The sequence below is a fragment of the Rhinolophus sinicus genome, chromosome 5, assembly GCF_057876585.1.
Source record: "Rhinolophus sinicus isolate RSI-liver-muscle chromosome 5, RSI-T2T, whole genome shotgun sequence".
Taxonomy (NCBI): Eukaryota; Metazoa; Chordata; class Mammalia; order Chiroptera; family Rhinolophidae; genus Rhinolophus; species Rhinolophus sinicus.
The window spans coordinates 8,438,341-8,568,546 of NC_142505.1; the positions used below are offsets into that span (position 1 = coordinate 8,438,341).

The following is a 130,206-nucleotide window of genomic DNA, read 5'->3' on the forward strand; positions in this document are numbered from 1 at the left end:
GTGGGACGTCACCCCTGAGATTAGATTGCAAGGTGTAATTTTGCTAGCAGACTCACTCTGTGTGTCTTGCTCTCCTTGTTAGCTTTGAAGAAGCAAGCTACTGTGAGTCCTACAGCCACAGGAAATGAATTCGGGCAACAGGTGATTGAGCTTGGAAGCAAACCCTTCTGCATTCACATCTCTGGATGGATGAGAGCCTGGCCCTGGCTGACACCTTGCTTGCAGCCTTACAGAAGACCCAGCTAAGCTGTGCCTGGACTCCTGGCCCACAGAACTGTGAGATAACAAATGAGTGTTGTTTTAAGCCATTACGTTTGTGATTATTTGTGACAGGGCAGAGAAAAGTAATATAGAGGCCATTCCAATATTTAATCAGGCCTCCGGTTTCTGTCTTAGGAAGTTTCTGATAGGTCCAGTGGATCCTGTAGTCATGTGCCTACGGTTGCACCTTCTTTACCAAAAAGCAGGTCCCTAGGCCTAAGGACAGGATCCCATGAGGATAAATCAGACTCTACATGAGTCAAATAGTAGTGGTGCTGGCAAAGGCATTACAGGCAGACAATGCTACACACACACACACACACACACACACACACACACATTTAGAATATCTATTAATCCCAGTAAGGATGAATTTCTGGCTCTCCAGGGTGGATGGAGGGTGATGCAATTATCTTGCCATCAAATAGCTGGTTGTTCTCCTTCAGGGATGTGGCATATCAAGGGGTTGGCATTGGTCTGTGATGCTGACAGACTGGACATTCTGCAGCAATAGTAGCTACATCAGCTTTGGTAAGAGGGAGCTCATGTAGTTTCACTGGGTGAATGAATGACCTCCAATCCTGCCTACACAGCTACTCTGTTCATGGGCACAGTGTGTGAGCAGGGACGTTGACAAGGACAGAAGTTAGCTGGCCTCTACTGGAGGGGCTGTCTCATCCACTTGGTGATTGAGTGCCTCCCCTGCACTGGGTGCTCATTGGTGGGTATTGGCACCAATAGAAAAAGCCGCACACTTTGTTCCCACTCCCGTAGGTCTGTTCACATGCTTCTTCCCCAGGTCTTGAAATTTTTGTCTCTCTAAGACCCAGACCAACCAGATAAGCCATTTATCACTGCTCAGGAGTCCATATATATGCTTACTCAGGCAACTTCTACTTTTACACCAAGATGGTGACCAGGTATATTGTTTGAAGCTTTATGCACAGGATTTCCCTTCATCACTGTCTTTCAGGGCCACCCCTGAATGGGTTCCACCCTTAGCTGGTTATAGGACAGTCCCTATGGGTGTGAACATAGGGAGAAACTTCAATTCAATACAAGTAAGTGACATGGGGGTCTAGCCATTGCTTTATACAACTTACTTGTGTATTCCAGACCTGCCATGATCTAATCCCAAAGGTATTACTTCCATTGAGAGATGAGTTGCTTTGTCCAGCCGCATTTATGACTTGGTGATTCTGGCTAAATACCCACCTTATGATAGGAGGTGCTGGCCTTTGTCACTTAATATCCCCCAGGGTCTGACATTTAATTTGTTTTTAGGGTTCAGTAATGTGTCAGGAGTTGCTTTTCAAATAACGAACAGTTTCTTTGCTGCAGACAGTGTGGTCTTGCTCCATAATTGTAGGCATCTCTCTAAGTAGGACATAGCAGAGACATCTTCTAACATTTTTATTCACCATAGTACCGTGGGTTTTGCCAGCTCATGGGATTTGCCAGCTCACGTAGCCCAGTTGACAAGGCTGCTTTTACCACAGCCTGACTTCATCTCGTTTCATTTTGATTTTTATTGGGGAATATTGGGGAACACTATGTTTTCCAGGACCATCAGCTCCAAGTCAAGTTGTTTTTTTTTCAATCTAGTTGTCGAGGGTGCAGCTCACTGGCCCATGTGGGAATTGAACCAGTGACCTGGGTGTTATGAGCACCGCACTCTAACCGACTGAGCCAACTGGCTGCCCCTGACTTCATCTCTTTTTATTTTTTATTTTTATTTTAAAATAAAAACATATATTGCGCAACTAATCGTTGAAATCCTTAAGAGCAACTGGATGCTGCAACAGCTGCCCTCTTGGGTTTAGGTGCTGTTCCTTCACGGAATCCATGCCTGAGTCTGCTGTGTACAATTTTTAGGTGCCTCATCCGACCAGTCCCAGGGGTATTTCGTCTTTTAGCCTTAGTAGCGCTCCAGTTATACTTTCTCATCCGCTTGGCAGGGTGGCCACACTTGCCACAGGTAGACTTCTGAAGGTGGTAGGCCTTAGAGCCACAGCGGTGGCATAACGTGTGCGTCTTATTGCGACGCTTTCCCAATGATGACATGCCCTTCGTCATCGCGCTTCTGCCACCGAGACCAAAAACCTGACTTCATCTCTTGATAGGAGGAACTGCAAAGCTCTGTGACCACTTTTATGTATGTAATCTGTCCCCCCCCCCAAGATTTTTTATTTATTTAATTACATTCCTTTTGCCATGTAAGGTAATATATTCACATGTTCCAGGGATTAGAATGTGGACATTTTGGGGAGGCCATTATTCTGTCTACTGCAAGGTTGCTTCCAGATGTTGGCTATAGTAATTCCCCCTTATTCTTGGGGAATGCATTGCTAGACCCCCAGTGGATGGCTGAAACCACGATAGTACTGAACGCTATATATACAGTGACCCTTGAAGAATATGGGTTTGAACTGCACAGGTCCACCTATATGTGGATTTTTTTCAATAAATATGTACAGTACTGTAAATGTATTTTCTCTTTGTGATTTTCTTAATAACATTTTCTTTCCTCCAGTTTACTTCATTGTACAAATACATTATATAAAGCATATACAAAATATGTGTTAATAGACTGTTTATGTCATCAGTAAGGCTTCTGGTCAACAGTAGTTAAGTTTTTTTGTGAGTCAAAAGGTACAGATGGATTTTCGACTGTGAGGGGGTTGGCATCCCTAACCCCTGTGTTTTTGGAGGGTAAACTGTACTGTTTTCTTCTATACATACATACCTATGATAGTTCAATTTATATATTAGACACAGCAAGAGATGAACAACGATAACTAATAATATAGTAGAACAATTGTAACAATATACTATAAACAGTTATATGAATGTGGTTTCTCTCTCAAAATATCTTGTAATGTGCTCGCCTTTTCACTTAAAGGAAGCACTTTATGGCTTCTCTTTGGCATCATTACTCTTGTGCTTTGGGGCCATTATTAAATAAAATAAGAGTAACTTGAACACAAGCACTGCAACACTACGACAGTGGATCTGATAACTGAGACAGCTACTAAGTGACTAATGAATGGGTAGCATATACAGCGTGGATACACTGGACTAAGGGATGATTCCATCCCTGGCAGGACAGAGCAAGATGGTATGAGATTTCATCACGCTACTCAGAATGGAGGGAAATTTAAAACTTAAGAATTGTTTATTTCTGGAATTTTCCATTTAATATTTTTGGACTGCAGTTGACCGTGGGTAACCGAAACCACGGAAAGCGAAACCGTGGATAAGGGGAGACTACTGTATTATGAATTTATCTACTATAAACATTTGTACAGTGTGTGTGTGTATGTGTGTGTACATAAATGTTTATTTTTATGGGATAAATGCCTGGGAGTGCAATTGCTGGGTTGTATGGTAATTGCATATTTTATTTTTTTAGAAACTGCCAATCTGTTTTCCAGAGAGGTTGTAATATTTTGCATTCCTACCACAATGTATGAGTGATCCATTATTTCTATATTCCTGTCAGTGTTTGGTGTTGTCACTCACTTTAATTTTAGCCAGTCTGTTAGGTGTGCAGTGCTTATCTCATTGTAGTTTTAATTTGCATTTCGCTAATGGCTCTTTTCATGTGAGTGTTGCTTTTTTACAAAGGTAGCACTATTATCTATGGCAGTGGTTAGAAATGGTAAGTGCAACATTTACCTAAAGGAGTTTAAATTTCTATTGCAAATAAGTAGGGGAGGGAAATGCTGAGAAAAGCAGCAGGGAGTGGTGGAGTCATTTGTGTAAACACCTGAGGTGGCTGCCAGTCTCTGTGGCCAGAACCCTAGGCCAGGGGACGTTGAGTGCCTGGGATCGGACCCATTAACGAGTCCATGCAGAGCTGGAAGAAAGAAGACTCACTTGAGTCAGGACTCCCGCGGCCTAGTCCCACACACGCCCTGACCCTCAATGACCCCAGTTGCCTATGAGACCCCTGTTTCCTGCCAACACCAGGGCAGGGGCGGGAGCCCCCGCGAGGGGGCGCCCGAGAGGGCTGACACCACTTGTCGGTGCCCATGGCGTCCCTGGGCCGCTCCCGCAGCGGTGGCCGCTGCCTGGGCCTGCTTATCTGGCTCGTGTTCCTTCAGCCCCGGTTCCGTGAGGCCCGGGCGGGAGGGGAGGGGGCGCGGGGTGGGTCGGCGCTGCCTTCACCGTCTCCAACCCACTCAGTTGGCGGCCTTGAGGACCCTGGGCCGAACCTGTGGAAGCCGCCCCCTGCGGGGGTTCCAGGACCCTCTGCAGCCCCCGAATCCCGCGTGACTGCGGTATCCCATTTGGTGGCGTTCACCGCAGGTGACTCTGATTCCTACAAGGCTTGGGCAGCTCCACAGACACCCGCAGCAGCAAAGGCTGGAGGAACACCACAGGTTTCCTCAGGTGATGTTTCTGGGCCAGGCCCTGCCACAGAGAGCTGGCCAGGTCTGAGGGCGTTGGGACCCTGCCTTGGGGGAGGAGGGCCTCAGGGGGACACGAGTTTTTCCTGGGGTGGGGGGTCTGAGTGGACCCAACTCTGCCCTTGAGATCTGAGATGACCATTCTCTGTGGAGTCTTAGGGGAAACAGACCTGCTCTGGGTGTCTGAGGGCCCATGGCCTTGCTCTGAGGATTCTGAGGGTTATCTGGCTCTGATGGTGGTGGTGTCAGTGGCTTTCCTTTCTCGGTCCCCTCCCTTCATTGACCTGCTCCAGGATGTGGCCGTCGGAGTCTGAGGATAGTTGGGGGAAGGCCGGCTTCGGAGAAGAAGTGGCCCTGGCAGGTGAGCCTGCAGATCAATGATGAGCACGTGTGTGGAGGCTCCCTCATTGGCAATCGGTGGGTGCTGACGGCGGCCCACTGCATATATGGGTGAGTGTTCGAGACTCTGGGCTTGGGCTCCTGATCAGGCCATGTGACCCGGAGCCAGTCCTGTCCCCTCCCTGAGTTTTCTCATCCTCATCTGGAAAAGGGGGTCACAGTTCCTCTTCTTCAGGTTGCAGTCAGAGGTAGGTGATGTTAAAGCCCTCGATAGCCTGGAAAGTCAAGATCCCAAATCAGGTTCAAAGCCACTTCTTTTAAGCCTGTGCTGATTAGCCTTCATCAAGTGGTAAGAAGTGGGAAAGATGCCGGTTGGGAGACAGTGTGTAGGCAGAGATTTGCAAGGGGGACTATTTAAGGGAATGTAGTGTAGTAGTAGGAGTGTCATAGTAATTTGGCTAAATCAGTGGTTTCAAACTTGAAAGAGCCTGGAAACAACTGCAGAGCTGGTTAAAACACAGATTGCCTGTCCCCAAACCCCCAGAGTTTCTGATTCAGTAGGTCAGGAGTGGGAACCATGTGACAAGTTCCCAGCGGATATTAATGCTGTTCATCCAGGGACCAAGCTTTGAGAACCAAGGATAGAGTAGCCAGGGGTCCAGGGAAGGGATGTGGTTTGGAGGGAAGGAAGTGGCTGATGGCTGGCTTTGGAGATAGGACCAGGTTGGGAAGAACCGGGAACATATGGAAGGGGAAGATCGACCCTCTAGGATCTCTCTGCAGCCATTTGGACTACACGGTGAAGGTAGGAGACGTTAACGTGAAGCACACCTCCTCAACGGCAGTCAGGGTCCCAGTTGAAGACATCGTTATCCACCAAGATTACAGTCCCTTTGGAACAATCGAAAATGACATTGCTTTGGCTCTGCTCGAGTTCCCTGTGAAGTACTCCTCACACATCCAGCCTGTGTGCTTCCCTCAGAAGGCCTTTGAGGTGCAAGCTGGTACGGAGTGCTGGGTGACTGGATGGGGAAAACTGCATGAAAAAGGTGAGACTGGGAAGCAAGACTGTAATAAACTCGGGTCAGGGAAGAGGCTGCCTGGTGCTGGGGGTTTGCTTGGAAGCTAAAGGGAGAGACAGGGAGGCAGTTTTCTAGTAAGTGAGTAAGGGAAGAGGGTGGAGAAGATGCTACTGGGGAGTAATTGATGGTGTTGCAAATTTCTATTGGTATGTCAGGCCCTAGGGGCAAGGGTGACAAGCAAGGGGGAGTTCTTTCTAGGGTAGATTTTAGCTCGTGGGGTGTTGATCTGTCTGCTAATCTGAGCTTTTCCAAACTGGAAGTACTTGTGTTGGTGGATAGGGCATTTTCTGTGAATGAGAAGAGGCCAGAGAACGCCTCTTGGTGAAACTGTAGGGCCTCCTATCCTGGAGAGGCTGGATTTGGTACCTTCGGGGCACTTCCTGTCCTAGAGTCTATGATACTGCTGTAAAGCAAAGACACTTTACTGCTGCACAGGACACCTGTCACTATTACTAATGATACGCAGTGACAGATACTTGGTTTTGATTTCTCAGGTTGGTAAGGCCTCGCCTCTTCCCGTCCTGATCTGTTCTTCCTTCACTTCTTACCTGCTAGTCTCCTCATGTCAACTTTGGGTCTTATTTCCTCCAATGTCAAGTGGGGACAGTACCCACTGCTCTAAGAGGGTGTTTGTGTATGAACACACTGTATTGAGACCCAGAGTGGCTGCCAGGGGCTCCTGTCTCAGCACAGTAAGCAGACCCACCTACTCCTAAATGATCTTTACAGATTCTAAAGGTAATGTTCCAGAGGTGCTTCAGGAGGCTGAGCTAAGCATTATCCGCTATGAGGAATGTAATGAGATACTCAAGAAAAAGTTGGATAGTATACGTACCATGGTCAAGAAAGGGACTGTCTGTGGTTACAGTGCCCTAGGAAAGGATGCCTGCCAGGTCAGTTCATGGGCCCTTTGCCATCTCTGCGTTTTGGTTGTCACCTCAAAGGGTCCTCATCCACAGGCAGTAGGGTCTGTATCATCTGCCTGCCGTTCCAGTCACCCTTTATTCAGATTAAAGGGATTTGATGGGACAAGCTGCCAAGGCTCTTCCTGGCTGTCCTGACCCTGTCCTTCAGTAGAGGAGCTGATGCTGCCTGGCGGGGGACAGGGAGGAGGGAGGATTCAGGCAGGAAATACCAGGTCACATGTTTTGAACCCTCTCTATGTGATAGGCAATGTACTCAGGTAAGGGCTTTATTCATTATTATCTCAAACTTTGTACACTTTGTTTATATTCAATATTTTCTGTACATAATTTTTGGAGTATGTATGCAAAATTTGCTCGTTAAAAATTTTCAACGTTGAAATCTCATTCACAGAATCCTGGGCCTGGTGGGTGCCTGGGGCAGCCCCATGTGTGCCCCCCTCCACAGTGCCTTGCAGTGCTGGCCTGTTCTGCTGTTGATCCTCTTCCATTCCTGTTTCTTTCTTTTTCTCTAGGGAGATTCTGGGGGACCCCTGGTCTGTGAATATAATGAGACGTGGGTCCAGGTGGGGATTGTGAGCTGGGGCATTGGCTGTGGTCACAGAAATTATCCTGGTATTTATACAGAAGTTAGTGTCTACAAGGACTGGATCACTGATCTCATGAGTCAGGCTTCTTCTCAGGACTCAGCAGGCTTCCTCCTCCTACCCCTGTGTCTGGTGCTGCCCCTGGGCATCCTGGCAGCTCCGTGATCACCGCGGCCCACTCCCCTCCTGTTCTGAGTCTCGCACTAGGCCTCTCCTCCCACCTCCCACTCCTCAGTGCTCTTCCCTCACATTCCGGTTGGAACCCACCGACCCTGTGGAGATCCACACAATAGAGAGTAGAAGCAAGACTGGAGCCCCCAAAGTGTCCCAGCCTGGTGCTCCAGTCACCTGCCTTGGCCACACCCACACCTTGGTTGTACTCGACCTGCCCGGATGGAGGGGGGAAACCATCCCAGCCAGAGGGCCAGCTGACCTGCCAGGTGGAGATGGTCCCTCATGGACATCTTGGAGAACGTCTACCAAAGACCAGATGTCATCAGTGGTGAACAGCATTAGACCTGGGTGGTTTCAGGCTCTCACCTGACACTTTGTCAGACCAGTCAGCGTGGTGATTGTCCAGAGTAAGCGGACGAGGTGTTGCCCGGTCCCTGCTGTGGTGTGAGACCCGGGGTTTCCACCTGACTCAGTTGTCTGGGGTGGGAAGAAGTTCCCCTGCACCCCAGTGTGGATCCTTCTGTGAGTGGCCATCTTTTGCCACATGAACCCTCCTGGGTCAACCCAGTCTTGGAACCCCTTTCCTCAGTGGTCTGGTGGCCACATCCAGGCTCACCCCAAGTTGTGTTGAGGCAGTAAGGAGTGTGGAGATTTCTGATGTCAGCTGAATAAAATGCTTTGAGCGTCGCTTGTGTGTTCTGAAGCTCTGCTCTCCTGGACGCTGTGGGGTTGCATATTACATATTCGGTAGACAACTAGTTTTCCATTTATTTTAGCAGCAATATATGGTTCTTATTAAGCCCTAGAGGGAAACGTGAGTCCCCACCTGCTCCTATGTGAGTCCTAGGGATGGTTTTAGCCAGCTGGGTCGTGCTCCTTGTGCTCCTGTTACAGTCATCAGCATGTCTGCCAGGAGCTTTGTAGCCTAATTTAACAGCCTCTGTAGCTCAGAATAGAGGATCAAGAGAAACTGGAACTGAGAGAATGTGTGAAGTTGGGGCATGAGAAATATTTCTCCTCTTCTGTTGCTTTTACTTTCTGCTCACAACTCTGCTACCCCACCACCCCCAACTTTTTTAGCAAAGGCTGGCATCCCCCAGGGAGGAGAGCAAGAGAGATTCACTGTATTAGGATCAGTTCTTCATCCTCATTCCAGGGCCGAGTGTCCCAGGGTGTCTCTCTGTAGCTGCTGGTCAACTCCCTCCCCATCTTCTGTCCCCTGCCCTCCCAGGGGTCACGGTTGTAGCTCCCAGTTATCCGTGGGTTACAGGGGGCAGTCTGTGTCCGTCCCATGTGTTGTCCGAGGAAGGCTGGGGTTGAGAGACCGAGAGCTTACATCAAAACCAGTCTATTAATAAGTATCGAACTAGATGCTTTAAGAAGCCACTGAATAGCCGTGGGTTAACAACATTAATTTAACTTCTTGTTCCTATAACATCCCAACTAAGTGTTCTTGGTTAGCAGGTAGCTTTTCTTCTTACGGCTCCACTTAACTCTGTGGTGATGCTTTATCTGTATCAGAATTGTCTGGAGGGCTTGTTAAAATATGGATCTCTGGTTCCATTCCCAGAGTTTCTGATCCTGTAGGTCTGGGGTGGGGCCTGAGCAGGTACATCTCTAATAAGTGGCCTGATTTTGCTGGTGCTGCTCTGGAGACCATGCTTGGAAAACCACTGCTGTGCATGAGTACAGCAGACCTCCTCCTCTTGACTGCCTTGCCAAGTACACCCCACCTCCACTCACCTCCTATTGGTGGCAACTCATGTGAAGCCCTGTAGATGCCAGGCTAGGGAATGTGGTCCCCAGAGCTGGGACCCCTCCCACCTCACACACACACACACATTGGATAAGAGAAACAGGAATCTTGGTCATCTCCCAATCTCGGCCACCACAGCAGATCCAACGACGGCAGCCTTCTGCAGAAATGCCCTGTGAACGCCAGGGGCCTGGCGAACTCCGGGATCTCTCTCAGTTGCACCATCCGGTTGGTGGTCTGCAGAAGAGGAGGAATGCCTTTCCTTTCTTGACTCCCAGACTCCTTGTTCAAGTCTTAGATCCAGCTCAAATGTCACTTTCTCTAAGACATCTTCCCTGATTCCCCAACTTTATTGTTCTTCTCTTGTGCTTTCTACAGCTTTCCAGATTCTCAAATCAATATAAATTGTGCAACTCTCCAACACGCCAAGCTCAGGGGACCCAGGGTATAGTCAGAGGCTGGGTGACAAGGTGCCATCACTTGTCCAGGGATGTAGGTGTGCTTTCACTGTCCTGGTTCTGGGGGCACTGTCACCCATTTAAGGCACTAGGGGTGCTTTCCTGGTGCTGGCCGCAGTGGAGGCAATCACAGACCCAGGGCTCCAAGGTCATCTTCCAGAAGCAGACAGGAGGTGGGGGCACAGGAAAGCGTTCACCGCTTCAGGGGCGCCGTCACGTGCTCCGCCCGTATTCAGGCGCTGGAGGGGCCATCACGTGCCTCGATCTCCGTCAGGTCACGTGCTAGTGGGGCCTTCATGCATCCGGGTACTTTCACGTCTCTGCAGCCACCAGGTGGCACGTCCTGGGCCTCATGGCCGCCCCGCTGTCCCGCCTCAGTGCTGGCCCTGCAGCCTTGAGGTCCTGGGGCCTGAACTGCAGCCTTCTGCTCTTCCTGCTGCTGCCGCCACTGCTGAACTCGGGTGAGGCTGTGTCTCCATAGCGGCTGTTCTCCTGCCTTTTCCCCCACCCGCTTCCTTCCTCTTCCTCACCCCGCAAACCGCATTCCAGGCACAGACAAGGACTGGTCCCAGGGGGGTGGCTGTCCTTTCTGGCCATCTGGGACTCTGTGACCCACCCACCTACAGTCACCTCTCCTCTACTTCCCCCTCCCAGGATCTCACCAGGGCTGTTCCAGGGGTACCAACCCCCTGCCCACTTCTGGCTTCCTCCTGCAGGCACCACCTGCCCCGCAGCCTCCTGGGCACCCCTGGCTTTTCTTCTAGCCGGTCAGCCACTTCCTTCTGCTGTCAGTGTGGATATGTTTCTTAGGACCCCAGCCACGCTCTTGCCAGCAGCCTTAGGCCTCTGCACTCTACCCTCCGCTCCAGGCTCTGTCCTCGCAGGCCGCTGGGCACCGCCGCTGGAGACCTCACTGGAGATGTGCTCCGGCCCAGAGAGATTGGTGGGCTCCATCTACTTGAAGAATATTCCAAAATTCACCTTCTCAGACCCTCTATTCAAACCCAGTGTGCCTTCCTAGCAGCTGCTTTGTTCACCAGTGGGCCCTCAGCACCCTTGGCGCTGTCTCCCTGACTCCCTCCAGCCCCCAGGGGCCCCTCCAAACCTGACTACTCAACACCATCCTCACCTATTTCTTGAGGAGCGGGAGACAAGCCTCCTGTTGAAGGTCAGCCTGTTCCCAGGTGTGAACTACACGTCCTCCCTGTGTGTGCTCCCTCCGCCACCCTCTCATAGCCCTTTATCCTGTCCTCGCTGTCTGCTGTGCGTTTGTCCTGCCTCTTGACCCTCACCGCCAGATTTCTCAGGGTAAGAGTTTTCACTTCATGCTTCTTTCCAGTGCTTCTTCACTCCTCACTTAGTCATGGGCCCGTTCTTGGTACGTCCCTGCCTTACTGTCCCTGACCTTTCTATCACTGTCTCCTTTCACTTTCTCTAGTACCTCTGCTTCTCCTCTGCTTCACGGTAACGCCCTTGCTCTTCCCTTGTGTCCCTCCCAGCCACCTAGGCTCTGTTCATCCCTGACGTATTGGTGTTCCCTAAGGTGCTGTCTGGGTCTCCTCTTCACGCTCCCTGGGTGAACTCGCGTGGCCTGGGGCACTGAGCTGCCATTTATGTGATGCTGCCTCACCAAACGACCTCTCTGGACATGCATCCACCTACTGGACGATTCCCATCTGAATGACCTAGAAACATCTCAGCTTCCTGGGAACTGAAGTTGAGGCCTTCATCTTCCTGCAAACGGTGTTCTCTTACTCTGTTTTCTGACTGAGTGGGTAGAGGCCACTCGTCTCTAAATGCAGACATGGGGCGGTGTGGAGGGGGTCATCCTAGACTCGGCCATCTTCCTCAGTCCTACCTCCAGTTCGCCATGTTGTTCTCACTGCCACTTCCTCATTCAAACCTCATGACTTGCCTGGTTTCTGCAGAGGCTCCAGCGGGCTCTCCCGGCCTTCAGTCTTGTCACCTTCCTATCTATTCTCCACGCTGCCGTCACAATACAAGCCTGATCTTGTCACTCCTCCACTGGCCTCCTTCCTCTCAGAAGGTCTCACCTTGGCTTCTCGGCCTGGCTTACGAGGTCCCTCGTGATTGACCCCTGACTCTACTCCCCTGGCATCATTTCTGGCCATCACAGGCCTTGCCCTTTATCCTCCGGAGCCTCAGGCATGCACCACGATGTTTCTTTTGCAAGGAATGTCATTGTCACTTCTCATTTCTGTTTTGCCCTCTCACCCTTAAGAGCTGGCACAATATCCTGTCTTCTCAGAGGCCTCTCTGTCCACTACTTCTTCTGGGCTCACCTGCCACCTGTGGTCTTGTTCCTGCATTGATGTCACGTAGGTCATTGTGGGTTTACTTTTTTCTCCCCTGCTGGACAGCATGTTTCTCAAGGGCAGATACAGCGTGTATCTGTCTGACATACCTCTGTCCTCACCAGCTCTGGGAGTGGGAGATTAGAAAATATTTGGTGAATGAATGAATGAACTTATTAATGACAATAAACCTCTTCACTGTTATCCTGTCATGACCTCTTGGTTCATCTCTGTCCACCTTTTCTCCAGGTTACAAAGAAGACAGCACCAAACCAGGTGAGTAAGGTGAGCCGCTGCTGTATGAAAGTCTCGGCTCCTGGGAGGGTATGTTCTGAAGAGGGTCACATAGACGGTGTTTCTGGGAGTGTAGGAAGCAGGAGTTTAGCGTAAATGTTGGCTGATATTTTATTTATGCTGTCTGCATCTCCATTCATTCGTCTAGTTGCACAACTTGATTGTTGGACGCTGTGCACACTAAGAGTATAAGCTGTGAGCAGGGCGCCTCTGCCGGCTCCAGGCTGGGCTCTTTCTGGAATGGTCTGTGTGAGACTTCTGACACCCAAGTCTGGAGCTTTTCTGCACTCTGAGCAGTGTGGGCATCTGGGATACTCAGCCAGCATTATAGCCTTTCAGGAACATGGCCTAGGGACTTACTTGAGACACAGGAAAATACATTTCTTATTCCGGGGCTCCTTCTGTCTGTCCCTTGTGTTGAGGTTCTGTGTTGATTGTTTTCTGTTATCTCAGTATCTCTCTCCCCCCTCCTGTGATGTCTCTATTGATGCTTTTTTATCTCTGTCACTGTCATTTTCTGCCTAGCTCAGTGCCTTTGGGCAGATCACTGCCCTTCTCTCCCCCTCGGGTCTCCCCTTCTTTGAAATGTGACAAAGCCCTGGAGTTTAGAGCGTTGTGCCAGTTGCCCCACGGGCATCTTGGTTTCATTCATTCTTATCCTCCTCTATGTGTGCACTGTGTCTCCCTGACGTGCTTGTCCCTGAAGCTTGTGGGAAACCCTGGTGGTCGGAGGATTTGGACGTGACCCGCCATTGGCCCTGGGAGGTGAGCCTCCGACTAGAGAATGAGCACGTGTGTGGAGGGGCCCTCATTGACTCCAGCTGGGTGGTGACTGCTGCCCACTGCATCCAAGGGTGAGTGTGGCCCACGTGTCCAGGGCCTGGAGACTCAGGACTGCCATGGGCCCAGCCTAGCCGCCTCATTTCCCCTGTGGAACAAAGTGGAAGTGGGGGAGGCAGGGAGAGTGGGAAGGGATGCCCCGAACAGGGGAGTCATACTCAGGATCTCACAGGGGCCAGGGACGGAGCTAGGGCAGGAGACCAAAAAATGAAGACTGTACCCTACACAGGACAACAGACAAACCCAGTATAAAGCCCCCACCCTGCACATGCACAAGAACATACATGTAGACCAACACCTACACACCTGCATACACAACACATAGACCAGGCCACCCTGAATCAACTTGAATGATGAATGGGGAGGCAGTCCTATCTCTGACCCCAAGGGCCCCCAGGCTGGATTAGCAAGAGACAGCAAGCAGAGCAAATCAGGTAGGATGTCTGCTGGGGGGGAGGGTCCTTGGTCGAGGTTGGAGCGTCATGCTGCTTGGGGTTCTGACATCTACCAGGTGGGGTTCTGTGTCCCCTGTAGCACCAAAGAGTACTCGGTGATTCTCGGCACCTCCAAGCTGAAGCCCATGGACCCCACAGAAGCCGTCTCGATCCCCGTGAGGGACATCATCATGCACCCCAAGTACTGGGGCCGGACTTTCACCATGGGTGATGTCGCCCTCCTCCTGCTTCATACTCCTGTCGTCTTCAGCAAGTACGTGCAGCCCATCTGCCTCCCGGAGCCCACCTATAACCTGAAGGTTGGGACGCAGTGCTGGGTGACCGGCTGGGGCCAGGTTAAGCAGCGCTTCTCAGGTGAGCAGGATGGGATGGGGGGGAGGGTAGCACAGAGGGTACAGTCTGTTCTTTTTCTGGGGCCTCGCCTGCTGGACCCCCCTCAGGGTGCCTCTCAGGAAGCTCCTGCTGTAACCTCTGCCTGTGGTTGTTGGATGCGTTAGGACTGCCGCTCACATGGGAACCACTGTTTGTGCTTGCTGAGGGCACCTCATGCAGGTCTAGCCATGCCTGGGCTACACGTGATCATTTGCCTCCCAAAAGCTCAGAGTCAGGGATTCATAAATTCACTCACTTATCTATTCATGCCACAGACTTCAAGCATCTTCCACACGCGGAAGGAACCCTTGGCCTTGGGGACACATGTCCTGCCTGCAGGGAGTGTGGGTGGGGTGCAGGCTGACAGGGAAAGAGGCAGAGACCTTGTCAGGTGATCTTGAGATCAAACCAGGAGGGATCTGGGATGAGTTTTCAGTGGCTGATCTGCTTGAACTGCCCGAGGGAGGAGAGAGTATTACTCAGGTGGCAAAGGGCACGGCCAGTGCAGCGGAGGGCGGCAGTTTGTGGTGGGCGTCTCCATTTGTGAGCGTTTCTATTGCAACTTGGATTTTGGCCTGCTTGGTTCAGAAGCAAAAGCTCCCCCAGAAAAAGGGGTCCTGAAACACAGCCTTAGGGGATGAGGGGCTTGCCAGACATGGTCCACACGGCAGGGGGAAGGGCTGAGTGAAGGAGGGGGTGGAGGCGTGACGGGGTGCGGCTGAGTCTGAAGGATGGAGGTGACAAGACACAGGAAGAGGCCAGGGCTGAGTGGAATGAGGAGTCACTGCTCACCCCACTGGGCCCCTCCACAGCCAACTCCACACTGACCCCAGAGCTGCAGGAGGCCGAGGTGTTTATCATGGACAACAAGAGGTGTGACCGGATTTACCGCAAGAAGTCCCTCATCCCTCGCATGGTCCCCCTTGTCCTGGGGGACATGATCTGTGCCACCAACTATGGCGAAAACTTGTGTTATGTGAGTTTCGGGAAGGTTCTGGCAGCTCCCCTTCTGTTGGGAACGGCTCCCAGGTTTGGGAGGCAGTTCCCTGGGGAGGGGTTTGCGTGGCTTCCCTCCTTGTCTCCAACACCAGGCAGTACCTTGCTACCATCTTTCTTCTCCCGTGACTTTGATTTTGCCTGATATTCTGGGGCAAGGTCCCCAACTGAGGACCTGAAGGAGGCCCCCAGGTAGTGACATCCTCAAGGAGTGAAAGACTCTTCTAAGTGGAACTCAGAGGGTGGGCATTCCGGGTCCCAGCTGGACCCTCCGTTACTCCTCTCTCTTTGCCTAGGGGGATTCTGGGGGTCCATTGGCTTGTGAAGTCGAGGACAGATGGATTCTGGCTGGGGTGTTGTCCTGGGAAAAGGCCTGTGCCAAAGTACAGAATCCAGGTGTGTACACCCGTGTCACCAAATACAGCAATTGGATCAAGCAGCAAATGAGCAGTGGGGCTCTGTCAGGCCCCTGCTCCTCCTCCTGGCTGCTACTCCTGTCCTGGCTGCTGCAGCCCCAGGTGGGCGCCTGATCTCCCCTCTTCTTCCTGCTTTGCCTCTGCTGAATGGGGCCCCATCAAGGTTAGACCAAGGTCATGTGTCCATATTTCACAAGAGTCAGGGTGGGGACAGGGAGGTGCCTGGGAGACTGGGTCCTGCTTTGGCATCCCAGTGGGGAGGAATGCGGTGGATGAATGGCCTTGGGTGTCCAGGAGAAGGGAAGTGTGGCCTAGAAGGGCTCTGGAATAGCAGAATAGCAGGGATTAAATTTGTGCAAATGTGAGCTGGCTCTGTTCTCTTTTCTGGGTGGCTGTGGGGGTTGGGGGTAGGTGGGAGGGCAGGGTCTCCTGGAATTAACTCTGCCAGATGGTTCCCCAGAGTGGGGGCTGATGGTTTTTGCTATATTACTAGTGCTGGGGCACAGGGAAAGGGCCTGGGCTTGAGGCCTCAGTTTCCTCATCTGTAAAGTGGAAGTGTTGTAGGGAGCAATTGAAACACTCCCTATAGGCTAACAGAAGGAAGGACCCACATACAGTGCTCCAAAATCAGCTTTCAGTTTCTTAATGGCATTTAAAAATCTCGATTACAAAAGTATTACATGTTCACTTCTATGTTTTTTCTTTAACTTTTTTTAAAATTATAAGTGATACCTGAATACATCATAATTTATGAATAAAATTCAGAAATCCATGTAAAGATTCCCCCCTTACCCACCCCCACTACCCGTGCTGCTCCCTTCTCCAGAAGGAATCATCATTAGCATCCTTAAATAAAATACACTTATGAATTTAAATAAATGGGATCCCATATGAGTATTATTAATGACCTACATTTAAACAAATTTTGTGCCTTGAAAACCTTTGTATGTCGGTACCTAGAGCGATGCATCATCTAACATTCCTGCTTGTGTTCTGTGATGGATGTTATTTAACCAGCACCAGTGTCTAAGTGGTTTCTGACTTGTTGGCATTGGGGCCGTGCAGCCAGGAATACACTCCTGTGGGGGGGGTGGGGGGGGAGGACACCCTCCAAGGCATTTCCACAGCTGTCTTCCTGGGGGCGGGCGGAGGGCAGGACAGTGAAAGGAGACAGTCTTTTGTCCATTCCACCGATATTTACTGGGAGTCTTCTGTGCAGGTACTGTTTTGGGCCCTGGTGACCCACTAGTGAGCTATTAAGCTAACGATATGCTTTTTCTTATTTAATTTGTTCACGTAGTGAAGTACATCACCAGATCATAATAGATATCTTAGGTGAATCCTGTAACACACTGTGGATTCAAATTTCCTGGTGTTTTGTTTAGAATTTTTGCCCCAACGTTGGAGTGGCTTACAATTTTCCAATTTTTCTCCACCCTTTGTTCAAGTTTGGTGTCATTGTTATGCTAGCCTCTTAAAACATGTTGAGACACTTTCTAGTACCTTCCTGTGCCCTAGGGCGATGCATGTAACACCAGCATTATCTGTTCCTTAGGTTTGGTAGACTGCGCATAAAACTCGCTGGACCTGGTTTTATTCATCAAATCTGCCTGTTTTAGGGAACCAATCTTTGGCTATTTAAAAAATATCTTTTATAGTTATTGGCCTAATTGGGTTTCCCCACCTTTTTTTGTGTTAAAGTTTTAGTGTAGAAAAATCACTTAATTTAGCTTAGATGTTAGATTTCAAATTGATGTATAATATTTGAATCTATGGCCCTTTATTATTTCTAGTATTATTTATATGTGAACGCTCTCTCTTTTCTTAATTATTAAAGATCAGAATCGCCAAAGTTTGGTCTATTTCATAGGTGGTTTCAAAAAATCATCTGGTGTACTTTTCTTGGTTAGCTTTATGGAATCCGTCCTTCCCTCAAATTACCCCAGGTCCTGCTCAGCGGCCCCTACCCTCTGCCATGCTGCTCGTGTTCTTTAGAAGGAAGCGGTCACACTCGTAGCTCCCAGGACGGGTGGCTCACAGGCACGACCAGTTAGCATGGGCCAGTGCCCCAGCCCCCTGACCTCAGGTGGGTCATCACAGTCACCATAAGGCATGGTTAGAGGACAGACAGACACACTGTCTCTGTGCATGTGGATGAGGAAGCAGAAGGATGTGGGCTGTTGGCAACCATTTTTCAACAAGGGGACCAACTCAGGATGAGGCTGCCGCCACTGAAGGGAGGAGGTAGGAATTTTAAACCTGTTTGATTGGAAGTTTCTCTTACTTTGGAACTCCTGAATGGTACAAACTAACTTGGTTTTATTCATCAAATCTGCTTATTTTTATTTTATTTCATTAAAGCTAATTTAGCTGTAGTAATTCCAGCGGTCTACTTTTAGGGCATTTACTGTTCTTTTTCTAACTTCTTGGTTATGCTTAGTTCTTCATTATAGACTTCTTTGGTTTTCACTTAATTGCATAAAATTTCCTCTGAGTCTCACTTTGGCCATATTTCATAGGGTTTGATATGTACTGACCTCATTGTCTTTCATTTCTATGTTTTTAATTTCACACTATATTTCTTATTTAACCTGCGTCACATAAAAGGGTGTTATTTCATTTCCTGATGGATAATTTGGGGGAGGGATAGAGGCTTCTCCTTTTTCTCTATTAAAAATTATATCACAATATTAACTTAATTATTTCTGCATTTTGGAATTGATTGAGGTTTTATTTGTGCCTCATAGTTGGTCAGTGTTAGTGAACGTTTCACGTGTGTTTGAAATGAAAGTGTTGTGTGTTTTCAAACAAAGAGTTCTAGCTATAAACTGGTTGGATAAAGTTTGTTGATTGTGTTATTCAGATATTTTATGTCTATATATAATTCGCTGATTTCTGAGAGATTTGCCATGGGAATGAAGACTTTTCCTATTTTTTCTTTAAGTTCTGATAATTCTTGCTTTACGTTTAAAAGCTGTGTTGTTAGGAGTGCAAGGTTCATGCCTACTTTACCATCTTGGTGAGGAATATCTAGCAATACAAAATATGCCTTTTGTCCTATTTAATATTTGTGTTTTCAAAGATCTGGATCGTTGAGTTTATTCGTAATTCTGCTGTTCTGATTGATTAGGATATACTTTTATATTCTGTTCACGTTTCCTACAGATTTTCCTTGGGTGTATTTTGTACCTTTCATAGTTTCTTGATTTTAGTATTTAATTCATTTACCTTCATTTTTGTTCTTCAATAATAAGTACCTTTAAGGTTATGGATTTGCCTTGAACACACCCAGTAAGATTTTTTATATTCATTATTTTAATTATTAGTATTTTTCTAAATAGTTTATAGAATGCTTTTTCCTCAAAATAAGTTAACAAAGTTTATTTAAAATTTTTCAAATAATTTGTTTTGTCTACTCTTGTTATTAAATCCTGTTTCAGTGCATCGTGGTAAAAAACGTGGCCCAAACTCATTCAGCTTATAGGGAAGTTATTGTGGTTTTCTTAGTAGTCTAGTGTGCGGTCGGTTTTTGTAGGTGTTCCATTCCTCATGTATCGCTGGCTGATTTTGCTTTATATGTTTGATGTTATGTGATGGATGAGCAGGGCTCTATGATGTTACATGGTCATTGTGATTTTTATCTTTTTTCAACATCAAATAACTTTTCTTTTTCTGTTTTAGCTTTTGTCCTGAATCACATTTTTAGAGATCAACATTGCCTTTTCTATTTTTGCTTGCATATACTTAATATTTTTTGTCCATCTTTTTACTTTTAACTGCTTCATATCATTTTGTTTTAGGTGGATCTCTTAATAAGTAGCATGTGAGTGGATTTGTTTTCCTACCCAATATAAGAATCTGTGACTTTTAAGAGTGGAGTTGTTTTGTATTCATATTGGTGGTGATAATGGGTATGTGTTTTTAGTCAATTGTCCTCTGGTTTATTATTGCTTGTTTCCCCAAAGTATTATTTTCCACAAAGACAGAAGAGTAGATAGGGGTTTTCGTCTCCGGATTTTCTTTGTGCTCTCTCTCTCTGCACACCCTCCCTCCCCAGAGGAAATCTGATGGTAAGGATGATCATTTCCTTGATTTTCTACCATGTAACCCGAAAAATAGTTTGTTTTGCCTGTTTTTGAGTTTCATGCACTGTAACCTTTTTGTGCCTGGCTTCTTTCACTGGACACTGTGATGAGGAGAGTCACCAAGCCACTGTGTGCCCATTGTCACGGCTGTTGAGGATTCTGTGCATCCATCCTGCCCTTGGTGGCAGTGGCGTAGCTTCCAGGTGGGGCTCTACCCAACAGCGCTGCCCTGTCTGTCTTTCCTGCCGCATACGAGTATGCGCATGACGTTCCTAGGGCAGCCACCAGGAGAGGAGCTGCAGGCTGTGGGCTGGGCGCTTTTTCTGCTTTCCTGACTGACTCCAAAGTTCTCCGCGGGTGTTGGCCCCAGTCCACCTCTCCTGCAGTGTGAGAACAACCTCTGTACCTCGTGTCCTTGCCCACACTGGTGACAGGGTAGAGCAGGGGTCAGCTGTCCTCGTGGACAGTGTGAGGAGCGTGGCATCCTTGGGGAGGGTCTCAGTGGAATGGTGGGGAGAGGTCCCAAGATGTCATTTGTTCTGCGTGGAAACCCAGGCCTGCAAGCTGCTTCCTCTCAGGAAGCCACCTTCCCAGGCCTGAAACACCTGGTCCCTCTCTACCTACAAGCTGTTCTCTTGAAGATGCGGAACCTGCGGGGGGGAAAAAAGGAAATCTCCAGCTCCAGCCCAATCACCCACAGCAGGAACTGGCCGTCCCCTTCTCTGTGCCTCAGTTCCCACACTTCCAGGGGGGCCATCAGAAGGGCTTCATAAAGCAGCGTGGACTGGGCACTAGAGGTGCCTTATAGGCCAGGCACCAGGAATTGTCACAAGCCAGATACCTGGTGCTGTCACAGGCTAGGGCTTGGGCATACAGGGACACCACCAAGGCCCATGCTGAGCCCAGGAGGCACTGTCCTGGGCCAGGCAGCAGGTGCTGTCACAGTCTCAGGGCGAGGCACCAGGGCACCATCCTAGGGCGGTGCCCGGCAGCAGCATCACGTCCTGTCTTGGTGGGGCCTTGCCGCGATCGCTGTCTCCTTCTCAGCACCCAGATGCTGCCCAGCTGGGTGAGCCCCCACCCCTGGGGCAGCACCCCCTGCTACCCTGAGCCAACAAACCATGAGTTCTAGAATGCGAGCACGTTGGAGACGCCCTGCCCCCACATTGCGTTCTGAGGGTCAGTGAGGGCTGGGCACCTGTTCGCCATGGCGTGTGGATCCGGAGCTCTCCAGGACCTCACATCTCCACTTTCTTCTGCCAGATTTGGTGAGCCACTCTATGTCAAAGGTGTGGCTTTGGGGACATGGGAGAAGAGCAGGCGGGCTCTGTTTGCCTGGGTGTCTATGGCAGCTGTCCTCACGTCTGACAGGCACGTCCTCACCAGACTGCATGGTGTGCCATGCCCGGGACCCAGACAGTGTCAAGACCACTCGAGTTTGCAGGGTGACATGAACAAGAGGGAAGAGCCTTATTAAAAACTGGGGAATAATGGATGAGCTTTATTCCATGGAACGGATGAGCTTGTTTGGGAGACACCATCTAGGAGAACCGGGCCTTGTGATGACAATGTGACGTGTGAGTGACTGCTCACCCGACATAAGGCACGTTTCAGACGGCTTTATGTCCCCATTTCATAATAGAAAACCAAGGCCCAGAGACCTTAAGTGGCTGTGGAGCCAGGATTCAATATCAGTTTTTAGTAGACTCTTTGGAGGTGAAAAGTTTGGGGCCCCATGAGACAGAAGATCTCTGAGCTCCCACCCTAACTGACCACATGTAATCTTGTGGTGGCAACACTGGTTCGCGTCACCTGCCAGCTGTCTATTCTGCCGTTTGGCAGAAAACACTCTGGCACAGTATCTGTGAGTAGGGACGTGTCCCCCAACTCAGGGACTTTGTCTTTTTTCCTCACTGTGTGACTTGTCTTCCTGGACTGGTACGTTGTTGAATGAGTAAGTGAGTGGGTGAATGCTGTCCTGCTTTGCCTGCCCTTGGCCATCTGTGATGTTTCGGGGTGGTGAGGATGAGAACTGCTTCACATAGCTACCTGCTGTGCCTTTGATCATGTGGGCATGAGGGGCTGTGGCCTTATAGGGACAGGTCATGAACCAAGACCTGTTTTCCTGTCACCATGTGTGAGTGTGGGCGGTGACTTCAGAGTACATCTTGTAAGTCAGTGCTCTGACTCTGGGACTCCAAGAAGGGGTTAGAGGTAGTCTGCAGTGAAATCCGTTTGAGCCACTGAGTGTCCCCTGTATATGGGATGGTGACACTGTGCCTATGGCAAGGTTGAGCTGCAACACCTTATGTCCCCAAATAATCCATCATGGCTCCCCCCAGATTCAGCTGCTGTACTCGGAGCTGGCAGGTGGTGCTGGCACTTCCAGGCTGAATCCTGCAAATCCTGTGTGAGGTTTTGGGGAGGGAGGTTGCAGTCGACGTTGTCCTGGGTATGAGTTCTGAGCAGTGCTGTTCTCGGAGACTGGGGAGCCCGTGATGGTGTGGAGCTGAGAGGTGACGCCCACTCCTGCCCCTACAACTGTCACTTCTTTTAAGTGGTGACATTCATTTTGCAGGACCCCGGCTCTGCGGGGCCTCAGCTGTGTGAGAAAGGAAAGGGCAAACCTCTGGGAGCCCTCTCTTTCTTCCCAAAGTGGAATAGTCTGGACTGCGGCAGACTGTAATGTGAAGCAAGGTAGCTGCATGGCCACCAGAGTATATTGAAGGGCCAGAAATGAGGCTCTGCCTTGGGGGAGAAAGAAAACAGGACAGCAAGCCGTGGGACAGGGACCTGGGTGAGAATGGAGCAGTGAGAGGGCCAGGCAAGACCCAGCTCCGTGGAGATGCGGGGGCTTGTGCAGGTTCCCGTGAATCCCAGTGGGAGGTCCCTGGTGGAGGGTAAACATGTCCTGCAAGGGAACTGGCCATCTATACCTGGTAGGACCAGGGGCCCTGGGACACGGGAGAATGATCCCAAACATCAATGGCTTGTGACCCTCTGAGGGATTGCTCTGACGCAGGGCTCAGCAAATATTTCTGCTAAAGTGTATGGGTCACCATAGGTTATTAACCTTGTCCATTTATTGTTGTACCCCCCCCCCCCTCCACTGCCACCATGGACCCCTGCCCCCCACGGCAAGGACAAGACTTGGTTATTGTTGCTGAGTCCTCAACGCTCTGCTTCCCATTGCATACTGAGCGACGGGGGGAAACAGACTTCCTGGAACCATGCCAGCTTGTGACAGTATAAACACATGTCCAGCTTTGCCTCTGTAAGGAGGTCCATGACCACAAGGAACAGCTTGTTGGTCAGCCCAAACTTGACAGCGGGCTATTTCATTTGTCTTTAATCTTGGTCCCCAAGCTTTGCTGTAGAGGTTCTCCCTTTCCTGTTCTCAGTGATGTTCCAGCCAAGATGGTCCAGTTCAAAAATCTCAATTTCATAACAGTTCAGTGCAGCCCCATCTCCTCTCACTCCTGCTCTGGGGGCCAGTGAGGGGCCAGAGGGAAGTGACAAGCATCTCTGCTCACTTGCTTGTATGGTCACAGAGAGCACGCCTCCAGGGGTGGTGGTCTGTGAAGGCAGGCCCTGGAGTTGTACAATGTGACATCACTGTCCAGTGCTTTCTGGCTACACTGACAAGCAACCGGGCTCACTGTCCCCATCACTTACCCCTTGACTGACAGCTTACCCCTCTGATGATTGTCTCTTCTCTTTCACTCCCCCAACCACCTGCTGTGTAAACCAGGGACAGGGCTGAATCCTGGGGTGATGGCTGGTAAAAAGCGCTGGAAGGATTGTCTGGTCCCTATTGTTGGAGGGCTCTCTTTATAATGTGGGGCACCTGCTGTCACTGGGCCTTTGGTTGCCATTTTCGGGCAGTGGGAAAAGCCCCTTTCCACGTGTGCGTGTGGCAGTGGCTGCTTGTGATGGCTGAAAGGTGGGTCCCTCTGCCTCCATGGTCTGCTGTATATGGGCCTGAGGGTTGCCTGTGCTTCCTGGGAGTCTGCAGGGGCTGGCATGACCCCTTCTCTACCTTTTTCCTCAGAGCCATTGTTCCACGGCTGTGGTCAGACCAGCGTCTCCTGTAAGGTGGTGAAGGGGCGGCTGGTGGAGGTTGGCAAGTGGCCCTGGCAGGTGAGTCTCCTGTTCCTAGGTGTGTACATCTGCAGCGGCTCCCTTGTGCACCACCAGTGGATACTCACGGCCGCACACTGCTTACAGAGGTCAGTCAGGGTGGCCAGCTGGCCCCTGGGGCTTTGCTTTCTGGCCTGGGTGGCCCTGGTGAAGCTGGGGTTCTGGGAGTAGGGGCCTGGCTGAGTGGCTCTGTGCTCAGCCTGTGTTTCTCCGACAACGTTTGGCCTCATTGCTGGCAATCTGCCTCCTACCCATGGCCCTGCAGATCCATGAACCCCAAGGATTACGTCGTGATGGTGGGTGTCCAACACCTCCCGGAAAATGGTACTCAGCTCCCGCTTGCTCGCATCGCAATTCACGAGGATTTCAACAACCTCCTATCTGATGACATCGCCCTCCTGAAGTTAAGGGACCCTGTGTTCTGGTCCCCCCTCATCCAGCCTGTCTGCCTACCCACCGCCAATGTCAAGCTATCTATTGGAACCATGTGCTGGGTGGTCGGATGGGGAAATACCAAAAGTCCAGGTGAGTGAAGGCAGGCAGTTTCCAAGATGCCTGCCTCTTCAGAACACAACTCCGTCACGGGCTCATTCATTCATTCACTTGTTCACTCCATCACCAAACATTTCCTGAGCACATTCTCCTGACCTTTGTGGCTAGGAAGATATATACAGTGCTCCAGTGTAAAAGATACACATGGCCTGCGTGGACCTCAGCTCCCAAAGTTAAATCCAGTGCCAAACCCTCACGTTGCAGCATGGCAGGAAATTAATCCTTGAATAGGAATGAGGTTTCCTGTCAACAGGTGGCACAAGGCCCATGTCTAGAACGAGCATTGGGCAGCCCTCATATACATTTGTTACCTTGTGGCACCAGTAATTTCTGGAGATCTGCCCTCTGTTGGTGTCACTCTGGGATTCTAGAATCTAGGAGCCTTTGTGGGATCCTGTCTTCCAGGGGGTGGCACACTCTGGACTCTCGGGTCTTGCCACCTTGCCAGGTAGCCATGGAGCGTGCTCAGCCCTTCACCCTCATGGAACCTGAGTTATTGGGGGTGATCTCGCCTTGTCTTCATCCAGTGTCGGGGTGTCGTTCTGAGCCCCCCGGGGAAACTTTTGCTTATTCTTTTTAATGAGCTTGAACTTTTTCAAAAGTGAGGCTGTGGGCTGGGCCTTTATAAATCACCACCCCAGGAAATGGTTCTGCCCCCCACATTAGGGGATGTGGCTAACCCCAAGATGGAGTTGTGCCAAATTGTTGGGGGGATGATGAGGCAGGATCTCTCTCTCTCTAGTGACCTCAAAGACCCCCTACAGTCTTCAGGAAGTGGCTGTGAAGATCGTAAACAACAAGATCTGCAATCAACAGTACCAGTTCCTGTACTTGAAGGGACAGAAGAAGTTCATCGGGAATGACATCCTGTGCGCCAACTCAGAATGGGGCATAGACACTTGTCAGGTACGGAGTGTGTGGTCCAGGGAAGGGAGGGGGCTTTGAGGGATCAGGCCTTCCTTTGTACATGGCATTGGGAGATCTTATAAAAAGCTCTTCTCCACACACTTCAGCTGCCCACGCTGTAAAATAGGGGTGAAAATAATCTTGGCTCTTGTCCCCGTGGTGGTCGTAATGGCAGTACTTCCCAGGCCATTTGAACACGTCTGAACATCAATCAGATACATGCCTGGATCTGGGCTGGGTGTTAGCAGAACCTGTTTTGCACGAATGGCATCATTCTGTAAGCATACCTCTGTCTCTTGCATCTTCTATTCAACACTGTTTTTGAGATTTATCCATAGTAATACATGTAGCTCTAATTCATTAATTAGCTGTATCTGCAATATTCTCTTTTGTGAAAGTGCCACTGTTGGTCCATTCTACACTGAGGTAGTTTCCAGTTTTTTCATATCACAAACTCTGCTCCTCCGAATATTCTTACACACATCTTCCTACTCGACATATTCCAGAATTTCTCGCCAGGATGTGCCCTGCAAGGAACTGGTGGGTCATAGGCTCTGTATACCTTCATCTTTAATAGTCATTGCCAAATTGTTCTCCAAAGTGATTGTATTAAGCTATATTCTTACAGCAGTGTTTAAGAATTCCATTGCTCCGTATTCTTGCCAACTTGTGGTATCATCAGACTGAAATGTTTTCCATTCTGATGGATGAGAAATAGTGTCCCATTGTGGTTGCAATATATATGGCCCTAATTACTTGTGCGTTTGTGCGTCCTTTCATATGTTTATTCACCATTCACGATTCTTCTATGAATCACTTATCTGCACATTTTTCTATTGTGCACCTTTTTATTATATTTTTATATTTTAGATATTGATTCTCCGTTCATTGTATATACTGCAAATACATTCTCCCAGTTTTTGATTTACCTTTTCATTTTGCTTATACTGTCCTTTGCTGAACAGCAATTTAGATTTTATATTAGTCTGACATATATCCATGTTTTCCTTTCTGGTTTATGCTTGTTATGTCTTTAAGAAATCCTTCCTTTACCCAAGGTCCTAAAGACATTTTCCTTTTTTTTTTTTCTTGAAAGTTTGGAAATTTTGGTTTCTACATTTAGCTCTTGAATCCACATACATTCATTTTGTGAATGGCGTTAAGATAATGGTCTCTTTCTATTTATTTCCCTGTATGGACTACCAGTTGTCCCAATGGCGTTCATTGAAAAAAAACATTTCCCATACTGACTGTCACCATTTCTGTCATAAATCAAATTTCTATATACACATAGGCTCACTTCATGAATTGGACACCTAGAGAATTTATTTTTGGTCTGTTTTTCTTTTCTAATACAAGTATTTAAGGCTACAAATTTCCCTCTAAATATTGCTCTAGGTTAATGCCACATATTTTGATATGTAGTGTTTTTGTTGTCATCCAGTTCTAAATATCATATATAATTTCCATTTTTATTTCAGTTTGAGCCATGACTTATTTAGAAGTGTTTTTTAAATTTCCAAATGCATTTGTGCTTGTTTGTTTTTCTGACTGATTTTCAACTCAGTTGCCCTCTAGTCACAAAATGAGTTCTACAGTGATACCAGTTATATGGAATGTGTTGAGACTTGTTTGGTGGCCTGGTATGTTGTTACATTTTTCAATGTTTATTTATTATTTTCGATTTCTGTTAATTTTTCTTCTGCTTCCTTTGGGCTTGATTTGGTTTTCTTTTTCTGTCTTCTTGAGCAAAAAGGTTTATTCTTTCTAGTTTTGTGTTTGATATATTTAAAGGTATGCAGTCACCTTTCAGTTAAGCTTCAGATTTGTCTCTTAAATTTTGTACTGTTGTGATTTCATTATCACTACCTTATTTTAAAATATTATGTTTTGTGATTTGGAAGAAAATCCAATTAAAAAAAGTGACACATAAATGCAAAAATTAGAAAATGGGACTTTCCTGTAATCAAACTACCTAGATATTTCCACTCTAAATTGTTTAATTTATATTCCTACATTTGTGTGCACATCAAACATTTTAATAAATGTTGACAAGTTAGCCTCCTCAAAGATTTGACCCTTTTATATTAATACCAAAAATATAGGAGGGCCCTTTTCCCTACATCATCACCAGCATTAGGCATTCTTTTTGTTTTAACTTTTGTCTTTTTGGTAGACTAGGACTTTTATTTTTGCTTTAACTTCATGAAATTGAGCAGTTTTGTAAACTGCTTGTGTAACAGGATAGTAAACAGGAAATTTCAACTAAGGCATCAAGATACACTATGTATCAGGATTCAGAGAAGGTTGTGTGACTGAGATTCCTCTACATGTGTGTGCCAAGGATTCAGGAGGGTAGAGTATGAGGTGATTTGTGAGGAGGATTTTCTGGAGACAGCTGCCTGTCCCACACTTCAAATCTCCTGGGAGGGGTGTCAATAGGATCACTCAGAGTGTGACGTGTGACCCCTGAAGCCAGGGGGAGAGTTAGCTGTAAGTCTCCCCTAGGGTCCAGAGAGTAAGTGCCTGTGAGGAAAGCTGATTCTCCTGCCTCCTCATTCTCCTGTTTTAACCTTTGCAGATTCAGAAGACAGGCTAGCAAGATGGGGTAGGAGGAGCGGGAGCTGAAGGGAGGGAAGGGGAGAAAACAGACTTGGCTTCCTCCTCCCAGAAGCCCTAGCTAGCGGTAGGGAGATGTTTTACTGTAAATCAAGTCTAGCATTGTGATTACTGCATGGAAATGGATATTCCAATTTCTGACCTGAGATGTTTTTGTGACAATATAATCATAGTGATTATGATTCCATTCATCACAGTGAACAAAATGTTCTGGTTTTGCCCAAGTTTTTAACTCAGGGTGAGGGAAAAAAATCTCACCTTCTAAATAAATTTTAAAGGGAGTCCAAATAAAGATGCTTGCTATGTTCAGTGTACCATTTACACTTTCCCCGTTCTTTGCCCATGTTTTTCAATTAAACTACATTTGTTTTTGTTGATTTGTAATAACTCTGGATTATTATTTGCTGTAGTAAGTAATGGTAAAGGAACATCATGTCTTTTTAAACTAATTTCAAGAGGTTAATAAATAAACACACACAAACATATATACATATGGCGAGAGAATATAGTAAAACATTGTAGTAACAATGTTTTATAGAGAATATAGTAAAACAAATATAGCAAAACATTAACAATTAGTGAATCTCAGTAAAAATATTATACTTGTGACTTTTCTGTAAGTCTCAAATTATTTAAAAATAAAAAGTTATACCAAAAAACTTTGGGAACCAGAAGTTTTAACTCTTTGTAAAATGCTAATGCTTTACAAAATTTTACCCTGCTTGGTTGTCATTTACCTTTTTTGGGTGTGGATGTGTGTGTGTGTGTGTGTGTGTGTGTGTATTTGGCGTCAATTTTTTCCCATAGAGTTATTTAAAATTTTGATGTGTTCACATTTGTCATTTCCCTTGATGATTGTAGTTTTTGAGCTGTGCTTAGAAATATCTTTCCCACCCTAAGATTATTATTTACTCATCTGTGTTCTTAATTCTTTAAATATTTAAATTTCGATTCATTTGGAAAGTTGAGAGAGGGAATCAGTTTTATTTTTGTCCGAATGTTTATCTCCAGATGTAGCCAGTGATTGCCAGTGATGTAAAAAAAAATTTCATTGAATACTTATTTTTTTGGCAATGAATTAGAAATGCCCTCTTTGTGATATTCTACATTCCCATCTTATTTTGGTCTCTTTCTGCCCTTTGCAGTCTCATTCCTATGCCAACACCACTCTTTTTAAATTATTGTATCTTTATAATTCTTTTTGTATGTGGTAAGGCAAGTTCTCCTCCTTTGTTCTTCTTTTAAAGAATTGCCGTCCTGCCATGTTCATTCTAATTGAACAATCTTAATATCATGTTAAAAAGAAAATCATGTGGGAATTTTGGTGGAACGAATAGATTAACTTAGGGAAAATACTTTTTTATTTTGCTCTATTTCTTTATGTCCCTCAAGCAGGAGTTTATAGCTTTCTCTACAGAGTTGCTGCATGCTGCCTCTTAAGTTTATTTCTAGGTGTTTTATATTATATTTCTACTGTGAATAGTATGTTTTCTTTCATTTTATTTTCTGTTTGTATTATATATTGATTTTTGTGTGTGTATTTACTTTGTAGTAAGAAACCTTCCTGGATCTAGTTGATTCTCTTTACTTTTGTAGGTCCAAGATTGATATGTCTGTCATCTGCAAACAAGGATAAATGTGCCTCACTTTTTTTTTTCCTATTGCAGCGTCAAAAACTATATTCTAGAACAACTTCTCTGTCTTCTAGGAGACACGGTGCCATTTGCTTCTCTTGTAAATAGCATAATGCTGGATGCTATTTTCTTCCAACACATCAGGGAAACTTTCCTTTAATCCATTTACCAAGAGGAATGTTCTTTTTGTTTCCCCAACTTATGATTTGGTTTGATTTTTTTTTTTCTAGTTCACTTTTCCCCTGTAGTGGTTTAGAAGTTGTTATATTTCAATGTCATTCTGCTACTGGTCACCTTATATTTTCCATATCTAAACTTTTAAATTTAATATTAAATATTTAATATTTAAATATTTCCATATTTAAACTTGAATTAACACCTAGAGTTAATGTCTGTAGCTTCCTTCTTAGCAGGATGGGGACCTTCCTTTGTTTTTACTTTCCTCATGTCCACTCCCCAGACTCACTCTCTTGTAGAAAACACTTGGGCTTTAAGCTTACTGAACTCTCTTATTATTAACGGATCTTAGAGTTTTGGGCTTTCCAGGCCTACACTCCTATGAGCTGCAGTTCGTAATGATTTCGCCTTTTTCTCCCCCACCCTGTGATTTTTACTTTTTTCATTATTTTGGGTACCTCTCAGCAAAACAGCCTAGAACTGTAGCTATGCTTTTTCTTGTTGCCAGCCTTCATGGAAGTGCTTCTCACACTTCATCAGGAAGTGTGGTGCTATTTGCCATCTCATCTGTTGGGGAGAGAGCCATGCCTTTCTGTTTTTCTCTGGCATTTTATTTCAGGAGTGAGGGCCCTGCTTCATACAATGAGTTTTCTGCAGCTACCAAGATGACCGTCTGCTCTAACTCAATGTACATGGCCAGTTTCTACAAGAGATTCCTCTCGTCCATCAACATGCATGCCAGGGTCATCCCTCCCTGGTCATGGTGTACTTTTGTTTGATTTATCTTTTGGATTCAGATTTATAATATCTTTTTATTTTTTAGCTTTTATTTATGTAAGTATGTTTTTTCAGGACTCCTCAACTCCAAGTCAAGTAGTTGTTTCAATCTAGTTGTGGAGGGCGCAGCTCACAGTGGCCCAGGTGGGGATCGAACCGGCTACCTTGTTGTTAAGAGCACTGCGCTCTAACCAACTGAGCTTATGGCCACCCCTATAATATCTTTTTTTAAGAACATATTTAATTTACTTGTTCATCCAGCCGACACCGTGTGCTGGGCACTGGGCCGTGCACAGGTAACGTTGGCGCACAGCCCCGGAAGGAGCAGTGCTCTGCGGCCGAGTCTGCACTGTCTTTGTGTTTTGTCTTATTTTCTCCCTCCGGTGAGGCTGGGCTGCATGTTAAGGTGTGCTCCTTTGTCAAGTTACAGAATAGTCTTGACAAGGCTTCACAAATGTACCATGTCCTGGAACATTTGAAATTACATAAAGTACCTACTTTGTGAACTCTGGATAGAAGTTGCCTATAAAACCACATAGGCCCATTTTCCTTTGAGGGGTAGTAGTTCGTGGGCAATATTTTAAGTTGCCCATGGTTATTGGACTTACGGGATTTGCGTTTCCTAAGAAATTACTCATTTCATCCAGAATTTAAATCCATACAGAAGAAGTTATAAACATTCTTCAGGTTCTGAGAAAGTATATTCTTCCTAGAGGTGGGTCTAGCCTCTTTTCGCCTCCCAGCATGAAATATTTGCCTTTTCCTTCTCTTTCTGTCTTTCTTGTTAGGACTTTCAAGGTGCTTATCTACTTTGTTGGTGTTGTTTAAGCACAAGCTGTTGACTTCATTTCTCAAACCTATGATTTTCCTGCTTTCTAATGCATGAATTATCCCTTTTTTGTCTTTATTAATTCCTTTTCAAGTGTCTTGAGCTGAATGTGCAGTGATAAAGAATTGATGATAATAATGAATAATGTATTTTCATTCTCTCCTGCTTGATATTAAAAGTATGTTTAGACCAGGACTCTTCTTTTTTTAAAGAATTTTTATAAGAGTTTATGTGAGCCAAACTGCCGACATATGCTGAGGAGCAAGATCTCAAATGCTCCCTAGACCAGGACTCTCCTGTGTAAAACGCAGGCCCACATCCCATGGTCTTCACAATATGCTGTGTTCTTACCTTTCTACATTCGAATTGTGGATTTTAATTCCGTTTTTACTGTAATATTTTTGAAAGTTAATTTTTTTTTCATTTGGTGAGGTGATTCACATTTTGTTATTGGGTTCTGGTTTTACTTCACAGTGTTGAGAGAATGTCCACATACGAGATATCTCCCTCCCTCCCTCCCTCCTTCCCTCTCTCCCACCTTCCCTTCCTCCCTCCTTCCTCCCCCCTTCCCTCCTTCCCTCCCTCCCTCACTCTTTCCCTCCCTCTCTCCCTCCCTCCCTCCTTCCCTCCCTCTCTCTCAGTTCTCTTTTCTCTGGGCTCCCAGAGCCCAGTTAACCTTATCTGTCAGGTAAGGATCCTCACATTATCATGGCCAGCTTGATTATCACTGCCTTGATTTTTTTCCCCCTCGTTTTCCATTTTCTCTCCCTGCAAAAGGCTCCTACTCAAATCTGTTTAATATATGTCTTTAAAGATGTCTGTAGCTTTGAAAAGTACATAGTGTTGCTATTAATATATGTGCATTGTAATGTGCATAAATGCTATTGTGCTACGTAGCCCCTCCTGTATTTGTTTGTTGAGGAGTCTCAATGTGTTAGAGAATACACATTACGTGGTTTTATTCTTTCAAGTCGTTGCCCCTACGTGCCCTATGTCAAACCTTCTTTCCTCCCCCAAACATCATTTTGAGCTGAGTCCATAATTTTCGGTCACTTTCAGTTCTTAAATGCTCTGTCTTATTGTAAATCTCAGTTTAAAAATTGGTTTGATTTAAACCTTAACAAGCCTTACCCCATCTCCCTCCTCTAATCCTCCTAGGGAATGGGGTCCCGGGCTCCCCAAACTATGAGGGAACTGGCAACTGGGTAATCTAGAATCTCTCTCAACTCTCTTTCTCTACTTGTTAATTTTAAGCATGTCCTTAGATAAGCTAAATATTGACCTCTAGTTGGTTTTGAGCAAAGCAAATGCCCTCTCCCAATTTATCATCTGTCTTCAGTGAGATTTGTTGTCCTTCACTGAACAGATAGTCTTAATTTTGATGTAATTAAGCCAAACACATTTCCCCTCTGCAGGTTTGTGGGGTTTGAGTCTTATTTTAAAACACATACTTCATCCCAAGTCATAAAATCATGGCCCTGCGTGTTTTTAATTAGCTTTATCTTTGTACCTTTTCACGTTGTAGGGTTTTAATTCCTTAGGAGCTTTGTCATGGTGGGATCCAACTTCATTTTTCTCCATCATTTCCGTACCGTCTGCAGCAGAGACCTCCGTTCTCACAGACATGACACTTTCTGGAGCACGTGCAAGTCTCCTCACGTGCAGGCGTCACGTTGGCTCTCCATTACACCATTGGTCTAGTTTTCTGTTTCTATGCCAGTACCACAGTTTCTTAATTATAGCTTTGAAATAGATCTAACTCTCTGGTAGGTCAAATCTGTCCCCAGCCTGACTCTCTAATTTGCTCTTTTTTTCTCAGACCTGCCATAGAATTCGTGGACTATTATCCTTCAGTATCAATTTTAGAATCAGATTGTCAAGGTCCTGAAAAACTCCTGCTGGCATTTTATTAGGAGTTGCTTGAACTTTAGAGATTAATGTAAGGAGAACTGATGTTGAATAGAGACAAAAGAATATTTATAAAATATGTCTGAAGAAGAAAGAATATGATAAGCAACACCTAATCCCCCGCCCCAAGCTGACAAATTAGTGCATTACCAGGAGCTTCAAAGCTTCTGTGTGATAATCCCGAATCTCGGCAACGTGAAAGCTCTGATTCTGCTCTAGGTATTTTTTCTGCCAGCTGGTATTTGCTCATGGCTCCTCATTGTGTCTGAGTGTGGGGCGATGTTCTAAGGGTGAGGACCTGTTCTTTGGAATGTTCTCTGTGGGAATTCTCTGAAGCATGGCTTGAAAAGTGGGTTCCTTTAGACAGACTCTGTATTTGCGGCTACCAGATAACTGGGCATATGACCAACCCAGGACCACTTTAAACAACATCTGTGGCTTGGGTTTTTTGAACCACCCAGACTGCATGAGTTCAAGTTGCAAGTTCACGTGAGGGCGGGTGTTCCCAGTTGGTCCTCACTTGGAAGGTGTGGTCCTATTTTCGGAGGTATAGCTTCTTGCTGGAGGTTTCCTCTTAGGCCCCCGTTCTTGGGCAGCATTGGGTTTCGCCTTTTGTCTCCCATGAACAAGGCTGGGAAAACCGAAGCTTAATGTCACTGAGTTTGGCAAATGACCTTGGGCCAAAAGCCATCTTTGGGGCTTTGCCAACAACACTCTGGGTTTCAGCCCTCCCTTGAGTTTTGGACTCTGGGAGCCTTTATTTTCTTGCCAGCTCATCCATACATTTAAAATGATAATTTTTAAAAATCTCACATATTTAGTTGTCTTCAGCAAGGTAGGGTAGGGTAGCAAGTTTTTCATACTGTAGGAAGCCACATGCTGAGAATTGATATTTTTACATTGTTTGAAGTGGAGTCACCTAAGAGCAGTGGTATATTTGTACATTCAACTAGGTCTTTTATCATTTTAGGTATAGTTTTATTTTCTCCTTCAGTGTCTTATGCACTCTTCATTAGATTCTATCCTGGAAATCTTGCTTTGCATTACCTTTTAAAAAAACCTGTATCTATATCCATATCCATGTCCATATCTATATACAGAGAACTGTTTTTCTAATTTATAAAAGTTTTCAATGATACAGAAGAGTATAAAGAAAGTTTTTTAAAAATAATAAACCTCCCATCAGCAGAAATAACAGCTGTTACCTTGTGATCTATGATGTCGCAAACATTACTCTTATACATGCATCTGCTTTGCACAGAAAGAATCGAGGTGGTTTGCATTTCAAGTAGCTCACTCTGCAAACAGGACTGTAGGAAAGGAAGAGGTCAAGAGCAACTCTATGGAGGCCTCCCAGGATTTAAGGGGAAGGCAGATGAGGGGGCCAGGGAGTTATGGTCAGATAGTTAGCAGGAGAGTGAAGAGAGAGGCCAGTGTGGTCTGGAGTTTGGGCCCTGGTGCAGCGCTTCTGTGTCCCAGAGCAGGCCATTGCCAGGTCTCCTTATCAGGGACAGCAGAAGCCTTACGCAGCTCATGCTAAGCATATGGCCCACGAAGGCGCGAGTTCATCCAGGGCCCACAGTGCCGCCCTCCTGCTGCCTCCCTTATGCCTCCCTTCCTCCCCTCCACAGGATAACTCTGGCAGCTCCATGGTCTGCCAAGTGAACAAGACCTGGATGCAGATGGGGGTGGTGAGCTGGAATTTTAGCTGCAAAAAGCATCGCTTCCCGGGCATCTACACCAGCACCTCCTACTTCATCCACTGGATCAGGAAGCAGATTGCCGATGGGAAGTTCATCAGTAGGGCCCACCTCACCTTCCTGAACCCGATCTTATTCACTGGCTATATTCTGCTGGTCTCCTTGGGTTCCCTGTGGCTCCTGTGAGTGGTGTTTCCAGGGCGGTCCCTCTCAGAGGCCGCTTCTTCCTCCCCTCTGTCCGCCTTCAGAAGAAGTGAAGACTGGAGGAGCGCAGGACATCAGGGCAGAGCGCCCGTGGGCAGGGCCCCAGAGCCACTGTGTTTTCAGTTGTTCAATGAAGATGCTCTTGAACTTTACACCATTGGCCATCATCTTTCTTCTTGACTTTGGCAGGAACCCTTCAGAGCCTGCCCTGCCCCCAAGAGGCCTGGCTGTCCTCTCAGGGGAGCCTTCCCTGATAGTCTTACTTGTGCTATGTGCGTCACGTTCCCCTCTCTGAACTGCAGTTTCCTCCTCTGCCAAATATGGAGCTGGACTCTGTGACCCCAGCCCCTGCTTAGTCACCACAGCACTCCAGCAATCCCCAGGTCCCATGGCACTCACCTGGGTCTCTGACCAAGTTTCCTTCAGGCCTTCCTGTGAGGGTTGGACTCTTCCGAAGATACTCCCAATAACCAGACCTCTGTGAACCCTGTTCCAGAACCTGTGGACCTCCCCCAATCCCTGCTGTCCCCTTCAGGGTCTACAGAACCTGACCAGTTCCTCTTCTGTCTCTGGCAGGAGTGTGTGATGATGGAGGGTGGGGGGAGGGCAAGGCATAGTCCTTGCTTGGATGAACTGCGTGAACTGTGCCCTGAGCTGCCTTCAGTGGCCTCCATCAGATGCTGGAATGCGAGGACAGGCTGGCCCAAGCTAGCCAGGCTGAGCGGTTAGAGTCCTACCACATGTGTGGAGGAAGTCACAGACCTGGTGGGCCTCAGGTTTATAGTAGCCAGATACCCCTGCCCCAGAAAGGTAGTGGGTGTGATTTGCTGTCTTCTCAGAGACTGGAGCACTGGATGGCCAGCCTGAGTGTCTCTCCCAAGGCAGCAGGCCCTGGCAAAAGTTAGAATGTCCTGGTTTGATTTAACTTTGACCTTATCTTTTATTAGGTTGGAGTTTTCCAACAGTTTTGAACCAAAGCTTCTTATAGGCTTTCCCTACACTATTTAAACGCATTATTCATCTGTCACAGAGCCATCAGAATGTTCCCCATATTCCAACATACAGAGTGGACTTCTGCTCTGAGAAGGGCCTGATGGTTACCATCACTCTTTCTCTGTAAGTAGAAACCTTACCACGCCATCTTTCCTAAGCAGGTGGATCTGTAAGGGAAGTGCATTTGCTGAACGGAGGTTGAATTGGGAAGGGGGAACACCACTTAAAATTATGCAATCTTCAAAAATCTCAATTGAAAACTTTTCAGTCTGCTTAATTTCAGTGTCCTGGGCAAAGCCCCACTATAGTTACCAGGCTGGAGGGAAGAGGGAACCACTTGGAAATCATGGATGCCAGCTTCAGGGGTTGGTCCCTCTCCCCAAGGGAGGGAGGAAGCCGTGAAACCAGCCCAGGGCAGTGGGCTGCAGGAGCACGGAGGTACAAGCATTGGCGAGGTTACTTAGGGGCTCCAGGAAACTGCTTAGCCAAACAGAGTGAGGAAACCAGGGGGACAGAGGCGTAGCCAGAAACAGGGCAGGTATGAGGGAGGCCTGTCACGAGAGGCATCCTCCTGGGACACGAGGAGCACCATCGCTAGTGGCCGCTGGGGGGCGCCACGCAGGCCGGAAGCAGGGGGGCCGGCACCCACCACCGCACACCAGAAGCCGTTGCGGGCAGCCAGTGGGGGGCGCCATCAGGAGAGGAGCTCCGCGGTGCAGTCGCTACTACCCCAGAATGGAGCCCTGGTGCAGAACACCTGCCCCTTCCCTCCACCGGACCGTTCTGCTGCTGCTGCTGCTGCTGCTGCTGCTGCTGCTGCAGCCCGTGGGTGAGCCCGCCCCCAACCCCCCTCCCCCGCCGGACCTCGCTGTCCACCTCTGATCCACCTCTGACCGTCTCTGCGTCCTTCCACAGGTTGCGCAGACGAAGCCCCGGGGGCACTGTCCTCGGCTGCTCCTGCTCACCCTGGCGCCCCCTGTGCACCTAGTGCCACCTGTCCCTCCGGCGGTCCTCACCTCCTCCAGCAGGCCTCTATCACCCAGTTGCCGACCTTGACCCCTCTGCCGACCTTGACCTCTCTGCCCAGCCTGCAGTCCCAGAGCCCTACTTCTCAAGTCAACACCGACTTACCTCCCAGTGAGTACAGGGGTCTCCACTGGGGAGGAGCGTGTGGGAGGAGTAGTCAGGACGGTGCATCCCTGGGGACAGAGGAGGAAGGAGCAGGGAGGACTGAGAAGAGATCTGTCTTTTACAAGTGTTTGCTGAGCACCTGTTGTGGCCCAGGCCTTTGGTACTGGTGAGGCAGGAGCCATGGAAAGTCAGAGAAGGCCCTTCGGAGGCGGGAGACGCTAGTCTCCACAGAGAGGGCATCGTTGCATGATGACCAGTGGGAAAAGGGGAATCACCGGATGGGTTTGGGCCAGAGGCTGGAGAGGTGGGAGGTCAGGCTGAGGGGAGGGCAGGGGAGGGTGCCGTGGGATGTGGCTGAAGGGCCCCTCCCTCATGAAGCTCTTGCCTTCCTCCCCAGTCTGCGGCATGTCGCGTGAGCTGGACCCCACCCTCAGGGACCCAGAGGCCATGGTTCGGCGATGGCCATGGATGGTCAGTGTGCAGGCCAATGGCACATATATCTGCGCAGGAACGCTCATTGCCTCCCAGTGGGTGCTGACCGTGGCCCACTGCCTGACCCAGTGAGTCGGGGCCTAGGTGGGTGGGCAGAAAGGCATTTGGAGCCACCGAGGGCCCAGTCACCCTGCCCGCTAGCCCAGCAGTGGCAGCTGTGTCCTTTGCGGAACCCCACAGTCCCAGCTCCAGCCTCACCCCAGCTCCAAGCAGGTGGGGTCTGAGTTCTACAGATTCCTTCCTGGAAGCCGGAAGCTTGCTCCCCTCACCTGGTCTTCCATAGATAGGAAGTGGGGGCTTCGAAGCCTTTGTCCAGGCCTCCTTCCTCCTGTCCGCAGAAAGAAGGTTCTAATTGTTTCATTCCACCCCTTTTGCTTCACTTACTCATTCCTGCCTTCATTCAGCCAAAAGCCTTTGACACTCCTTTGAAGCTGAGCACTGGCCTGGGTACTGGGGGCAGAGAGGAGACACAGCACTCCTCTCAGGTTTCTGGGGAAGATAGACAAGAAGATAGGCGCTCACAGGGGAATCTGGTCAGTGTGGGGACAAGAGAGAGGGCATGCCCAAGTGCCAGGGCCAGGGTAGTGGCCTGTGTGTAACGTCTGTGCTGGCTGTGAGGGCTGATGGGTGGAGAAGCACGCTCCAAGCCTCAGGGCCGACACAGAGACCCCAGGGGCATGCCGGGAAGGGTCAGGGCTGATTACACAGGGCCTGTCATTTCCAGGGCCTCGCACAGGGCGCTGGACAGAGTCTAGTTTGGAACCAGAGAAAACTGGGTTCACATCCCAGCTCCACCACTTCCTGGCTGTGTGGCCGTAAGCCGCTCACTGGGCTTCTCTGAGCCTTGGTTTCCCCCTCCATAAAATGAAGGGTGTGGTGAGGACATGACCACACAGTGTGTGCAGGGTTCTTATCGCATCTGTTGGGAGGAGTTGCTTTGGGGGGCTTGAAGCAGGTGGGTGGCCTGCCTGGATTTGCTGAGTGCAGCAGGGTGGTGGAGGCTGGACTGGGGGCCTGGAGCTGACGGTCGACTCACCTCGCGGTTCCCCTAGGCATGGTGTTATCTATTCAGTGCGGGTGGGCAGCCCCTGGAAGAACCAGACGGCTCCGATGTCCTCCGACGTCCCAGTGCAGCAGGTCATCATCAACAGCCGGTTTCGGTCCCGAAGGCTCTGGTCCTGGGTGGGCCGCGCCAACAACATTGCCCTCCTGTGGCTTAAGCAGGCAGTCAGGTACAGCCAGCACGTGTGGCCCATCTGTCTGCCCGGCTTGGACTACGTGTTGAAGGACGGCTCCTTCTGCACTGTGACAGGCTGGGGACTCCCCAGGGTTAACGGTGAGTCCGTGCCTCCCCAGACCAGGGTGGGTGGTGTGGGAGAGGGCCTGGGCACAGATGAGGGTGCCGTATACAGTTGTGTCTGAGACACCGCCCCTAGGAGCCCCCTGCTCCAGACCTTCCTGTCGGGCTCTCGTGTCCAAGGTCTTCTTCCTCTTGAGGGTCTCAGTGGTGAGTGTGTTATGGCCATTCAGGCCTTAGGGGGTCCAGATTGCCCACGAACCCTCAGGCCCAGGCCAAGATATGGAAAGAGGACCTTCATGAAGCCAGAGGGGGCCCAGAGTAGTTTCTTGCTGTCTGCACACAATCCCAGGGCATCCATGCCTTGAAGCAGAACATCCGAGATGAGAGGAACAAGGTCTGGTTGCCCCTCCCCCCAGTGGCCCTCAATCCCGTGTCATCCCAATTTAGGAGCAAGGCCCAAAGAGCAGGAGTATTCTCCCTGGCCCTCCAGGGTCCATTTCCTTATGAGCCCCAGGAATATCCACTCCCTTCAGGGACACCTATCCTTTCCAATTAGAGAGGTACCCTTCCCTGTGGCCTCAAGGAGCCGACTTGCCTAAAAACAACCCACGGGCACTCCAGCCCAGGGTGGGATTGGGGTGGGGTGGCTTTTTGTCTTCTCTGCCATGGCTTGTATGGGGGATGTCTGAGAATGGTTGGAAGTCTCCGATCCCCCAGGAGCTCAGGCTAGAGACAGACGGGGGGGGGGGGAGGGGAGTAAGCAGTGCCTGGGGCCCACAGAGGGTAGGCTGGGCAAGCTCAGGCAGGAAGAGGACTTTGGGAAGGGCTTGACGAAAAGGAGGGATCTGGACCCGAGAGGGGCCTGGCAGGCATTGGGTATGGAAGGGAGGGCAGAAACCAAGATGCTGAAGGAGGAATGGACCCAGTGGATTGGACTCTGCGGGAAGTGAGACCAGGTCCAGCAAGGCCAGACTGTGGGCAGCCTGCTCCAAGCTCTATATGGAAGGGTGCTTGGGAGTGTTAGCTGGGATGGCAGGTGGGCTGACCTCCAGGGCTGCTGCTGGAGGCGTGGTGAGGCGCCAAGGGAGGTTGGACAAAGGCTGGCGGCAGTGGGCAGCAGAGAAACCACCAGGCCTGAAATGGGGGGCCCTGTCCCACAGGCAAATGGCCCCAGTCCCAGGCCATTCAGGAGAAGGATGTCACCATCCTCAACAGCAAGGCGTGTGACAGCTTCTACCGCAAATTCTCCAAACTCCCCTTGGTGATTCGGATCATCAACTCCCAGATGATTTGTGCACAGGACGTCGACAGGGGACAGTTCTGCTATGTGAGCCCTGTCTCCTTTGTTCACTCACCTCCAAGGCACCTGGTCAGGGCTGGGGCCGGGGGCGCAGAGGAGGAGGGGGAGGAAGGGGAGAGGATGAGCAGGGGTGATCAAGCAGGAAGATGGGGGAGGACGGAGGAAAATTATGGAAGTTGGGGTGAGGGATGGGGAGTAGGGGATGGAGGTTGGAGATGAGCGAGAAGCATGGTGGATGGTGGGAAGATGGAGGGTGGGTGTTCCAGGGGTGGGGACTAGAGGAGTGGCATGAGCGAGAAGGGAGATGAAACCCTCTGAGGACATCTCCTGGGCCTGGACCTACGTGGTACCTCTCAGCTATTGATACTTGCGGCCTGTGGGGAAGCTCTGGTGTGACGGTACCCTGCTGGTCCCTGAGCTGGATCACGTCTCCCTTAGACCACATCTGGCCTCCTGATGTGGCCTGTTCTCCCACCCTTCCCCACAGGAGATAAGTGGGGAGCCCTTGGTCTGTCTTGTGGAGAGCACGTGGTACCTGGTGGGAATGCTGAGCTGGGGCCCAAGCTGCAAGGAGAACAAGGTCCCTCCCATCTACCTGCGGATCTCTTCTTACCAACACTGGATCTGGGAACGCATCAATGGGCAGGCTGTGCCAGCCCCATCCAGGGCCCTGCTCCTGGCACTGCCGCTGCCCCTCAGCCTCCTTGCTGCCCGCTGACACTTTCTGGCTGTACCTGGGGGTGCCCGCCCTTGCCCAGGCCCCTCCTCACCCTCCGTGTTCAGAATGCTACAGGTGCTCCCTGTAACATTCTCCCATCCCCATAAGGCCGAGCAGATACTAAGTGTTCAATTAAACACTTTTCTTCCCCATGCCTTCTCGCTCCCTGGGCCTGCTTGAATGGGAGATGAGTGAACTAGATGGGGGTGGGATGGGGATTCTGGGCACTGAAAAGTGCAGAGGCCAGGATCTCCCCCATCTAGAGGTTTGGGGTGGCTCCTGCAGAAGGTGGAAAGTGTGTAGTGACGTTGCTGTGGTCAGAGGATGGAGGGCCTAGAATGTCCTGCACAGGCTGAGGCTGGCAGGGTGCAGCCCTGTTGGGCCAGCAAGGTGAGTGTTTTTCCTGTGATACTTTTGTGGGAGTCAGGCTGTCCTTGACTTTAGCCCCTGTCCTGGCCAGTGGCTGGAACACACTCTCTTATTGCCCTGAAGTACCACAGTGAACTGGAACCTTCCAGCGCTGCCCTCTGCCTGGAGCACCATCAGCAGCCATGCCAGTCCATAAAGGGCTAGTGGAGGCCCAGGTCAGAGGTCAGGGGGGCAGCGGGCAGGGCAGATGGAGCCTGGGCCTGGACTCCCCCAGGCTTTACCAGCTGCTCCTCTGCTTGACTTCAAGTGGCCCCTGACCCTCTGGGCTTCTGCTGCTGGGCCACACACGAGGGCTCTGGTCTGTACGGTAGAATGACCGTTGCCACAACCCTCTGTATGAGAAGCCCATAGGCTGGAGCCTGAGGGCAGAGTCCGGGCTCCCATCTGGTGGCAGAGTGGGGACCCGGCTTGCACAGCAGGGCTCTCTGCAATCTCTATGCCCCCTCACTGCTCCATGACCCTGAGCACCTTCCCCCATGCCAGCCTGGATCCCTCTCCTTATAGAGTAACGATCCGGGTCCAGGTCAGGATCCAGGTTTGACTCCCCTGTGTCCCCAGCACGGGGCTTGGACCATCGAAGGCCTGTTGAAAGCCACAGGGTGGTGTGGAGGGGAGTGGAGAGCTTTGTCCCTGGTCCTGTCGCCCTGCCTCAGCGCTGGGCCCAGCTGGCCCTTTGCTTCTGCATCACTGTCTCTCCCTCCAGCTCATCCTGATTCTGGGAAAAAAAGTCATGGGAGGGAACTTCAGCCTGGCATGTGCCACCTGTCACCGATGGCCACGTCACCCTCCACATAAGTGCCCCAGGGAGGGGGCATCCTGAGGGGTCATGGGCCACGCAGGTATGAGAAGGCACTCAGCTTTATTCACAAATCTGCCGGCTGTGGGAGCAGTGTCACTTTTTCCAGCAGCTCCCCTGGCTTGGAAACCTTCTCTGGTGTCTCCTCAGTCACGAGGCCCAGTCTGAAAGCCTCAGCTGATGTTCGCTGCCATCTGGAAGTCCCTCTGTGCATCTCTCCCAAAGGAATCAGTCCCCAGGTGGCCTTTGGGCCTTCGCCTTTTCATCAGCAGTGCTTCTCTGAGGCACCGCAGTTGAGAGTGGCACGAGAGGAAGGTGCGTGCTGTTATGTTCAGCGGGTGGAAGGCTGGTTGCTGCCTCAGCGCCTAGCTGCCCCCTGTGGTGATCTCCTAGGCCCCTGGCACTTCCCACCACAGCTGAGCAAAGGGCCACAAAACAGCCCAAGGTTCCCCCTGGCTTCTCAAATATTCCGTATTCCCAAGATGGAGACCAGGTGCCAGCTTTCTCCCTCTGGCCTGCTGGCCTCTGCCTCCTGCACCTGTGACCCACCCCTACAGCCCCTAGCCATGAGCCCCTGGGCCTCATGTTGCCCTCCCAGCAGCCTCAGCTCCATCACAACGTGTGAAAGTGTGTCCATTGCCTGGAGTTTGGTCTGCTGGGCTGGGGGTTCTCCTGCTCCCAGGCCAGCTCTGCTCACCCCAGAATCCCTGCCAGGCTTGGGACAGCCCCGTAGCCACCAGGACTGCTATCTAGTTAAGTCTGGGAATCTCCTGCCACCTCAGTTTTCCACAGTGACCCTCTGTCTCCTCGTGGCCAGCCTGGCTGTGGCCTCACCCCCAGGCCATCCAGTTCACATCCCTTTCCGGAAGTGAACCCATACCCCATCATCTCTTTAGAGCCACTGCTGTTTCTGGCAGAAGGGGTGGGTCAGAGTCATGTCTGGGATGTGTGAAGCTGCTCTGGATCTCTGTCGGGCCAGTGGCCCAAGACCAACTTTGCTGAGCGGCCACGTGGATGGTGTAAAAGGAGCAGAGTCCGGCCGGGAGGCAGGACACTTGCAGGCTTATCCCTGCCCCTGATTAGCCAGAAGGACATGTCATGGGCTTCAGCAACCCCCTTTGAGCAGGGCGAGGATGTTCTACAACCTCTGTGGTCCATGTATGAGCCTGGAGTCTAAGGTGCCTGGAGCCGAGCCGGGACTTGAGCCCCAGGGCCTGCCAGCCCCAGCTGCCACCTCCAGGAAGCTCTTATTTCTCTCATTTCTTGGCCTCGTTCTTCTCATCCTCCTCTACCTTGATGGCCACTGTGTCTATGGTGTCCTTTTTCTTCTTCTTCTTATCACCTGTGGGGTAAAGAGGCACGTGAGCGGAGTGAGTCGGGGGCCTAGGGCTTACCCCAGAGCCTCCCACACCTAGCCTTTCGCTTCTTCCTTCCAGACGTCTCCTACCTGCAGAAGAGCTCCCTGTTTTACCTGCCTCACAATGGCCAATTTCTGTGCTCTGGGCTCCAGGGCCAAAGAGGGGTCCCCTCCCTGAATCTACTGTGGGTGAAGGGCAGGTATAGGGTGACTGGGTGGCAGGACAGAGGAACTGGCTGGCTGAGCAGGATTGGATGGTGGCGGGGCTGGGGGCCCAGGCCTGCTCACCTCCAGGGACATCTGTGAGCTCGTCGAGGGGTGGCACAGTCTCCAGTTTGTCAGTGTACATTTTGGCTGCCCTTCGCTGCAGATAACGGGCTTCAATCTCCTTCCGGGTCCGGGGCACGCGGCAGTTGAAAACACAGCACAGAGTGATGACTGCAGGGATGACAGAGTAGGCTTGGCCAGGGCTGGAGCTCAGACACCCCGGGAATGGTACCCAAACTTCAGGCATGCCTCCACCCACCTACGTATGTCTCACCCCAGAGACTCCCACAGGAGGCTCCACATCTTGACCACACCCCTGTGGACCATGGGATTTCCGGCATCTTTCCTGAGCAGGGCGGGCTTCATGCAGTTACATAGGGCCCTACCGCTACAAGGGCCTGGTACTTGGCTTAATGCTGTGCTATCGCTGTCTTGAAATTCTTGCTTAGTGTCGGACAAGGGCTCTCATATTTTCATTTTACACTGTCCCTGTCACTGGTCCTGGTCCTGAGGGTCCTTCTGAGTAGATTGAGAGTTCCCGGAGTTCAGGGCAGAGGGCTGTACCATGACACAGGCTACAGCTTCCGAGAGGTGTCCCGTGCCTCCCACCTAGGCCTCTGGGCTCCCAGTACATTCTCGTTTGTCCTCCCCAGGCTCTGAAGAGCAGGGCCAGAGCAGCCTCAGACACGGGAGGACCTAGCTGCATCCTCCTCAACCTCCCTGAGGACCAGCCTGGGCTCCTCCTGGCTGTGACAGCCAGGAGAGGGCACAGACCCTGCCCTGGGGCGTTCACCTCAGACAGTTATTCCAGGAGTGGTTTTCCTGCCAAGGGTGGCTGCGCCCACGCAAGCTGGGCCAGGGCATGGAGCTGGCCTGTCTAGTGATGGGTATGGCAAGACAGGGCTGCCAGGACCTGGCTGGACTGAGTTTATTTTTCTAAGGCCCCCACAGTCTGACCACCTTGGCCCCAGCCTCAGAGGAGGGGATGGAGCTGCTTCCTATTATAAACCAGATGACCAGACATGACTTCCTGGGGCCAGGAGGGCCAGGCAAGACAAGCCAGGCCTATTTTGGGGAAGATGGGTCAAACCTACGTGGCCTGGGTTAGAGCACCCTCTGGAGTCATCTTGTGTAACCTGTTCAGCCAAATAGTGTGGCCCCACTGAGTCTCACCCAGACAAACAGAGTGAAAGGAACATGAATGAATGAATGAATGAATGAGGTAGTCTCAAAGCTTTTGCTGCTGAGGACAGGACTTGACCCCTGAATGAATGGATGGGGGGAGCCAATAGTATCCAGGAGCACTCTGGGCTGCATGAGGGCCCCCAAAGTAGGTCTGAGTGGACACTGCTGTTTAGAGGTGGACTGGACAGCAGGCCTTTCTTATGCAAAGTGCTGGGTCCTGGTCTTCTCCAGACTCCTGTCGGTATGCCTGAGGCCTAAGGTTGGTCCCCAACCCTGACCCTACTGGCTTGGGCCGCCTCTTCCACCAGGCACCTCCTTGGGACCACGCACACTCAGCCTTTCCACAAGGATGGGTTCCAGGCCCTGGGAGGCCTGAGCTTCAAAGGAAGCTCAAAGGGCAGCTACTGGTGGCCAGAGCTTGGCTCAAATACTGCCCCACCCAGCCTGGCCTGGTCACTTCTCTTCAAAGGAGAGAAACCAAGCGTCTTGGATTGAGTTCTCGGGCCCAGGCAGGGGCTTACGACATGAGGCCCCAGGCTGGAGGAGACCCTCAGAGGCACCCCATCCAAACCCAGCACCTCTCCACAGAGGTGTGGAGGTGATGCTCCACTAATAGCTGCACCTTCCAGGCAAAAGCAGATGGGGAAGCAAGAAGCGGTCTCCTGCACAGGAGACAGGGCCGTCATCCCCACTACCTAGAGCCCTGTGTGGAGGGAACGAGCGCTGCCCTGAGCTCAGGGGCCTTTGGGACCATCCGTTACCCTTTTCTAGGAAATGGGGTGAGGAGGAGGAATCGGTCTGTGTGGTTGGTGTCCACGTGCCTCTTTGGGTCTGGCACTGCAGCTTTCTCGTGTGGCCCCAGTCACCTCCACTATGTGGGGCCGAGCAAGGCCCGGGAGAGGCCATTGTGTGATTTGAGGCTGCACGGTGCCCTCACCCTTGCTCCCCAAAGTGCCCCTGAGCTGTACCCTAGACTGTTCCTGTGGCCTGTACAGGGCAGATGCCTCCCCCACCCTGCCTCTTGGTCCAGGGGGTTGCTCCCCATTGTGGACACCTGGGCTGGAGCTGCAACCACATCTGTCTGTGGGGCCCCCACTGAGAAGCCTGACATGCTCTCAGCCTTGGCTGGGGAGAAGAATGCCGCCTCTTGCTCAGATCCTGCTCCCACTGGCTGTGAAGAAACAGTGGAGGGTGGGGTGGATATTTTCCTGCAGGGAGGGCGCTTCTGGTGCCAGGAGAAGCACATGTAACTCAGATGTCCCTGTCTCCCTTGGCGCCCCCACATCTGGATGAGCCTTTTGCTGTCGGCGCTGCCCTCAGGGGACCTCATCCGGGGCAGCTCCGGCTAGAACTTAAATGCTGCTTTAGCCCAGACCCAAGGTGCACTCCGTAAGTGTCCTGTAGGGTTTATCTGTGTGGAGACCTGTGTGGAGGCCATTTCCCCGCATCTCTGCACACACACCATCTCCTCAGCCTGGAGTGCCTTTCTAGCAGTCCCAACTGGAAACCCCACCCATCACCCCACCCATCTGCAGCTCAGGGGACCCCTCGTCTCTGAAGCCTTTGCAGGGGGACTGGGTTTTCTTCTGCTTCACTGCCTGTCCCCCACCCCCTCTGGCCTGTAAGAACCTCCCTCAGACTCTGTGCCATGGGGACCTCTCCCACCCAGCTGGCATTTCTCTGTCCCCTTCCCCCAACTCCAGATCTCCACTCCAGAAAGATGATTGAAAGGAGCATACCCAGCCCATTTCTGTTGCAACTTTGCATCAAGCAACTCGCAGTCCCAGGAGAGGAAGGGGTCTCCTGCTTTTAATTGAGGTGGGTGTGAGTCATTCTGGGGAAATGGTATTTGACAAAGCAGGGTTTGCAGCTGGGAGCCACATCTGCTGGGCATCTGGGGAGCTTCTGGGCTGAGCTGTGGCCAAGGGTGGCCTTGCTGGGGCCCCTGGGTGTGGGCCCTTTAAGCTGGCCAAACTGCAGGAAAAGCATCAGGAGGCCCACGATAGGGAAAAATGACACGTCCTTGTCCTGGTGCATGGAGTCCCCTGTAATTACCATAATTGCCATGAATACTTCAGGTCACCACCCGCCTGTCAGCTCTCCACAGGGACTTTGTGTGGCTCAGGAGGTGCCAGAAACCACAGTGGGCCTCCTGCGGGCGCCTGGCCTGCTTGCACTGCCCGGAATTGCTGCTCTGAGCCCCTGGGGGTGGTGCTGGGTGGCGGGGGGTGCTGTGTTCCCACTGCGGTGTGATGGAAAGGACAGGGAACAGCTACTCACTGATGGACAACACGAAGAGCGAGAAGATGCCCACCACGTGCCACAGGCGCATGTCCCAGAACACCACCGTCTCCTTGGTCAGCGGAGGCGGCTTGGGCTTGGGTGGGGCTGTGCTGGGCTGGAAGTCAGGAGAGAGGAGAGTGAGCCGGGCGGAGGCAGGGCATGGGACTGGGCTGAGAAAGGCCCAGGTCTCAGCAAGGACTCAGCCCAAGCATGTCGGAATCTCAGAATCACGTGTCTTAGACATTCGCAACCAATGCCCTAGACCTTGGGAAGTTCCGGATTTAGAACAAGAGAAGAGAGCAGAGTCCCAGAACCATGGTACTGGGGACTTGGAATGCGTGGGTAGTTAGTGCGTAGGGAAACCAAGGCCCGAAGGCGTAAAAGTGGACGGCCTGTCTCCACCAGGGTCAAGGCCTCTTCAGGCAGCCTACGAGTCTCTCCTGCTCCAGTCCTGGGCCCCCACAGGCAGATGGGGACTCAGGACCAAGGCCAGAGACATGGTGAGGTCTGTCCTGCCCTGGGGACTTTACTTTCATTTACCTCCAGTGTGGGGTGGCCTGTGGAACTGGAGTCAGGTCTCTGATTCTGCCATCTGGTCAGGATCCCCACCAGGTGGCCTCAACAGTTGCCCACCCTACCAGAGTCACTTCCTCTGACCAGAAAGCTAGGACAGAGTCCTCCTCCCAGGACAAGACCAGATAAACTGTCTGCAATACCGCAGCGACACCTGGAGGCCAAAAGGCATAAGCGCGGCTGGAGAAGTCTGAGCAGAACAGAGCCAGCCACCTCCCACGGTACCTTCCCAGTGGGACCCACGCTGCCCTGGGAGGTTGAGGAGACACAGCCCTGCCCTGGGGGACGGAGGGGACATGGCCCTGCCCTGAAAGACTAGGGAACACAAACCTGCCCAGGGACATGGCTCTGCCCTGGGGGGGCTGAGGAGCCATGGTCCTGCTCTGGGGGGTCTGAGCAAGACCTATAACGATGGAAGGGGCTGACAGGGATATGATCTCTGTCGCCAAGCTTGGCTGAGGGGTGTGAACGGGAGATAGTGCTTAGGAGAGAGGACCCTGGGACATCTGCAAACGTATCCTCTGATTAACCAAACAAGGACAGACAGGAGGAGTCCTTCTGGCTCTCTGGGAAGAAGAGGCAGCCCATAGGTTACCATCCACCCCATCTTTCCCCCAGGCCATAAGCACGGACTGGGCACCTCCACAAGCCAGGTGCTTCCTCCCTAATGAACACCACCCTTTAGCAGGTGTTGGGGACCCTGGGAGAGGATCAGCAGTTTGCCCAGGTAACCCAGAGGATCTGTGTGCCAGGATTGATCCCGATTCCCCGGCTCTTTTGTCTTATCCAGGGTGAACTGGGGTGGGCACCTTCTTTTCACTAGGCCTCAGTTTCTCCATCTGTAACTTGAGTGGGTTGCTCCAGGGGTCTCTGGGAAGCTCTCTCTACCCAACCTGAGTGGTAACATTGATAGGAAGACACCCCTTCTCAGCATCATCCCAGGGGCCTGGATCCATTTGTGGGGTCAGGCACGTGTATGTGGGATCAAGGAACATGTATGTCGGCTCAGACACGTGTGCATTCAGGGTACTTGTGTATGGGATTGAGGCACACGTGGGGTTGAGCACACATTGTGGGTACAGGGTCCCTGATCCTAAGACTCAGTGTGTTGGCCCGCTGGCTTGTAGGACTAGAAGACTCCGAGGGCCAGAGGAAGGACCTCACATTCTGAGCCTGGGCAGCACAGAGCTCACTACTGACACTTTCATGTTCCAGACTTGTTCTGGGTGGAATTGGGCCTATCCTCCCACCCTGATAGGCGCTTTGGGTAGACGTTGAAGGTAGCAGTTGGGCATCTCTTTGTGGTCGGCACTGCTGGGGAGCTGAACTCTGAAGCTTGGAGACCCTGGCCTCCATCAGAGCCTCTCAGCCTGATGGAGAGTGATGCCTATAGGGCTGGGGTGGGTAGTGCCATGGACCCCAGTCCTGCCCATCTTTCTGGTGCTTCCCCAGATCCCCTAGCTCGGCCAGCCCCTTGCACAGGCTGTAGGTCGATGGCAGATAGATGGACTCCAAATGCAATTTCCCTTAATGAGGTGGGAGAAGATGTGCTCCTGGGGGATGGGGGAGAGTCCTTAACTCAGAACTGACTCAATCCCTGCCCTCAGCTTTCCTGCACCCAGGTTAGCTCAGTTTCTGCACCTGAGGCCTCAGGGAAGCCAGTGAGCGGCACAAGTACATTCCATGTGGCTCAAGCCAGCCTGGCTCCCCTTACAGAGACACTGGAGCTGACATCTGACTCCAGCCCAGCCTTCTGATCACAGCCCCTGGGCAGCAGCAGGGACAGGCCTGCATCAGGGTGCAGGGCTCTGTTCCCACGTCCCTCAGACTCTCTAGTTCAGGGCTGTGTCCCCTCAGACCCCCAGGATAAGGCTCTGTCCTCCCACTCCCATCCTGTCCCCTAGCTTGCCACTTCAGGGCTTTCCGGGTGCCTCCCTGCTCCCTCCACTCTGCCCCTCCCTGCGCAGGCTCCAGCCTCCACTCCTCCCTAGCCCTGCCTTCCAGGCTTTCTCCCTCTGGCCTGGTGCTCCAGAATTCTGGGTCTGGTCTGCGTCTTTGGGCCCCCTTCCCGGCTCAGCAGCAATGGGAGGCAGAAGGGCCAGGGAGGCTGCAGATGGTCGCCACCCTGCCCCTCCCAGCCCTTCCTGGCCCCAGCCAGGCTCCTGGCCAACCACCCAGCCATCTTCCTCACCTCTTCCTGGGCGCGCTCAGCAGCTCCTCCCAGTTCTACCAACTCCATGCCTTTTCCCCATTTAGTCTCCTTTGTCAAACCAGGACTCCTCACAAGTCTCCCCTGCTCAGAAACCTCTGCTAGCTCCTGGTTGTCTCCAGGGCCAAGACAGACCCCAGGGCCCTGGGTCCTGCCCTGCCTGCCCCTCCCCTACAGGGCCGAGTGCTAGGAATGGAGTCCAACTCAACACATGGCTGTTTATTAAGGGTCTGTTCATCCTCTTGTCCCCAGCCTCCAGCTTGGAATGCCCTCACTTCCTTCCAAAGGCTGTCTCCCCCATCCCACAGGGAACCCTGGAAGATCTCTGGAGGCAGAAACTGTTTCTTTCAGCAGACCCTAAGATCAGGAACTAGATCTTCCCCATCAGACTAGAGGTCACTGAAACCAAGGACTATGCACTCCTTCCCCCAGAACTCCATCAGAGCAGACTAGAGGAAGGGTGCTGAGTGTTCCCATCAGACTGGGCACCGCTGGATTCCCCAATCAGACAGGGAAGCCTTAAGATCAGGTCAGGGTGAGTCTCTTCCAGCCTCTGAAACCAGGGGCTGTGTCCTCCCACCAGAACAGGGACCTTAGATTCTGGGGTGAGTCTCCCCCACATCCTGGAAGCACTTGGGGCAGGGCTGGGTCAACCCATTAAGCTAGGTCTGGCAGGGCAGGAGGAAGGGAAAAGGCAGCTCCCGGTGGGAAAGTCGCCCCCCACCCTCTGCCTGGACGGTGACAGCCACCCGGCGCCCCCCCAGGCGCCAGCCACCCGGAGCCCCCCCAGGCGCCATCCCCCCCGGAGCCCCCCCGGCGTCACCCGGCCTCACCTCCACCAGCTGCCCAGCGACGCCTGCGAGGCAGACTCCCAGCGCCGCGCCGCCCAGAGCCCAGAGGGGCCCTGCGCCCCGCCGCGGCCCCGCCATCTTCGTGCCGCCACTGCCTGGCGGGCCTCAGGTCCGGGAGCCGAGCGACGCCCGCCAGGCCGTTGGCCCGGTGACTGCCCCTTGGCCAGCTGGCGCTTGGCGGTGGCGATCTGGTCGCAGGCTGCGAGTGGGTATCATTTATTCATCGTGGTGTCTGGTTGCTGTGGCTCCGGCCCCCACATCAGTGCGATGGAGGACGGCCCGCCCCTTCTGGGGGGATCAGACTCCAGACTCCCAGCTTCCCTACACCGACCAGGACCGACATGGGGTGGGAGAGGGTGGGAGGGAGAACGCGCTGGGATCAGGCCCTTGATCAACAGGTCCTACCCACCCTTCCCACTCAGGCCTCAATTTCTCCATCTGGGACAAAGGGAGGGGCTGCAATCTGCTGATTTAGGAGGCCCTTCCCATTCTGACGTTCTGAATGTGAAAAACTGTACTGGACCCAGGTGTGTGTGTGGGGGGATGGTAAGGTTGCCATGGTGACAGGCGCTCAGGGATGTCCTGGGCTTTCTGGCCTGGCTTCCTGCCCAGAGGCAGCTCTGGTCACCCTGGACACCAGAGCTGGAGGGGGGATGGGGAGCAGGGGATATTATGGTCAGAGCCACCAGCTGCCAGTGCTGTGGAAGTTTCCTGAAGGAGCCAGCATCTGCTGCCAGCAGGACAGGTGGGCTCCCCCTGGAAGGGCTGATTGTGGCTGACCCTCAGCCTCTGCCAGAATCCTGAGTCCTGACCCTGGTCTCACACTGAACCTGGCCCCCATTGCACTCTGGTCCTGATCCCAGGGTGAGCTTTGACAACACAGGCGTGGAGGGTGAAAGGTTCTGAGGGGGTGTGGAGACCTGAAGAGGACTTTGGAAGAGGAGTGCGGAGGCCTGGGTGGGGAGACTCCTCTGGTCCATTCTTCCTCCCTCCCTCCTTCCCTTCCTCTCTCCCTTCCTCCCATTACTATTAATCTCCTGCCTGCCGAGTGCTGGGAAGCAACTCAGGTGTTGGGCCTCTTCATTCCTTTTCACCAAGAACACCATTGGAGACCTGCACAGGCTGGGGTCTTTGGGCCTTGGGCCCGCCCTCAGAACTGGGGGTGCTATAGTTCCAGAGCCTTATGGGGCTCCTGCCTGGAGGTGCCACAGATGGGCAAGGAACAAGGCCGCTGCAGCAGAGGGCAGAGGGCCAGCCACGGACACCAGACATCACGGCTGGGAGATGACAGGGAGGGCAGGAAAACGGGAGGGCCACTGGCAGAGGACGGCTGGCCCCAGGGCTGGTCTTAAGGAGACCCTCAACAGTGGGTGGCAAAGTTTGAGGGGCTGGGTCACCTCATCCTCCTCATGCTTGCCCTGGCCAGGCGAACAGGAATTCTACTAAAGCCTAAATCGCTTGCCGCAGCTCTCCATCCTCACTCCACTTCCTCATCCATGTCATGGGCCAGGCTGAAGAAAGCCACACTGACCAGCCAGGAAGGTCATCCTTGGGAAATAGGGTCAGAGAGGACTTGGCTGAACTGGGCTGGGGTTACTGAGCCTAACAGTGGCCTTGGGCAAACCATTGTTTTCTGCTTGACTTCCTCATCTGTGGGATAGAGAGGGCAAGACTGTCATTACAGGGCTGATGGAGGATTACGTGAGCTAAGAATGATGAGAGTGCTGACTATATGCTGGCTCTCCTCACGGGACTGCTCAGTGAGGGGAGAGGGGAGGAGGCTTTCACTATTTCCTGTTACGTTCATGGTCTTTCCATCCAAGAAGCAGGGCAAGCCCACTGAAGAACTCTGACAGGGAATACAATCATGTGTGTCCCCATTGTCCCCTGACATGGCCACTGTTCCCAGTGGGTTCCACTTCTCTGCAGGCTCTTAATAACTTTTCCCCAGAGCTTTTTACCCAACACAAGCATCCTAGATTCTCCCACCCCCACCCCAAGCACATTATCAAACACTGTCCCACAGGCTTTGAAGTCAAACTGACTTAAAACAACAGGGTCCCAAAAGTCTCAGTGCAGTCTTGTTTCAATAATCTCAGAAGTGTAAAGCTACAAATTCATAAGAAACGCCATTTGAAAATTTAATTATCGAAATTTCCCTTTCTGCTTTCTGAAGATGGCAAAAGTTGACTGAAAACAAATCAGTTATTTTCTAAAATTCACAAAACTGGGTTAGCACTGAGAAATTTTATGTAATTAAACTTTCAAATTATGTTTCTTGTAAATTTGTAGCTTGATACTTTATAACTTCTGAAGTTATTAAAGCTTAAAACTAAGACTTCTGGGGCGCAATCACACTGACAGCTGTGAGCCCTCAGTGGGCTACTTAACCCCTCTGAGCTTCCATCCATCATCTGTAAAATGGGTATGACTATGTATCATAGCACCTGCGCACCACAGGCCTTTGGTAAATGCTAATCATTATTATTGTCATTGTTACTAAAGGTAGTGAGATCTTATACCGCATAAAAACCCAACAATACTTTGTTCAATCAACGACCTATTGTTGAACATTTGCATTGTTTCCAGTTCTCCAATGGTAAACAGTGAGGGGAACATCTGGAAAGCTAAAGCCTTATTCATATTTTTTATTCCTCTCCCTTGTTTACTCATGAAAAATTGAAGCCCAGAGAGGGGTTGTGTCCTGCCTGAGGGCTCTCAGGAACTGGAGCCTCAAACTCAGTCTTCAGCCCCTAACCCAGGGCTCTGACCACTGTCCAGTACTGTTTCTACTTCTTATGCAGTATCTGTGTCTCCCTGCATCTCACGTCTAGTTGAGCCCATCAGGTCTGGGGTGGCAGAGCTCTGGACTCCCAGGTTCCCCATCCTGGCTCCCCTGGAAGGCAGTGTCCCCTCCATGCAAGGTGGCATGAATGCTGGCCTGCAGAACCTGTTTATCCCTTGTGTACTATTTTTAGCTCCTGTGAGTTTCCTGTAGGGACCCAGTCCAGGTTCCAGGACTTTTGGGTTGGAAGCCATGAGCAGAGTCAGTTGGCAATGGCTAGGGGACACTGGAGAGTTCTCTCCTAGAAACTGAAACTCCAGGGCTCACGGTTCAGCTCTGGGGAAGCAGGGGATAGGAAGCAGGGATCCCCCAGTCAGAGTCAGGCTGGGATCTGGTGCATCTTGGATTTAGCCTGGGCTGGGGGTGGGGGCTGGGCAGCCTAGACCTGTAACACAGCGGCTGGGGCTTGCTGGAAGCTGGCAGTCTGACCCTGTTGGCCCTGGGCCTGACCCAGAATAGCTTTGTGGCTGGGATGAGCCTGGGTGATACCTGTGTGTGTACAAGCATGCACTTGTGTCCCAAGTCACTTGTGTACATGAGAGTACACATGCACTGTGCATGTGCCTCTGTGTCTGGGTGAGTCTCATTGTGCATTCTGTGGAGCAGTGTAAGTCTGCATGCATGTGGACGTGTACATAGTCTGCACACATGAGCCCATGTGCAGGGCTGCCACCTGAGTTAGGCTACATGGAGACCCCGCCTGTGAGTTCACTAGTAGATGGGTCTGTGTGGCACAAGTGAGTGAGTGTACATGCCACCACATTTCATGACTGTGGAATCGTATATGTGTGCAGGGGGTGTGGGAGTGGGGCAGGACTGGGCAAGGACCCTTGGCTATGTTGCAGGTGGCCAAGGGCAGGTAGACCCAACAGAGGTTGTCCTTTGGGTACTACCCAGGGCACTTCAAATTACCTGGCTCAAAGCCAGGGACGGGTTGGTCTTGCCCTATTTGGCAGATAATAAACTGGACTTGGCAATGCCGGTGAGGTCACCCAGTGAAGGGGGAGTGGGTGAGTGAAGACAGGCCTCCAGCCTTCCCGTTCCCCTAGATGTGACGGAACAGGAAGTCTGGACTCTGGGGAGGAAGCTGAGAGGGCCCTTCCCTTCCTGCTTGAGCCCAGGCAGCACTGCCTTCCCTCAGCTACAGATGAGGAAACTGAGGCCCAGAGAGGGGAAGGGCTGGCCCAGAGACACCCAGCGCAAGATTGGATCCCTCCTGCTTTGGGCCCTGCCCTACCTACCCCAAGTGGTGAGACCAGATGCTCCTGGACAAACGTGCTCTCTCCACATGTGGCCATGGCCACTCTCCAGCCCTTGGCCCTTCCTCCCATGCCCCAAAGATCTTCTTGCCTGCCTACCCCCATGTGCCAGGGGACCCACAGACCCACGAAGACCCTGCTCATCCACGAAGAAACCCGATGAACCTGCCACCAACCCCCTCCACTGGGATCCTTTATTCGGCCTGGCACAATGGAGCACGACTCCCACCGCCTCAGACTTGAGGGTGGGGGGCCCACCCACCCTTTTTGCTCTTCTACTGCTGGTCTCTGGATAGGGCCCTCTTCCCCTCAGTGTTCTCAGCAGTGAAAGGGGCAGAGGCAGCCCGGCGACACCAGTCATCTCCTGGAAAGGGATCTGGCCTAGCAGCCCTAGGGGGACCGGGTGGCAGACAGCGGGCTCCTTTGTTACCAGCGTTAAGCACGGTCCCTCCCCCTCCTGGGAGGTCCTCAGTACTAGGTTTACGAAACCCTTTCCAAGGTCGCAGTCCTTGGCGCAGACAACTGCTGGCTTCACGCTCTACCGGTCCATGTTCAGACGCAGGAGTGGGGGGAAGGGGACTTCCCCAAGGTCACACAGACAGGAGTGGCGGCTGGCCGTGGACGCCCGGCCTAACGGGTGGAGGGTGCGGCGGCAGCCTCGGTTTACCCACTCTACAGGTTTCACGAATCCACCCAGCGCTCCAGGAAGCAAGGCGAGCCTGGGAGTGAAAGTAGAAGGTTCAAGGTCCCCTCCCATCGTTGTCTCCCGGGAGTCTTCGGACTCTAAAGGACTCCAGAGGGAGACCTCAGGCGAGGCCTCGGGCACTGGGCGGACCGACGAGGCGTCCCGCCTCCTCCTAGGCTGGTCCCTTGGTCCCGCCACCGTGAGTAAAACCCGGAGGCGTGGCGTGGCGAGGGGCGGGGCCGGGGCCTAGTGATACGCGGAGGGGCGTGGTGGGCGGCGGGCGGATCCTGGCGGCGTGCAGGCGGTGGCGAGCGAACAGCGGCTCGGCTCTCCCCGCGCCCCGCACCGCACAGGTAAGGGCGGGCTCCTTCGCTCCGCGCTCTCTGCGCGCCAGGTGGGACTTTTGTCTCCGCGTCCCTTCGTGCCGCGGCATCGCCGTCCCTCTATGGCTCCTGGGTTCCAGCAGCACTCACACCTATGACGTCCGAGTTTATCCGACCCAGCGGGGTTCAGCTTCAGCCTCCCTGACTCGTGGTCACTTGGCTGGTTCGGGTTTAGGGGTAACGCAGGGAGAGCCTCTGCGGGGACGGGCACGGCAGGAGCGCAGTGCCCTGGGGCTTCCCCTGGGCCGTGGTGCGAGGGCTGCGGGGCCTCACCCAGCCTGAGAGACTGCCAGGAGGAGGTGACACTGGCTGATGTTGCCTGCAGTGACAACGGCATGGGCGCGTGGGCGAATGCCTGGTGGCTGGAACAGGAGCCCATGTTTGGGAAACTCCAGTGATAGTGCGTGCCTGGCCGGGAGAGGAAGGGAAGTTGTGAAGTATGCGACCAGAGATTAGGAGTGGGGGAGCCTCTAGGACAAGAAGTTTGGGGCCAAGGAGGGGCCGAGGTGGAGACTGAGGGCTCAGTGGTGACGGTTCAGTGCCCCCTCCCTTGGGCAGCCCCTCTCTGTCTACCACTAGGTTTGCTGGTCCATCAAGGGGGCTCCAGAGCGGCCCAGGAAAAATTCTCCACAGCAAGTAGAACGTCTGCCTGTCCAGACCAGGAAATACCAGAATGAGTGCCATGACAGGGTGTGGCTGAGGGGCCAGAGGGGTCAGGCCTTGGCGAGGGCAGGGGAGGCCTTAGGAGTGACCCTGCCTGAGAAGGACCCAGTGTGGACAGAGGCCAGGAATGCAAGGCAGAGAGCAAGTCTGGCTGCTGGTTAGATTGACACAGGGACAGGCAGCTGACTCACCTGGGCACGCCAAGACTGGCCAGTTTTGTGCTTACTCCGCCCCATGGTGAGCATTAAGGCTGCCTGGGGAGGTAGGAGGCTGGGCCCTCAGGTGAGTCGTCCAGCTTCTCTGAACCACGTAGCTCAGGTGTGGCTAGTGGGACTGGGAGCCAGAGTTCTGGGTCTGATTCCCATACATGCTCTACCGATCGTGTCTCTGGGGCCTCCTGTTCCTTCCTGGGCTTTAGTTTCCCCATATATAAATCACGTGCAGCCTCCCACTAAGGACATTTATAACTGGATGGAGAGAGAGGGTAAAGAGGCCATGCTCTTGACCAGAGAGAGGAGGGTTGGGGGTGCGACTGGGTTAGAGAGGAGAGGTTTCCTGCTGGGTCCCTGTCATGTTAAGGTTCAGCACCTCCTCCTGCTCCCTGCCTGCAAACACACACGCTCGGGTATGCGCACGCCACGCCTCACTCCTGCCCTCACACTCTCCTCATCACCTCCAGGATGAAGCTCAAAGCTCCCTCACGCAGGGGTCACCAGACAATATCCCCCAGCCTCAACTGGCCTGTCCTCTGGACAGTGTGACTCACTTTCCTATGGTTAGAGGCCCCTCTGGGGCCACAGACCTGGGAGGGCTCAAATAGTGTCTGCCAGCCAGGTAGGTAAGACTCATCCCAAGGGGCCCCAGCCTCAGAGGAGGCTGAGGACCAGGTCCCCAAACACAGAGCCACTTCCCTCCACTAGTTTATCCTTTTTAGGGAGGACTACAATATTTTAAAAGTTCTGATCTTTTCGGACCCTCATTTCATAGAGGAGGTGACTGAGGCTCAGAGAGGAGCGGGCTGTGGATAAGTTGGGGCCTGACCAGGCTGAACAGCTGAATAGGAGGCCACAGGGGGTCCTATGGGAGCAGCTGAGGTGCGGGTCATAGCTCCAGGGTATGGGAGCAGCTGCCAGGCCCGTGGGGGAGAGGGGCAGAGAGCTTTGTGCCCTGCGTGTGGCATTGGTATGGGTAGGGCTACCTGGCCCCCAGGTGAGGGTGGGGGATACTGGTGTTCAAGACCTTCCAGAAGTGATATTTACTGCAGGTCCCCTGCTCACCCTGATCTCGTTCCCAGTCTGCGCCTCCTATTCTGGCCGCACCCTCCCTGCTCCGCTTTTGGCCAGTATCCACACCTCTCAGCTCAGACCCCAATTGCCTGCCAGCTGAGGGTGGAAAGGTCATCCCCCAAAGGGCCTTTCCATTCCATCAGTTTCTGGGATACCAGTGAGGGTCAGGTGGGCCCAGGCCACACTTGCTGTACCCCTGATCCATTGGCTGGGCTCTCCTGGTTTGCCTGAGCTGACCTGGAACCACCTGGCCCCCTCCCCTGGTGGGAGGGCTGGGGTTGCTTGGGGGGGGAGGGGGGCAGAGAGAGAAGGAGGCTGCAGCTGGGCTTCTAGCAGCTTCCCCTTCCTGCCTCTCCCTCCCGAGGCCTCGCCCTCCTGAAGCAGCAGCAGCAGGAAAGGTGGGGCAGGAACGCCTGGGCCTGGGCCCTTGGCCAGAGTTCTGAGGTACCTGCCCCACTCTGCCCCAGAGCCAGTGCCCTGGGGGTTGTAGGCTCCTCTGGGCTGGGTGGGGAGGGCTGACCCCTTTCCGCTTGGGTCTGCCCGTGTCGTCTGCCCATCATCAGCTGCTTCAATTATGTTTCCCGCCTCACCCAGGTCGGCTAACTCCAGAGCCTCAGACTGTCAGCACCAGGGAGAGGCAAAGTCTGGGCAAAACTCCTTTGTCAGGTGAGGGCACCGAGGTCCAGTAGGAGGGGGCTGTGTCCACTTGGAGGCTGCAGCCTGGCTGTGGGGGTGGGGTGGAGCCCAGACCCCTTGCTGCCCCACCCTCCAGGCAGGATGTGCCTTCTCAGGTGATCCCTGCCTCCTGGAGGGTCCCTCCAGGGCAGGAAGTCCAAAGGTCAACCCATCTGCCCATCCCCACAGCCCCCACATCTTGAGTAGGACTCATCCAGCAGGGTCGGCCTGGTTGGGGGGGGCATGGCGGTTTTGACTCCCACCCACACTCACCCTCTCACTGCTTGGCATTCCTCTCATCTCCTCTACAACTGTCGCCAAGTATATGTCCCCAAGTCTGAGTGACACCACTCCCTCTGAGGTCTGCCATGGCTCCTCCGTCCACCACTTAACCCTAAGTGGTGGGACACCTGCAGAGCCTGGACCCTCATGGTTCCCCCACCTACATGCCTTGTCTTTCTCTCGGCCTTTCTATTTCTTGCTCTTCCTTCATGGCTCCCGCAGAAACCCCCGCAGCCCCGCAGACCTCTCCTTGCTTACCCAGTCCTATTGGGTGATAGGAAGTCCTGAGCCATGGCCTTGAGAAAGGCTGGGCTCCTCTGACAGCATGTCCTCGTTCCCAGTCAGTGGAGAGAGGGCTAGATCAGAGCACCGCTAGATGTCACTCTGAGCCCTTGGGAGCCATGGTGGGTGTTTGAGCCCAGGAGTGAGCAGACCAGAACTGGGCCTGGGCCTGAGGAGCGTCTGCCTTTGGGGGTAAAAAGGGATGCTTCCCTTGGCAGTTGAGTCCTGTCTCCCACTCCTTCAGGCTCTCCTCAGCTGGGCCCAGGTGGAGCGTGGGGCAGGCGTCAGTGCCCAGGCTCGGAACTTCCCGTTGAGGAGGCCTGGGCTCATTGCTCAGTTCTGATATGGGGTGAGCATGGGCCTTACTACTGGCACATGCCTGAGAGGATGGGCACTGACCCTGCTCCACCCTCTGTGCTGTCTCGCTCTAGTCTGGGCCCCGTTCACAGGCCGAGGCTGGCACACTGGCCATGTGCAGCCCTGAGGAGGAGGCCCTGCTCCAGCTAGAGGAGGTCTTCTCAGCCACCCTCGGCCGAATTAACAGCCTTGTCCTCCAGCCGCTGTTAACGGATGGTGAGTCTCAGTTCTCCTGTGAGGAGGGTAAGGGACACAGGAACTGTCCAGTGGCAGGAGTGTTACCTTGTGGGGCCCTCTGACCTTCAGCTTTCTCACCCTCTCGTGGAAGGGGTGGCACTTGGTGTCAGCATCTTCTCATGGGACTGGAGTCCTGGCCCCCAGGTGCTGCCTGCTCCTTTCTCAGGGATTCTGAGGGGCCAGGCTGTGAACCCTGTCCTAGCCCAGACCTGGCTGTGCGTAGAGACGAAATCCCACCTCTCCCAGGGCACAGGCCTGGGTTCTCTGGCTGAATTCGCATCTTGCGCTCCCCCAGGGCATGACTGGAAGGGGGGATGCCGAGGTGTTACTTCCAGTTTGGGTCTCACTTGTCAAGTGACCTGGGCAGGTGCCTTCTTCTTGGGGGCTCTGTCCAGGTGTCTGTGAATGACAGGGACTGCGGGACCCTATGGACTCCACATTCTGGGTCCAAGGAAGCCGAGACTCTTGGGCCAGTAGGGTACTTGGTGCCCCGGGTCATCTTGTCCCTGTTTAGTGAGGAGGTGGGGATGTGCTGTATCTACATGCCAGGGTGCTGCTCACCACTCCAGCCCGCACGGCCCTGCTGAGCTCAAAGGGGGCACATGAGTGTCCAGTCCTGTCCCAAGGACGCTTGGCTGCAGCTCCAGGGCTGTGGGGTGCTGCTGAGCCTCTGTGTGTTCCCTAAAAGGGGGAGTGGCCCTGTCCCCCCTCACAGTGTGGTTGTGCTCCTGCCCCAGCCCCAGAGCCCTCGGACCCCGAGGGCAGAGAATGCCTGCAGCTCCTGCAGCAGCTGCACAGGAGCTCCCAGCAGCTCTGGGAGGTGACAGAGGACAGCTTGCGTTCGCTGCAGGAGAGGCTGCGCCACCCAGATACCATCGGTCTCGAATCTCTGCTGCTGCTGCGTGGTGCTGACCATGTCCTGCAGGTCCACGTGGAGTAAGACAGCGAGGAGGGGCTGGGGCTCGGCCTGGGTGTCAGGGTGCCACCTGGGTCGGCCTCAGTGGGCTTGGGCTTTAGCCTGATACCAGCTCAGACACCCCAGACCTGAGCATTGGGGCCTCCCAGGGAAGAAAGATTTTGTGAGTTAGAATTGTCTTGTTGGGTCAGTCAAGACTTGAGGTCACCAGTGCCTAGAGCCAGGCCACTGTCGAGGCCCTCAGGGCGGCAGCCACTCAATGAGTGGGTTCTGGGGACCCCAGAAGGGCAGGGACTTGGGTCTGGAGCTAGCGGCTGGGCCTGCAGGGCGCTCCCTATGCTGCCTGCAGGTACATCGAGTCCTACACGAGCTGCGTGGTGATGCAGGCCTTTGAGAAGGCAGCAAAGAGGAGGAGGTAAGCATGGGGTGCTACAGTGGGCCTCTGGGTGGATGGGGGTGTCTGGGAGGGAAGAGCAGTGAGTGGCACAGCCTGAGACTCATCCAGAGCACTCCTGGCTCTAACAGTTCCTCACTGATCTACCCCGGAAGAGAGGCAGGGAAGCCTAGTGAGCAGACTCCAGCTGTCCACTAGCCAGGGGTGACCCTGGGGTGCGGAAGGGGGACACTCCTGCTCAGGGTGGACGGTTGTAATCACTGATTCCTTGGAACACTGAGCTATTGCTACTAAATCTCCAAAAGGGCCACTCAGGATCTGAATTTACCTGCGAGGAGAGAGGTTTGGGGTCTGAGACTGGTGCTGGGATCTCGGGGGACTAGCCAGGCCAGGGAGGTGATGATGATGGTGTGGGAGTGGAGGAGGGGAGAGTGAAGGTGGCCTGTCGCCCTCCCTCCACTCAGCGACTACTGGCGGCGCCAGCGGAAGGCGCTGCGGCAGCTCCTGTGGGGCGTGAGCGCCGAGGGCTCGGTGGGCACCTCGCTGGTCCAGGCCCTGCGCCAGCCGCTCACTCACCACGTGCAGCAGTATGTGCTCCTCTTGCTGAGCCTCAGGGATACCATGGGGGAGGTAGGTGGCAGGGGCCAGGCGCTGCTCGCCATGCTTGTCCCGTGGGGAAGCCCAGGGAGGGGAACCATGCGGCCCTGGCTCAGGGCACCTGCCTTACTCAGGAAGCCTCGTTTGAGAAGGACCGGGCTGGGCTTTGTAGACATGGCTGTGTCCCGGGGGTTTTGAAGGGACATATTTTTGCCCCAGAGTATCTGAGGTACTTGGCCCTGGCCTGGGGGAGCCCCAGAGACCCAGAGAGGAGACGTGGAATCATATACTGGCTGTGAGAACACAGGGCCAGCCCAACTGAGGGAGTCATGGAATGGTCCTGACTCCCCAGCCTGCTCCTTCCTACTGGCTTCTCCTCTGAGGATGAGCTGGCAGGGAGAAAGGGTGAACTTTGGCTTAGACCCAGGCCAGGGCTGGGGCAGCCCTCATGGGGTGGGAAAAGGTTCTGATAAGCTCCGTGCCCTGGCTGCTCTGTCTTCCTGCAGCATCACCCCACCCAGGAGCTGGTGGTACATGCAACCACCCTCTTTGGGAACCTACAGTCCTTCATGAGGCAGGCGCTGGACCAGGCCGTGACCACGCAGGTTCTCTGGCGCACGCTGAGCAGCCGGCCGAGGGTGAGTTCGAGGCCTGAAGATGGTCAGGAAAGGGACTCTGTCGGGCAAGGACTTGCTGGGTGGCTCGAGCTGCTTGCTGTACGCTCTGTGCCTCAGTTTCCCCATCTAGAAGCAGGGTGGTGGCTGAACCAGGTGGTTGTGAGGTCCCTCTGTCTACTCATCCTCACCCACTTGCTGACACCTCCTGGACCAGGCGGGAGCTGGCTCTGGGGAAGCCTAGTGAGCAGACTCCAGCAGAACTGACCCTTGCTTCTGGGATGTCACCAAATGATTGCATCCCCACGCCCCTGCCCACTGTGTGGACTGCCCCTGCAGAGGGGACAGTCCCTGTGTCCTGAGAAGGCGTGACAGGCTTGAGGCCCAGTGTAGAGAATCAGGAGAGCAGGTGAAGGAGACAAGAATTGTCAGAGAGAAGCAGATGTGGCAGAAGTCTGTGTGAGATGATGGCGGCTTGTCTGAGGCCATGGCTTGAAGTGGGTGGGGGAGGACAAGGTGACACTTTAAAAGAGGTTGTGCTGCCCTGCTGGGAGTCGCCAGAATGGCCCTCCAGACCTCAGAGCCCCGTCACTGTCCACCACTGGCCTGGGGGCCTCCAGGAGATGCTGAGTGGAGGGTCCAGGGTGGAGGCAGCACCCAGGACAGGGGTGCCTGAACCCTGCGCCTCCCCCATCATCTCCCCAGGACGCACTCTGCACTCCTGCTCGCCGACTCTTGCAGGACAGCCACGACGTGCCCGTGACGGTGACCCCACTGCGGGCAGAGCGTGTGCTGCTCTTTGATGATGTCCTCGTCCTTCTGCAGGTTGGGGGCATGCTGACTGGCGGCGGGGGCTGGTCTGGGGTCTGGTTGAAAAAGGAGTAGGAAAGAGACAAAGAGGTGGGAGCGAGACCTGGGGCTCGTGGGGAAGTGATGGGGCAGAAAGGCAGAAGGCCAGGGAGGGGGCAGCCGGCACGAGTGGTCCTGAGGAGCGTGGGCTGTGGGGCGGGTGCATCTGGACTCAGCCTTTCCCAGCCATTGACATTGTCTCTGCTAATGTCTTCACGTCAGGTTCCTCATCTGGAAAATGGGATCATTGTGAGTGAGTTTGTCCTTCAGCAGATGCTGGACAACTCTTAGTTCTATTCCTCAGACAGGAGAGGAACCCCAGATGGGGGGCATGGCTGGCCCTTGGTGGCTGAGGAGGGCTGGACGAACACTCAGCATGCGCACAGGCATCTAGAGAAGAGTGCCCCACAGAAGCGGTGCCTGGGCTCTAGGCACAGAGACGTCAGGAGGGAGCCAGGCCTGGGTTTGGGATTGTTCCGTGGCCAGTTACCTTGACTGCTTCGTTCCCCTGAATTGTTTGCTCTTGTGACAGCCACAGCACTGTCTTCTGTCCCGCTCTGGAATGTCAGTCTGGAACTCCCCTGGAGACAGGGAGGCTGAGGTCCGGGAAGGATGTTACTTACATCACCCAAACCTGTGTCCCCTGAAGCCTGCTTTGGGGGTTCTGATTCAATCTGAGTTCCCCTCCACTCCTAGCATTACAGGCTGTGCTCCGGGTACACTGAAAAGATACTGTCATTTAAATGCACTGAGCCCTTTCCTACCTCTGGACCTTTGCACATCCTGTTGTCTTTGCTGGACCCACTCTTGTCCCTTGCCTGTGTCTGGCCCACTCCTCCTTAACTCAGCACTGCGCCCGGTGCCTTCTCTTCCTCCTGTGGCAGTGACGCCTGGCCTGGGCTGGGCGGGATGTCATTACGTAAAATCTTCCAGAGGAAGAGGCGTTCAGTGTGGCTCTCAGAGCAGGGATGGTATTTCAGGTAAAAGGAACGTCAGATCGCGGAGAGTTTGGGGCAAGCTCGAGAAGGTGCGAGTGTGGAGTGGCGGGTGATGCTGTGCTGTGGAGAAGGGGACGCGGTCTGTATGGACTCAGGTGGTAGGCTCAGCAGTGAGGTCGCCATTCCCCAGGCAGCAGGAGCCTTAAGGAGGTTTCCAGTCCAAGCTGCGTTTCCAGACGGCAATTGTGGTAGCCATGATAGACCAGGACTGGGGGGCAGGGAAGGCTGATCCCAGGTTCCTGGCCAGAACCCTAGGTGGGAATGAGCTGGAGGAGCTGCCTTGGAGATGGGAGCAGGCCAGGGTGGTCAGGGACTCAGCACTGGGCGTGCTGGACAGAGCAGCCTGGGGACACCGGTGGCCGGTGCCTGGGGACAGGGCCGGGCCAGAAGAGTAGGTGAGCAGCTGGTCTGGGCTCCGGATGACACCCCTGCCCTGTCTTCTTCCAGGGCCACAGTGTCCACACCTTCGACCTGAAGCTGGTGTGGGTGGATTCTGAGCAGGACGGGTGAGCAGCCTCCTCCGTGACAGCCCTGGCCCTCCCTCCCCCTATCCCATTAAACCTGCCTGCACCCCAAGGCTCCGACTCCTCCCCAACACCCTCCTGGATAGAGCTGGGGCCTACTCGCCACCTCCATCTGTCTATAGGTGCATGTTTCACCTCCTCACACCCGAGGAAGAGTTCTTTTTTTGTTCCAAGGACCCCAAGGGCCAGGTGAGTGTGGAGCAACTATGAATTAGGGTTGGGGCCACGGGACTGAGGAAGGCCACAGAGGGGAGGGGAGGACATGAGTGCACAGCCCTGGGGGATCCACGGGTGTGTCAGACCTGTGGTGTCAGAGGGAGTCAGGGGTCAGCCTGGGGTCAGGCATCAGAAAGCCGTAGAGAGCAGGTATTTTCCTCTATGAAGCCAGCACTGGGGCCCATGTTATCGCTGCCCCATGGTTTTGTCTGTCCCCTCTGGGCAGGCCCTGAAACTGCACAGAAGGATCTCAGGTCTGGCTGGAGGGCCCTAGGGAGCAGCGTGGAGCAGTTGGAGTTTCCTTCAAGTGACAGAGTGGGGTCAGGGGTGGGGAGTGGGTTGGAGAGAGTCATACTGGAGCCACTGCAAGAAGTCTTCCTACAGGGGCTGCCTCCAGCAGCAAAGACCTGTCTGGTGTTTCCCCTGTCCCCACCAGGTGGTCTGGCAGTGGAAGGTGACCCAGGCCGTGTGCCAGGCCCTGCGTGGGAAGAAGGACTTCCCGCTGCTGGGGATGGGCCTGGAGCCCTCCAAGCCCCCCATCTGCCGCTCCATGGCATACACCTTCCTCGCGGAGGGCCGGCTCTGCCAGGCCACCTATGAGGGCGAGTGGTGCCAGGGCAGGCCCCATGGCAAGTAAGTGATGGGGGCTCTGAGCTGGGCAAGTCGGGGCTCCTCTTAGGAGTCTGAGGGGCAGACAGCCCCACGTGGACCTAATTGCCTTGGAAAACGATCCAAAGGCTGTTACTTCCTATGGTCAGTTGATCAATTCTGTTGGTCTCCCAGAGTCTCTCTTAAGTCTTCTTGGACAGGACCTGGCTCATAGTAGGTCTGTGCCGTATAAAATTTTGATGGTGATGCCAGGGCGTGGGGCAGACATCCGGTGGCTGGCCTGCAGAGCCTGCATTTGCCCTTCTGTTCTCAGGAGGTAAAAGGCTGGACGGTCCTCATATCTACGTAGAATGGTGTGGCAGTGGTGGAAATGGTTTGCAGACATCCTGTCTTCATCAGTCCTTACAACAGTGCTCTGGGGAGTGGTGTCACCCATTTGATAGGTGTACCAACTGAGGCCCAAGACAGGCATGACTTGCCCAAGGCCTCAGGGCAGGTTATAGGGTGTTCCTGGCCACAGTCTCAGGTCTATCTGACCCCACAGGCACGTAGGCTTTTGAAGAACATGTGGCCACACGCTGTGCTACAGCTGGGAAAACCAAGGTCCAGAAAGCACTACGGACTTGCCAAGGTTATGCTCCGAAGCATGTTTATTAGTTCTGATCCCTGAGACTTCCAGAAAGGGCTTGAGAAAGCTTATGAACAAAAAGACAGAAAAAACAATGCTGTGTCAGAAGAGAAGAGGAGGATGGTAAAAGCCCCACTGACTATAGCATTTGGCTTGAGCTGGAAGATTAGCTCTGAGCTTCCTGTCCGTCAAGGGGAAAAGGGAACCTGGATGTTTCCAGAGTTCTCCATATGGAGTGTGGCGAGTGTGCCCCTTGAGGCTGCTGGGGCAGTTGTGCCAGAGAAGGCTGAGAGCTGTGGGGTCACAGAGCTCAGAGAAGAGGGCTGAGAAGGGCAGAGAGTACAGTCCAAGGGGAATCTAGGTCTCTGAGCGTCTTGGGCGGAGACTGGCTGGGGGCCTGGGCATGTAGACAGGTGCGTCTGGGGTGGAGGGTGGCTGGGGGCCTGGGCATGTAGATGTGTGCGTCTGGGGTGGAGGGTGGCTGGGGGCCTGGGCATGTAGATGGGTGCGTCTGGGGTGCCTGATGCCCGTGGACCTCAACTGTGTTCCAGGGGAACCCTGAAGTGGCCAGACGGGCGGAATCACGTGGGGAATTTCTGCCAGGGCCTGGAGCACGGGTAAGGCTGGGGCTAATGTGGGAGTGTGTGGTGGGCAGCAGAGTGGTTTTCACCCCTGCCAGTCACCACCAGTCTGGACCCTCCTAAATTCCCAAACCTCAAGGAGGAACTCAGAGGCCATGTGGTCCAGGTTCCCTCATTGTACAAAATGGGAACCGAGGCCCCGAGGAGGGGTGGGCCATGGTGGGAGTGGCCCAGAGCCAAAAGGTGCTCTGAGCGTGTGTGGGGACCAGGGGGTGTCCTGAGAGAGGCCCCTGGAAAGTCGAGGGCCTGAGCACCTGTGAGATTCTCCCCATCATCTCAGAAGCCCCTGGAGGCAGGGACCCTCCTGGGTGGCATGGAGGGGGGTGTGGCCGGCTGTCTCGGGTCAGGGTGGGGGTGCCCATGGTGCTGACTTCCTTCCCTGGCAGCTTTGGCATCTGCCTGGTGCCTCAGGCCTCTGAGGACAAGTTTGACTGTTATAAGTGCCACTGGTGGGAAGGCAGCATGTGCGGCTATGGCATCTGTGAGTAAGTGACCCTCGGCCTGTTGGGAGGGTGGGCTCCAGGGCTGGTCATCTCCCCTGGGCTGCGCTCCGGGAGGCAGGACCAGCCGTTGGTGACCTCTCCAGGTACGGCACCGACCAGGTGTACAAGGGCTACTTCCAGGAGGGCCTGAGACATGGATTTGGGGTCCTTGAGAGCACCCTGCAGGCCCCCCAGTACTGCAAGTACACGGGCCACTGGAAGAAGGGCCAGAGGAGCGGCTATGGCGTCGAGGAGGACGGTGACAGGTGAGTGCTTCACGGCCCTCCAGGGTGGGGGCAGAGAGACCCTCACAGACCAAATTGCCTCAAGTCAGTGAGTCCATTCTCTGTGTCCCCGCGGGGTCTCTCTGAGGTCCCTCACTTCCCCCTCACGCCCTTGGTCATCTCGGGGCTCAGGATGAGGGAGCCCTGGCCCCCTGACTGCGGGAGACTCCCTGTCCTGGCCCCTCTTTGTGCTGTCTGAGAGGAGTTTGTGACTCCCAGATCTGCTGCTATCTAAGGATCACAGCCCTTCACGGCTCTCTGGGCTCTGAGGCAAAGCTCAGGGTCCCTGGCCTGGCGTGTAAGGCCCCGCCTACTCCTCTGACCTCACCCCCGCCCCTGATGCCCATGCACCCCTCCAACCTTCTGAACCACTGAGCGGCCCTGTATGTCTGTCGTACACTCCTACCTCCATGGCTTTGCACGCGTGTGAATGGTACCCCCGCTCCGTCTGTGTTTCTTGCCACCTCCAGGCAGGCTCCCTCCATCTTCCCCCCTCTTGGGGGTCCTGACCTCACCTGCCCTGTGTCTGAGTTGCGTGGATTCAGGCGATGTCACTGCTTCGTATCTGCCCCTCTCCCATGCCAGCAGAGCACACCGAAGGTGCATGGGAATGATTCCGAGCCGACTCTGGCCGTCACCCCCTTTCTCTCCAGGGGGGAGCACTACATCGGCATGTGGCAGGCTGACCAGCGACATGGGCCGGGGGTCATGGTCACCCAGGCAGGAGTCTGCTACCAAGGGACCTTCCAGGCAGATAAGATAGTGGTGAGTGGGGTGACCCACGCGTGTTCTTAACTACCCTCCCCCTGTACGGGGGCTGAATTCTGAAGCCCTCTGCATTGGGGTCTCTGAAGCTGAGCTGAGGCTGGTCCGGGGTGCGAAGCTGGGTTCCTAGGTGCTGGGGGGGGGGCCAAAACCTGGACTAGAATCCAGTTCTGCCAGCCCCCTACCCTGGCCTTTTGGCTAAGTCCCTGCCCCTCCCAGCCTCAGTTTCCCCATCAGCAACTCAGGTTGCCCAGTTATCGTAAAGACTCAGTGAGATAGCAAGGTGAAGTGCACGGTGATGGTGATGCCAGCAGCCTCTGCAACCAACATTTATAGACTCCTGACTGGATGCCTCGCTCTGGGCTCAGCCTCCCAGAATGATCCTGTGGGATCCTTCCAGTAGCCCTGCGGCTCACGTCATTGTCCCTAGTGTGTGAATGACAAATGTGACACTCAGAGAGGTCAGAGAACCTGTTTAATGTCACATTCTACTGAATGGCAGAGGTGAGCCTCAAACCCAGGTCTCGAGCTGGGGCACCCAGCACTCGCCTCCTGCCTCACGTACACCCTGCCAGGGGCTTGGTGCACGGCAGGGCTCTGGTCTGATGGCTGTTATTGTTATTATGGCTTGTTTGTTTATTTATTCTACACTCGTTCTGGAAAGGATTGAAGGAGGAAAAAAAGACAAGGACAGGCACATAACATATAGTCAGAAATAAGTAGAACAGAAATTGTATCCTGTTTGGCTCTGAGCTCCCTGGCAGCTAGTGCAGCACGGGCATCTGATCAGGTCCACGGTCCCCCCCCCCCCACCTCCTCGGGTCAGTGACAGGGAAGTAGGCTTGGTTCAGGGGAAACACAGCACTTCCTGAGCCGTAGGCGCGAAGGATGGGTCCCCCAGAGCCAGGTCCGAGGGTGTTTGTTGTTCAGGGTCACCTGGGGATGAGGTTCGGGGGGCTCGTGCTTAGTGCACAGCAGGCCAGGGCTGGCACCCCACCTGGCTCAGTCCAGCGAGGTGTGCCACGGCTCAGGACCCTGTTCCCCATGAATAAGGCCCTTTCCCTACCGTTCCCTCCCCACGCCCTGTCTTCTGGTCCGTGCGAACCCACCACTTCTCCTCTCCCCGGCTTCCTTCTCTAGGGCCCAGGGATCCTCCTCTCTGAAGATGACTCCTTGTACGAGGGCACCTTCACCAGGGACCTGACCCTCATGGGGAAGGTGAGGGCCACTGAGACCCTACTGCACTCCCTGCTGAAACTGGGCTGCAGTCTGTAACCTGCTGGGACCCAGGCGGAGGTGTGAGCAGTGGGTGGAGAAGGTAGGGGAGGGCCCCTCCCATCTTCACCACGTCCCAGGGGTGGGCGCAGCGACCCTTCCCTGTGGAGGGTGATTTGATCCTGGCAGGAGTCAAGAGGGGCGGGGCGGGCTTGCTTTGGGTGCAGTGGGTGCTGGTGGTCCCCTGGCTGTGTACCCTTACAGGCCCACTAGTGGGACTCCACCCCCAGCACCACCACCATTAGTGCCTTGGGCCGATGCCCCTGGAGTGACTGCTTTCCTGCCTGAGCTGACCCAGCTAAAGGCAGTGGTATCCCTGCTGGGGCTTTGGAAATGTGGGGGCTGTTTTGGTTTTGTAATGACTGGAGGGCACCTTGGCATCTGATGGGTGGAGACCAGGAGAGCTAGGAATGGGGCAGCCCCATGCAGCAAAGAATTGCCCCTCCCCAGGGCTGGTAGTGCCTCTTGCCCTCCCGAGGCCCCTGCCTACCTCTGGACTTACCCACCCCAGCTCCATAGTGGTTGTTCTCCCCATTCTGAGCTGTGAGTGTCTTCTCTCTCCCCCTGTCTTCTACCTTAGAGGTGAGCCCCTAGGCGAGGGGGACAGGTCTTGGTGAGGGGACTCCTGCGTGGGTGGAGCATTAGGAGTCCCTTGGGTGGAACAGATTGAATGGATGGAGGGAAGGTCACCCACTAGTTCCTAGCCTCTATGGCCCAGGATGGACAGGCCTGTCATGATTGGATGGAAGCACTGACGGACAGACAGATAGTAGACAGACATCCCTGCCTCCCTCTCCTGGCTTCCAGGGCAAGGTCACCTTCCCCAATGGCTTCATCCTGGAGGGCTCCTTTAGCAGTGGGACAGGGAGAGGACTTCATACTCAGGGTGTGCTGGACACAGCTGCCCTCCCGCCTGACCCAAGCAGCTCCTGCAAGAGGTGAGACCCTTGTCGTCTGGCCCGGGCATTCTGGAGCCTGTCGGGGGCAAGGGCGGGTGTCTGTGTGTCTCTGTTTCCACCCGAAGGTCTCAGATCTTATCAGAGGGGCTTTTCTATACTTCCTCTTAGCTCTTTGGAGAGTTCAGAGCCACCAGAGTACATAATCCTCAAGTCAGACACTCTTGGAATCAAGGGCTTGTGTAGTGGTAACTCCACATGCCACAAAACTAGAGAAAAATATTATATGTAGTGTTTGCTTAGACCCTGCTTTTCTTCTAAGGAGGGTATAAGACAGCTTTTTTCTTGGGAGGGTCTAAGCTGTCTGTTTTATAAGACAGCTTATAACACAAAACAAACAAGCAAGAATAAAACAGAAAATAAAAATGTGAGTTGAGCTTAAAAGAAAGGGAGGTGCAGATAGGCCTTATAATAGTTATGTTTGAGCGTTAGCCTTGCTCTGAGTTTCCCGGCAGCCAAGGTGAAGAAGGAAACTTGCTAAGTGGAAGAAGGAGACTTGGTTTTGCATTAATGAGGGCATTAGTGGTGGTTCTAACAGGGTGCAGTCCCAGCCAGCATTTCAGATGTGGGGAGGGGGTACAGTTGGCTTCTTGATCCATCATCCCTGCATGCTTCTCCCTGACAGTAGGAGCTGAGCATGGCCAGCAAACCTTAGGGGCATGACCCAGCCTGGGTGGGGTGCAGGTGTGGGAAAATCTGTGAGTGTGACATGGGAGGGCAGTGCTCCATTAGACACACACAGAGCCAGACCCCGAGCCTGTTGGCCAAGACAGGATCAAGCTCAGGAAGGAACCAGATGTGGGAGGGAGAGCGGGGTCTTGTGGAAGGGAAATACTGGACTTTTGGGCACTGGTCTCTCTTAGGACAAGACCCCACTCTCTGGACTGGGCCTCCAGCTATCCACATCTTTCTGTCTCCTTTCCAGGGCTCTGTGTGGCCCTGTCTCTCTCCTCCACCGAGCAGTAGATTCTCTCCGTCCCTTCTCGGCCTCTCCTTTCTCCTCCCGGAGCGTTGGAGGTAGCCCCATCTGTATCCCCAATCCATCCACCCTTCTGGGCCCTCACTCTGGGCCAGGCTGGCTATCCCCACCTCTCCAGGGGCCTGGACAGGGTCCTGCCCACCCCTGCTCCATTTCTACCTCCTGCCCTCCACCACCCCCATCGCAGGCAGCTGGGCCTGGGTGCCTTCCCTGTGGAGAGCCGCTGGCAGGGTGTCTATGGCCCCTTCCGGGACTTCGTGCGTGCTGGCTGCCCTGGGGACCTGCAGGAGGCCCTGCTGGGCTTCCACGTGCAGAGCTCGAGGGAACTGCGCAAGTCCCAGGAGTACCTGTGCTGCGAGAGGTGAGGCCAAGGTGTGCTTGTGCCTGTGCACCCCTGGGGGCATCCAGAAGGCTTCCTGGAGGGGGTGGGCCTGGGCCCAGGCATGGCGAGAAACATGTGTATGTGTGATGCCCCAGAACCCAACCGGATGACAGTGCGGGAAGAATGGAAGACATCCTGGAGGAGCTGCTGCAGCACCGGGACCCCGAGGCTCTGCAGCAGTGCCTCAGCAAGGTGAGGGCCCTCCGGGAGAGGGGCCTACATCAAAGGGGACTTCTCACTGCCCCTAGTGCTGACTGGAGGGGCAGGTGGGGGGGAGGCCCTTCACCGAGGGCCTCAGTGTTCCCATCTATGAAATGGGAGCAATCTTGGGAGTCTTGTCCGGGCCCACTGCACTCCAGCCTTAGGCCCTGAACTTCTCTTTGCCTACGCACTGGCCAGGCTCTGAGCAACTCGCTGCATCCCCTGGGAAAGCTGCTCCGGACTCTGATGCTGACCTTCCAGGCCACATACGCAGGTATTGGGGCCAACAAGCACCTGCAGGGGCTGGCCCAGGAGGAGGTGAAGCAGCATGCCCAGGAGCTCTGGGCTGCCTACAGGTGAGCTCAGTGGCACACGTGGGCAGGCACTGCCCTGTGACCCCAGGGGGGTGAGCTCTGCTTTTTCTATGCATCGGCTCTGCCTGGCACCCTGAGCAGGAATGGTGCCACTTCCTCAGGTCTGGATCGAGAAGGAAGCAGAGGGTGGGTTGGTCAGTGTGCAGCTGGTGAGCAAAGGGGTTAGAGGGTAGAGAGATGATGGCAAGGCCTGACTGGGCCCTGGGCTGACCCCTCACCCCAGGGGAACTCTAACCCCACTGCAGGCTGAGCTTGACCCTGGACTCAGGCCCCATCTCCAATTCTGCTGACCTGTGACCCCCTCAGTCATTACAGATAGGGCCCTGGATGCTGCAGTGCCCTGTATTGTGAGGTTCTAGGCCTCGGGCTGGCATCCTATCCTCCCAGACTCGTAGGCACTGCGGTTTGGGAGGCTGGGCTGTGCAGCTGGTGCTCCATAGTTCTGAGGGGAGGAGCCACCTGCCTTGGTGGCAGGGCAGGTGGAGCTCTGGTTTTGTAGCAGGTGGCAGCCACGCTGTCCCTGTCTCACTGGTTTGCAGGGGTCTGCTGCAGGTTGCCTTACAGCGCAAGGGCCAGGCCCCGGAGGAAGAGGAAGACCCAGAGACAAGGTAGCTGCCCCCGGCCCCTGGGGTCTGTGGGGTCCTCCCCCTGATGGCAGCCAGGCTCGGGTCCAGAGAGGCCTCACACCTTTGCTCCCGGGGCCTCCCTTGGGGAAAGGGGTGCTTCTGGGGGAAGTGTTGGGAGTTCATGCCATCGACCGAGCATTATTTATTGACTATTCGAGGATCAGAATGACCCATGAGCTCTGTTCCACCAGCAGCCTGGGAGGGGGTCAATACATCAGGTGTCTCTGTTCTGAATGTGTTAGCCCAACCTCCTCTCCCTGGTACGCAGCTGCCCCAGGCACCCTCCTCCCTGCGCACAGATGGGAAGCTTGAGGCTACACAGCAGGAGTTATGTGGGTCATTAAATCTGTCCTCCCAGGACCCCGAGATCAGACCTTATAATTTGCATTCAGACTCCCGGCCTGGAGACGCTGCTCAGAGAGGTCTTCCTGTCACTGCCGTGCAGGGGGCGTGGGAAATGGGGTTAGACGTTAAGGAGAGCGTCTCCCTGGAGTCCTATGAAGCACAGAAAACTGGGAGGCAGGACTGGCCTCGCCCGGAAGTTCTGCTGCCAGAGTCATTTGTCCATCTGGGGCCCTGGTTTTGCTACTAATCAAATGGGGATCAAAATCCTGCCCCACATGCTCCATTGGCTGTGCTGTGACCGAGATCAGGCTTGGGAAGGGTTTTCTGCGGAGTGAAGAGGGCTGGAGGCAGGGACACTGTCGTGGGCCAAGGAGCCATGTGGGCTTCTGGAGGGGCAGCCCAAGGAGTGATCCCCACCCCTAGACCCCCAGGCCCCCACCGTGCCGACCCCCGCCTGTCCTTGTCGCTGTCACTCAGGGACCGGCAGGTGCATGGATTGATGCTGCCCCTCATGCTGCCCAGCTTCTACTCGGAGCTCTTCACCCTCTACCTGCTTCTTCATGAGAGAGAGGACGGTCTCTACAGCCAGGGTATCACCAACCTGAGCCTGTTCCCCGACATCAAGCTGCTTGAGTTCTTGGATGTGCAGAAGTAAGCCCTCCCCCCACGCCACATTTGCCTGAGCTCTCGTGTAGCAGGGGATACAACCTCCACTCTTCTTTAGCGAAAAAAGGAGGGCGTCCATTGGCCGTGTACCCATGAAGTCCTAGGTTATGCTGGTGGGGCTGAATTCAGGTGTGGCTGGACCTAGGTGCTCAACGGCATGAGAAAAAGAAGCAACTTCTCTCTCTCTCTCTCTGTTGGTCTCTCTCTGGCTCCCCCGTATGGTGACGAACATAGCACCAGCCACTCAAGGTTTATACTCTCCCAGCTCAGTCCCCACCACTGTCCCCACAGGCAGCTGGTGTCACCTTCCCAACAGCTCCAGCAGAGCCCCTAAAGTCCCTCACTGGCTTGGCTTGGGTCTTGAATGTGCCCCTGAATGCTGGCTGTGGCCCAGATTGGCCGGGCCTGTCTCAGTATGCTGCCTGGGGACAAGATAGTAGGGAAAGGTCACCTGCTCCCGGCTCTTGGACTGAGAGTGGGGGAGGGGAGTCCCTCCTCTCTCAAGGGGAAACTGAGCAGATCAGAGCCTCTCTTTTACCTTTGGTTGGAACATATCCTATCTTCTCAGTGCCCCTTCTGATCCCTGATACTGCAAGTAACCAGGACATGGATGCTCGGTCCCCTCCCACGCCCGGCCAATGCTTCCTACCCCATCTCCCCTTTCCTTGTGTGACTGTTTCCTGCATGTGACCAGTCACCAGCCCAGAGACCTGGTGGCCAATGGCTTCCCCGGTGCCCCTCTTCCACACCCCCTCCTGCTGCCAAGTCCTGCTCATGTTTTGGGGCCAGATGGAAGCCGCCTTCTCCAGGATTCCCTCCTGGCCTTCCCTTCCTTGGACTCCACGCGCATGCTCTGGGACGCCAGGGTGGACCCCTTTCCTGCACTCGGCCCTGCTGGGAGACATGGTGGCACAGGGAATGTGCCCTCTGACCTCAGACCCTGCCCCCTTCCTCTTGGCAAAGCCTCCTATCCCATCTTCCAAATTTCAGGCACCTGTGGCCCCTCAAGGACCTCACACTGACGACCAATCAGGTGAGAGGGTGGACCCGTTAGCTGCCCCAGGGGAGGCCCGAGCTCTGAGCTGGGCCTGCAGATTCACCCAGGCTTCCAAGCAGCCTTCTGCCTAGTATTGCTGGTCAGCGGCTACAGAGGATCCGGGAGGGGCAGAGGCGGGAGGGGCAGAGGCGGGCGAGGGAGGCGCCAGGTTTCAGCGTTGTCCTGATCTCCCGTGGGTGAGGCTACAGCCGCTGGCCCGCAGTGGGTGGGCTCAAACACAGGCTCTGCCCTTTTACAGGTGTAGTATTTGATCTCTGTGCCTCAGTTTCCTCTTCTGTGAAAGTGCCACCTCCGCTGTACTAATCTGTCTCATGGGGTGGCTGTGGGGGGAAGTGGGCAGGCACTACCCAGGCAGTGGTCTCAGAGGGTGTTTGCTGGACGCACCGCGGGGAGGCTGTTAGTAAAGCGGGTTCTTGGACCCACCCCAGGCCTACTGAATCAGAAACTCAGGGACTGGACTGGGAATCGGTGTCCAACAAGCACCAGGGTTCAGGAGCCATCGACATAGGCGGCCAGAACTGGGCAGCACCCAGTGACCATAGGCTGTTGTGATTATTATCTTTTGGATCCATTTTCAGCCTCCCAGACTGCTGTCATCCATCTACCCCACTTTATAGTCGAGTAAACGGAAGCTCACGGTGGCCCTGTGGCTTGCCCCAGGTCACTCAGTCCTCTGGGCAGGGCTGTGCTGCAGCCAGTGTTGGGGGTGGGGTGGGTGACCAGGTGCCCAGGTCGCCCTGGGGAGGAGGACATGACAGCCAGGGGGACTGTGGCCTTGCCTCACTTTCTCTCCCACCGCACAGAGACACTCCCTGGTGAGGGACAAGTGTTTCCTGTCGGCTACTGAGTGTCTGCAGAAGGTCATGTGAGTCCACACCCTGGGTAGGGTGGGAGTGAGAGGCAGCAGTGTTGGGGCACCCCGTTGGGACGGAACCCGAGGGCCTTGACCTGAAGCCAGCCCCACTCTGCAGCAGCACGATGGACCCCCGGGAGAAGCTGGAGGTGCTGGAGAGGACGTATGGGGAGATCGAGGCCACTGTGTCTCGGGTGCTGGGCCAGGAGCACAAACTGCCCATGGACGACCTGCTGCCACTGCTCATCTACGTGGTGTCACGTGCCCGGTGAGCTGCAGCCAGGCCAGGCGCTGGCTCCCTTCCCACCTGCCCCTCCCCCTACCAAGACGTACTCTGAACAATGAAGTCTTTGAACATCAGGGTTTATGGGCACAGTTTTTCTTGGTACCACTGGGGATGCCGAGGCCCAGAGAGGAGAGACTCCCAGGGTCCCAGCCTGGGTGCCGTGGGTGCCAGAAGCAGAGCAGGGACCACACTGCAGGTGTCTAGCCGCGCAGGCCAGGCTCCTTCCCTAGCTGCTCGGTGTCTGTCCCTGATGTACCCCCTTCTCGCTCTCACCTGGGGGCCGTTCTGCAGAATCCAGCACCTGGGGGCCGAGATCCACCTGATCCGTGACATGATGGACCCCATCCACGTAGGGGGCTTGTACGACTTCCTCCTCACTGCCCTCGAGGTGAGAGACAAACGCTCTGGCCCTGGGTCAGTCCCCTCCCCCGCCTCAGCCACCATCCTGAGCTTGAGCTCACTCACCTTCACGACTTGTGTGCCTTTATGGGAGGGTCCCCGCAGAGCCCTTGGTCCTGCCCTTGTTAAAAGGGGCCGTGGAGCAGTGGCCACAATGCGTCTCAGCCCTGGGGACCCCGGGACCCCGAATATGTTCTAGGCTGTGTCCCCAAGCACAACAGGAGAGGGAAGGCCCTGTTTCCTTGCAGACTGTGGGGAGGGCTGAGTTGGAAACACTGGTCCAGGCCCGGGAGGTGGGCACTCCCCGGTATCTGGCCCCAGACCCTGTGCAGGCGGCTGGCACAGGCAGCAGCTGGCCTCAAGCCCGCCTCTCTGCTGCAGTCATGTTATGAGCACATCCAGAAGGAGGACATGCACCGCTTGCCCAGCCGCCGGGACTCCGGGGAGCCCTGGTAGCATGGCCTCTCCAGGACAAACTGCAGAACCAAGGAGCCAGCCGTGGATTTCCCGTGGAGCGAGCATGGCCCAGCTTGGCACCTTGTGGCCCAAAGAGCAGAGGGTAGCATGGGGCCTTGGAGGCGGCTCTTGGAGGAGATGAATGTTGAGTTTCTCGCGGGGAGGTGCTGCCCCGACTGGGATGAGGGTGAGGGGTGACGGGTGTGGCCCCAGAGCTGGTGGTTTCCCCTCCCTCTGGCCCTGCCGCTAAGCTGTCTCAGATGGCCTGCTTGACCTGGAGCAGCCTGCAGGCTGAGGGCAAAGAGCCTTGCCCCCAAGTCATTGGAATCACCCTGGACCTGTGTCACTGTCTGTAAAATGGTGGACTAGAGAGTTTATAAAGGAGTTTCCATCCATCTTGCTGAAGTCCTTCCGGAAGTCTGACTTTGGTCTGTCAGGCTGCAGCTGAAATTGTCACGTCACTGTGAGCGTTGTCCCCTGTTTCTCCACTCCTGATCGGAGGCTCCAAGCTGCTAGTGCCCACTGTCTGCCGGGCCTTTCTCCCCTGAGTGGTCTCTCCTGGGGACCTGCTGCCTTCCCGACTGCTCCAGGGGTGAAGCATGAGGAGAGGGTGGGTTCATGCAGCTGCCGGGCCCACCCCCCTGCCATGCCCTCTGCCGAATCAAGTCGGATCACTGTTCTTGGCTGTAGGCATGCCTTCCATAAACAAAGCACTGACCTCGGAACTGGAGATTCCAAGAAAGCCCACCACACCTGAGCCTGAGGCTGAATCCCCAGCAGGAGCCTCAGGGTGTCGGGGTGGCTGTGGGGCACCCACAGACCCCCAGAGGTGATGTGGGGCAGTGGGCCGAGAGACCCACCTGCCTCCCTGTGCTGCCGTCTTCAGAGGAACGGGCAGGGGTGGGGCTTTTTCTGACTGGTTCCACCAAATGTGGCAGCTGGAATGGTCTTGGGCTCTGGTTTTGCCAGAAACCCTGTGACATCCCCACGAAGGTCCCTGGAATGGGTTCGAACTGCTGAAGAGTGAGGATACCCAGGATACCGTGGGCATTCGTGCTTCCCCAGGAATGGCAGCTATTACCAGTATTTCCATCCTCTCCAAGCTGGTTCTTGTGTTTTGACAAATGAGAACAGCCTTGCCCTCGGGCAGCCCCGAGTCTGGGAGATGCTGCAGCCTCACTCAGAGCCCCCATGCTTCCAGGCTTCCTCCAGGATCAGGGCACCCTCGCTACCATTCAGACTCGCCAGGACCCGCCCTCTTGACCTCACCTGCCCAACTGGAGGCCCTGGACAGGACCTTGGGAGAGTTCAAGGGTGGCCAGAACTGTATCAGACCCTTTCTACAAAACCGTGGAGCCGGCGAGGACCTTCTCATTAGATGGGAAATTGACCTCTGAGGTCAGTGCTCCATTTATAGAAGAGATACCTGGAGCCGGGTAACTACCTGCCATGTGGGTGCCTCAGAGAAGCTGACAGAGATGATTGCCCTTCAGGGACCCCAGCGATGACGTCTCCCGGCTGCTGTAGGAGTCCGTTCAGCTGCAGTGAGGGCACACTGGTGCCCACTCTGGAAGTCCAGTTGGCCGGAGACTCCTTCACGATCCAGCCCATTCTGCCCTCTGTTGTTCTGGTCCCCATCTCTCCTCCAGAATGAGGATTCCCCTTTCAGCAGTGACGTGAGGAAGTGGCAGAATTCTTCATAATAGCCCCAAACAGGATTTTGTGGTCACCTGGGCCAGGGAGGAGAGAGGCCCAGGAGACACTGCTCAGTGACCACCCACAGGCCGCTTTCTGACAGGCCACACTGGCCCTGCCCTCGAGGGCCTGGCTTTGGGGCTGAGAAAGACAGAGACATTGGATCAATTAAATGGCCTCTCAGTGAACAAATGTGTCTGAGTCCCTCCGACTGCGGCGCTGGCCCTGGAGACCCACCTTTGCCCTGGTGACTCACCCCCACTCCCGCCCCCACTGCAGCCCCGGCCCAGTGTGCAGTCACTTTTGCAACTTTTCACCCTCTGCTTCCCCTTGTCCATTACTTCCCTTCCACAGCCAAACCCACCTGCTGCCACCCTGCTCCCTAGTTCCTGCCCTGCGTCTGGTCCCAGAAGTGTCCTCTTCCAGGCCCACTGGGTCCCAGGCTGCTCCAACCTCACAGGCCCAGCTCCCAGGAAGCCCCTATGACCCAAGGAAGAAGGCTCCCCGCGCCCTAGCCCTTCTCCAGGGCCCCTTCCCTGACCCATCATGTTACTGGTGAGCTGGTTGCCTGCTCCCCCGGGTTCTTCAGGAACACTGCTGGCTGCCTCTCCCTGCACGAGTGTCAGTAGCAGTGAGAGATGTGGGTGGAAACAAGTCCACTCAGGAGAGGTCAGAGTGATGGGCCCTGGACCCCAGGGTGGGTCTGCATTTAAGACTGGCCGGGCAACATCTGTGCAAACAGAAGCCCCTCAGGCGTGACCAGGACAAGTAGGGACCCACAAGGAGCTGGAGGCCTGGCCAAACTTGTGCTGCGAGCAGTCAGGAAGTTGATGCCAACTCCTCAGGAGAAAGGGAAGAGAAGACAGCTGCTCTCTGTCTGTCTCGGCCTCAGGTTGACCTCGCCTGGGCTCCCGGGGCTCAGGCCTGGTCCTCTGGCCCAGGGCCTGGTCCACACCTGACAGTGATGGTGCTATAGTCTGGCACGCGTCTCCACGAACTGATCTGCTACAGGGCATGAGCTCCATGATGGCCAGGTGACAGCCTTTGACCCAGTGGTGCTGGATGGAGATGATGCCTTCCTGAAAGGGAGAGGGACAGAGGGTGGCCCCATGAAGTCCCTTGCAGGGACTGCCTCTCTCCCTCAGTCAATAAGCTTTACCAGGGGCTTCCTGGATACCAGCCCTGGGCCCTGCATGGTCTGGAACATGGCAAACAAGTTCCCAGCACTCTTTAGGTGAGCAAGGCTGGCTTTCTCTCCCAGAGAGACACCAGCAGACTACCTGTGCTTACTAGGCCGAGAGAAGAGGAAGTTGGAGAAATTGAGTCCACAGCTGTCCAGGTGGGAGCTGGCAGACGTCTAGAGGGACCTGAGTTCTGACCAAGCTTCTGTTGATTTGGGTGACCCCCAAGGGTGCTGGGAACTCATGCTCAGCTGGGCACCCCTTTGCCCACGGCAGCTCCAGGGAAGGCTGGAAGGTGTGGGAGCATGAGGGGCAGTCAGGTGACTCGGGGCTGCCGGAGAGACCTTTAGCAATGCCGTGTAAATGAAACCGATATTCCCTGAGCAGGAACCTAAGTGAGGGCCATGTGGCTCTCCCAAAGGATGGCTGCCCACTGTGGGGTCAGTGAGGGGTCAGTGCCTTCACATGGTCAGTGGAGAAGGGATATGTTTAGGGTTAGGGTCAAAGTCAGTGTTAGGGATAAAGTTAGGGATTAGGGTTAAGGTCAGGGTCAGGTCAGGGTCAGAGTTAGGGGTTAGGGCTGGAGTGAGGGTGGGAGTTAAGAATGAGGTAGGTTAGAGTAAGGGTCACGGTCAGGTTTAGGTCAGTTCAGTGTCCTGGTCCAGGTCAGGACGTTCCTGGTTGGCTTTGACAGCACGGTCCCAGCGCCACATGGGTGGTGAGTCTGGAGCCCAGGTGTCGGGGCCACCTGTCCCCTCCTCTCATGGGCCCCTGTCCACGGACCGAAGGTGCCTCAAGATGGGCAGGTCTCCCAAAGCAATCTCCACCTGTGCCCCCAGCTGAGGCCTGCCTCCTCAGGCCCCAGGGTGGCTGGCAGAGATCAGAGGGCAAGGTGGTCTGGTCAGCAGGGTCACGCGAAGGATGACATCCAGCCATTAGTTAAATTGAGGGCAGTAGTTATGGTTTGGAAAAAGCACACAAGACAGCTTTGGGTTTGTTTGGTTTGGCAGTAGCGAGAAAGCCCAGGGCACCGGCAATAATATGAGGCCAAAGCAGAGCATGTCAGTATCTAGAAAATTAATTTTGTGTCGCTATTTTGGCGGAAGCCGTCCTGCCTCCGACGTCAATAGGCCTCATTTGAAAGTCTCTCAAGAGAATGGGGTCCAGGAGTTGGACTGAGGGCAGTGGTGATGGTCTGGGACAAGGTTACCACAGCATTCTGAGATGACCGCTTGGGCCAGGTGTCCTGCAGGTAAGCCAAAAGATGCTAATGGTCCCACCCACCATGTCTGACCTCCCGGGGTCCAAGGTGCTCTTTCCTACCAGTGGAGCTGCTTTCACAGCTGCACGGTCAGCATGACCTGTCCCTGCTGCACAGGGACTTCACCCTGTAAAATGTCACCATTTCTAAACCACACTCTCTGGCTGGGTTCACCCGTAGGTGTTGACAACGTGCCATCCTAGAATATTGCCCGGCTCACACTCATGATGATTATCACCAATGCCCGTAACTGCCCGGATCCAGCAAGTGTAGGCAGGACGGAGGAGAAGCCCCAGGTGAGACACCCTCAGCCCCTGCTCTGCTCTGCCACCCAGAGGTCCCAGGAGCCTGTTTTCCCAAAGGGCTCATGTGCTTGGGGTCTCTTGCAGCCAGTGTGGGCCTTTTCTCATTCCCCCTCCCCACTCCACAATTAAACATTGGATTTAAGTGGGCAATTTCTGGGGAGTTGCCACAATTAGGGTCCACGTTTTTGTTCAGTTCTTTTTTTAAGAGTCCCTTTTGCCTTTTAATGGCACCTGTTGCCTGTGGGTAACACGAGTCACGATACGTCCCATGAATGCCCAGAGGGCTGTCTGCTGCTGGGACTCGTCCCCATGAGGGTGGCCTCAATGATTGAGTGTATTCAGGGACTTCGAGTACGCAGCTGTATGGTGAGGAGTTTTTGAACAGCACGGCCTGCGTTTGCTCTCCAAATGGGAATGGAGTCGTCTCCAGAGAAAGTGGTATCCTTGGGAGGGGAGTAGGAGTTTACAGAGTCTCTTTCCCAGGACTGGCAGGTCCAGTGCGCTGGACAATACCCCCTGGAGTTCCTTTTGTCCCTTTTGGTGGAGCTGGCAGTCAGACTCGTTAGCCAGGCTTCCTTGGCCTCGTGTGCTGGCATCACTAGGCTTTGAATTGTCCCTTGATTGGCATGCCCTGTGCGATGGTGTATCCAGGTGGCTGCGGTATTTACCTGGGTGATGCGGAATTGGTCAGCTTGTCAGTCCCACTGACGTTCATTGTCAAAGGGTCATTTTCCACGGGCATCCATGTGGGTCATGAACAGAGGGCATGGGTCCTGTGCAGTCTGCTGCCACAATGTCCCTACAGGGGTTGGGACTTGATTATCCAGATCCATTGTCAGGGGTCAGACCACACTGACAGCCGATTGGCCACCAGCTACAAGTGGGTGAAATGTGCCAAGGTGCATTCTGGGAGTGTTTTACAGGACAAACACTACAGTCTGCCTCTCTGTCCGTGAGGCAGGGGTTTTTCCTCATTCACAGTTTACAGTTTTTCCCTGTGGTTGCCCAGCTGCCGTGGTCCTTTTAACTTAGCTGATCCATCTGTGAATTGGGTGCCAGGTCCTCAGGGACCTCAGTGTGAAACTCACAAGGAACTAAGGTGCTCACCCAGCCCCCATGTCTGGGATAGCTGCACCTGGGGGTGACTGGCCACCTTTCATGCAGGTGGGCGATTCCATCGATGGCTGATTTATTCCTTTCTTGGATGTAGTGTTTTCATTTGCTAACAGATGCTTGCTGGGCAGGGCCCACTTTGTCCCCTAATGGAGATGCCAGGGAGGAACAAGACATGGGGAACTGCTCTCTCATTGTCCTCCAGTGCCCAGTTGCAAGCCAGTAAGTGGCACTCAGCTGGGGTAGGCTGAATGGTGTCTGCCAGGCCATCGCCATAGTTAAAACAGCAGGGGTCGCCTTTGCTGAGTGTCAACATCCTTCTGCCGCAGGCTCCGGTAGGTATAATTGTCAGTCACCGACACTTGTAAATTTAAAGGCTCTTTAGGACTAACTGGCCTGAGGGAGGGCAGTTGTCCAGGCTACTGGGTGGTTTCCTTAAGCACCTCTGCACCTACCAGCTCTCTAGTTGGTGCGTGGTGATCTCTGCCCCCACCACCCTCGCCTTCTGTGCTGCGTTGCTGCCACCATGTGGCTGGGCTCCCACTTGTGCACCTGTCCCACTGCCGTTGTCCTTCCTAACCATGGCCTCTCCCCAGTGGCAGCATCCCTTACAGTCAGGAGAAGTGTCACTCCTACTTGACACATCCGTTTCCACAATGCATTCAGCAGGCTCAGTTCCCTGGGTGTGTGGAATGTGCACCAAATGAAACATGACACAAACTGGTTTCAGGACCATAACGGGGACATTCTGATGCGTAGTGGCTTCTGCGTAGGAAACATATGTTCCTCAGCCTTGAAAGGGACAGCACTTCTTTTCTTGACTGCCAGAGGGATGGAGTGCTGGGAACCCACCCACATAGTCCAAGAGACTGCTTGGCAGGCAGAGCCCTGGGTTTTCTTGGGGACACCAGCTGCCCCTGCTGGCGGAAGTGAGCTAATGTCAGGCTGTTGAGGGAGGCCACTGACTTCATTTGTGAGTGAGCACTTGCTTCGTCACAGGGTAGAGCTGCTCATGCTGGATTCTGACCCAATCGGTGGTACACGGCAGGGGCTTTGTCCCACTGGCACATTTTTACTTGTGGCCATGCCCTAAACAGTGGAACCTCCCCTAATACCACATGAGCATTTGCAGGGCCAGTCTTGTATGACACCTCAATACCAGTTTTGCGTTTCTATAGCAGGACATTGAATTGACCCGAAGGCCCCACTCACAAGATCACTGGAAACTGTTTTTCCCTGTAAATTTTGCCCAAATCTCAGCAGTTACATCGAGGCATTTTTGTTTGCTTGTTCTAAGGACATGGACCAAGGTGTTATCATGCACTTTTCAGGGGTTACGGCAGCAACATGGGGAGATCATGCCGCCTGCAGCTGGAGCTCCCAGAGTGCAGCGTGGGGGAACCCAGGCTCCCGTGCGTTGGGAGGGGGGCACCTTCTTTTCTCCTTGTGCCCCTCTCAGTGCCCACAGAGTATTTGTGCTTGGGGGGTATTTGCCCTTAAAGCAACTGAGGGCAGAAGAGAAGGGAGGGTAGAGACGGGGAAGGAGAGAGCAGCTTTACGCCAAACCTGCTCTGGGATGACATGTTTCAAGTAGCCACCAGCTCCCCTCAACAAACTTGCAGCTACAACTAAGACATCATTCTGGCGGCTGGTTCCAATCCCACCACGTGCCGCTCAGGGTCCAGACACTGAGTTACAGGCGGGAGAGTGGGGTCCCCTTGTTCCCCTCCTCTCACCCACTGCTTGGTGACAGCACACCCTACGGGATCCCAGGGAATCTTTTCACGTCCCTCAGCTTGGCCTCGTGGGCCTCTTGGTCATTTCTCCAAAGAGGCCACGCGTACACATATAGCCCCATGTTGGGTGCCAATCTATCAAGCAGTGAAGCGGTCCCCAAGAGGCAGTGTGGCAGCTATCACTACTGTAGCTGCAGGGGGGAACTTGCCACACATCCAGAGACCCAGTAAAGAAACATGAGCCCACAGGCTTCACACGGTTTGTCATCTGCACTGACAGCAAAAACAAGATCAGCGGGTGTCAGCTCCCGCACCCCGGTCCCACAGCATAACACTGAGCTGGGGGTCAGACAACAGGGTGGAAAGTGGTGGCTCAGCCAGTGAGGGGCTGCCCCAAATTACAGCCGAGCAGTTTTATAGCCTGAGGTTATTCCCTAAGCTGTGTGTGTGTGTGTATGTGTGTGTGTGTGAGAGAGAGATTGTGTGTGTGTGTGTGTATGTGTGTGTGTGTGAGAGAGAGAGAGATTGTGTGTGTGTGTATGTGTGTGTGTGTGTGTGTGAGAGAGAGAGAGAGAGAGAAACAGGAAGGCAGATGAGAAGGGCCCAGGGTCTCCCTTTGTCCCAGGCACAGTTGTAGCACCATCTGCCCTAACACGTGGCAGGGCTGCAGTCCAGCCTTGCCTCCAGGACCTATGTGGGGACGTGCAAGAACCAGTTTATCACCGAGCCTCCTTACAAGCCCCATGACCCGCTGAGAGGCACCCCTTTCTCAGGGTTCTGGGTTTCTGCCCCATGGGGCCCATCTTCCAAGTTTCGAGGTTCTGATAGTTTTAGCCTCTTCCATGTTTCCCCCCAGCCCTAGGGACAGGAAGCTGCTTCCTATAATTGTTTGAGAATCTCTTGTTTTGCCTTTTCAGTTCTTCACTTGCTGGGTGTGGTAGGCAGAATAATTGTCCCCGAAAGATGCCCACGACCTAATCTCCAGAACCTGTGAATGTGTCACCTTACATGGCAAAAGGGACTTTGCAGATGTGAAGTTAAGGACCTTGGAATGGGAAGATTACCATGGATTGTCTGCGTGGACCCAATCTAACATGCGAGACCTTACAAGTGGAAGAGGGAGACAGGAGAATCAGAGGGAGGTGGGACTACGGAGGAATGATCAGAGACGTGAAACGCTGCTGACTTTGAAGATGGGGGAGGGGCAGGAGCACAGGAATGTGAGGCCTCCAGAAGCTGGAAAAGGCAAAAAGAATGGATTCTCCCCAAGGCTCTGCTCACCAGGTCCGATGCAACGGTTTTGTTTTCTTTTTCTTTTTAATTAAAATGTTTTGGGGTGACAATGGTCAGTAAAATTGCATAGGTTTCAAGTGTACAATTCTGTGATACGTTATCTATGTATCAGATTGTGTGTTCACCACCCAGGGTCAGTTCTCCTTCCGTCACCATCTATTTGACCTCGTTTAGTCTCTTCTACCACCTGATGCAATGTTTTTTTCCCCCCACGACACCCAGTAATTCTCCAACACCAGTTGGAGTCATACAATGTTACTCAATTCCAACACTATCTACCTAGAGATAGCGTCAGATTTCACAGGTTAAGTAAGGGCTCAGTCCCACAAGACTGCCCCCATCCCTGTTACACAGCCATCTCCGTCCCATCAAGCCAGTAGGTGACTTGTACCTGACGGCTGTCATAAGACAAGCTTCGAGTGCTTAAGGAAACACCACCAGTGGATCCTATAGCCCTCAGACAACTGTGGAGATCTCTTCAGAATGACTCAGACTCTGCATGTAACCGTGGGGGCATTGTCCCTACAATGGGCGTCATCCAATCAGAAAAAGTGGCATGAAATTTGTCCCTGGTTTTAGCTGCGATGATCAGGGATGCGTCCCCGGCTCTGGAGAAAACTCAGGGCAGCTTCCGCTCACTGACCAGGGCGGTTGTGGATGACAGAATCTCTCTGCGTTTTTTCCTTGCAGGCTAAGGTGGAGTCTGCAATTTCTAGTACATTCTACCATCCTTGGATTACTCCTGTGGGCCAAGAGGAAAGGTCAACAAAGAAACGTAAAGAGAAAGCCAGCTGGCTGTCTAAGGTAGAGCTCCCTGGTGGTTGATGGGATTTGTTCAGCTGGTTGGATCCAGGCCCCTGGGGTATGTGGCTACAGTCAGGACTGCAGGTTGGCTTCATCGGCAGCTTGAAGTCCAGTTCACGGTTGGCTTAATTTAGTGCCGTATGAGTCAACTGAATGACTCTGGCCAGTATCTGTCAGAGGAGTCTGATCAAGAACGAATTACTCTAAACCCTGTGCCAGAGTCTTCCCAGAAAACGATTCTCTTTCTCTCCTTTGTGGGTTTTACTTCCCTCAGTTTTGTTCTCTGCCCTCTTTGTAGCCATCCCTCTTCCTGTCTCAAATCCTCTGTAGACTTGGGGGCAGTCCTACAAGACAGTCTCTGGGCCTGGGACTATCTGGATTGGGCCACCGTCAAGACCATGGGGCATGGACCACCCATCACTAAAGCCACCCAGGGCATAAATGTACAGTTATGCTTATTAGGGGAAAAGTACAAGCAGGGAGGCTGCTGAGCACACCCGGCGGTGGGCACACTGTGGGAAGGTTCCAGAAGCACCACTCCCCTGTCGTGCTGTTCGTTTTATAGGCCAAATGGAAAGATTTGGACAATTATGAAATACTGAAAGCCTCCTGGTCAGGAAGTGGTCTTGTAAAAAGGAGAAGCCTCTGAAACTTAGCAACTGACATCAGTCTGTTTCATGTTGACTCAGGCAAGCTGGGCAGGCTGTCTGCTCAAAGGGAGAGGAAATAAGCGTCCAGTGACATTTATTCAGCCTCCTCAGCCCTGCTTTGAATGGGGGATTATTGAGGAGTTTCCCATAAAACAATGTGCTTGTGCTGTGTGCAAACCCTCTGTTCATTCATCCAACAGATAAGTTTTGTGTCTCATAACATGTTGTAAATGTTGTTCCCATCCCTAAGGCTGTACCGGCTGCCAGGGCAGCCAAAGCTGCAGGCTTCACAGTCAGCCGCTGAGCCCCCACAGTGGCTCCTGGGTCTTCCTGGCCCTGCCCTAAGTTGCCCACAGCCTCTTTTTGAGGTCTTCTTCCATGGTCTTTCTCAGGTTCTCCCAAAGCTGGCCTCCCACCCGCAGGTGCTTTATCTTGGTGGCTGTTTCATAGACCAGAGAAAAGGAAGCAGTGTCTGCTCAGCTCCAGGGAGTCAAGCTTTCCAAGGAGAAACAATGGGGACTGGAAGGACAGAAGCCAGTGGGGCAGAATGCATCGAGCTGAGCTTCAAGGCTTGATTCGTCCTCTAAGGCTCTCTTTTGACCTTGAAGAGATTAATCCTCTGTGTTATTTTCCAGGAACTAAACCACGTTTCATAGAAACATGTTTTTCCTAGAAGAGAATTCCACTGGAGCTTTTCAAATGCTGAGTTACATCCACATAGGTAGACATGAAAATTTGACTTTATGTATCAGTCTTAAAAGAGTAATTTTATTCTGCTTTATTTATGTGCTTTCCAAAAAAGCATCTAAAACACTTGTAACCAAAACGTACCAGTCAATAAAAGCTCTTCAGTACAGGTTCAGCCTGGGGATAGGACAGAGCCCTAGCGAGTCAACAATGCTTGGGCATTTCAAAAGCTAGACGTTCGTTTTTAATACTCAGAGACAGGACGTTTACAAACTGCTTCACCGCTCAGCACAGCCATCGTACAACCCTTCCCCATGGAAAAGGGATCTCCAATTCCTCTTCTTCCCACTCATCACATCACCCCCTTGGCCATGAGTTCATCATTTGCTCCGATGGGTCATATGCTTTGTGCTGGAGGCCAGCATGGAACCAGCCAAGATTTTTGCCAAGTATCTCTCCCCCGTTTAAAAGACCAGACAGACATCAAAATAGACAGGCCTTGAGATTTCCAAAAAGTGTCCTGAGGCGGCAGTGTCCTAGAATATCTGAGCAGTGACCTGGAATTGAATTCCGTCTCCATATTACATTCCACCAGGCTTCCCGCATGCCTTCCTGTAACCCTCCCCAACCCAGGTCCCTTGCACCTTATCCTGAGAAAGCCATCGCTCATGGAAATGGGGCAGCACCTGCCAGAGGAAGTGACCTTGGGCAGGACAGGAGACTCTGACCCTCTCTTATAAAGTAAGCAGTACGAAGGTGATACCTTTTAATTATATGGAGATTACTGTCACCTTTGAACTAGGATGTAGTGGTTTGATTCTAAACCTTGTAACCTTTAGAAGATGGAACTGACATTTTGAAAATGGAATTGGCAAGATTTGTGAGTGGCTTAGATCAAAAGGTTAAGAGAAAGAGAGGAGTTGGGTTGACTAGATTTTAGTCTGAGTAACTGGGTGACTAGGACATCATGTATGGAGATCATGAGACTGGGGGTAGGTGGAAATTGGAGGTGGGCATGGAGAAGTCGTCTGGAAAAACCTTCGTAGAAGGAAAAAACCGCTTTGATTTTGAAAATTTCAATGTAGGAGAGTCTCTGGGTGCACTCACTTACGCCCCATTTGCAGCCCTAAAATTTATCCTTCTTAGAAGCTTAGCAACCATTAGTTTGTTTACAACATTATTTACAGCATTTATTCACCTACCGTAACTTGCTATGTGTCAGGCACTGTACTTTACTTATGAAGAACGTACTATTGTTAGCTGAAGCCTGGATCTTGAATAATTTGACTAAAGCCTCCTAGCTAGAAATATGCACAATAGAATTCTCTTTCTGTATAGTTACACTATGTAGAAAGTTAGCCCAATGCTTTGTGGCTTCAAAACAAACAGCACCAGCTCTCTGGTCCCTGTGAAATACACGCTACCCTGACCAGAAGCTTCTCCTGGTCACTACATACTTTATCCAGTGAGTGCACAGTACAACGTACTTGCTGAGCGAGATGCCTTTGAAAAATCCTTGGAACCCTCCTAGAGTATATTTTTGGTGACCATATTTCTTCCTCAAAAATTGCAACACAGGGCCAGACATCAGTAGTGCATTTGAAATCAGGACTGGTCTGGGGAGCTCAGATTAATAGGTTCCCCCTTGAGATGGAACTGGGAGTGGTGTCTTTGCAGAATTTAGTCCGTGAGCTGAGTGGGCTCTGGGTGTTCTCCTCCCAGAGCAACGCTCCCAGCAAATAAGCCATCACACCACCCCTCTCAGATTGACGCTTTCCCCTAGAGGTATAACCGGGCTTTCTAGAGCATTGTCTGACTTCTGAGGCCTCAGGTCCCAGCTGACTTTACAGGTGACATGGGAGGACCTCACTGGAGCACAGCCCCACTCCCTGATCTGGACCCTGAAATCACCTTTTAATCTATGTTACTTGTGACTTTGTGTGTGAGCAAGAGAAACAAACTCCAGGCAGCTCAAAAGAAGGGAATTTATTGTATGGATGCAGCATAGTCGTATGTGGTCTGGGAAGGACCAGAACTGGGAGTGGAGAGCTGTTGAGAACCCTGGAGAGTCATTTTGTCACCTGTTATGATTTTCTCTAGGCGCCGCCTTTTCTCTGTTTTCCTAGCAGTTAGATTTTTCTGCTTTCCAGTCACTGTCGTGGCCCCCAGAACCCTCAGAGTTCCATGGTATTAATTCAGATGCTCAGAAGAAAATGGATTCTTTCTTGGTCCCACCCCACACGCTGGGGAAATGCCCGCTGGGTCTGCCCTGTGCTCTCTTCTGAGCCTGAGTCAGGACAGGGCTGTGTGGTATGAACACCCCTGTTGTGGAGGCCACAGATTTGGGGAGAAATAGGCAGAAAGAAACTTCTTCTCTGAGTTTAGCCCTGGTCGGTTGCTGCTCAGAACAGTCAAGGAGAGAGGCGTGACTGGGCTCCGGCAAGGAGGTTTGTCGAGGTCCTGTGGGTGTTTGCCATTTGGTCACAGTCCCCTTGGATCTGTGGGCACTGTCGTTATTTTCTGTACAGTACACTTTCCACTTTTTATTTGAGGAACTGCTCCTTCCCCATTTCCTGTGGGCCTGGTGGGAATCGTACAGTATTTGTCCCTTTGTGACTGGCTTATTTCACTCAGCGTGATGTCTTCTAGGTTCATCCATGGTGTAGCGTGTGTCAGATAGTCCTTCCTTTTAAAGGCTGACTAATATTCCATTGTGTGTATTATACCACATTTTGCTTATCCATTCATCCATCAATGGACACTTGGGTTGCTTCCACCTTTTGGCTATTGTGAATGCTGCGATGAACATGGGTGTACAAATATCTCTTTAAGATCCTGTTTTCAATTTTTTGGGGGTATATTTGTAAAAGTGGAATAGTTGGATCTATGGTAATTCTATCCTTAATTTTTTGAGGAACCATCATACTGTTTTCCACAATGGCTGTACCATTTTACATTCCCACCAATAGTATACAAGGGTTCCAATTTCTCCACAACATTTTTTCAGCAACTCTTATTTTCTGTTTTTTTCTTTTTTTTTTTTTATTGGGGAATATTGGGGAACAGGTGTTTTTCCAGGAACCCATCAGCTCCAAGTCAAGTTGTTTTCAATCTAGTTGTGGCGGGTGCAGCTCACTGGTCCATGTGGGGATCGAACCAGCAGCCTTGGTGTTATGCGCACTGCGCTCTAAATAACTGAGTCAACCGACTGCCCCTATTTTCTGTTTATTAAATAGTAGCCATCCTAACGGGTGTGAGGTGGTATCTCACTGTAGTTTTGATTTGCATTTTCCTAATGATTAGTGATGTTGAGCATATTTTCATGTGCTTATTGGCCATTTGTGTGTCTTCGTTGGAAATGTCTATTGAGTTTTTTCTTGAATATGTCTGCTCAAGTCCATTGACCATTTTTGAATTGGGTTGTTTATTTTTTGTTGTTGAGTTATAAGAGTTGTTTATATATTCTGGATATTAACCCCTTATCAGGTATTTGCAAATGTTTCCTACTAGTCCATGGGTTGCCTTTTCACTTTGCTAATTGTGTACTTTGTTGTATAGAAGTTTTAAATTTTGATGTAGTTCAATTTATCTATTATTTTCTTTTGTTATCTGTGTTTTTGTAGTCATCTCCAAGAAACCACTGCCAAATCCAGTGTCCTAAAGCTTTCCCCCTATATTTTCCTTGAAGAGTTTTATAGTTTTAGTCCTGTGTTTAGGTCTTTGATCCAATGTGAGTTAATTTTTGAATTTGGTGTAAGGTAAGGGCCCCACTTCATTCTTTTACCTGTGAATATCCAGTTTTTCCAGCACCATTTGTTGAAGACTATCCTTTCCCTATTCATGGTCTTGGCACCTTTGTTCAAAACCATTTGTCCACATGTGTGAGGGTTTATTTCTGGGCTCCCTATCCTATTCCTGTGGCCTATGTGTCTGTCTTTATGCCAGCTCCACCTTGTTTTGATTACTTTAGCTTTGTAAAAAGTTTTGAAATCAGGAAATGTGCGACCTCCAACTTATCCTTCTTTTTCAAGATTGTTTTTGTTATTTGGAGTTCCTTGAGATTCTTTGCGGATGTTAGGGCAGATTTTTCTATTTTGGTAAAAAACACCATTGGGATTTTGGTAGGATTGCACTGAATCTGTGGATTGGTTTGGGTCGTATTGACATCCTAACAATATTAAATTGTCCAACCCATGAACACGGGATGTCTGTTCCATTTATTTGTGTCTTGTTTAACTTCTTTCAGCAATGTTTTGTAGTTTCTGGTGTGCAAGTCTTTGCCTTTTTGGTTATGTTAATTCCTAAGTATTCTTTTTGATGCGATTGCAAATGGAATTGTTTCAAAATCTTTTTCAGATTGTTCATTGTTGGTGTATTAGAAACGCAACTGATTTTTGCATGTTACTTTTGTGTCCTGCAACTTTTCTGAATTTGTTTATTATTAGTTCTAATAGTTTATGTGTGTACGTGTGTGTGTGTAATCTTTAGGGTTATCTGTATAAACAATCATGTCATCTGCAAAGAGGAGATAAGCCTTTTATTTCTTTTTTCTAGTCTAATTGTACTGGCCAGGTGACTGGTACTACATTGAATAGATTGAATAGAAGTGGTGAAGGTGGGCATCCTCTCCTGTTGGGAATCCAGTGACACACAGTTTATATTTTTTGTTATTGTCCCATAGGTCCTGAGACTCTGTTCCTTTATTTAAAAAGAAAACTATGTTGTCTCTGTTGTTCAAATTAGAGAATTTTATTAACTATATGCAAGTTTACTGATCCTTTTCTCTGTATTCTCCCTTCTGCTATTGAGCTCATCTAGTGTTGTTTTTGTTGTTAGTTTGTTTACTTTGGTTATTGTACCTTTCTAAAATTTCCATTATGTTCTTTATTTCTTTGCTGAGATTTTTTTCCTTTTTAAGTTTGCTTCAAGAGTGTGGCAATTGCTTGTTGGTGCATTGGTATAACTGCTCAAAAGTCCTTGTCAGATGATTCTAGCATCTGCATGTCTGTTGATTATCCTTCTTATTTGAGTTGAGATTTTCCTAGCTCTTGGTGTGAGTCATTTGGGACTGTACCCTGGACATTTTGAGGATGAGGCTACGAGACTCTCCTTTTTACATGTCTACTTTAGCAGGCAGTCAATCTATTTATGTTAAGAACGCGTGTCCTGGCCCATGTTTGCGGGCTGTTTTAACTGGCAACTCCTTTTCAAGGCCTTTGCAGTGCTGCTGCGGTCCGTGCTGGAGGGCTACGGAGAGACCAGTGTGAAACCTGGGCAGTACTCTACCCCGTAGTTCAGCTCACAGTGTTTTGCTGTGTTGTTCCTGGTCCGTTAGATAAATGGGATGTGTGCAGGACTTGCTACACAGGTTTAAAGTATCCCATTCTGCTATGGACTGAATTGTATACTCCCTCCAGTACCCCACCCCCACCCCCGCCCTCTCCCAACCCCCTCCATTCATATGTTGAAGCCTTAACCAGTAATGTGATGGCTTTGGAGATGACACCTTTGGGAGGTAATTGGGTTTAGAGGAGGTCACGAGGGTGAGGCCCTTGCAGAAGCTCCTGGCTGGCCTCCTCATCTCTGTCCTCCCACCTTTAGGTGCGGGCCACCCTCCCGAACCATGGCCATTGTGGCATTCCCCTGGCCAACACCCTTCAGTGGCTTCTTGTGTCTTTGAGAAAAGTGGAGACTGTCAGTCAGCAAGACCCTGCCTGCGAGTTTTGCAGATTCAGCTCTTGCTATGCCTTCTCTTCACACACATTCTAGCTTTGCTGAATGTATTCCCTCAAAACACCTAGGACCTGTGAGCCCGGAATTTCACCTTTACTCAGATGATGCTTGGGCTTACCTAGCCTGCTCTTAAGGAATTCTCCCTAGGCTAGGGGACCCATTCCCTGCTGGGGTTCCCAGTGCTAAAGTCCCTTACGCTAATTGCCTTGAGTTTTCTGCTGTCTTCCCTAGACTGTAGCCTCCCGAGCCAGCACTTCTGGTTTTCTCTGCTCTACTCTGGTTGTATAGCACAGTGCCTGGCATGTGGTGAACCAGTAAATGAACAACGAATGTTCTCCTGCATTCTATTGCATTTAGATCTCAGCATCAGTGTTTTGCAGTTCGTGATGGCCGGTCTCTGCTTCTGAGGGCGTCTCAGCCTGCAAGGCTTGTCTTCTCTCCTCCCCGTGTTTAATTTCTATTTCCCTCCTTTGCCCACAAAAATTCCTCTTTCGTCAAAATGCTCTCAAATGAGCCCAGCTGGGATTTGTAGTTTATTAGCTGAATTGAATCCCAGATTGCGTGAGAGACCATAGTGGGAGGGGGGGCTCTGAGCCCTGTTCCCTGGATCATAGAAGTGTGGGACCTGGGGAGATGCTCCCTCAACTCTTCTTGCCTCCTGGTGGCTCCTATTGCCCTCACGAAGGCTTTTGGGCTCCCTGGTGATGTGGATGGAAGCACGTCATGGCACATCAGGACATTTAGAGGACGGGAACCCGCACTTGCTACGGTCCAGAATTGCCTGTCCTGTGCTCCGTGGGTCTCCCGGTCATATTGCCCCTGTGTATGGAAAGCCTTGCAGGTGCAACCCGCAACCATCAGCTACTTTACAACATGCATCTCTCTGCTTCCTGGCCCTGGTTAGAAGCTGTTGCCTCAGGCCCAGTTCCAGTTTGCACTTTTGGAAGCAACAACCCTATACTGGGGACCTGAGAGGTGGCTGCGGAGTGACAGTGACATGTCAAAGTTCAGATTCTACATGGCAGACGTTTTGTTGAGGTGGCCTGATATACTTTAGCTGAGTCGACAGGGAGCTAACCAGTGCAGTGCAAGCCTGTGGACATTTAAAGTAAAGGAATGAAATGCAGAGCACGCACACCAGTGATGGCAAGGCAACCAAATTTTATTAAAATTATCCCAGTCTTATTGAATGGGTCTAGGTGATCATGTTTCTGAACAAGCCAATTAATTTTGTATGAAGAAAAAAATAGTGTTAGACCAATTTATTTGCAAACCTTATTTAAATGACTATTTACAATATTTTTATTTCTGCAGATAGGTGTATTTTTCTTCACGTAAAATGAAAACACGAAACTGTTTCCTAGGAGAAATGTGGAGCAAACCTACTATGCAACGTTTCAAGTCTAACTGTGAAGATCATCGCCCACCTGCTGTGCTTTGAAAATATTTGGATTTCAAAATGAGATGATAATTATATGGAAATAAAGGATGCTGCATGGAACTTTGGTATTAAATACTCTCATCATTAGAGACATTTGGGATAATATTCTGGCCCCCATGCAGAGGACTGATGGGGCCGATAATTCCCACTGAGCACTGGGAAAGGAGTGCAGGTAAACCCCTCGCAGGTGGGGGGAGACAATCGTATGAGATCTGTTTGGCATGGCAAAGGGACTCAGCGATTTGTGTTGACTTCTCCCAGCACCGCAACCTCAGTGCTTTGTATCGTCTTGTGTCAGTGAAGCAAGCAGCTCTTGGCCAACATTTGCCCGCTTTTCAGTCTCATCTGGATTGTTCCTCAGCCTTAGCTTGGTTTCCAGTCTCTGCCTCCATTCTTCTCTGAGCCTGAAAATAGAAACAAAACACACACAGAGGGCGTGTTCATCTCTTGGGTGTTGTGTTCATGGTGGGAGATGCTGAGAGAGGGGAGGTTGTGCGTGGCCGGAGGGCAAGATGCGAACTTTCTCCTTTTTGCTCAATTTTGCTGCGAACCTGCTTGAACAAGCAGTCTATTTTTAAAGACGAATTAATAGAAAATAGACTAACAAGTCACATACTTTCTCAATGCACTTCTCCCCAGGCGGTACTCCTCTGACTCTCGGTAGTAAGTCTGTTTGCCAATTTCCCTTTCCCAGAAGCGTTTCAGCTCGTGGCAGGTGTTCCCACAGAAGACCTCCCGGCGGACGTACTGATTGTTCATCCCCTGAAAGAGAAAATATCAGCCGAGACCCCGTAGAACACGCTCCCTCAGGCTCCACAAAGTACAGACGTTGTTTACCTGAGGGAGACCCTGGCCAGGCACTGACCCTCACCAGTGGGGGTGACAACAGCCACCTGTTGTCAAGACCCAGTGACGTGACTGAGAAGCTCCCCACCGGAGCGTGGCAGGTCAGAGGGACCTCGCAAGGACCTTTGTCCGTCCTTCTCACAGAAGAACAGCTCCTCAGCTTATCAACAGGACTACGTGCAGGCATTTTATGCATTTCATTGTCACAACTGCCTCATGAGTGGACATTACCTTCTCTATTTTAGAGGTGGGACATCTGAGGAGTTATGGGACTTGCCTGTGGTCCCCCAGCTGTGACCGGCAGAAGGCAGGCTGCATACTTCTGGATGTTTTCAAGCCCTTTCTTAAAGGGGTTTGTCACAGAGGACTCCCAGTGTCTGGCACACCAGAGCAAGAAGCTTTGAGGTATGTGTGCGTGTGTGTGTGTGTGTGTGTGTGTGTGTGTGTGTGTGTATTGGAATGATATACATCAGACCCTCACAAATGCTCATTTGTTTTACATGAAAAAACTCTGCCCAACTCCAGACCTCAGTGGGTCCAGGAGGCAGGTCACAAGCAGGGACTGGACAGCGAGAGAGAGGAGTTAGTGGGCTATTGGAAATGTCCAGGGAGAAGCAGTGCCTAGGTGACAGAAGCAGCAATAATGAAAAGGGACGGGATCACAGGGTATTGTGAGGGTGCCAACTCGTGTGATAAAGAAAGGTGGGGGGGTATCAGTGGAGCCTCCAGTGGCTGTGTCTGTGCAAAGGTGGGAACACCAGGCAAGGCTCGTGGGGAATGGCTCGAGCAGTGCTGGACACAGTGTGAGTCGCCTGGGCGCTAATATCCACGGGACATACAGGAGGGGCATCTGGACACGTGGGCCTGGAACCCAGCATGAATGTCGGGACCACAGCTCCCTCTCAGACACTGACTGGGCAGCAGCGCTGGTGGAAGGAGAGGGATTTGAAGCCACACGTTTACTCCAGACCTGATTGTGCACTAACTTGATGCACCTTCTGCTTGTCAAAAATTCTCTGGGCCTCAGTTTCCTCCTCTTTAAAATTTCTCTGAAGATCAAATTTGATCATGATCTGAAAGTGTTCTGCAATTTATGAGGTTCTGAATACATAGAACTTTCGTAGTTCTTACACTTCAAGTTGCACAGGGGAAAACAGTGTTATCAACAGTAAGTAGTCATAGTTACCTCCCCCAACGTTCTTTCTGTAGAGATGAAATAATTCCACTTGTCTTCTCTTTTCTTCTGGATCAGTGGCTGTTGACCTTGGCTGCCCACTGGAGTCACTTGGGAGCTTTACAAAAACCTGACGCTGGGCCTCCATCCCCAGGGAGTCCGATTCCATGCACTGGGACTGGCCTGGGCAGCATGCGTCTTCAAGCTCCCCCTGTGATTCCAGTGTGAGCCAAGGTGAGAACTGCAGTCTTTGATCCTGTCCTCTCTCTCCCCAGGGAGGCTGAGGGGATGAGGGCTGGGCATAGGGATGGCACAGTCACAGCCATCCTGCAAAGTAGGTGTCATTTTCCCATTTTGCAGATAAGAAAGCTGAGGTTCAGAGGTAGCAATTTGACTTTACCAAGTTCATCCAGCTGGTAAGAAGGATGAACTCAGGGCCCAAGGCTCCATCTGCCCCTTAACTGTCCCCTATGGAGGAGAGTGACTTCCTCACCTCCTGGAAGTGCTCACTGACCTCATACTTTCCTGGCAAAATAGCAGAGATCTGACTTTGCGGTGAGGCCCCCACCCCAGAGCAGAGTTCTTTGGAAATGCGGACTGTCCTATGTCTTATTTAAATATCTTAAAGTGTGTAGTGATGGCCAATAAATATTTGTTGAATCAAATAAATGTTCTGTCCAACCCCCAAGTTACACAATTCTCAAAGGCTGGCCCAGGAGGGGCAGTGGTCCCTTTGGCAGTGCCGCAGGCGTCGGGGAAAGTCTGTAGGGACAATGTGGGGGCTCCCTCAAGTCACCTTGCCTGCCTAGTGGCCCTGGTGGCCCTGGCGGTGCACGTTACCGTGGAGCATGCTTCTCAGGGATGGCAGGAAGGAATTAATTCCCGTTTGCACGGTCCTTTACTGGAGGTCATTACTACAGAGTAATCCCGGTCCTTTTGAGTTCATGTGAAGTTTCTGGTATTCGGGGGAGAGACAATTTGGGAAAGTTATGTGCACATTAGATTATTTCTCCACAAAATTTAGAAGGTTCATTTTTACTCTGAAACATCTACTTCAGAAGAAACGAGCAGCGAGAGCCTGAACAGAGACTGCATGTCCCGTTGGGCCTACGACTGCCTGCTCGTCTGAATGCTCTGCCTGCGTTTGGGTCCGGAGGCCGCCCAAGCTCCGGCTCAGAGAATTGCTGAACACAAGGGCGGCCTCCCCTGCCAAGCAGAAAATCACATCAGAGTGGGCCCAGAAGAATGCAGGCGGCAAGCTCCGGAAACCACTCCTGCTACGTCTGCTTCAGCCTCCTCTTGGGCTGAGCTTCTGGGGCTCCAGGCCAGGGGAGGCACCCAGAGCGGTTAAGGCAGAATCGCAGACCCAGCACCCTTGGGCCAGGTGAGCCTCACACCGGAGTGAAGCAGCTGTGTCCCGCAGGGAGCCAAGGGGTGCAGACACCACAGAGTCCATCCGTGCCTGATCCACGAGCATCAAAACCCTTTCTCTCACCCACTTGCCTGCCATGCCCACCCCCCAGTTATGCAGCAGCTGTATGCTGGGTGCCAGTGAAGAGGAAGCAGCCCAGGACTTGGCATCATGACCAACATTCATTGAACATCTTCTCTGCTCTGACATCAATTAACTCATTTAATCTTTACCCACCTGGAAATGCCCACCTCTGCTTCCCAGCCCTCCTCAGGATGTCCTGCGCTCTCCAGCTCTCTGTCTGCTTTTGCTACACAGTGACTCTGGGCCTCTTGGCCTCTCCTGTCCCCAAGCCACACCAAGTGCCTTAGGCTGCAAAGTGCTGCCCTGCTCTGCTGCTCTTCTCTCCTCTCCTCCTGGCAGTTTCCAGAAGTTGATATTTATGAAACCTCACCTCACCTCTAGCGGATGGCGTGAGAGAGAACTGAGGGTGGGCACCCCCCAGGGGAGAGAGTACCCATCGTCACCTCAGAGCTTTGGGACTTTCTTTGTGTTCTGAACCTCAGTTTTGTCATCTGTGAAATGGGGTTGTTCTGAAGATTAAATGAGATCATGCTCATGAAAACGCCCAACACAAAAGGGCATTAAGCATCATCCAGTGTGCCCAATTCAGTCTTGGCCCTCTGGTTTTCTCTGTGTCCAGCAAAGGACATCATTGGCCAAAGCTAATAGAGTGTAACTGACAATGCCAGAAGCAGATTGGGGTGGTCTGGGGTCGGGTTGGGGGAGGGGAACGACTGCAAATGACCATGGGGGACTTTATAGGGTTATAGAAATGTTCTATGTATTGTTTCTAGTGATGGTTACAGAGCTGTACATAATTGCCAAAGCTGATCAAACTGTACACTCAAAATGGGTGAATTTTATTACACACAAGTTATGCCTCAAAAAAGTAGAGAGAAAATGTCTTCTGTGTTTGGACTAGAGATTCATCCATGTTCCCTGACTCTAACCTCCTGGGAGACCCTGTCAGCATCTCATTGTTAGGGGTCAGTCTGTTCCTTCACGTCACCCATGTTTCTGTGAGCATTTGTGTTTCAGTTTCCTGGCTTCTAAAACAAGGGTACTACGCTGCCTTGCAGAAATGTGAGGAGGATATCAATAGGCAGAAAGCCCTTTGGAAACACAGGAGATTGTCCTTGATAAATAAATGGCTCCATTCCTCTGTATCTGCTCGGCCAAGAATCCAGCTACCAGATTACACTTCTCTGGAGAGAACTGGTGCTACTGCTTCCAGCCCATCACCACCAACTGGGAAAAGCTATAACTTCAATGACAATTATGAACTTTACTTCACAAAATTAATTTGTGCTTAAAGAGAACAGCAGCATGTAACACCTTCATCTCCATTCAGTTAAACAAAGGGTGTTGAACTTTTACCATCTGTGAAGCATCTATGCACCACGAGGGGCCAGCTAATGCTCAGTGAATCAACTAAAAACAAAGGCACATTTGTCCGTTGTGAGTCCTAACGCTGTACCAACCATTTAATTTTCCAAGCCTCAGGTTACTCAGAGTATTAAACCCAAATTGAGGAATGAGAGAGGTGGTTTTTTTTAAAAAAAAAGAATTTTGGCTTAAACTGCTCGTTCTTAGGACTGTTGGCTAGAGTGGCTCATTATATCCCAGCCGACCGTGCATGCTACCAGTATATTTCTTGTATATCCAACACCTCAGAAGAGCAACTATTTTTGTGATTATTTTTCACAACATTTAAAAAGGCGTCATAAAGTTCACAGCTTGAAACAGAACAGAGCGTTCCAGTTCCAGATAAAATGGAGGAAGCACACTCCACCCTGCCTCTCCAGACACTGCAGCTCCAAAGCCTAGACAGACTTCAGCCGACTGAGGACTCTGAATAGTAGACGGAAGCAGGTGCCCCAGAAAAATACCAGAATTCCAATAACCATGGAATGGCGCTAAACTTTCTATTTTTACTCTTGGCTCCCCTGTTGAGACTCAAGGCAACTGTAAACCCACAAGTGGGAACATGGCCAGACAGAGCTCCAAGAAGTCCTCCGATTGTAGGGAGAAAGGAGACTCCTAGTGCTCAGAGAATCAGGGAAATCACTAGTTTTTCCTTTCTCCATCCTCTCAGGTGTCCAGGGAACTCCAAGGTGAGGCAGCAGCAAGGGAATTGACTGGCATGGCAGCTGCAGGACCTGCAGACACAAAGCCCTGAGAACCGCTAAACTTGCTCCGATAGGAGGAGCTGTGGTCCTATGGTGTGGAGTGGACCCTCGCTGCTTTTTCTCTCTCAGACTTCTGGACATTTGACCCCAGATGTGAGTACAGCCCCAGGAAGTGCACTGGCAGAACAGGTAACTAAAGACCCAGGTTTCTGGCCAAAGGACTGAAAGAAGGGGAGTCCAGGGAACTGGAAATGACCAGGGATACCACAGAGGTGGGCAGACCTCTGGAAAGAGACTCCTTAAAACCTGCTTATGAGCACCAAGGCTGGCATTCTGGCTGCACATGCGTGGTTCTGATCGCAAACAGCAGAACTAGTAGAGAGGAGAATCATCATAGATACAGAAAAACTGAACAACATCATCAGCCAACTACATCAAAGTGTGATCTATGGACCTCTTCACCCAATGATGGCAGAATACAGATTCTTTTCAAGTAAACATGAAGCAAACCACAAAAATATTCCTAGAATAAGTGAGTTTAGCAAGGACGAGATCAACACACAAAATTAATATATTTTGCATGCCAGCAATGAACAATTGCTGAAACTGAAATTAAAAACACAATACCATTTATAACAACCCCAAAATGAAATACTTAGGTATAAATCTAACAAAACATGTACAAAATACGTTTGTTAAAAACTGCAAAATGCTGATGAATGAAATGAAAGAAAACGTCAACAACTAGACATATGTTAATGATGAGAAGACTCAGCATAGCAGAGATATCAGTTCTCCCCAAATTAATTTATAGTTTTATTGCAACTCTAATAAAAATCCAAGTTAGATTTTTAAAAATAAAGACAAGCTGATTCTAAAATTTATATGGAAAGGCAAAAGAGTAAAGAGTAAACTACAGTAACTAAAGCAGTTTTGAAAATTAAGAACGAAATTGAAGGAATCACACTGCCTGGTTTTAAGACATACTATAAAGCTACAGTAATGAAGATATGTGGTGGTGGGTGTTGGCAAAAGGACAGACATGTCACAGATGTGTCTCAACAAATGGTGTTGTAACAATAGGATGCCAATAAGAGAGAAAAGAAAGAAAGAAAGAAAAGAACCTGACCCAAACCCCACATTTTATACAAAAAGTAACTCAAAATGGATCATAGAGCTAATATAAAATGTAAAACTTGTAGGAGAAAACGTAAGAGAAATTTTTTTGTGTGGCTTGAAGTCTTAGACATGACACCAAAACCACAACTTATACAAGAAAAAAATAAGTTGGGCTTCATCGCAATGAATATTTTACTCTGCAAAAGACACTGTTAAGGGAACAAAAGACAAGATACAAACTAAGAAAAAATTTTTGCCAATTACATATATGACAAAGGATTTGTAGCCAGAATAAATAAAGAACTCTCAAAACTCAACAATATGAAAGCAAACAACCCAATTAAAAGATAGGCAAAGCACTTTAACAGACACTTCACCAAAGAGGATACACAGCTATCATACGAGCACATTAAAAGCTGTTGAACATTATTCGCCCCTGGGGAAATACAAATTAAAACTATGTAGAGATACCACTACACCTCTACAAGAAGGGCCAAAATAAAAAAATTATTGCCATTATCAATTTTTAGGTAGGGTGGGTGTGGATAAGTTGGAAGTCTCATACATTGCTGCTGGGAATGCAAAATGGTGCAGGTATTATTTCAGAAAACAGTTTGGCAGTTTCTTATAAAGCTCAACATATACCCACCATATGACCCAGCAATCCCACTCTTAGGTATATAGCCTAGAGAAATGCAAACATATGTTCTAGCAAAAACCTGTATATAGTTCTACTTGCAAATTGTCAAAAAATGGACAAACAACCTAATAGTCCTTCAGTGAGTGAATGGATAAAAAACTATCCAACATCCATTCTATGGAATACTATGCAACAATAAAAAAGAACAATCTATTGATACATTCAATAACTTGGACGAATCTCAAAGGCATCATGCTGAGTGCAAGAAGCCAGTCTCAATAGACTATACATTCTTTATGATTCCATTTATAGGACAGTCTGGGAAAGACAAACTATAATAACTGTCTGGGGTTAGAGATAGGGGGAGAGTATAACTATAATACAAAGGCATAGCCTGAGGGAATTTTTGGGGGTGGGTCATGGAATTGTTCTGTATCCTGGTGGTGGCGGTGGTTACACGGAGCTGTATGGGTGATAAATTCACAGAACTGAGCACATACAAAAGAGTCATTTTTTGCCACATGTTAATATCAAAATAAAAAATTTAAAAAAGTAACAGAAATGTTTTTAGTCAAATGTATTTTCATTTTTTGCTGATTTAATAAGAGTCAGCCATTGAAAAGTCTAAAGATCAGTTACTGTCCCTGAAGCAGCACTGGACCTTGCTACTCAATTGTCCCATGAACCAGCAGCGCTGGCGTCCCGTGGGAGATGTTACAAATGCAGAGTTTATCAGGACCAAAACCTGAACCAAAATCTGCCTTTTTAACTAGATCCCCAGATGATTCACGTGCATAGCGAAGTGGAAGGAGCTCGGCTTGGAAATTACAGAGACCAAAACTTAGTACCTCCTCTTAAGCCTGTCTTCTGAGAAGCCCACTGTGGGTGAGCAGCTGTATTTGAACATTCCTTGGAGCTGTTAGTTCTCCGGGGAGGTGGGGTAGGGGCTGTGTAGCATCTTCCCCTCAATATGCCCTGTTTTTCTTCATAGTATCTCATCTACTCAGAGCCTTATTCAGTGAACACTGGCACTGATTTCTGGCTTTCTCACAGAGTTTAGCTTGTTTTCGAATGCATCACCTAAATACATAAATTAGATATGGAAAAACTCCATTAAGATACCTAAGTCTCTTCTAAGCAGACACTAGGTAGGGGCTTCCGAGAAAAGGTGAATCCAGAGGCTGAAAAAGACAGGCTCACAAGGAGTTCACCCACTTCACTTCCCCCGAGAAGTGCAAGGCGAACTCCATCCCAGGCACACTCAAGTTCAACACCCTTTACCTTTGAGATGAAGCTGCTGCTGCCTTGGTGGTAAAGGAGGGTGAGTAGTGCCACTCTGAAGGCCACGGCCTGGTCCTGAAACCTCAGGGTCTCAGCCCTTTATATGTGGAGTGGAGGAGTCACAGAAATGCCCTAGCCTTTCAAGGTTACATGCACTAAATTAGTATCGGAATCACAGAGGTCTCATTCCAGGGACATGGTGGCCTCCTTCCTGGTGAGAAATTGCTCCCATGCGCTGCTTCCCTACCCGCCCCAGGGTAGGAGAGCTCTGCTCTGGCAGAAGCTGTGGGGACCATGAGTTGGCTGGAACCGGTTATTGTTTAGAACATGCTCTGGATTATCCGGGAGCACGAACCTGCTGTGCCTCGGGCAAAGCCACCCTCCACCCCTCGGGTGTAAAGGAGCCTTGGATGGTGTGACAAGTCACACTTTGGGGTCACTTTACCGGATGACTTAGGGAGCCTTGCTGTCCTTTGGAGCCGCTAATCCACGCATGGAGCGTAATGAAGACTTCACAGTCTGCTCAGCTCCCCCCCAGCGAGAGCAGGAACTGGCCAGGTGACACTGTCTTCCAGTGAATGGGGACTGTCTTCCAGTGAAGGCATGAAACCGGGAAGGGCTTCTCAGCTGAAAGTGGCCTTCAAGTCATTTCAAAGATGGCGTTGTGATTTTGGGTTAAACACCTGGAATGGGCCCTTGTCTGAGAACAGTCCGGTTGTCATCACACCCTGCTAGCACATGGCTTACCACTAAGTGTCCATGTGGGAAGCGAGGGCAGTGAAGCTGGTGTTGACTCTGTGGCGCTATTTGAATGGGCCTTTGCCCTCCTCAGGTGAGTGTCTAATGGAGCAGCAGAACCAGCTCACGTAGGTGAGGTAGATCTGGGCGCCACTGTTCACAGCACGACCTATTCAAAATGATACTGACAGCAACCCTGCTATCACAGACATGTATTGAAAGGGAAAAACACCCGTTTCGCGTACAGTGTCTTTCTGCTGATAAATGTTATATATGCAAGCAGAGAGGATAGGATAAAAATAGCAGTAAAATATTTCTTCTATGAATTTTTAAATGCCCTTTTCCTCTTTAAACGAAATCCACAGTGGAACTGAATATTTAAGAGGTGAAAGATTATCTTGAAAGATTTTTGGTTTTTTTGCACTGACATGCTAAATGTTGGGAAAACCTTTTTAATTTCCTCACACTTTATGGAAACCATTAGTAAGTCCTTTAAGAAAAAACTTATCAAATTAAGCTTCTTAAGTGTTGCTGCTCCCCCAGTCACCCTGTCCCAAGTGATCTGAAAAACCTACTTAATCCCCTAGCATGGAAATTTATTTATTTATTTATTTATTTATTTATTTATTTATTTATTTGATTTTTATTAAAGTATAGCTAACATAAAATATTATATTAGTTTCAGGTGTACATCATAGTTATTCAACAGTGCCCACCTCACACTGTATGTAGTTATTACCACATTATTAATTATATCCCTATGCTAAAGAAGTCATCACCATGATAAGTCTAGCAACCATCTGACACCGTACCATGTTATCACAATATTATTGACTATATTTCCTATGCTGTATATTACATCCCCAAGACTTAATTTTATATTTTATATCTGGAACTTTGAAGCTCTTATCCTCCTTTATCTTCCCCGCCCTTTAAAAAAATGTTCAATTACTGTTGACATTCAATATTCATTTCAGGTGTACAGCACAGTGGTTAGACATTCATCTAATTTATGAAGTGATGCCCCTGACTAGTACCCGCCTGGCACTGTACATAGTTATCACTATATTATTGAGTGATTATATTCCCTATGCTTTACTTTACATCCCCATGACAATTTTATAACAACCAATTTGCATTTCTTATCCCTTCACCTTTTGACCCTGCTCCCAACCCCCTCCCATCTATCACCCCAACAGATCTAGTACCATCTGCACCATACATAGTTAGTACAATATTATTGACTGTGTTCCTTACGCTGTACGCTGCATCCCCATGACTACCGCGTAACAACCGATTTGTAATTTTTAATCCCTTTCCCTTTTTCACCCACCCCAAAGCGCCTCCTATCTGGCATCCATCAAAATGTTCCCTGTATCTGTGAGTTTGTTTCTGTTTCGTTCATTTATTTTTTGTTCTTTAGATTCCACTTATAAGTGAAAGCATATGACATTTGTCTTTCTCTGTCTTACATTCAGCAGAATACCCTCTAGGTCCATCCATGTTGTTGCTGATGGCAATATTTCATTCTTCTTTACAGCTGTGTAATATTCCATTGCATATACATACCACCTCTTCTTTATCCATTCATCCATTCAGGGACACCCAGGTTGCCTTCATATCTTGGCTATTGTAAATAATGCTGCAATAAACATATGGATGAGCATGTCCCCTCAAAGTAATATTTTGAGTTTCTTCGGACAAATACCCAGAAGTGAGATAACTGGGTCCTTCTTTGACCTTGTTACAGTTTTTGTTTTAAAGTTTATTTTGTCTGGTATAAGTATTGCTACCCCAACTTTTTTGTTTGTTTCCATTTTCCTGAAATATCTTTTTCCATCACTTTATTTTCAGTCTGTGTGTCTCTTTCAATCTGAAGTGAGTCTGTTATAGGCATCATATGTAAGGGTCTTGTTTTCTTATCCATTCAGCCCTTTTATCTTTTGATTGGAGCATTTAACCCATTTACATTGAAAGTAATTGTTAATAAGAATGTAATTATTGCCATTTTATTATATATATATACATATACATATGTATATGTGTGTGTGTGTATATATATATATATATATATATATATATATATGATTCTCTCTTTGTTTTTAACCTTTAGCATTTTAATTATGCTGTGTCTTGGTGTTGGTCTCTTTGGGTTCATTTGTTTGGGACTCTTTGCACTTCTTGGGCCTGTATATCTATTTCCTTCCCCAGGTTAGGGAGGTTTTCCATCATTATTTCTTCAAATAGAATTTTAATTCCTTGGTTTCTCTCTTCTCCTTCTGGTACCCTATAATGCAAATGTTGGTACACTTGATGTTGTCCCAGAGGCCCTTTAAGTTATTCTTACTTTGTTGGATTCTTTTTTCTTTTTGCTGTTCTGATCGGGTGTTTTCTGCTACTTTATCTTCTAAATCGCTGATTTGATCTTCTCCTTCATTTAATCTACTGTTGATTCCATGTAATGTATTCTTCACTTGTGTTATTGTATTCTTTATTTCTGACTGATACTTTTTATGTTTTCTATCTCCATTTTTATGTTTCCTAACTCTTTGTTGAGGTTCTCCCTGAGATCATTGAGCATCCTTATAACCAATGTTTGGAATGCTGAGTCTGGTTGATTGCTTGTCTCTATTTTGTTTAATTCTTTTCCTGGATCTTTGTTCTGTACTTTTATTTGGGACAGGTTTCTTTGTGTCTCCATTTTGGCTGCCTCCCTGTGTTTGTTTCTATGTATTAGGTAGGGCTTCTATGTCTCCTGGTCTTAGTAGTGTGGCCTTATTTAGTAGGTGTGCTGTGGGGCTCAGTGGCACAGTCTTCCATGCACTCTTGTTGCGACCCTTGTGTGGGTTGTGTATGCTCTCCTGTTGTAGTTGAGCCTTGGTTGCTGTTTACACATCAATGGGAGGGATTGACCCTTGGGCTCATTGATTGTGAAGACTGGCCTTGACTATAGAGGAGGAGTTGTGGTACAGGGGCAGGTACCAGACCTGTCTCAGCAGGTCTCTGCTGCCTGCCCAATTTGCCCCTTGGATGTGTTGTCCTTGGAGGTGGTGGAGTGATGCTCCAGCTCATTTCAAAGCTAGCCACTGGGCACACCAGCCCACCTGGGAGAGGACCCACTGCAGGTCAAGTTCAACTGTAGCCCATGCCCCACCTAGGGCCACCTGGCAGGAGCCACAAAGCAGTCTGCAGATGGTTACCACCTGTGCTGTGCTTGGAAGTGCCTCAGAGGCCAAGCCATGAAAGACCAGCTGCTGCTAATGCCAGGCTTAGGGCTGCTCAGCCAGCGGTATGAGAAATGCTCAAGCCAGACTCTAGTGTGGGTTCCATGAACCTTTGGGAGACTCTAAGAAAGTCTGCAGCATGAGCCAAGGCAGGAAGTTTGTACAAAAAAAGCCACTGGAAGTGGCTTGGGTATGCCTGAAAGTTGGGTGAGGCAGGGTCTTAGAATCACCAAGACGGGGTGAATGAACGCATGGTGTTAGCCTGCTTGATGGAGACTCAGATATGGCTGCACCTGTGTCTGCACGTCAGGAAGGGGGAGGGCTCAACAGAGAAGCAATGGCTTCTGCCAGCTCCTACATCTGGTGGAAAGCTGCCTCTCCAACCCTCATCCTGAAGCTAGACAACTCAGCTCCCCCCCACCCCCTACCCCCGTATGTCCCTGTTGCCTCTCCAGCTGCTGCCCCAGCGCTGGAACTCAGAGCCAGTGATTTCATCAGTGGGTAAGTCCGTGCACAGGCCCTTTAAGAGGATCGCCTGGGACTCGGCCGCCTTCCCTCTCACTCAGCCACAATCTATGTTGGTTTTCACAACCAGAAATTATGGGGACTTCCCTCCCCAGCACTGGAACCCTGGGCTGGGAAGCCTCGTGTGGGGCTGGGACCCCTCACTCCTCTGGGGGACCTCCACAGCCTAGATATCCCTCCCGATTTTTAATGGTCACACGCAGGTGTGGGACCAGCCCTTGAGAGTCTCTGCCCCTCCTACCAGTGTTGAGGTGGCTTATTTTGTATGTCCTTAGTTGTAGGGCTTCAGTTCAGCAAGATTTCAAGCAATTTTCAATGATGGTTGTTTTGTAGTTTAGTTGTAATTTTGATGTGGTTGTGAGAGAGGGTAAGCACAGCATTTACCGTCTCTGCCATCTTGACCAGAACTCCCCCTAGCATGGAATTTTAAAGGACAAACGTTTATGATTTTTCTCAATGCAACTGAATTTTGGATTGACAACCTTCTGAATGTCCAAATTTTCATTTTGTGTTTATAACTTATTTAATGGGCTAAGACTTCTCCAGGGGTCTTCTCAATCAGATTCTCCTTCTCCATTGAGAAGGCAAGTGTTTATTGGCCCACAGCAATGTTAGACCTTTTATAAGCAAGTGCAAGATCAATAAGGCAGAAATCAGGGAACCAACACATTTCTTTAGCCAATTCCAACCTCTTACTAATGTCAGTTTTGTGACACTTGAAGTATTTACATGGGTTGCATGGTGTTTCTTTCATTTGGCTGCTTTTCTGGGATAAGCTGACTGGGCCAGGAAAGGCCTTCCCAGGGTTGGTATCACCAAACCTTCCTATTGACATAATGATGGTCTTTCATTCTAAGAGTGAGCTCCATTCCCTCTAAGAGGTCATGATTCTTTACATATGAGGTATTAGTTATCCCATTGCTTCATAGTCAGAAGGAGGGTGAAATTAGAAAAAAGGGAAAATGTTTAAATTTAAGCATAGGAGACTAATTTTCTACCTCAGGGTGGAAGGGAAACAAAAGTAATGTTTATGTATGTTAGATTGTGAAGCATTTTATGTTATACTGTGGTTCTTCACTAACAGTCCTCACATGAGTTTATCATCCCTGCTTTATAGACATGAAAACTGAGGCGGAGAAAGACTGAATAACATGCCCGTGATCCCACAGCTGTAAATGGTAGAGCTGAGACTCAGACCTACATTGGTCTGAATTCAAAGTATGCAAGTGCTCTTGAAGTTATGTGTTGAAATTGACCCATATATTAGGCACATAAAATATACTTGTGAATATCCGCATAAAACATGATTAACATTGTGTGATTTGAGCCCACCCTTAAAGAAGGCATGTGAACATCTCTGGTCATCCTTTTAATAAGGAGGAGGTGGGGGATTCATCGTGAAATCTTTGATACTTAAATAGAAAATAACTATGGCCAATGTGGTCAGTTAAAAAACAGATGACCAAATAAATGACCAAATAGAATGGGCTTGTTGGGGTTTGGTCAACAGAGAGTGAGGGCTTGGTATCTAAGACTGTGGGTTCTGGAACCCAGTTTATTTCGTGTGACTCTTGACAGCTCAACATCATTAGCTGTGCAATACAGGACAAGTGCTTAACCTCTGTTGTGATTTGGCCAAGGACTGAATGGAAAATGAGAAACCCTTATGTGAGTGTACAGTCCTACCACCAAGCACAGACCGTGAAAAGGTGCTCGTGACCAAGATTACAAAGGTCTGATGACCTTCCCATGTAACAGTTTTTGAGGACATTCCTGACCGCAATTATCCTAACCTATTCCCCCTTGAGGTGCTTCTGCTTGAAGGCCATGGTGTCTCTGATTTTAGTTTTAAAATATGGTCACCATCAGCAAAGAGATCTCTGGATGGCTGGGCCAAATCTGGGGGAAGTCTGGAAGTTGTAGCAGTAGTCTACGGCAGGGCTGTGCCCCTTATTCTGTCATCTCTGGGTGGCTTTAACTTTGGGCAAACCTGTGCTCCTTCACCAGGACCCACAGGTGGTTAAATAGGAGCCAGCTGAGCACCTTGCTTCTCCCTCTGCCTTCTTTCAGCAGTTGCTTTTCCAGACCCGACTCCTTATTTCCGGGTCCTCTTGACCTGATGGAGAGGTCGAGTCCTGAGTCATGACTTTGGTCCTGCAAGGCTAAACATTTAATACTGATTCTGTAGGGCACCTTTTTGTTAACAAAGTGCTTTCCATTAGATGATCTAATAATGAGTTCTCAATGAGGATAAGGAAAAGGGATAAGAAGTACGACAAATATGACAAAACACATAAGACAACCGTGGGAAGTCCCCCATTTGACAATGCTGCTGCTGTAAAAGGGGGATTAGCGAGGTGAAGGTCTGTAGGTGGGCAGGTCCCTGAGTGCCGGCCAGCCTGGGCAAAGGCAGGACAGGACTTGACAGACAGAACCACTGACTGTTTCCCAAGTAGCCAGGACTCTGCCCACTGCAGACCCTAACTCACGCAGAGCCTGGAGCCGGAGCTTTTCTAAGAGACGTCCTCTGTAAACTCTGCCAGAAGCCTCCCTCTGAGGCTTCTAGTGCTTTCGTGTGGCCAGGAGCACTGGACCACTTTGTGATACACTAATCTGTGGGGAATTAGAAGTCTGTCCCCCTGGCGATTTGTCACAAGGACCGCCTTTAAAATCGTGCTTTGCAAAAGATAAGAGTTGCAAAATCGACAGGGCCTGCCTGGGCTTGCCTCTCTCTCCTGACCTTTCCCACTCCTCTATGAATCTGATCCTTTGGATAAACCATTCCTGCTTGGCCAGGAGGGCACCAGGCAGTTCGTGAGCTGCCCTGGATTCCATCAGAAAGGGGAGGATTTTCCAGCAGAGCCACGGGAAGATTATTTTGGGCGAGGACTTTCTGAGGTCTTTCCAGACATTAAGAATGAAGCTGCTGAGTCCAGTCATGTCTGGCCAAGCACGTCCTTACGTTTCAAGGGTACAGCTCAGGAAGGGCAGAGGCAGCCCCCAGAGTAGCTCTCTGGCCAGCCCTGAGGCTGGCTTCATGGAGAAGGGGCGAGGCTGTAGTGAGTGTAAGAAGGGGCTCCTCCTCCACTAGGACCCGGGGGGAGTGAGATCGCGTGTGAGTGAGAACATGTGTGCAGGTCTCGGCATACTGACACCCTGTGCCTGGACTGCAGCTGGTGATGTGTGAGGGACACAGCACCCAGCCAGGGCTGCTGCTGGACAGGGGATGCCAGCAGTTGGACTGGAGGGCCTCTACCCTGAGTCCTCCAGATGGTCAAGGTGTCACCAGGGTGCAACCTGGGGTGGGGGTGAGAAGACGGGGAGAGTCCAGAGGCTGATTTAAGACCCAGCTCTGCCTCTGTCAGGCCTTGGAAGGGTTTTAAGGTCATCTCCAGCTTGAATACACAATGGTTTCTGGAGGTTTCTTAATCCGAGGCCCATTGATCATGAAGAGGCTTTAAGGGGTCCATGAAGCCCTGGTATGTACCTTTATATATGTGCATTTTCCCCCCTGAATAGAATCCATAGCTTCCTTAAATCCTCCAAGGCCTCAGTGACAATGACACTTAGAGCGTGCATTATAGGCCACGCACTATCTCGCTCTTTATATGAATCACATTAGCCCTCCGGGGCACAGAGAGCATAAGTAATTTACTCACGGTCACACAGTGGGCATTTGGGTGTTAGGGCCCAAGCTCTTGACCACTATACTACATGTGGGTAAGAAAGGACCTTCCCAAGAATATCTGAAAAAAGAAAACACCAAAACCCTCTCTCTTCAGCTGAGGTCACGTTATAAGGGCTAATAAAGTGTTTTAAGGCTGAATTTCTCTTCTGATTTAAATCATGTGTTGATTCCAATCATCAATGATTAAACCATCAGTGCCAATTTAAGTCAATAATTAATTATGAATAAATGGCAATAAATCAATAACAATGATTTAAATCATTAGTAGTGAAACTTTATTAATAGCCATGGGAAAATTGATTGGTACATGAATAACAGGACGGATGCATGAATTTCATACAGTTTGCATTTCATAGCAGGTGACTGATGTCAGCTAATCACTATTTGAGGGGATCCCTATGATTGTCCATAATGTCCTGTGCAAACCAATCTGTTGTTATTCTTCCCAAAGATGGTTAAAGGCATTCCCAAGACTTGCACTGGAGAATTAATTTTTCTGTGGTAACAATACATGAGCCTATGGTCTGTTGTTACCCAAACATGTACCTATAACCACAACAAAAGAATAAAAAGATAAGAGAGACATCAAAGGTGACTCATTACTTGGAAAATATTTTTCTGTAGGACACCCAACATAGAAAAATTATTTCTCTATAGTCAAGCTTGACAATCTCGCTTAACTTCACGTTTTTGTATATTTATTCTGGAGACCCAGATCAAGCAAACCGTTTACCAGATGGCTGCTTCATTCCTTGGATTCAGGCAACAGATATGACTTGGAGGATTTCTGAGTGTACGATGGTACTAGATATCATACATATCATACCGGTGGGCACTGTGGTTTGTGGGAGTTTGTCCTGGTCATCTTGATGCATTTGCTCCAGCTCCTAGGACAATGCTTTGTACATAGAAAGTGTGTTTTTTCTTCTTTCTACTAAATGTTTGTTAGCTTAAAGAAAAATCAATAACATTCGATTTAATTTGCTCAAAACCCACATTTTTAGGATGAGGTGGGGCTGCAGCTGGGCAGTTACAATGTACTATGGGATTTAGGGGCCTGGAGTGCGTAGTCAGTGTTCGAATCTATTTTCACCTACCAGTTGTGTGAACTTGGGCAGGTTAGTTATCTTCTCTGAGTCTCTGAGTTGTTTTTTTTCTGGGAAATGGTGGTGACAATAGATCAATACTGTGGTTGAAAGCATCAAATGAGATCATGTATGTAAGAATTTTTTAGCAAAGTTCCTGGCAGAGTAAGCCCACATAGATGGCTGGCTATTGGAAGCTATTGTGAGAACATTAAGAACCAGAGGGGTGAAATGAATTGCCCCAATTCATACAATGAGTAGTATTTGTTCTATTATATCACATTGTGGGGAAAAAAGGCAGTAGAAAAACAATGCAAGTCTGTAAGCTATGTATAACACAGACAGCAAATGCTTAAAAGATAATCTAATACACACTTAGGCAAAGGACAGAGAAGGAGAGATACACAGGTGGTCAATAAACATACAGAAAGATGCTCAACTTCATTTTCATATATTGCTAATGACAATAATAATGAAACACGAGGTTAATGTATTTGCTGAAGATTAAAAAGGGGCTAAGACCCTATGCTGAAATGACACAGGCAAACAGGTGCTCTCAGTCTTTTTGTGGAAATGTCAATCTAAAAACCTATACTGTTATGTTAATGTATTGGGTTTCATTTAATGAGTTGCTTTATTTTTACAATAAGTAATATATGAGTGCTGTGTGTGTGTGTGTGTGTGTGTGTGTGTGTAAAAAGTTGAAACAACACAGAGACACCTAGAATTAGACATGAACGTTCCCCTTCACCACCACATCCTCTCTCGTCAACCTAGTCCTGCTTTCCTGTTCAGCTACAACCATTCCCAGGTTTAGTGTGTGTCCCAGTCATTTTACTAGGCATACATGCAAACATATGTGGAAATAAGACATGTGGCTTTTTAAATGTAAATGGCCAGAAGTGGAGGGGAAGGCTCGCTGAGGGCAAGGCTGGCCAGATCCCGTCTCTTCCTTAAAAGAGACAGACCAGCCACTGCCCAGAGGGGAACTGGAGGGGCCTGCACTGGTGGGCTGACTTGCTCCCGGGCCTCACCGGGAGGACAGCAGTTCCTGGTCTTCACACCCAGGGTGCGTCCTCTATCCCCACAGCACAGTTGGCCAGCTCATGTTCAGCAAGCCCACAGGTACCCAAAAGTGACTGGGAGAACTTGACCACAGAGGAAAAGGAAACCATAAAATCCACTTGCCAGCAGACTCCCTTCTAGTTCATATTTTATGACACGTCTTAATGGAGTTGGCATGGAGTCAGAGAAGTCTAGAATGTGGTCATACATCAGTCCTAAGGCCAGGTGCTCTGAGTGAGGGGCGGTTGGAGAGCCGAGACACTGCGTTCCGGGGGCGAGACCAACATCTTGATCACATTCTGAAAAAGAGGGGGGAAAGTGTAATATAGATGGAAAATTCCAGTGAGAGAAGTTGGGGCCATGAAGGAGATAATATGAGTTTGGGAAAAGCACACCAAATAGAAAAGTAAGCAGCCAAAGAAGTCAGGAAGGAAACAGTCAGAAAAAGGATGGTGAGAAGCAGTAAGAAAATGCTGTCAGATGCAGGAACTCAGGGAGAGGGTTTGAGAAAAGTATGCAGCAGTCACTCAGGGATGGCGGTGGCTTTCGGGTCTTAGGCTATGAGTCAAAAACTGTCTTGCACTTAGCTCCAAATGCTTCAAGAAATGCAAAAAGTACGAGCCACAGGGAGTTTGGAGCCAGCGTGTTGGCCTGTCTTGATTCATTGGTAAGAATTTGAGAAGTGACGTGAAGGGCCAGTGCCTCATGGCCAGGGAAGAACAGAGAGGACAGGACGCGTTTTCTGATTCTGAGTCAGGGCTTCCTGCCACCCCGTTTCTTGCCGCTGGAGGCGGATCCTGGGCATTGCAGAGCACAGAGTCCATGCCGTGCACTGTCCCCGGTCCCAACTCTGAATGAGGCATGTGTTCCTCGTCTGACACATAGGTGGCCAGGAGCCAGGACAACCACCCAAACTCACACCACCAGACCACATGGCAGAGCTGTCTTGCACGCCCCACCCAGCCCCCAGGGAAATATTTTGCTCAGCTACTGGGCAGGCCTGTTGTGGCTGGCCCTTACCCTGAGGTGGACTCGGTCCAGCAAGACCCCTGCATGCTCTTGTGTCATCCCCACAAGGATCCTTTGACTATGGGTGTTGATAGCATCCCCCCATTGTAGAGTCAAGGAAAGTGAGATCTAGAGAATTAGCATCTGCCGACGGTTACAGAGCCCCTGGGTTTTCTCCACAGAGCCCCACAATTATTCAGTGTCTTACCTTGTTAACAAAGTTTCCATACAAGGCAGTACACACTGAAAATTCTAATCCAGTCACCATTGCCTGGCCCCTTGGTGACTGAATGCCTCCTTGGCAGTACGCCTGGTTCTATATTTGTGATACCACAAATTTTATGCTTGGCATTTGCCTGTGAAAGACTGGTTTTCTGTGCACTGAAGATGAAGATAATGACAGCTGATTTACCAAGGACCTCTGCTGAGCAAGGCGCTTCCACCCATTTCTGCTCATTCTCATGCATGCCCTGCAGGCCAGGTCTTCTGACCTTGCCCTTGCAGTTGAAAGCAGGAGCTCCGGCATTACCTGAAGTCACTATGCTCTGGAGAGCAGAGGCCAGACGGGCACTGCTCCCCAGGCTCAGGGTCCAGTGGCCTTCATTACTCCTCACTTGTGCCTGGCCCAGGCCTCTCCTAGGTCCAGCTGGACTTGGACGCTCACCTCCCCACTCTGAGCTCTTGGGGTTAGCCCTCACTGTTCCCACTTATCCCATTTCACCTTCTGTCCATTGGGCATTGCAAAAAAAAAAACACACAAAAAAAATCCCACTATTTGGAATTTTATATCTGTAGGGCATTAGTTTTGAAAAACACGAACTGTGGATTAAACAGTGTCTCAGTAATGGGAGCAAATCTTGGCCCTTGCAGTGGAGCACACACACTGAAACCAGAACCGACGCTAGGCACTGCCTTGAACTCCTGGCTTTTCGTTTCTTCAGTTTCATAGGAGAAAACAGATGTCATACACCCTCGCCATGGAAAACACAAAAGTGCACAGAGGGTAAAAAATGCACCACCACCAAGCACCAGTCAGGGCATCACCCAGAAATAACCACGGTTCACATTTGGGTCAGTATATTCCCCATTTTTACTGACCATACACATATACACAACACATTTAAAAAACGAGCTTTACAATACAGTTGTATCACCTGGTTCACAACTAAATATATTGAGATAACTTTTCTCTTTTACAAGTTAAAATAATTGCATAGTATGGCGAAAACATAGCTGATGAAGCACTCTTATTGGGGAAATTTAGATACAGTTTTTTTCCAAGGAGACTATTCTCTTTGTAATACCTTGAGGAAAAAAGGGGTGTCCTTGTCTTTTATAGCTTTCTATAGATGATAGAAACTTGTCCTTCAACTTTACTTTTTAACTTGCTTCTCTGTGCCCTTCTAATCATCAACCAAATAATTAATTTCATTGTGTCCAGTCTCTCTCCCGTTTCCTTCCTAGTCTCCCTGGCACACACATGCCCATGTCCGTTCCCCCAGTATCTGACCCCTCCCCTCTCATTTGCTCCCTTTACAGATGCTTCCTTTTCAACATACGGTCTTAACTGATTTTGATCCACTCAAAGCTTTATCCTCAATTCCACATCAGGATTAGCTTTTAATAATCTGAAGATAAAATTCAATTGTTTAAAGGAAAATATAATAAGGAGCCCTTGGTAGAGTTACATATATCAAGAAATAGGACTTGGGCACAATGCAGACATGGCTGAGTATTTTGCTTTTTTAAGTAGTTTTTTGGAGAGGGCAGGGCAGAACAAAAGTAGTTGGTATAGGCAAACCTCATTTACTGCGCTTTATTTCACTTCACAGATACTGCGTTTTTGTTTTTTTTTACAAATTGGAAGGCAAGACCCTCTACCTGCAAAAAGATAACTCACTGAAAGCCCAGATGATGGTTAGCAATTTTTAACAATAAACTATTTTTCAAATTAAGGTATGTACATTGTTTTTTAAGATGTAATGCTATTGCACACTTAATAGACTACAATATAGTGTAAATACAACTTTTATATGCACTGCAAAACCAAAACATGTGTGCCTCAATTTACTGCGACGCTCACTTTATTGCGGTGGTCTGGAACCAAATCTGCAGCATCTCTGAGGTCTGCCTGTACTTTAAGGAAATGTTAGAGACCATTATGGAAATCTAGTCACTATTTCAAGGCAACTACCAAACGATCATCTCTCAGTTAGGACATTAGAATGAAAGTCTTTATATAGTTCATTAGCAAATGTTACATGCAAATGTTGATTAATATTAACTTTGTACAGCAAGGCAGATGCCAGCCAGCGTAAGAATGGTGTGTACAGATGGTGCCAGTTCTGGAGTCCTGGAAGCTGTAGGCTGCTCATCCATCACGTGGCCATCTGCAAGGTAGGCACACTCGGTCATTAAAGGAAATCTCTCCAGCAGTTGAACCTGCTGCCCACACATGTGGCATATCTACATGAGCCAAAAACCAGTCGGGGCCCAACATCTGATGAGTACAGCGTGCTTATGGGATCAACAGTATTGACCACACGGAATTCAGACTCTCCTGAAACAAATCTTTCAACAAAAGTTGCCACTGCTCTACTGTGAACTTGTTCTTCCCTGGACATGTGCTCTTACACCTGGTAACCTACCCCAGCCAGTGACACCTTCAATCTATTGCAGGGGTGCAGCAGAGCTTGTTAGGCTCTGATGACAAGGAGACAGCACGTTTTGGGTCCCAAGTTGCAGGAAGAAAATATGGTCCCCACCTATCCAATCATGCACCCCACACTTACCAAACGCCTGTCCTGGGCCTGACACTGAGGATGCAAATGGAAAATCCCCTCCTGAATCAGGGGCCCCATCTTGTACTTTGAGTGAAGCATTTGCTTTCGTTTATTTTCATGACTTGAACATTTTCAATTTCTAACATCTGCAGGGTGAGGACTATGAGAGGTCTTTGAACTTGGGTGGACCTAGAAATCTGGCTCAGGTCAGGGTGGGGAGAGAAACCTCTCCTCTTGTTCTCATCTAGATCCCTGCCCTTCATGTCATTGTTTTCCTTAAATCAGTAAAAATCAACAAGCTGAAAAGGTTCTGAGACCATGCACCAGGAGGTTTATGCAGGGACGTTTTAGGGCCCATGAAGAAATTCCTAAGGAACGAGAGTGGGGTCCAGCCTCTGGTGGAATTTAGGGGCATTAATTGGAGTTGGGTGCCCCCCACACCCTGCTGTTGGGCTGGGTACTAACTGAGCTGTCCCCCTGGAGATTGTCTGGTTCTCCCTGCCCTAAGGAAAGGTACACCAGAAAGCATCTCTTGGTGTTTTAAGAGGCCAAAGCTTTTCCTTGTTTGTTTCTCATAATAGACGTTCATATACTATAAAATGTCAAATAGACTTGAAATAACTCTCTATCTGAAAGGTAGCACAGCTAGTGATATTTTGAGGGTATAAATATCAAGGACACTGAGGTGATAGCCCGTCTGGAGTCCTTGATGTTTTTACAAGCAGAACTTTGGCTGCAAGTCTCTAACAAACCATAAGGTGAGAAAAGAGGCCCCATTAACTAAGCGCCCACAGGCAACTAACTAACCTGAAAGGGCTAGAGAGGACTGGCCACTTACCACAACCGGGTAGGAATGTCTGAGGGAAGCAGTGGAGCTGGCCATGCCAGCATTTACACATTGAACACTTCTTGGGCAGCCAGGTGTCATGTGGCACAGACCCACAGTTCCTGAGAAGGAACGGATAAGGTGATCCATATGTATTGTAAATAAACCCCCGTTTCTTTTTCCCTCTCTTCTCCACCCCATCCCCTCTTTCAATGGCTTACTCTTTGCGCCTATCGTGCTCACAGTTCCGTCCATAGAAGGAGGGGAGGCAGGCACAAAAGGACCCTAGCATGCAGGTTCCCCCATTCAGACAGCAGGTTTTGTTGAGCTCCTTACCTGAAATGTATGAAGAGGTGGCTCAGAGGGTAGAGGGATTGAAAAGCCGAGTTCCTATTAGCAAAGGTTAATACAGTGCCAAGGACTTACTCTCCCCAAAGTGTCTATAGATGTCTAAACATTATAAACCTCACAGAACAAGACTCCAGTTTTTAGTGTTCCTTTTGCTACCTGTGCCTTTGAGCAGAGAAATCCTTTACACGCAAAGGCCAGGGATGGTTCCCAGAGTACCCATCTGGAAGGGGAAGCAGGTACTTCCAGGTAGGTGAAGTACACAATGCCTGTCTCGCCTCCATCAGGGAAACCTGTCTAATCACCCACTCAACTCCAGAATCATGTGCCCACTCTCTCAGGTGAAAGAGTGTCAAAAATAGGAAACACATGAAGGGCGCGGACAGAGCTATCACCCACACTGTAAATCTAAAGCCGGTAGGTCTTACTATCCTGGATTCTCATGTGTGGCACAAACTGGAAAGACTGATGACGAATTGCACGCTCCTCCTGGGATTGAGGGCTGTTATCTCTGAAGGCCAGGTCTCCCCGTGACAGCCGTGCAAGTTCATGGTGGTCCAACCCTTAATGACAAAATCAACTCATGGAGTCTGTAGTTCAGACCACATGAAAATTGCTAGTGATCAAAAGAACCAAAAACCTCTTACCAGCAACTAATCCCAGTTCAAAGGCTTTGAAAATGGCCACGATCAAAATCACCCTAGGAAGGGGAAATCAGACATTGCTAGTAAAACAAAGCAAATAAAACCCTGAGTTAATACCTGGGTCTTCCCATCACAAGGACAAGACCACAGACCACTAAGGAGAAATTCTAGAGTATCACCTTTCTTTTTTTCTGTTCCCTTTCTTTTGAAATGGCTAATTCATGTAACAACACAAAGAAAAATGATGAGAATAAAAGCCACCTAATATCTAACTCTTTTCAATGTGTATTACTTCTTAGGCTGTTGTCATATGCACATAATTTTAAGTAAGTACAAATTTTTTTATCTTCTAGTTCACGTATATTTTTCTTATTTACATAGTTTTCATAGATGAACTTTAAAATGACTGTATAACGTTCTGTGTAATTGACAAATCACATTTTACCAACTATTTCATTTAAACCAGTCCTTCGAATGATTTTCAGGTTAAAAAAATTCCCATTATTCTTAATGGTTTTGCAAATTGTGAGTCTGTCTATGCCTCTAATGTTCTCAGAAACAGATTTTTAACTTGGTTGTAATATTGACCTTTTCTTAAACAAGAGTAGAAAAACACCAGTCATCGGCAGAGCCATTGACCTGACGAAAAAAATCTTAAAAACCAGTGACAAAGTTGTATGTAACTACAAGTGTGAAGTCCCAGGTCTTTCAGGAAAAACAGCAGCACTGTCGGCAGCTCTTTCAAGGTTTGAGCAGGATGAAATCAAACAGAGAGGTGAAGAACATTACTTCCTAAATTGGCAAGCTCTAATAATCAAAAGTTCAAGATTGGTTCATACCTGGAAGAGAAGCACTGCATCTTCTAGCCGTCCATAGACCCTAGCAATTTAAAGGGGAAAATGTTAGCGTGGCTATAATTCAGTCATGCCAAAACACCCAAAAGAAAACGTTAATTTCCTGAAACGGAAATGGGAATTTAAAAAGAAAAAGATCCCGGATGAGAAATGTGCTTTTCCCAGGTCTTAGAAGAAGCAGGAGCCAGGACGTCCGGAGAAACTGGAGCGCTCGTCAGTGTCGGCGTCCTAATCCTCAGCCAGGCACTCGCCTTCCCCGGGATACTCCCTCCTCAACGACAAACCCCTGGGGTGGAGGGGATGCCCCCACAGGTGGGCGGGGAGGCGGGAGACCCACCCCATTACAATGCTTAAACTCTCCAGGGGTGACGGCGCGAAACAAAGAGAGAATGGGTGGGGCGGAGTCTTGTAAAACTGAGATTAATCAGGTCTAAAGTCTCTGTTATTAGCTGCAAGTTGAAAATATGAGATTTACTTTCTTGGGGGGGGGAAATCAATTATATTATCCCATTAGTGATTCCAGGTTGGAGGAGTGGTGGAAAGTAATTACTTTAATCAGGAAATCCTGGGTATGGGTCTCTCATGGCGTTTGATATTTTATTGCCAGGTTTTATTTCTTGAAATTTGCTTTCCCTTTGTCTTTTCGAGAAAGGTGTGTTGAGCCCCGTGCTCGGCACCGGGCATCCTCAGGTGAACAAGAAGAGTGTGCTCTCTGCCTGTGGGGAGTGAGGTGTGTGAGGGGAAAGGCTGTAGAAGTTCAGGGTCAGGAGGGCTCCCTGAAGGCTTCCTGACCTCACGTGACTGCGTGTAACTTCCTGGCGGAGCTGAATTGCAAGTGGAGGCTGGAAAGGAGCAACAGGAGGGCCGGCTGCGAGGTATGAGTGTGCGACCTTGAACTGCGTGTCCCTGGCCCACCCCGGGCTGGGGCGCGGCCACTGGGGGTCTGCAGTCAGGGTGCAAGGCCTGCTCCAGGAAAACGTTCTAGAAACACGGCAGTCCGGCATGGGGAGCCCTTTCAGCCTGGCCACTGGGTTTCACTGGGAGTTTTTCCAGTGTCCCAGCGCCCGCAGGGCGGCCTCTTTCAACCCCTCGGCGCCCTGCCCCCACGACACCGGAATTAACCCCAGATTCAGAGGTGTCCTGTGTTACCCTCAACGCGTTTACTTGGCGGTCACGCCGCAGGTGCAGAGGCGCGCCCACTCAAGTAACATCTCGGAGCTCAAGATTATTTAATTCGTTACTAAATACGTCCAAAGTCACGAGTAGTTCCTAAATATAATTTAATTCTAAGTTCTAAAGTAAAAGCCCGGAGTTTACCAAATATTGCCAAACACACGTGTGAAGCTTTTATGTAGTTCTTTCTGTTTTTACTCATCTCTGTTCATTATATTTCTAACGCGGCAGAAGGAATCGGCCGCACGGAGGCTATTTTAGCGTCAGTGTCTACCTGTGTGATTGCGCCGGGTGCACCGGTGCGGAGAAGGGCCAGTATTTGCTTCTCCACCAGCGTGTTGGCAGAGTGAAACGTAAAAATATTTTACTTGGGGAGTAGGGTCCCAACAGAGTAATGGTGGGATGCCCCCCATTTACTTATAGCTAGCAGCATTTCCAAATCTGCAGCAACTGGCCACTTAATTTCCAGCGCTTGAATTCCCTGTGTGGTCTTTCAGCTGCGTAAATGCTCCCTCCCAGTGGCATCCTGACTGACTTACAAAGGGGCCCCGGGAACTTGGCCTGAAGCTCTGGATGCCGGATGTGAAAGAGGGCGGTGTATAGGAGGAGAAAGCTACCCTCTCAACCCTCAGAGCTGCAAGGGAGCTTGAAGAACACAAAGTACTTGGTAGAGCACCCTGGGCTGCGGTCCTTATAAATCCAAGTAGTGAAGTAGCGTGGGCGTTATTAGTCTCACTCTGTGGATGAGATGACTTAGCCCGTTTGTGGGTTTAAATGTCTTCACCGTGGCTGGGAAGGAACTGGCAGCAGAACACCACCCCTGCATTGGCACTTCCTTATCTAAAGGTGCTGTTGTTGAGGTTTTAGAACCTGCACCAGGATCTCTGGCAATTACCTCCCCTATTTCAGAAGAAGCAACTGAGGCCCCAGTCTGGCGCTGGTCCCGTGGCTGGGGTGAGTTTGAAACTGGAGGGCAACCGAGACTGGGGCTGGTGCTTTCTGCGCCACTCAGCCCACAGACTGCCACAGGAGTTGGGCTATTTAGCATAAGCGTTGATTGTCAGAGCACTAGCGATCTGGGAAGGCCGAAGGTTAACACCTTCAACAACTGCCTTCACATTCTCAGACCGGCTTAGGGTATTTAATGGAAAATCTGGGCATTCTTCCAGAGGCCAGGGGTCTGTTGTGCTTCACGAAGCCTTTCCTCTGGCAGCCTGGCTCTCCAGTGGCATCAGCAACCCAGGAACAATGATGGGAGTAGCCTGGAAAGAATGCTAGACCATAGAGATTGTGATCAATAAGCATAAGGGTATTAATCATAAGTTTCAAGGTAATTTTCTAAAGCAGGGAACTGGGACGGGACATTTTGTGCTCAAGTCGCAGGGGGATAATGTATTGTTAAGCTATAGGTCAAGGAAAGGTGAGGCTGGGGACATTGCGAGGCCTCTGCTATGGGGGTCCCAGCCGGATCCTGCTTCAAGTTCAGCCTGCAACCCAAGGCTGCCAGCCTTCCTGCCATACTACTGTTTCCCCGAAAATAAGACCTAGCCGGACAATCAGCTCTAATGCGTCTTTTGGAGCAAAAATTAACATAAGACCCAGTCTTATGTTAGATTATTTTACTTATTTTACTATATGTACTTATTTTACTATAAGACTGGGTCTTATATTAATTTTTGCTCCAAAAGACGTGTTAGAGCTGATTGTCCGGCTAGGTCTTATTTCGGGGAAACACGGTAAATCCCTTTTTAGCCAAGGACGGGAAGTTACTGAAAAGACCTGCATTTGCCACAGGTGTACAAAGCAGAGCAAGTCAAGTGCACATAGGGTAGACAGAACCTGGGTCAAGATTTGGGATGGACAATTAGGGAAGGGGAAGGGTTGTGGTGTTTGAGGGGCCAGGTATTTACGATTGTGCTGGGGACCCACAGGCTGTTCATTCAGCAGGTATTTAATGAGTCCACTATGTTGCTTGTCAGGTCTGGGCTCTGGAGACACAGTGGTGACAAGTGACCCTACAGTGTAGAGGGGGAGAAAGAAGAACAGTAATCAGTGATTGTCAATGTGGTAACTGCAAAAAGTGGCTTCTGCCTCTGGGTGGGGGAATTGAGCGGCGACTTAGGATGGCCACTGGATATCTAGGATGGGTCACTGCTGAAATTGACAGAGGCCACCCAGCCTCCAGTCAGTAAGTGCTATAGGTCAGATGCGTGGAGTGCCAGGCCTGGGGTTAGGAACACTGCAGAGTGGGGGTTCCCCAGTCCCAGGCAGCTCACCTCTTCCTTTATGGATGGCACTGAGGGCTGAAGGTGAAAAACAGTTGCTCTTGGCCTCTGGATGTTTCTGTATTACTGTCTGAACTGTTGTGTATTAAAGACTGGGGCAAGAGATATGCATTTGATTCAAAACCATCCATCTAACCAAGACTAGTCAAACAAAAAAAACATCAAAATAAAAAGATAGACTTCCAGTGTCTGTCTAAAATTCAAGGAAGAAAACATTAGGAGATGGGTAGATATTAGCTTTAAAAAGCCAATCCAGACTCATTTTAGTGGTTGAGAACATAGAATTAAATCCCATCTAAAGAGTCAATCAAAAGGACAGCCATTTCTGTAGCATAATGAGGATTTTAGGTAAAAGCATACTTTTATCATGGAACTCCTCAGGCTGGGTTTGTCTTACCTCTGTCACTGTCCCCCAAACATTCAGGCAGGCCAGGCTGGGGAATTTCTCCAGCCTCTAATCCCACCAAGCTCAGCGCCCAACAGCTTCTGATAAAACCTAGCCAGTTCATTAACAAGTTAATGGCTTTCTGTTCTCACCCATGAACTTAAACAACAGCTGGAAACCTAGTCTGTATTTGCCGCAGATCTCTGTGTGGGGTTTAGAAGAATAGATTCTTGCTTTCAAAAATTTGCAATCTCAGTGGGGAAGACAAGCTTAATGGAGTCACTTTAGAGCTATACTGTTACATACATTGGGCAGGAAGAAAGAGAAGTGCTTAAGAGAGGATTTCGCTTTTGTGTGTGTGTGTGGGGAGGGTATATCACACGAATTCCTCTATAGATGCATCATAAATTATTTTATCAATGAATGGACACTTGGCGTGTGTCTGCATTTTGCAGTGAACTCCCTTGGACATATATTCTGGTGAATGCTCTAGTGTATATCCAGCCAGTAAATTTCTAGCACTGGAATTGCTTGTGGACCTTTCCAAATTAATTTTACGAGCAGTCTGCTCAGGTCTCCTCTCTCCTTTTCCTCTCTCTCCACACCTCCCCCGTGTCTTTACCAGCTGGTTGCACCAAAGCATCTTAATTTTTGCTAATTCAGTATGTGAAAAACAGTATCTCGTTGTTTGGATTTGCATTGTTTCCAGTATTTTATGGGATGTTTGTACAGTTGATCCTTGAACAACATGGGTTGGAACTGTGCGGGTCCACTTATATCTATTGCGAATTTTTTCTCAATAAATACTGTAAATCTATTTTCTCTCCCTTACGATTTTTCTTAATAACATTTCTCCAGCTTATTTTATTGAAAGAATACAGTATATAATACATATCACATACAAAATATGTGTTAATGGATTGTTTATGTTATTAGTAAGGCTTCCTGTCAACATAGGCTATTAGTAGTTAAGTTTTTTTTGGGTTACAAGTTATATGTGGATTTTCAATTGCACAGGGGTCAGTGCCCCTAAATCCCCATGTTGTTCAAAGGTCAACTGTATTTCTTTTTCTATGACTTGCCAGGTAGTTCTTAGAGGAAACTTGAACTCTGGGAAGCCTTTCCTGACCATTCTCCCTTTCTTGGCTTCCGGTTAAGAGGTGTCCCCCTCCCCCGCCCCATCCTGGCCCCCATGGCTGGAGTTTACTTTATCTTGTCAACACTGGATTGTAAACTGCTTGATTTTTTTTTTTTTTTTTAGATTTTATTGGGGAAGGGGAACAGGACTTTATTGGGGAACAGTGTGTAGTTCCAGGACTTTTTTCCAAGTCAAGTTGTTGTCCTTTCAATCTTAGTTGTGGAGGATGCCATTCAGCTTCTGGTTGTTGTCCTTTCAGTCTTAGTTGTGGAGGGCGCAGCTCAGCTCCAGGTCCAGTTGCCGTTGCTAGTTACAGGGGGAGCAGCCCACCATCCCCTGCAGGAGTCGAACTGGCAACCCTGTGGTTGAGAGGATGCGCTCCAACCAACTGAGCCATCTGGGAGCTCAGCGGCAGCTCAGCTCAAGGTGCCCTGTTCAATCTTAGTTGCAGGGGGCACTGCTCACCATCCCTTGCGGGACTCAAGGAATTGAACTGGCAACCTTGTGGTTGAGAGCCTGTGCTCCAACCAACTGAGCCATCCGGGAGGCAGCTCAGCTCAAGGTGCCATGTTCAATCTTAGTTGCAGGGGTCAGAGCCCACCATCCCTTGTGGGACTCGAGGAGTTGAACCGGCAACCTTGTGGTTGAGAGCCCATTGGCCCATGTGGGAATCGAACTGGCAGCCTTCGGCGTTAGGAGCATAGAGCTCTAACCGCCTGGGCCACCGGCCGGCCCAAACTGCTTGTTTTCTTGTCTTTCACCAACCCTACCCCCTATCCTTTATCTCCTAGACAAGGCCGTCCAGAAACCTGATCTTCTGGAAATCACAGCTTCCCCAACCAGTGCCGTGTCTGCCTGTGGTGGTTTCCTCTTGCTAAATCTTACTGCATCTGCCCATCTGTGGCTGATGGAAACATTAAGTTTCAGCCCGAGTTTCTAAAAGGGGGGTGAGGTGAGGGCAAGAACTTTGAGAAACACCGCGAGAAAACCTACTTCCCCTATCCTGAGCCAGGAAATACAACCAAGAAGGAAAGCGAATCCTAAGAACTGCAAGTAATGCTGAATTCTGGGCAGCTTATTCAAGAGAGTTCATATATAAGACAAGATAATCTTGAGGCACTTACTGGAAACCATATTAGGGTAGGGAAAGTCTGATATAGACTTTTGGACGTCACTATGGTTTAGAATACTTTTTCACCAAAATTTTTCTCCTTCCAATCAAATCCAATAAATATTTACTGGCTAGCTACCGCGTGCTGAGCACAGAGGGGGTGGGGGGAGGGGGAGGCGCGGACAGAGATTTCCAAGATTGGGCTTTTACTCTGTTCCCCTGTTTTCCCAGATAAGACAAGCCCAGTAATCTGTTTCAAGTGCCATTTTAGTGTTATCAAGGGAGAAGGCAGTCGGGAGAAGGCAGTCACTTCCTGATTCCAAGGTCAATGGCCCCAGCAGACAGATGGATGGGCAGACAGACTCCTAGGAGTGAGGCTTGGGAAGGCAAGCTGGGATCCCACTTGGTTTCACAAGACCTGGAGCGTCTCATTTAAAAGTGCTTCCTAAGTGGATTTTGTCTTTGTTTACATCCAGGCATTCTTCACAGCTCTTAATGGTTTTTGAAATGGATTAAACACAAGTGGAGGGAGGGAGGCGGGAGTGCAAAACCCAAGCTGTATCAGAAATGAATTAAAGTGAGAAGATTTCCTCTATGCAAACAGCCAGGTACTTTGAAGTGTGTGTGCCCCACTCTGGAAACTCCAGGGAGCCAGGCGGGACTTCTGACCTATGGCAATTGTGAGATAATATAACGTTGTGTTAAGGCACTGAACTTGTGAGAATTTGTTATACAACATATAAAATGAACACCAAGACTTTAAAGCTTTTTTTTTTGAAGTGTATTGCACATTCAGAAAAGTGTACAGATAATAAGGGTTACAAGTTAATAAATTATTGCAAAGTGTGTATCATGTACTATTCAGATCAAGAAAAAGATGATGGAGCTCCAGAAGCCCCCTCATACCGTGTTTCCCTGAAAATGAGACCCAGCCGGACAATCAGCTCTAATGCATCTTTTGGAGCAAAAATTAATATAAGATCCGGTCTTATAGTAAAATAAGACCAGATATAATATAATATAATAAAACATAACATAATATAATAATATGATATAATACCGGGTCTTATATTAGTTTTTGCTCCAAAAGACGCATTAGAGCTGATTGTCCAGCTAGGTCTTATTTTCGGGGAAACACGGTACCTCTGCACAGTCACTACCCCCTCCATCTTCCCCAAAGTTTTCTAATTTCTAATCCCATAGATTGGTTTTTCCATGGTTTTCAAACTTTACATAATCAAGTGTGTGTGTGTGTGTGTGTGTGTGTGTGTGTGTATGTCTACTTCTTTTTGCTTGACTTTATGTTGGTGAGACCTAGCCATGTTGTTTGTAGAAGTTTGCTTATGTTCATTGCTGTATAGTATTCCATTGCATTGAATCTATACAAAGATTCAACACCACTTATTTATTTATTTACTTAAATTTACTTTTAATTACAGTTGACATACAGTATTATATTTGTTTCAGGTGTACAACATACCGATTTAACATTTATATACCTTCCAAGTGATGGCCACAATAAATCTAGTAGCCATCTGCCACTGTGCATAGTTATTGTGATATTATTGACTCTATTCCCTATTCAGCACCATTTATTGTAAAGCTCATTCTCATATTACTGCTCTATAATACCATTGTCATCAGGAATCAATTGATTGTGTGTTTGTGAGTTTGTTTCCTTAATGTCTTATTCTGTTTTGCTGGTTGATTTGTCTCTTTTTGTGCCAATACCATTCTGTCTTCATCACTGTAACTTTGTAATAGTCCTTGAAATTTGGCAGAGTAAGTCCTCTCTCTTTGTTCTTTATATTCAAGATTATCTTGAATATGCTTGATCTTTTCTATTTCCATATAATTTTTAAATCAATTTCTAAATTTCAAAAAAAATTCTGTTGGGATTTTGATTGGAGTGCATTGACTTTTCAGAGGGAAGTTGGAATTAATATTTATATTATATTGAATCTTCCAGTCCATAAAGATTTGTTTAGCTGTTGTTTAATATCTTTCAATACATTTTTATAGTTTTCTGTGTAGAGGTTGATACAGTTTTATTGAATTATTCCTAAATATTTGTTTTTCTGGTGTTAAAGGACATGGTATCTTTTACTTCCGTTTTTGGGGTTGCTGATATCTATACTGACCTTGTATCTAATACCCTTATGAAATTTACTTATTGTATTAGTTTGGTAGAGCTGCAATGACAAATACCCCAGACTGAGTGCCTTAAACAACAGCAATTTATTTTCTCACAGTTCTGAAAGCTACAAGTCCAAGATCAAGGTATCTGCAGGTTTGGTTTCTTCTGAGGCCTCTCTCCTTGGCTTGCAGATGGCTACCTTCTGGCTTTGTCTTTCCTCTGTGTGTGCATGGCTCTGTCCTCATCTCCGCTTCTTATAACGATACCAGTCATATTGGGTGAGGGTCCACCCATATGACCTCATTTTATCCTAATTATTATACCTCTTTAAAGGCCCTACCTCCAGTCGTTTCTTAGGTACTGGAGGATAAAACTTCAACATATAAGTTTTGGGGTGGTCTAATTTAGCCCATAACTCTTGTCAAGTCCCACAGTTTGTAGATTCCTTTGGATTATCAACATATGGAATCATATCAGTGAATAATTATATTTGTTATATATAACAATATATATACCTATATATACTTTATTTATCTGTTTATTAAGTGAAATGAAATTCACACGTCATAAAATCAACCATTTTAAAGTGAACAATTCAGTGGCATTTAGTGCATTCACAGTGTTGTGTAATTACTACCGCTATCTAATTCCAAAACATTTAAATCACATATTAAACCCCAGATCCATTAAGCAGTCGCTGCCTGGTGGTTTGCGTGTAGGGTTGCTAGATAAAATATAGGACACACAGTTATATTTAAATTTCAGACAAAAAAACAAATAATTTTTTTTTAAGATTTTTTTTTTTAAATTGGGGAATAGTGTTTCTCCAGGGCCCATCAGCTCGAAGTCGTTGTCCTTCAATCTAGTTGTGGAGGGCGCAGCTCAGCTCCAAGTCCAGTCACTGTTTTCAATCTTTAGTTGCACAGCCCACCGTCCCATGCGGGAATTGAACCTGCAACCTTGTTGTTGAGAGCTCCTGTTCTAACCAACTGAGCCATCCAGCCGCCCCCAACAACAAATAATTTTTGAGTGTAAGTATGATTCATGCAATATTGGAGACATACTCATACAAAAAAATATTTGTTTATCTGAAATTCAAATGTATCTAAAAAGCATTTTTATTTGCTACATTTCTCCTTCCTATTTGGCTGTACACTGTAGTGTGAGGAGCCTTCTCCATCATGAGCATCGTGAAGGCATCGTCCC

General features: G+C 50.5%; 9 protein-coding genes and 1 long non-coding RNA gene across 22 annotated transcripts; 6 read left to right on the forward strand and 4 right to left on the reverse strand.

Annotated features, from left to right (window-relative positions):
- Positions 1-2,040: 2,040 nt before the first annotated feature.
- On the reverse strand, positions 2,041-2,337 carry LOC109443527 (large ribosomal subunit protein eL37-like). The gene has a single exon (XM_088798200.1). It carries the CDS (start codon positions 2,335-2,337, stop codon positions 2,041-2,043), a length of 297 nt encoding a protein of 98 aa, XP_088654326.1.
- Positions 2,338-4,295: 1,958 nt separating this feature from the next.
- LOC148758212 (serine protease 44-like) lies at positions 4,296-7,794 on the forward strand. Its single transcript, XM_088798850.1, has 5 exons — positions 4,296-4,544; positions 4,957-5,123; positions 5,796-6,061; positions 6,824-6,987; positions 7,533-7,794. Exons 1-5 carry the CDS (start codon positions 4,296-4,298, stop codon positions 7,767-7,769), a joined length of 1,083 nt encoding a protein of 360 aa, XP_088654976.1. The 3' UTR covers positions 7,770-7,794.
- A 9-nt stretch (positions 7,795-7,803) lies between these two features.
- On the forward strand, positions 7,804-24,376 carry PRSS45P (serine protease 45, pseudogene). Of its 3 annotated transcripts, none has more exons than XM_088798198.1 (6): positions 7,805-10,453; positions 12,557-12,583; positions 13,308-13,455; positions 13,976-14,250; positions 23,817-23,905; positions 24,171-24,376. In XM_088798198.1, exons 1-6 carry the CDS (start codon positions 10,345-10,347, stop codon positions 24,288-24,290), a joined length of 768 nt encoding a protein of 255 aa, XP_088654324.1. In that variant the 5' UTR covers positions 7,805-10,344; the 3' UTR covers positions 24,291-24,376. The 3 variants fall into 3 exon arrangements, with proteins under 3 accessions (XP_074168586.2, XP_088654324.1, XP_074168585.2); XM_074312484.2 differs by lacking the exons at positions 23,817-23,905; positions 24,171-24,376 and adding exons at positions 15,081-15,244; positions 15,561-16,044 and having other exon boundaries at positions 7,807-10,453; XM_074312485.2 differs by having other exon boundaries at positions 7,804-10,453; positions 23,817-24,219.
- A 14-nt stretch (positions 24,377-24,390) lies between these two features.
- On the forward strand, positions 24,391-35,193 carry PRSS46P (serine protease 46, pseudogene). Its single transcript, XM_019724020.3, has 3 exons — positions 24,391-24,430; positions 25,200-25,363; positions 34,939-35,193. The coding sequence occupies exons 1-3, from the start codon at positions 24,391-24,393 to the stop codon at positions 35,191-35,193; spliced, it is 459 nt and encodes a 152-aa protein (XP_019579579.3).
- A 931-nt stretch (positions 35,194-36,124) lies between these two features.
- Positions 36,125-41,300, forward strand: LOC109443398 (serine protease 50). Its single transcript, XM_074312483.2, has 6 exons — positions 36,125-37,033; positions 37,120-37,341; positions 37,733-37,895; positions 38,880-39,163; positions 40,288-40,454; positions 40,915-41,300. Exons 1-6 carry the CDS (start codon positions 36,745-36,747, stop codon positions 41,143-41,145), a joined length of 1,356 nt encoding a protein of 451 aa, XP_074168584.2. The 5' UTR covers positions 36,125-36,744; the 3' UTR covers positions 41,146-41,300.
- A 1,116-nt stretch (positions 41,301-42,416) lies between these two features.
- On the reverse strand, positions 42,417-51,602 carry TMIE (transmembrane inner ear). Of its 2 annotated transcripts, XM_019724024.3 has the most exons (4): positions 51,078-51,590; positions 47,460-47,577; positions 44,016-44,165; positions 42,417-43,712 (listed from the first exon to the last, which is right to left on the reverse strand). In XM_019724024.3, exons 1-4 carry the CDS (start codon positions 51,171-51,173, stop codon positions 43,627-43,629), a joined length of 450 nt encoding a protein of 149 aa, XP_019579583.2. In that variant the 5' UTR covers positions 51,174-51,590; the 3' UTR covers positions 42,417-43,626. The 2 variants fall into 2 exon arrangements, with proteins under 2 accessions (XP_019579583.2, XP_088654325.1); XM_088798199.1 differs by lacking the exons at positions 42,417-43,712; positions 44,016-44,165 and adding an exon at positions 44,172-47,224 and having other exon boundaries at positions 51,078-51,602.
- A 4,163-nt stretch (positions 51,603-55,765) lies between these two features.
- Positions 55,766-79,308, forward strand: ALS2CL (ALS2 C-terminal like). 9 transcript variants are annotated; one of them, XM_074312491.2, is made up of 27 exons: positions 55,766-56,083; positions 58,811-58,882; positions 59,905-60,028; positions 60,787-60,985; positions 61,315-61,380; positions 61,824-61,989; positions 62,463-62,594; positions 63,276-63,395; positions 64,865-64,923; positions 65,064-65,130; positions 65,594-65,790; positions 66,946-67,011; positions 67,422-67,520; positions 67,622-67,783; positions 68,455-68,566; positions 69,707-69,784; positions 70,649-70,779; positions 71,964-72,137; positions 72,254-72,350; positions 72,558-72,715; positions 73,273-73,341; positions 74,182-74,355; positions 75,361-75,403; positions 76,231-76,292; positions 76,399-76,548; positions 76,858-76,954; positions 77,347-79,308. In XM_074312491.2, exons 3-27 carry the CDS (start codon positions 59,926-59,928, stop codon positions 77,419-77,421), a joined length of 2,856 nt encoding a protein of 951 aa, XP_074168592.2. In that variant the 5' UTR covers positions 55,766-56,083; positions 58,811-58,882; positions 59,905-59,925; the 3' UTR covers positions 77,422-79,308. The 9 variants fall into 9 exon arrangements, with proteins under 9 accessions (XP_074168592.2, XP_074168590.2, XP_019579589.3 ...); XM_074312489.2 differs by having other exon boundaries at positions 55,767-56,083; positions 59,887-60,028; XM_019724030.3 differs by lacking the exon at positions 55,766-56,083 and adding an exon at positions 56,124-56,237 and having other exon boundaries at positions 59,887-60,028; positions 60,765-60,985.
- A 2,569-nt stretch (positions 79,309-81,877) lies between these two features.
- LOC148758213 (uncharacterized) lies at positions 81,878-97,574 on the forward strand. Its single transcript, XR_016021261.1, has 4 exons — positions 81,878-85,996; positions 86,696-86,809; positions 95,194-96,571; positions 97,419-97,574. It is a non-coding gene; the product is annotated as an uncharacterized LOC148758213 (long non-coding RNA).
- FAM240A (family with sequence similarity 240 member A) lies at positions 95,592-104,057 on the reverse strand. 2 transcript variants are annotated; one of them, XM_019724033.3, is made up of 3 exons: positions 103,984-104,057; positions 95,937-96,082; positions 95,592-95,724 (listed from the first exon to the last, which is right to left on the reverse strand). In XM_019724033.3, exons 2-3 carry the CDS (start codon positions 96,077-96,079, stop codon positions 95,592-95,594), a joined length of 276 nt encoding a protein of 91 aa, XP_019579592.2. In that variant the 5' UTR covers positions 96,080-96,082; positions 103,984-104,057. The 2 variants fall into 2 exon arrangements, with proteins under 2 accessions (XP_019579592.2, XP_088654327.1); XM_088798201.1 differs by lacking the exon at positions 103,984-104,057 and adding an exon at positions 101,226-101,288.
- A 13,475-nt stretch (positions 104,058-117,532) lies between these two features.
- On the reverse strand, positions 117,533-121,025 carry CRIPTO (cripto, EGF-CFC family member). The gene is made up of 6 exons (XM_019724031.3): positions 120,757-121,025; positions 119,921-119,973; positions 119,702-119,836; positions 119,147-119,261; positions 118,938-119,047; positions 117,533-117,706 (listed from the first exon to the last, which is right to left on the reverse strand). Exons 1-6 carry the CDS (start codon positions 120,774-120,776, stop codon positions 117,597-117,599), a joined length of 543 nt encoding a protein of 180 aa, XP_019579590.3. The 5' UTR covers positions 120,777-121,025; the 3' UTR covers positions 117,533-117,596.
- Between the last annotated feature and the right edge of the window lie 9,181 nt (positions 121,026-130,206).

What these genes read in the sequence shown, in the direction of transcription:
- LOC148758212 (XM_088798850.1), top strand. Translation starts at nt 4,296, where the DNA reads ATGGCGTCCCTGGGCCGCTCCCGCAGCGGTGGCCGCTGCCTGGGCCTG. An exon ending in CCGAATCCCGCGTGACTGCG is followed by an intron (nt 4,545 to 4,956) that starts GTATCCCATTTG and finishes TCCCTTCATTGA; the next exon opens with CCTGCTCCAGGATGTGGCCG. An exon ending in GCGGCCCACTGCATATATGG is followed by an intron (nt 5,124 to 5,795) that starts GTGAGTGTTCGA and finishes ATCTCTCTGCAG; the next exon opens with CCATTTGGACTACACGGTGA.
- PRSS46P (XM_019724020.3), top strand. Translation starts at nt 24,391, where the DNA reads ATGTGCTGGGTGGTCGGATGGGGAAATACCAAAAGTCCAG. An exon ending in GGGAAATACCAAAAGTCCAG is followed by an intron (nt 24,431 to 25,199) that starts GTGAGTGAAGGC and finishes CTCTCTCTCTAG; the next exon opens with TGACCTCAAAGACCCCCTAC. An exon ending in GGGGCATAGACACTTGTCAG is followed by an intron (nt 25,364 to 34,938) that starts GTACGGAGTGTG and finishes TCCCCTCCACAG; the next exon opens with GATAACTCTGGCAGCTCCAT.
- LOC109443527 (XM_088798200.1), bottom strand. Translation starts at nt 2,337, where the DNA reads ATGACGAAGGGCATGTCATCATTGGGAAAGCGTCGCAATAAGACGCAC.
- LOC109443398 (XM_074312483.2), top strand. Translation starts at nt 36,745, where the DNA reads ATGAGGGAGGCCTGTCACGAGAGGCATCCTCCTGGGACACGAGGAGCA. An exon ending in CAACACCGACTTACCTCCCA is followed by an intron (nt 37,342 to 37,732) that starts GTGAGTACAGGG and finishes CTTCCTCCCCAG; the next exon opens with TCTGCGGCATGTCGCGTGAG. An exon ending in GTGGCCCACTGCCTGACCCA is followed by an intron (nt 37,896 to 38,879) that starts GTGAGTCGGGGC and finishes CGGTTCCCCTAG; the next exon opens with GCATGGTGTTATCTATTCAG.
- ALS2CL (XM_074312491.2), top strand. Translation starts at nt 59,926, where the DNA reads ATGTGCAGCCCTGAGGAGGAGGCCCTGCTCCAGCTAGAGGAGGTCTTC. An exon ending in TGCCAGGGCCTGGAGCACGG is followed by an intron (nt 67,012 to 67,421) that starts GTAAGGCTGGGG and finishes CTTCCCTGGCAG; the next exon opens with CTTTGGCATCTGCCTGGTGC. An exon ending in TCCAGGCAGATAAGATAGTG is followed by an intron (nt 68,567 to 69,706) that starts GTGAGTGGGGTG and finishes TTCCTTCTCTAG; the next exon opens with GGCCCAGGGATCCTCCTCTC.
- CRIPTO (XM_019724031.3), bottom strand. Translation starts at nt 120,776, where the DNA reads ATGCAGTGCTTCTCTTCCAG. An exon ending in TGAACTGGGATTAGTTGCTG is followed by an intron (nt 119,837 to 119,920) that starts GTAAGAGGTTTT and finishes TTTGTCATTAAG; the next exon opens with GGTTGGACCACCATGAACTT. An exon ending in GACATTCCTACCCGGTTGTG is followed by an intron (nt 117,707 to 118,937) that starts GTAAGTGGCCAG and finishes CCTACCTTGCAG; the next exon opens with ATGGCCACGTGATGGATGAG.
- FAM240A (XM_088798201.1), bottom strand. Translation starts at nt 101,288, where the DNA reads ATGTGCAGCCAGAATGCCAGCCTTGGTGCTCATAAGCAGGTTTTAAGG. An exon ending in TAAGGAGTCTCTTTCCAGAG is followed by an intron (nt 96,083 to 101,225) that starts GTCTGCCCACCT and finishes TTTCTCTTTCAG; the next exon opens with GGGATGAACAATCAGTACGT. An exon ending in GGGAGAAGTGCATTGAGAAA is followed by an intron (nt 95,725 to 95,936) that starts GTATGTGACTTG and finishes TTCTATTTTCAG; the next exon opens with GCTCAGAGAAGAATGGAGGC.
- TMIE (XM_019724024.3), bottom strand. Translation starts at nt 51,173, where the DNA reads ATGGCGGGGCCGCGGCGGGGCGCAGGGCCCCTCTGGGCTCTGGGCGGC. An exon ending in GCTCTTCGTGTTGTCCATCA is followed by an intron (nt 44,166 to 47,459) that starts GTGAGTAGCTGT and finishes TCATCCCTGCAG; the next exon opens with TCATCACTCTGTGCTGTGTT. An exon ending in GCTCACAGATGTCCCTGGAG is followed by an intron (nt 43,713 to 44,015) that starts GTGAGCAGGCCT and finishes TTTACCCCACAG; the next exon opens with GTGATAAGAAGAAGAAGAAA.
- PRSS45P (XM_074312484.2), top strand. Translation starts at nt 10,345, where the DNA reads ATGGCCGCCCCGCTGTCCCGCCTCAGTGCTGGCCCTGCAGCCTTGAGG. An exon ending in GCCGCCACTGCTGAACTCGG is followed by an intron (nt 10,454 to 12,556) that starts GTGAGGCTGTGT and finishes CCTTTTCTCCAG; the next exon opens with GTTACAAAGAAGACAGCACC. An exon ending in AGAAGACAGCACCAAACCAG is followed by an intron (nt 12,584 to 13,307) that starts GTGAGTAAGGTG and finishes TTGTCCCTGAAG; the next exon opens with CTTGTGGGAAACCCTGGTGG.